Here is a 144,179-nt window from a genome sequence, read left to right as displayed (position 1 = left end):
TTCATCCTGTGTTTTGGTGATTTACATATTTACAAAGATAGTCTAAAGTTTTGTCTTAAGAGCAAAATTGCATAGAATGAGAAAAAACTTCTGTGGTAACTTTGGGATCTTGTAACTTGTGAATTAGCAATGAAAAAACTGAGATAAGCCATTGGGAGTATATTTGAAGTTTTAATGAAAGAGTCAGATTACAAAAAGCCATAGTGGGAGTCTTATATGAGGAAGCTTTAAAGTTAGTTGCAATGTATTAGAAAACAACATTGAAATAAATTATTTTTCACTGCAGTGTGCCAAGTTTTTGGAGATAGAATTAAAATTGGGCTTTTATTTTAGACCAAGTAAAGCATAATATTAGACTGTAATACTACATATACTATCGAGATCCAAATGCCCACGGTGTTGCAAGAGAGCATTTTCCCTCAGGCATTTGAAATTTAATGCTTCTTTAATATTCTCTGTTGGATATTGTTAGAATGGAATTTCAAATATTTCCTGCAATTTGAGTTACAGATTACTGAATAATGCTGAGCAGCAAAAAATTTTTGAAGCATACATCTAAAGCTGGCATAGTGGCTTAATGTCCTGTTGTTTCTTGCTTTAGCAAAATTAATTTCTACAGTCTTCAACCATGAATTCCAGCACCACCTGGAGATACAAACCCATAATTTAACTGTGGTGTATTTCTAGCTCCTTTGACTAATGCTGAGGCTAGACCCTGGATGTCAGACAGCTATAAAAGGAAAAGGCCATTTCATAGCAATATTTTATATTCTCCTAAGTCAGACAGCGGGCAACTTGAGAAACAGTATCTGGCCCATTATCCTAAATAAATGGGATTACCTGTCATGAAATAAATGTATGTGGGTTTGCCTACATTAGAGGTATATATGCTACTATATAGTCAGGAGTAACACTTTCCCTATAGGACTCAAAATACTCAAAAGGCTTTTACGCAATTAAGATCCAACCTTTTCAACATACATATATTAGTGCATTGCCATGGTTACTCAACACTGGTAAAGTTAGACTGCAAATTAAACCTAACAAAAAACCACAACTGTATTACTCTAGAAACAAACCAGAAAAAGACTAATATAATCATGATTCCCTTTGCTTGATTACTTCATAGAGAAGACTCCTTCATTCAAAAATGCAGCTACTTTGTTTTCCATCATTTGTGTCCACAATGTAAGTGGTCATGCTCCCAGTTTTGTTCCATGGTCATGGTTCCCTTATCATTCATAGTGGGCACATGCAGACTCAGTCCTTAGCTCTGTCCTACAGGAAGCCTGCCATTCCCCTCCAAAAGGCTTGGAAGAGTGCTTCAGACAGTATGACTACCCTGGGTTCAAATGAAGTAATTCCTCAACACCATCCCAGCCAGATAAGGCAACGCTAAGTGCCTCCATGACACACCCACAAGTTTTAACTGTTCATCCTCAGTCTCCTGCTGTAAGAAAACCATTCTCACAGTTCCAACACAACGTTTCTAAACACTCTGAACTGAAAAAAACAACAAAAATATATGTACGCATATACATATGCATGTGTTGGAGCTGCAGGAAACTCAAAGCTATGTAGCGTGGGAAAGGCCAATAGACTCCACACAGCTGGATTCATGAGCCTATGCTTTTATTAAGACACAGGGACAGTTTAGCCTTATAGTGTGCATCTGATTGAATACAGGCACGTGCAGAAATTGAGTACTTGTGTTCATGTGAGCTGAATGAATAAATACAATTTCTTCTTTCTTTCCTCAAGGATCAGTAAAAACCTGAATATGGTCAGTACTATAAACAACAATAAGGCCATCCATAGACTGTTGCTGCTTAAAAATCAATTTGGATAAGGTTTCCAAAAGTCAGTCAGATATCAAAATGAATCTGTGAAGCAGCAGAAACCCTCCATATAGGAAACAAAGTGTTTAGTTTGCTCTTAAGCTTACTACTGATAAATTCATGTTTTAAAAATGATGTTTCACATATTAATAATGTCATTAGTTTTTAAACAATTAACTTTAATAAGTCAACATCATAAGACATCATTCTCCCTCCGCACATATGTCTGTTGATATTTTCTTCAAAATATATAATTCAATACTTGGGGGGGGGAGGGGAGAAAAAACCAACCTATATTATGGCAGCTATTATTAGTTCTGTGAAAATACAGAAACAAATACAAATGTATATTGTTAAACAAGCTGAAATATTTTAGGCAAACTGTGGGATCATAATTCATAGAAATAACCTTAATGACAACAGCACTTGTAATTAGGTTGACAGGCTTGGCATGGAAGAGCATCCATCAGTCATTCTGACATGGAAAAGATAAGATAAAGGAAACAGATGGATTCAGCTGCCTGCACGGAGTCTAAAAAAATGGAAAGTAATCATTATAGATTGTAACTTCTTGTATCAAAAGTAATTCCTTGATTATCGGTCTATTATAAACAAGGGCAAAATAAAGTCATTTAAGAGAAAACGCAAACATTTATTTTCAGGAGAAGCTGTTTTGCCACTTGACTAAATGCTTGCTTCATTTTAAACAACTTACAAGGACATCAGCTTAATGATTAAATCTAGTTTTGGGGTGTGGCTTTTTTGCATCTTTAAACTGTTGTAATGAATTAACTTAAGATTACAAGGTTTTGTTTTGTAGAACTCACTTGTTACACAGGTCATTTCTTCCTTAGAATGCCAACTTGCCTCTTCTGATTGGGTTTAAAACACATCAACACTTTGACTAGGTTTTATAAAACAAGAGGAATCAGAATGAAGTTATTGCACAATACCAAGATAATTTTTACATGTTCATAAAAAGGCAAATTTTCAATTACTGGCATGCTTACAGCTAATGCATTAACCTGCTAGTTTTACTGAACAGGAAAATATTACAACAGGTTGGACAGGTTGGTAGAATCTTCATTCAAATTTCTCAAAAAGCAGCAAGGCACTGCGTATGCCTTGGAAACCCACCTTTATCAATACAACAATTTCATAACACTCCAAAAATCAAATTAATTGAGGAAATGTACCATTTCTTGTGATCAATGCACAGGTGATATTCCTTTTACATTCTTCCTGTTGCATTTTACTTGGGAAGTCACCTTTCCAAAGGAAATTGCTTTGTTACTTTTATTTGGTCTGCATGGAAAATGTATCTTTAGATGTACTTTAATGCAAGTATTTCAAATATTAACTAACTGAATCCATGATGTCCAGATTACAGACTGGCAATTTCATCACAAATGTACCTTTAGTTTCCATGGTCTGGATACCCGAACAGCAGGACAGCCAGACAGCAAACACAGAAAAGCATTTTCCGTCATACTCATGACATTCTCCTGTCTGCAAAGGATGCTTCCACTCCTTCCCTCTTTCCATTTTTCATCTCCCAAGGGTTTGCAAAACTACCTCAGTTCACCTATCACGGGAAGAAGTAGCTAATTCACAATCAACCTCCTCCACACATTGACATTAGTGAGTAGAATATCCACACACTGTTGTCACAAAGTGTCTGTTCATCCAAGAAAAAGACAGATTTGTGTTAAGGTAAAAGAGAATACAGTAATGCTCCTTCTAGTACACCAGAAACACAATTCTGTTCTCTTTTTAAGAATTAAGTTATTAACTTTGCTGAATTTACAGCCAGCACACCAACTTCTTTGCACGTGTGTTTGTAATTGTTTTAACAGGCTTTCTCTATACCCTGCACTTCTATGAATTGTGAGAAGAAAATCCTCCAAAAACAGTTTGCAGATGGTATCCTATAATAGATCTTCCACAATGACTCAGCTTTGTCTGCAATGGGATTGCTATTACCCAGCCCCTGTGCTACTCCAGCCCCCAGCCAGCAATGGAGTCCTGCACAGCTGAACTGCGCTCCCAGCACTGGAGCCTGCAAGCATCATACTAGGCACGTGAGATCAACCTACACACAGACAGCAAAGGAGGCCTTAACTGTTACAGCAGCCTCTGGAAAAGTACGATGGGTGTTCATACTATCAACTTACTTAGCAAGAAGAAACAAAAAAGAACATTCTGCTCACAATTTTTATTAAGATTTGACTCATTAATAGTTCATGAAGATTACTAATATGTATTAAAAATCATGCTATACATCATTTCTGTCTCCTCATATTCGGTAGACACATGAGTACACAATGTTTCATGGCATTCTATCTACCTGTTAAAAACATACTAAAGGTTGTAAAGACAATTAATGAACAATTAATTAACTGTAATTACGCAAAAACTCAACTAAACTATTAAGAAGTAAAAATGAAGCCATAGGATAAAATGAAAACAGTTCCACCGATGGTAAGATTTCTCTTTAAGGAAGAAAGTTTTCTGAACCACAACAAATAATAAAAACAGAGTTATAAACAGAATTTCTGGATATACAAGTTCCTTCATACTATTTAGTACCTACGCAGTATCACATAACTGAAGTTTAGAAATGAACAGTGAAAAAATATTCTAGGACATTAACACTAGGAATAAAAAAATCATGTATAAAAATATAAATTCTTAGCAAAAATGTATCTATTTTCATTTTCTAAAATACTATTTCAATTGTTCTTGCATATATATACGTCTTTATAATTTTTAAACTCCATTACAGATTTCTCACATACTCTTAACAATGGTGTTTGATCCCTCAATCCCATTTCAGTATTTTTTAATACTTTATTTTATTTCTCAAAAATCTCTATTTATTATTCCCTTATTTATATAGCCCAGAATAGGCTTCCAAAACTTTTCCAATTTTACTATTATTTCTAGGATTGAAACATCTTGTAGTGAAATATTTTAAATCATAATTATATCACACAGACTTAGCTGTAAAAGGCATGTTTTGTATTTGAAATTTTAAATAAATGCATGAGATAAAAGAAAATCAGTATCATACATGGAGATGGTAAAAAGACAATTTCACAAATTATTGAAAATTAAGTGTAAGAGCTTACCTTAAAAAATTCATCAATTTCTATAGATGGCAATGAAGGAAAAGAAAATCCCATCCAAAATACATTTAAAGAACACAGCCAGCTGTTAACAGAAAATAATTCATTTTAAAACATAAAAAAAATTAAGAGGGAATTCTGGCAGAAAACCCTTCAAAACTACTAGTTGCCTTTAAAAATGATACTTAATCCCCACAAAATGGAGACTAAAGCATCCAGAGTATTGTGTTGTTTAATTACACCAATTTTCAAGTAATTAAATATCTTTTGAGGGCAAAAACTATAAAATGTATTTGAAGAATTATCTGAGAGCCCAATCCATGCGCAGACTAAATTTCCATTACTTCTTTTGCATGTTGTAAGTTTCCATTTCTGCAGGTCCTTGGCTTAAAGCACTACACAAAAGACAAATACCACTAAACATGGCAGAACATTAAAGAATATTAAAAATTTACACCAGCACCTTATGACCTCAAAAAAATATCTGCAACAGAAAATGCAAAATTGGCAAGAAAATTGTGAGATGATAATAAACTGGAGCAAATCAGAAGGCTGTGACAAAGCTGACAGGAAAACCAGCGTTAAATTTAGTATGAAAATATCCAAAACTTCGATAAGGTGGTAAGACTAAAAAATCAGCAAAAGTAAGTCAAACACACCACGCTTCTTGAAGAAAAAGAGCACAGATTTGGAAGACTGGGTTGCAGAAACTGGAACTCTGTATGTTTATAGATTCCTATGGTGACAACAGTCTGAAAACAGTGGCATGATTTAACAGCACGAGGAATGCTTCCTGCAACACCAGAAAGGTTTTCATACAGAAGCAACAATATATTTTAAAATCTAATCATCACCAGGAAAAAGAGTTGTAAAAACCAGATGGTGAGACAAAGGGATCTCTCATTTATTTTCATACACTTACATTTTGCTTGGAAGACATTAAAGCTTAACAAGTAGAAATAATACTTAAGCCAAGTAAGAACGAAATACTAGAATTGTTAGGTTTTGCTAACTTGAAATATTACACCGCAATCATAGAAAGCAAAACTTTAAGGTATCTTTTGTTAATTCAGCTCAACAGACAGTTCAGATACTCTATCAGTTTAACTCTGTCTCGGGCTAATTATATTTGGAATAGGTTTAAAACAAACTGATATAGGTCTCTGACAAATGTATTTACACATGGCTTTGCACCATAATCATTACAGATCACTTTCAACATAAGACATGTTCTTATCTTCAAAACAAATAATATAGGGAGCACAAGCTTGGGCAAAAGAAATGAGCAAGTATGAGAGTGGAGCCTTCCATACAGAAGAAAGTTTGATCAGCTTAACTGAAATCCACTGAACCAGTACAATCTGCTCTGTTGACACACACAAATCAGTTTACAGCAAGCTAAAATAGCTTCAGCTGAAAACTAACAAGGAATCAAGTTAAACTGAACCGATTATGCTGAGTGGAAATTACCTTATTCAGGTCCACATCAGGTTTTGTGTACATTCAGATCTTAAATAATCTTAATTTAAGTGTTAATTAAGTCTGTACAATGTTTGGGTGAGAAAAAGGTTAGAGTCACTAGGGTAAAGAATATTAGGATACCGGAATAATCTGACTGGAAACCAAGCTCCCTTCTACTTACCAAACTTCTCTATATTTGACAGCAAGCCAGACCTCAGCTTCGCTTGCTGCTATTTGGTTTTCAAATTCAACCCCAGAAGGGACCTTAAGTACAATCTTCATTCATATTAAATATGTACAGTTATTAACTGATATACATCAGTACAGTTTGACATTTAAAATCAACTAAGAATGACTGTACCTTTTCAACTCTGACACTGCAGTTTTCTGTACTGCAGAAGCTGTCAGAGGCTCTGCTGAAGACTTGTTCAAGCCTCAGGAAGTCTTGAGTTGTGCAATGTGCACAATTAGCAAGAGGACTCACTAAAATAAGATCACTTGGCATGACAATAATACATATTTATGTTTTACACCCAGTGCCCTAGAGAAGTAACTTCAGGTTTCTGTCTGAAGGCTACAGAAGAAATTGTATAAGCGCACACGCTATTTACAGTGAAAAAAAAATCATCTATCAGGACTAGAATGATTTAAAGCTAAATCTGCACAAAAAGAATTTGGACAAGGGAGACTTCATTAAACTAAATTACAGAATTTGTCCGATACAGATCCCTGCCAGGATAGGAGGAAAAGAATCACCACCTGAAGCTCTCTTTTATAGCATAACAACGCAGTTTAAGAATCTGTGGGGTTTGCTGATGTATTTATATCAGTGCTTGCCTCACTTTAGGCATAGACCACAACCCAAAACACAACTACATCAATAGTTTTATTTTTGTGCAACAGATAACTATTTGAGTCCTGCTGTTTAAACAGCTGAACAGTGTGGGAGAGGAGCTCTCAGTTTCCCCTGGTGTAAGGGAATAAAAGGAACCGGCCAAGGTCCCAGGGGCTGCAGGGAGAGCGGCAGCAAGGATAGAGAGATGCCAGGACAAAGGGAAAGCCAGCCATGAGGGCCAAAGGCATACCAAAAATGCCAGCAAATAAACTCTCTAAGATTCATTTTGGAGTTTTAGAAAGCAAGCACCCTTCAATTAGGCCTGGATGATGTGAGGCAGTTATCTCCATCAATCGTGTGCAGTGAGACCAGAGCTGGGACAGGATGTATGTCCCACTTACGTGCATATGGATATATTTTCCCAGAAATCTTATGCATGTTCTAATACTTCCCAAGGATTAATTTTTACATTGTTATGAACTTCACAACAGTCAGAACTCTTGCTAATTTGGAGGCTGCAAACAGAGATGATGACAGAAGAAGAGACATCTGTTCAGCACAGATCACACTGCACACAAGACATTATCATCTCCACAGAATGAACAGGGTCTGGAAAAAACACTGTCTAAAAGAAAACAAGCTATCAGAGGGACATTGTGTCTAACTTTCAAAAAATGCTATTACTTAGATGAAGATTTAACTCTACTTTAGCTTAAATCAAAATATTCCACTCTTTGTAATAGTAACTACTTCTTATATTAGTATGAACTTCACAACAATCAAATCTCTTGCCAGTTTGGAGCTTGGAGCCAGCTCTGCCTGACCTTGTGTTCGAGGTGGTGTTACAAACACACTCTGGAAACTAAAATTCCGAAAGTACAAAATATCTCTTTATTACAGTAGGGAAACACTGCAAGCAAAGGTGATGACAGAAGAAGAAACATCTGTTCAGCACAGATCACACCGCACACAAAACGTTATCATCTCCAAGGAATGATCAGTGTCTGGAAAAACTGTCTAAAAGAAAACGTGCTAACAGAGGGACATCGGGTCTAACTTTCAAAAAATACTAATACTTAGACAAAACTTTTATTTTAAATCAAAACAGTCTGCTTTTTGTAATAGTAACTACTTCTTGTATCATTATGAACTTAACAACAATCAAATCACAGAATACTTAGGGTTGGAAGGGACCTTAAAGATCATCCAGTTCCAACTCCCCTCTTGCCAGTTTGGAGCCAGCTCTGCCTGACCTTGCCTTAGAGGTGGGGAAAGGCTGCAAGGAGAGTTGACTGCAGAAGAAGAGACATCTGCTCAGCACAGATCACACTGCACACAAGGCATTATAATCTCCAAAGAAAGGACAGTGTCCAGAAAAGCACTGGTTCAAAGAAAACGCGCTCTCAGAGGGACATTCTGACTAACTTTCAAAAAAAAAAAAATGCAATTACTCAGATAAAACTCAGTCCTACTTCAGATGAAATAAAGAACACCCCACATTCTGTAACAGCAGCTACTCCCTGTATGTCAGGGACAGCCTTGCCCCCCCCAACCCGCGGCCCCAGGTCCCTTCCCCTCCCCCATCCCCCCCACTCAAGTGCGCGCGCTCCCGCACCCACCGAGCGCTGCGGGCGGGGGGGAGGGCACGCACTCCCCGCGCCCCCGTCACCTAGCAACCGCCGACGCGCCGCCACGCGCGCAGGCGCGGCAGACACGCGCTTCCTCCGCGTCTCAGCGTTTCCCCCACACCCCCACCCCCGAGCCGGCACCTCTTCCCAAGCGCATGCGCCTTCTCTCGCGCTGCGGTGTAACGCCTTGCCCTTCGCCCCGCGCTTGCGCGGAACTAAACGCCCGCGCTGCCGCAAAACCCCCAGCCCTGCATTCCCCAAGGGCGCATGCGCAAAGAAGGGAGCCGCCCGTCGCCCCCTAGCGGCTCTCGGGACCGCCGCTCCGCGCTTTCAATGAATGGGGCTGTGTGACGGCTGCCGCCACGCCAATGGCGTCCGGGGGCGAGGCGCGGGCGCCCCGGGGTACGCAGGGAGTTGTAGTTCTTCTCTCGCGCCGGGCTGCGGTGGGAGGCGGGCGCCCAGACTACAGTTCCCAGGCGCCCGCGCGGCCCGGGCGCGCCCCGCCCCCTTCGGCGGCACCTCGCGCAGCGCCTCCGCCGCGCCACTCGCGCCGTAGAGGTGACCTAGAGGCTGACAGCCCCGCCGCTCCGCGCCGCCATGGTCGGTACCGCGCCCCGAGGCGGGGGACCTTCCCCTAAGCAGCGGGACGGGGTGGGAGGGGGTCCCTCCTCGCCGCGGGGATGCGTGAGGTGACGGTTCCGCGGGCGGAAAGGGGCCCGGGCCGCCTCAGCCCCCCGGGCCGCGCTGGGGGGACCCGAGCCCCGCGGCGCCTTCAAGGGGGCGGGAGCGCCCGGTCCTGAGCCCCGCGAGTCGCTGGAGGTCTCGGGCGCAGCTCGAAGGGAAGGGGTATTCTCTTCTGTCCCTGCATCCCTGCTGCTTGTCAGGAATCCAGCTGTTTGTGTGGGCTCTCCAGGTTCTCGAGGGGTCCTGGTTCGGTGACCGGAGCGCTTTGCTTTTCTGTGCCAGAACTAGAGATCATTATGCACCCACAAAAACTTGCACAGCGACCTTGCTTTCCTTTATAATCGTGAAAAATCTCCATACCGAGTTATTAAAATCTTCTGGTACTTGGCTATGAAAAGATGTTTGCATGCTCTGAAACATGGCTTATTATTTCAGCTGTATGCCAGAAAATACTGAAATCTGTAAACCTTGCCTATCGTAATTCTCCACTCTTATTTCCACTCAACATAGGGATTCTCAAAAGTGACCTCGAGGTAGCGAATTCTAGTCTGTACGTGCATTTTTGAAACATTTAACTGCCATGAATTTGCTGGTCTCCAGCAGAACTGCTAATTGAAACTTACTTTAATGCCTAGGCTTTTTAGAACAGCACCATTTTTTTTTATCTGACTGTAACTGTTCTAATTATGAATTTGGCATTGGGCAAAGGCTTTAAATTTCTGAAACAAAGTGTGTGTTTATGATGCAACTGCTGTTATGAAATGGAAAAAACTTTTAAGGACACCTGTCTCAAGGTCATTTCTGTAGGAAAGAATTCCTTTGGAATTCAGCCTATGAACCACAGTACTGCTGGGGTTGCTAAAGTGCACAACTGTTTTGCCGATACTTTCTACCACGTTTCGGAATACATTGTCACTATATTTCTGCTTTAAAGAGTGGAGAGCAAAAGGAAAGTTTGTTAGGCAGACTCTAGACTTTTGGAGAGCTAAATCAAATGCTTAAATCATTCTTGTCAGGCTAAGTGGGATGCCTTAGTTGCCTTTAATATTCAGGAATGTTAAATTGGTATTTTACAGACAGTTAAGTTTATCAGTCATAACGTTTATAGAGGTCTTTTGTAACGGTAATTAGTTAATAGATGGCAAAGTCCATCAGTTCTGTAGAAAGGACATAGTTTTTCTTATTGCTACAGTTGATTGTGGATTATTTAATATTAGTCTTTTACTTACCTTTGTAACCTGAATCAGTTTTGCAGTGTACTGCTACTTTCATGTGTGGTACTAATATAAATAGTAATCACAGAGGTAATCTAGGCACAAAGGTAGTTTTGGCAGCTCCTCATGTGATATTGGAAGCTTTACTTTTATTTGTGATAAATTAGGAGAGGGAGAAGCCCTACATATCTGCTGAATTAATTAGATGGAGAAGGGTATCTGGTGATGTAATGTCCACAGGTTTTTTGTTCCTTTTTAGTGTTACCTTTGCTATGCTTTCAGTTTCCTAAAACTTGTTTAACTATACATTGGCTGTATGTGAAGTGGGGAAGGCTTTGAAACTAAATAGTTAAGTTAGATGTTTAGTTTGTCATGTCTAGATCTTATATACCTGAGAGTGCATGAAGGTCACCTCTGAGTTACCATAGCGTGAAAATATTCTTAACGAAAGCACAGTGCAGGAGCCAAATCATGGATTAAAATACCTGAACATGAACGTGTGGAGTGTACAACTTCCTTTGGGAAGCTACTTCAATCTTCCAGTCTCAAAGTCCTCTCAAAGCCAACTTCTTTAAACATCCAACCTCCAAAAGTAGTCTCAGACGCTCAATTATACCCATTTTTATACGTGATGATAGTTTTCCGGGGAATTAAGAAATAACTATATTTTTTAAGAAGCACAACATAATCTGACTTGTTAATCTAGTTTCTAGAATCAAAAGAAAGCATGATATTTTCTTTGATACTAATTGCTCACAGTTGGTGCCAAAGCAAAGGGGTTTGGGGGAAGCTTGTTTATGAATCAAATGTACTGACGGTATGGAGAGGAAAAAACAAGCAGGTAATACTCCTCACTTTAGTTTAGTTTATGTTTCTTCCTCCCTCCTCCAACCCCAAATGAGGGGAGAACAGGAAGGATGGTAGTAAGAAAACATAACTATTTTGAGAGGGCTGAGCTGAGTCATAATTGAAGGGGTTCTTTTTAACAAGGCTAAATGTTGTCTGCCTCACTAAAAAAAATAGTCCTACTTCTGCCTTTTTGTCTTCTACCCTCCCCCTCTTCTGTTATTATGCTAAACACTCACCATAATCCTAGTGGATAGATTGCCTTTTTTTTTATGTTTAAATCAGATTGGCATAGAAAGTGCGTATAGTAGAAGAAAATTCTCGTTGACTTTCTCCCTTTTGTGACACAACCTTAGATTGGCTCACAGGTGGCAAAGGAGAAAGAGCTTAGCTGCTTAAAATCTTTTTTCCATTCACTGGGAATTTGGAAATCAATTCACAATTGATTTCAGATACCATTTAATTCAACGTATTCTGCTGTTATCTGAGAGAGTTCTGGAGTAGCATGCTTAGCATGGGATCATGTTTTATATGTTGCTGATATGGGATTTTGCCAGGCCAAGGTTTTGCAGCGCAGTAATTTTCCAGTACTTATTTTCCTAACTAATACGATTAGCTCCCTTGAAAGAGTGTTAATTGTTCCCTTTACGTAAATAAAATTTAGATTCTCATTCAAAACATGCTGAAAGGGTGACTTTAAAATCTGATATGCATCTTAATCTGTGCTGCCTGTTATCATTCAGACATTATGGTACAATTGGAGGGTTTAACCTCCCTACTTGAGAATAGTGTACCAAACTAGTTTTGAGATTTAAACCAGCAAGATTTGATTTTCTGTTCTTCTTCTCCTTCCTTGTGAAACTATGATAAGGTTTGAGGGATGAGATTCGCGGTAGGAGTCTTTCAAAAGAAAAATAATGCAGTAGAACCCCATAACCAGTAGCCATTTAACCAAATACGTAAAGAAACATTCCTATAATGAAGGTAGAATGATGTTGAGATCTGAATCTGCATGTTCAGTAGTTTAACTTCATCACTTAGGCTCTCATTTTATCTAGCGTGTGGTAAATTTGGGTAGGTGGCCTCGTTTTTGTAGTTACCTAATACTAGCTTGATGCAGCTGTGCTTGACTGCTCACTTCTGCAGAGATAATACACTGAAATCCCCAAATAGTTTTTCTATAAATATGGATGATAGGAATGTTCGTTGGAAAGGATCTCTAGATGTCATCCAATGTGACCTCTTTCTTGCTCTGACTCTGAAGGTTGCTAAGTTCAGCCTTATAGCAAGCCTTTTGCTGATGCTAAATTGAGTCATACATGTTTTTCATCTGGGTCAAAAAAAAATCAAGAATTTTTCTCTTGATTTGTAGCTGTTGCCTCACGTGCTGCCATCTGCCACTACTGAGAGATGTTTGTCAGTGTTATTTTTGTAACCTTTCTCAAAGTAGTAGGTAGGCTGCTGTTAGATCATCCCTTGTCCTTCACCTGTCCAGACTACACCCTGCCCCCTCAGCCTCATCTTATAGATCATGAATTCTGGGCCCCAAACATCTGAGTGATGCTTGTCTGGGCCCCCTTTAGCTTTTCAACATCCCTCTAAAACTCAGAATCTCAAAACTGGACTGAGTATTCCAGTTGTAACCACCAGCGCTAAGCGAAATGTGTGCCTTTGTTCTGTGAGCTACACTTTTCTATACTGACATAGCCTAGTATGCAATTAAGTAATTTCAGACATAATTGAATGTGGAAGATGTTTTGTCCGTGATTCAAATGATCATCTTTTAATTATTGGAAAAAGTGAAAAGTGGTCTTGAGGTTCTGGCAGGCTGGTTGGTGTGTGCTTGTTCCTGTCCTAGCATAATCTGCTCCAGCACTATTACCTTTAGGGAAAAAGGGAAGATACAAAAACCAGGCTTACAAAATATTGGATTATGAATGTCCTTTGGCATGTTTTCCCTTTTCAATATTAAATAACCTCTGGAGTTCTCCGAGGCCTGGTCCTGCTTAACAAAATGGACTTTTGCTGTAAGAAAAGCCTTTTTTCCCCCCTATTAGCAATATAGAAATGTGTTGGCAGTCTTCTCCCAGTCTTTTGGAGTTTTGTGTCAGTTTGACAATGCACACTTGTATTATGGGTATTAGGGTCTGTATTTGTCCATAATGTAGCTTTTTTTTCTATGTATTTTGTTAATTGCTGCATAACAGTTCAGTGAGGCAGTAGTTCTAAGTACCTCTGTGTTCCTTGGTTTCTGCCATTCAGTAAGTCTTCAGTTGCAAGTAGGTGTTCAAAATGCTTAATGGACATAGCCCTCAAAATTGAAAGAATCTGAAAACTGGTGAAGTGTGGCAGCTTAAAGAACTTGTGTGGCATGTTTGATGTACTAGTGGTGTAGATGATGTAACAGCTCATGCTACAAAGATGCCATTGTCAAAAGGAATACAAAGTCCTTTAAAAGATTGTCATTACTGGTATTTTGGAAACTTTTTCAGGAATAGTTCTTGGGGATATTTTTGTGAGTGTGGTCTGTTTCTGTATAAGCAAGTAGAGAAATTGCTGGTGATTGTAAGAGAACAGAAGTGTCATCCCAGGAGCTGGCCCTGATCCATGTATAGGCATATGCTTTCATCCAGGTTAAATAATCATAACCTTATTTCTGTAGTAACTTAATTTTTACTGCTCCCAGATGGTGTGAGCCCACACTGTGTAGCTGTGGGTAAATTTCTATAACTTTCTTGCAGGGTGAACCAGTTAGAGTCCTGGTGACTGGAGCTGCTGGGCAGATTGCTTACTCGCTGCTTTACAGTATTGCCAAGGGAGATGTCTTTGGCAAAGATCAGGTAACTCTTAAACTGAATTATCACTTCTCTGCTGCGCAGTAATGAATAAGCCAGTGTCTGAAACTGCAGTCTCTGAAACTTATTTTCTTGTAGACACTCAGAACGTTTTACCAATATGCAAATAATTTATTCTTTAACTAGTAAAAATGGAATCCTGCTCTATTATGCAAGCATTCCGTTGGTCATGCTGAAATTTTTCAGTTTTCTGTATATGGATTTTAAGTCTTGCACAAGATAGCAGTTTCTAGGAGGTAGGATGACAATTCATTTTAGAAACAGGTTACATGCAACTTGCACTAACCCATTTCTTTCTTTGCAGCCTCTTATTCTTGTGCTGCTGGATATCACCCCCATGATGTCTGTATTGGAAGGTGTAGTGATGGAGCTGCAGGACTGTGCTCTACCGCTGCTGAGAGGTGACCTAAAGAAATTTTTATTCTGTCTACAAGGCATTCTAGTACAACTATTGCATTTATGAGTTTCTGTAGCTAGTAGGAAGTAAAACAGAAGAAAATATTAGATGATCCTTTCTTTGGTTTATGTTCTGTGGAAGATAATTTACTTAGATTGTAAGCTAGGAAGAATATAATCAAATGAGTTTTGAGTAAAGAATTGACTATACCTATATTTAGGTTCATATCATCTAATTCTGGGTTTTCAGCATCTGTAACAAATTGTCAGATGATTGTGCATTTATGCATTGTATTCTACCCTTGTGGTAAAATAATAATGAATCTTTAGATATGCGTCTGTGCCTTTACTAAGTAAAAATCTAGTCTTTAGAAATATCTTCTGCTTAAAGACACGCATTGAAAATTACTCAGCAAGTTCTGATAAATAAACAAGCAGAATAAATGGAGCCAGTAGGTGCTACTGTAATTAGAGTACTTAAAAAATGTATAGCTACCAGCTCTTGTACAAATCAAACATTCTTCAGTTTGAATTGTTAAAGGGAGAGGAAAACTTCATTTGTGTTAATACTTGCCGGTAAGGACTTTATTGTAAAAGTGAAGAAAAGCATATATACGTGCATGCGTATAATATGCATATATACATAGGTATATGTGTTTAGAGAGAGACACACACATGAGAAGTATCTTTTGACATATATCTCTCCTGTGTTTTCAGAATTTACATCTAAAGCTTTAGATAAATATTTGTATATAAATATTTCCCGATAAACAATTTCTGATCTGTGGAGTTGGGGCCGAATGACTATGCTTGTATTTTTGGAAGGGGAAGGTATTGTTGTCGGATCAGATTATATACTATTTATGAACTAAAGAATATTCTTGTTAATGCTTTGCCATGACTGCTTATCTTACTCAGATTTTTTTCCCCCGTTTCCTTTTTTTAGAGGTCATTCCAACAGACAAGGAGGAAGTTGCATTCAAAGACCTTGACATAGCAATTCTGGTTGGCTCCATGCCAAGGAGAGAGGGCATGGAGAGAAAGGATTTACTCAAAGCAAATGTGACAATTTTCAAGTCTCAGGGTGCAGCCTTGGACAAGTATGCCAAAAAGACTGTCAAGGTGAATATAGAAACTGAATTTAAACTTAAATCTGAGTTATGTAGAGATCTAGAAACATTGTTGAATGATATTGCATAAGCAGGAGCCTATTTGATGTAGGCATTCCTTCCCTTAAGCCCTAGAAAATGTACCACAATTGAGCTTAGATGAGATATAGTTTGCTAAATAGGTAGATGTTTCGTCCGTAGTTCATTTGGTAAAAAAGGTAAGCCTTGCATTCTGTTGCTGTAGCCTGCAGATACTCTTGAGAATGGTTACCAGCAATTCTGAAAAATAAAATTATGTGAAGATAAAAAGCGGTCTTCTTGTTATCTCTCCTCTGGAAGAACTAAATTATCTACGTGCAGCTGCCTACTTCTTACCCATCTGTGGCTTTAACATAATGACCCTTAAATTCAGTATCTGTAGACTTACAATTGCACAAAAAATCTGCTTTATTTAGGTTGTTTGCATCATGTTCTTTGGAGCATTGGAAGCTTTTAATTGTTCTCTCTCAGATTCCTTCAGCACAGTTAATGGGATCATGTGGCTGCTCTCCTACTGCTCTTAATCTCAGACCCAGACTCCAACTGTGCTTTGTAACTGACTTTTTAATGTCTGCTTCCTCTGCTGATGAACTTCCTACTGCTTCTAAAGACTTGTTTGCTTCTTTATACAGTTGGAATGAAAACTATCAATAACTATTGCAGAGTAATGGAAAATTTACTGAACTCACTTTCAAAAGGGGAAATACAAAGGGAGGTTTGCAGATTAGTGTGTGATTGAGAGTATATGGAGCTTGACGTTAATCATTTGAGGCATATTAGTAGATTAAGGATGAATAAAAATCAGTTTTCCATAGTAATAAATTGATCTAAGTTCAGGCAATATTTTACTTCTAGCTGTCTATGAACATTGAGATAAGCAACTGTTCTGGATTTCTTAATTATAAGGCAATTATATAAAACAGCAGCAGCCAGTCCAGGAACCATTTAAAAGGTGATAGTGGGCAGGCTAGTGTGTTTGTATTGTGCTTTCTCTGTATCTACTAGTATGGGGTTTGAAACCAGGCTGTGGGTCAGTGTACAGATCTCCCTAGAAGTTTTCTCTTTCACATTTGAATGTCAAATTATAAAGAAGATGCCTAGTTAGAAAATATTTTCCTCTGTGCAGTTATAAAAGGCTTGTTGACTATGAACAACACACATTCATAAGAAACCTTAACTTTTTAGTAGCTTCTTTGAAGGCAAAGCCATGTATTTCGCTTGAGGAGCTGTTTTGCAGAAATAGCTTGTTTGTCTTTATGCACTCCCTTTCCCTGTGTTTGTTTTTAGGTTGTGGTAGTTGGGAATCCAGCAAATACTAACTGCCTAATTGCATCAAAGTCAGCCCCGTCAATACCAAAGGAAAACTTCAGCTGCTTGACTCGTTTGGATCACAACAGAGCTAAATCTCAGGTAAAAAGGGCCTGTTCAAACTAGAATGATTTCTGTTGACTCTGCTAAATACAGAACAACACTTTCTGGTAGGAAGCCTGTAAATTGAGAAGCTGAAGTTAGTATCGTGGACATCTTTGATTTCCAATTAGATCGCTCTGAAACTTGGTGTGACTGCTAATGATGTGAAGAATGTCATCATCTGGGGCAACCACTCCTCCACTCAATATCCAGATGTTAACCATGCGAAGGTAAATGTGAAAGGAAAAGAAGTTGGAGTCTATGAAGCTATAAAAGATGACAGCTGGCTGAAGGGAGACTTTATCCTGGTAAGATCTTGGGGATTTTATAAGTAGTTGTTCTATACTTCTGCTTTCTCCTCACCTCATATTTATGTAGTTTACAATTTCATGACTGACTGTGTGAAGCAGCTCTTCCCATCTTGCTAGAATAGGTCATGTTTGGATACCTTGTCTCTATTGGTAACTGCCTTTTGAAAAACCTAAAGCAGTCTTGGTTTAGTCTTGGCTGGCAAAACTAAGAGGCATGCGGAGCTTAGCCAGTAAGAAAGAACCACACAGCTGCTCGCTCACTCCTTCCCCACCTGGACGGAGTAGAGAGGAGAATTGGAAAAAAAAAGACAGGTAACACTTGTGGATTGGGATAAAAAAAAATTAGGAGTGGAAGAGGAGGAGAGAATATAGCCATAATAATAACAACAAAAGAATATGCAAAACAGTTAATACACGATGCAGAATGCTTACCACCTGGGAAATGATGACTTCATACAGTACAAATTATTGGCTGTTCTTACCCAAAATGAAATGACGTTGAGGTACACATCAGAATTCCCCGTCCTTTTGTATCACCCACTAAATGCACCCAGGTCCTTGAGCAAAAAGCAGTCTTGTGGATGGGTTTGCCCTTGCCTGTGGTAGGATTAACCCAGACTGTTTTCCCAAACAGATTCTTCATATACGTTATGGGGATTTTATCCCTCTCAACAGTAAATGAAAGTTTTGACTGGGCAGGGGCAGCTTGATTGGTAGATCCCTTGTTGTTAACTAACCAGGTGGCTTTACCCACTCAGTGCCGTGCTCTTTGGCCTAGGTATCTATAAGGCTGTTTCAGAACAGTCTGAAATACGAAATGTCTGGTAGGGCTGTGTTTCCACCTCTGAGGCAGTCAATTCCAGATGTACTAGTACACCCCTCCATGTGAAAGCAAACTGGCCTGCACTCTGGTGCCAAAGGAATAAAGAAAAATGCATCAGCAATGTTAATTGTGGCATACCACTTGCCTGCCTTTGAATCCAGTTCATATTTAAGTTCTAACATGTGTGGCACAGCAGCACTCAGCAGCAGTATGTCTTCATTCAGGCCACGATAGTCTGCTGTTAGAGTTCACTCTCCATTTGCTTTCTGTGCTGGCCGTGTGAGACTACTGGAGGGTGAGCAAGCTGATCACTCCTCAGCTCTCCAGGTAATTCATTGGCTTGTGAATTGGAATCCCACTCTCGGTGCAATATTGGTGCATCATTGTGATACCAATCAGCACTTGTTGTTCTTCAGCCCTCAGCAACCTTACAACAGGAGGGTGTTCCGAGAGACCAGGCAAGATAAACAGCTGTTTAATTTCTTCTGTCTCCACAGTTGCTGTACCAAAAGCCCACTGGTACCCTTGTGGGTCCTTGAAATATGCTCACTTGAGGTAATCTGTGCCAAGGATGCATGGAGCATCTGGGCCAGTCACAGTAGGATGGTTTTGCCACTTATTTCCAGTTAGGCTTGCTTCGTCTAATACAGTGAACTACTGAGATCCCCCATCACGCCAGAAATAAAAGTAGGTTCTGCACCATTAGAGCTTTTTGGCATTAGGGTACATTATGCACCACTAGTTGACCACCAGTGTCAACTAGAGCCTTATGCTCTGTCAGACATTGTGATCAGTAACTATTAAAGTAATATAGTGAATGCTTATAACAAATTTGTTTAATGTGCCTTGGTCAGTTCTGTTACAATCCCAAATATTTGAGCCCCATGTTGAGTACCAAAAAGGACTGTTGTACTTTAGTCTCAGACGGCAAAATAGAGCCATGTGGAGCTTAGTCGGTAACAAAGAACCATACAGCCACTCACTCACTCCTTCCTCCCTCCAGACAGAGTAAAGAGGAGAATCTGAAAGAAAAGGTAAAATTCGGATTGGGTAAAAAAACCAAAACAAACAAAATCCCAAACCAGTTTCACAGGGCAGAAAAAGAAGAGAGCATGAGACAATGCTAATTACAATAAAAGAATATGCAAAATGAGTGATACACAATGCAAAATGTTTACTGCCTGTTAACTGATGACTGCACATACTCATGATTTGGAAACCCATGCTCTGCAGCCGCAAAACTAGTCTGAAAAATTTAGAAAACGTGCGAATGTTTTGATGTCGGGTAATAATAAACAATAATGTAGGATAGGAAAAGAAAATAATGGTATTAATTGATCAAGAGCACAGGCTATCAAAATGCAATATCAAGTGAAACAGGATTACTGAAACCTGTGATGAACGTGACTCCAAGTAGCTGTACTTTGCTTGGTAATTGGTAATGCAACATTACTGGCATACTGATAGCCAAGGCACCTTTAGTTTGGGACCGAGGATGTGTTTTGTCATAAAACTGCTTTGTCATGTATTAGTTTCGGATATGACTTATTCCAGTTCATGATTGTTGCTGCAGAATAAAGAAACGTACGCTGGCAACGGCAGCTCGTGAGCTGGAGTGTAAGCAGCAGCCTGCCCTTGTCCTTGATCCTGTTATATCTTTTGTGACCGAGGCAGGATACTGGTTTGGCCTTCTAGGTACATTGTAATAGGGGTCTGTGCTGGAATGCTTTGACTAAAATAAGGTGATTTCATAATTCCTGCTTTCTAGACTGGGGTCTGGTTGGCATATAGCCTTACCAAAACTTAAGAGAAAAAAAATACAAGGTTTAAGGAGCTATTAAAATTCGAAGACATGCCGTTTGTAAGTATAAAAGTTCCGAATATAAACTTGAATATAGGGAGGTAGGTTCAACAATCGTCAGGAATTAAATTAATTTTATGCATTAAATATTTTTGGATTTGGACCAGCAAGTAGTTCACATTGGTATTCAGAAAAAAAAAAACCTTAATTCCCAGTCTGTTGCTGTTGATGTATGTGAAGTCTCTTGGTGGTAAAAGCTCGAAACATCTGATTGGTACGAAAGAAGTTTATGGGCTGCTAGCTATAAAGCGGGTACTAAGAAATGAGCCAGCCTCTAAAATATTTCATTATGTTCTTGTCTTGGCAAGACTCTTCTAGATTGTGTTTCTGGATAGCATGCCATGTTCATTTATTGATAGAACTGTATTTTGACTGATGAACTTCAGTAATGTTTGTAAGGCAGTCTTCCCTCGTGGCATTTACTAACAGCATTTAGACCAAGCCAAGATTTTGCTGCATTACAATTTAGGGTTTTCTCTTAATTGCAGACCGTTCAGCAACGTGGAGCAGCAGTTATTAAGGCTAGGAAGCTGTCCAGTGCAATGTCAGCTGCCAAAGCTATCTGTGATCATGTGAGAGACATCTGGTTTGGCACTCCACCGGTAAGATATTGCTCTTCAGTAAGTGCTTGTCTACCTAATGCTTTGATTACATGCCAGCGTCTTTGACCTCAAGTGTGTATGTCTTGAGGGGGAAGAACCTGTCTGATTCTCAAATAAAGTGTGTTGTGGGATATGCAGTATATTGGAAACTAAGATTTGTATTTATATCTTCCTCTTCTCTTTTTAGGGGGAATTTGTTTCCATGGGAGTAATTTCTGATGGCAATTCTTACGGTGTTCCTGAAGACTTGCTGTATTCATTCCCTGTTGTGATCAAGGTAACTAGACTGTGTTTAGTCTAAGTACATTATACAACACCTAGCTGAACTGTTGTATGAGCTAGTTAACAGTTGTGCTTTTAGTATGGGTCTGCAGTTGCTGGGATTTTAGGATTTTATCAGTCTTTTGCAGCTAGGACCAGTAAAGTTGTGGATGCTTCATCCCTGGAGGTGTTCAAGGCCAGGCTGGATGAAGCCTTTGGCAGCCTGATCCAGTCGGAGGCATCCCTGCCCATCACTGGGGGGTTGGAATTAGGTGATGTTTAAGGTCCCTTCCAACCCAAATTATTCTATGATTATTTACCATTTTGTAATAGCTGTCAAATAAGTACTGATAAAGTAGAGTCTTACATGACTAGGTGGTGCTGGTTGTATTCTGTATCTGAAAATATTAACTTCTGCCCGATGCGTTATTTTAAGGCCATAAACTTTTCTTACACTGCAAAGTTTTATTCATGCAGACTATTTGAAGTGTGTTCTCACATAGAAGGGCTTTTTGTTTGGTTTCAAACAGGACAAGACCTGGAAGTTTGTTGAGGGTCTTCCTATTAATGATTTTTCTCGTGAGAAGATGGATCTGACAGCTAAGGAGTTAACTGAAGAGAAGGAGACTGCTGTGGAATTCCTCTCCAGTGCATGACTAGTGGACGAGGAAATAAAAAATCATTTTAGAGTGGAAGAATCTAAAAGCCGTCTCTAAGTCTGCTACTAAACACTATCACTGTATTTAAGTCAACTGTCTGTGGCGATTATGTTGTTTTAAAGTCCCTATGCTTACTGGTACTGTTGTGCCTATTGAGTTATTAGCAAAAGGATTATTAAAGAAGTAAAACTAGTTTGTTGATCAAACTTTGTTCAATACTAGTTGCTTTCTGTGTATGATACAGAATGATTGTTTGCCTCTGCCTTGGCTGTTAACGCACAATCTCAGTTTTATTAGAATTTGGCACTGTTGGAACACGTCCTGATCACTTCAGCATCCTATTGCTTAACTGAAAATGAAATTAGAGTGCCAATAGTTCTCCATGAACCGGTAGTTAGGTGACTCAAGTCTATTACTGGACAGACTCCAAGTATATACTGTTCACTCTGGTTATGCTAACAGTGTTTGTCAATACAAATATTAAAAGATGCTTAATCACATAATGCTGAAGAGTAGTCTGTTGCTCTTTATTTTTATGTTTTATTTAGTAAGTAGCAGAATTTGGTAGTACAACATTAAAAAAAAAAACCCAAACCCTGAAGGCCTATTTAAGAAACTGAAAGAAGTGAGTTTTAAGAAACTTCATTGATGACTAGCTAGCACTCCATGTCTTTCCTAGGCAAAATTGCTTTATGTCAACATCAGACATGAAAGCCTAACGGCAGATTTGAACACCAGCACTATACTATCAAAGCAGGACTGGTACTGCAGCTCAGTACTAATTTGATTGCAGCCCCCAAAGCCTTTTGCCCCAGGAGACAAGGACTCGCTTGGTTAAGACCAAGTGAGGTTAATATACTTGAGTTTTCCTACTGCAGCCTACAAACTTTGGGAAGAATCAAAATCCTGTACTGTAATTATTCCTCTGCAAACATACAGGTGAATGTTGCTGTAACTCCTCTCCTAGACTCCTGTTTTGCCTCATCGTACTGTAGTAACCTGCTTGTGTAGACTGAAGGGGTTTAGACCAGGTTTCTTGTTCTGGATGTTTCTTAGATATGCTGCCTGTGCTGTTTGTTTTCTAAGCACCTTCAATACTTCCTGTCCTGCTTGGCGGAGCGCAAACCCATTGTAGCGAGATTTTTTCACACACAATGTCAGTGCTAAGTTTTGGACCATCCTATTCCAGTATCGGTGTTCTTGCCTTGTACTACCATAAGTCTTGGGTCTGTTGCATCTGGAGTAATCTTGCTTCCCTTTTTTTGGTTTGTTGTCACAAAAAAAAAAAAAAAAGCTTAAACTGAATTCTAAAGCAAATTGAATAGGACTTTTCTTTTTAGAATTTATCAACTAGACTATAAAATAAATAGGCAAACATCAAGAAGTTTATCCTTAAAAATATGTCCACTCTCAGGACATTACTATAGGTATTAAGTACAGTGACAATTCTGCAACAGACTTACTATACATAAATTGTTGGAAAGGAAAACAAGCATTTCAGAAAATGGGAGTGTGTGCTGTAGCACAGGCCAGCTGGAGACAGGGCACAGTGAGTGAGTGCCTTGAATGCTTATGAAGCAGCTGTTGCAAGAACTTGAGCATTCTTGCAGTCTTAGTAGAAAAGAAGTATATGCTCTATTTTTTCACTGGTTTTCTCATTCCTCTAAAACCCTTGGAGTTTAGCTGTGGAAAAATGGTAACAAAAATTCTGTACCTCTGTCCTTTCCCAACAGTTAGGGAAATTCTGCAGAAATGGGAGAGGTGAGGAAAGCTGCCACTGTGATGACTGCATTCTCATGTGCGGTACAGAGTCAGTAAAATCTTTTTCGACATGAACCTGGGGACCAAAGGAAATCATTCCAGTGATTACCCTGCTACAGCTTATTTTAAGACAATGCATTTTGCAGCAGGTGCTACAGGAGATAGCTACAGTGCAGACTGTTGTCAGTTTAAAAAGGCTCTGGGCTAAGCAAAGGAATGTATGTGCCTGATAAATAAGATGCAATAAGTCATGCTGGTGTGCAGTATGTTTTGAGCTATACCTACACAAACATCACAGTGTAGAGAAGAAACTTCAAAAAAAATCTGGAAGGTCTGGCTCTTCAGTGTTTTTTGATGTTTGTTTTAACGCAGGCTTCTCTAGGAGACAACTCGCCTCTGGTGAAGTGACGCTTGTAATGGTTGGTGTATCAGAGCAATTGCAGAATTAACCTCAGTACTTAGTCTGCCTTATGATGTATTTACCTCCTCAAGTTAACACTTGAATCTACATTTGATCCTCTCATGAGTTTCAAGCAGTATTTGTGTTCCCTCCAGACTTCTGTGAAGCAATTAAACAGGAAATCTCTCATCTGCTCATTGACCTCGTGCTTTACTATCCCACTACTTACAAACTCTGAAGCTAGCAAGAGGTGGATATTCTTGTGTTCATGTTTCTGAACTGTTTTATCCTCCGTTTGACTTTCTCCAGTTTTTATATTTCTGGGCAATTCCCTCCTGCTGCGGTTAGCTGTCTTTTACTGTGATTTGTGTCACTGTGCAGTCTGCACTGGTTTTGCAGGGCGCTTTGCTCTTCTCCTAGTAGGTGACATATGAAAATACACACAAGGCAGCAAAAAGAATAGTCATCCACTTTTTCTTCTCATTTTCAGACTTAGCGTTTTCTAATATAAGAGGAAACTTGCACATTGCTACTCCAAACTTGCAGTATTAAATACTTTGCTCTTCATTGAAATGTTCCTATTCTGTGATTTATCAAAATTTATCAAATCTGAAGGTGACCAAATACCGAAGCAACCAGAGATGTTGTGCAAGCTCCATCCTTAGACCGGGTCCTGTACCAGATACAGGTCAGCCCTGTTTTGAGCAAGTGAACAATTTCTGACCTATGTAATTGCAAGGCACCCAATATAGTCACATCAACTGCGTCTTTTAAACAAAATATGTAAGTGTCGAAAGTTGTTCTTCAGCTAGTGATAAGCCTATTTTCAGTACATACTTTCTGTGCAGGAAGAAACTTTAAGTTCATTTTTTTGCTCATGGATTACTTCCCTGAGAGAATGAAAGTTAGGACTTCAAACAGCAACTCCCGAATGAGCACATACAAGCATTCTTGGAGAAACAGATCCTAGGGGAAATTAAGATTTGAATAGTCTAATACACCTCTGGAAGGCTTCTAGATGGAGCAGCTGAGAGCATCAGGGCTCCTGGTTGGGTCTGTGTGTCCACAGAAAGGCTCCGAGGGAAGACTGGGAACCATTCATCATGACTGGCATGCTTTGTCACGGAGCACCTGGAAAACGTAAATCCCAAATCCTTTCATGCTGGTGAAAGCTGTACCAGGCAGGCTGCTGAACCAATCTCTGTGCTTTCTTGACAGCTTTCCATTCCCAGCAAGAATTCTGATGAGGGAGACAAGAAATGAAGCTTTTCTCAAATGAACAAAAGATTTCTCTCAAGTTTGTCTTGCATTGTCGTTCTCCTACTGCAGCTATTCCTGCTATGTTTAACAGTGGCTGCAGGTGAAGCTGGAAACTCTAGCACTTACATATGAATCTAAATTGACATTATGCTGATGCTCACCACACACATTTGCACCCTGGGCATATCTAGAAGGCATCATGTCATATCAAATCAATAGGATTCAAAACTCACTTTGTGCAAGGGAAGACAAGAGAACTTCTCTGGCAAGTAAAACAGATGCAGCGTGCTTTCAAGGCATCAAAATTACAAAATCGAGGAGAGCTCTACTGGAATAGTTTATTAGGATTATATCTTCTTTGCTTCTCCCCTCTCCCTCTGTTTCCTGTGGTTTGGGGGCTTTTTTAAATTTCTAGACGCAGTCTGCATTTCAAATAGCAAATCCTAGAGGATAACTAGAGTTCAGTTGAAATGAAAGAACTTCTGTTATATATTTATTTATATATATATATATCCACATTTCCAGTTGCAAATAGTTATATTTAGTTATATTTTGTGTTCAAATACCAAGGCTTTTTAAAAGAAAATATTCCAACAACATTTGAAGTGGCAGCTTTGCAGAGGAGCATGACAAATGCTATTGTATCAGAACAGAGGATGAACAGTCAGCTGCTTAAAATAAAATACTGGAATGCAGGTAAATAATTTTAGATAGAGATGCAGTCTTCAGCTTAGTCAGAAATGAGCCCATTACTTTGGATTTACAGAATTTTTTTATTATGCATATTAATTTATGACTAAAAATTTAATTGCACAGATGATTTTATTTTTTTTTAGTCTGCTAACCACAATTGTCAAGTGATTTGTAGCTAAATGACAAAGGGATACGCAGAGACCTTTGCCTACTTTAGCTCAAAAAACAGTTATCATACACCCAGGAGTGATCAGTTGCTTAAATCCATTAAAAGTTTGACTCAAACCAACTCATATTTGAGGTTCTGAGTGTTTGTTGACTCCTGATGAAATACACTGCATGAACAAATTTGTGGCTACTCAGGACTTCTCAGCCATGTTGACTTCCCACCATCAGGGCTCCGTTTCTCTCTGTGACCGAAAACGCTGAATTAAATGCTGCCGTGGTACCCACTCCCTCTCTTTACCCTTTGTATCGCAGCTGAAGAGCAAAGGTGAGACAGAGCAGCTCAGTGGTGGGAAGACGTGGCTGCTGCCTTCCTGGCAGACAGCACGGATACATACATTGTGTGTGTCCATATGCACACACACATACTCATGCTCCCCTCATCAAAGCATGATGGAAAACCCTTCTGGAGTTCAAAGTGGCCGCTTGGCTGTCCTTACAAGACTAGACATTCATGGCTGTCATTAAGCTGCACAGATCAACCGTGCAAGATTTTGTTGTAGGCAATTAATACTATCTGGGATGAAGGTGAGCTTCCCTTTGTTATCAGCACTACCGGAGCCAGGACATACCATTCCAGCCCAGCAGTTCAGGTTGGCTTCACTGAGCTGCTAACCGGTGGCTGAGTGATGCATCCTTTAGAATTGTGATGTTCAGCAGCAGCAGTGCACACATACAGGGTCTGGGACAACTCTCTGCATCTGGCTCTTCACAGCCAGCTCTCCGTGAGACGCCTCTACGCAGCCAACTGTCTGCGGGGACAACTCTATGCACCGGTGGGGACTGCTGCTTCCCTGTGTTCCCAGTTGTCCACGGCTGAGAGGAATGCTGGGGTAGTGGGGTGCCGTGCCTGTTAGTCCCTCAATCTAAAAGAAAAATAACGTCCCGAAACAAAAGAGAACAAAAAACAACCCGGTGCTCAGGACTCCCCATGTAGAGTTGTCCTGCGGAGAGCTGGCTGCCATGGAGAGCTGGTAACGGAGAATTGTCTCTTTCCCTGCATCCATTGTGAAAAGGCATAACGTCAAATCTGCATTAAAGGCTGAGAAAACACAAATTTCAGTTTGCTAAACTTTGGGTTCTATTTTTTTAACCAAATCAGCATTTGTAAAGCCACAGAGCTGTGCTTTACAGAGATCCAGCATGGCCCTCCGCTACGAAATTTTCTGAAGTATTCAGTACTGAGAGTACTGAAGTATTAAGTGTTGCTTTCTTATTCATAAATGTTTCTGAACAAACACAGGTGGCTTGAGTCATTTTAAAATGAGTCCAGCAATGCACCCTGGCTGATGTGATCCTAGTAAAAAAAAATAAAATTATATTTATATGATTATTTCTTGAGCCAGCAGGAACATTTCCTTTCAAAGCTTGAGATGGAAGATTTAGGAAGCCACTGATAAACCAGCATGGGAGTTATGGCAGGAGGATTTGAATCCCTGCTGAAAACCCACTGACAGAGACTTAATAGTCTGGATGAAAACTGGTTTTATAAGAAACAAAACACAGCAACAGAAGTGGTTGATTGTCAGGAAAAACAGCAAGCTGCAAGGTTTTAGTGCCACAGTAAATACTGCCTTGGATGGGAAGCCCAGCAAGGTCTCTCCGGCAGGCGGTGATGTTTCTGTGTGTTGGAAAGGTAATGATAGGAAGCTCTGACCATACCTTTACGCTTGCACACTCCTAGGAGGGGGGGAAAAGACAACATTTGGGCTTTCTGCTTGAAGGAAAGAGTAATAAGTATTTTTAGCTAAATCTCTTTGCATGCTGAGCAGACAACAGATGCACTTTTTATATGTGAGGATTCCTGATTGAAGAAAGCACAGTGTGATCCGCTTATGCCAGTGGGTTAAAGGCAAGCCCCAAATGTAGCCTCCTATTCCAGCAGGATTTTAAAGAGAGGATGTGCCAGTTTCTCAGTACCATGAACATGGGCACATGGTGCTAATTCCCACTCAGACTTCCAGTTCTGGGGGAAAAAAGCCACTTTCTTGAAGGCAGGTTCTTCCTAAAAAAGCTCCCTTACACAAAGGGAGTCAAAAAAGGTGAAAAGCCAAGGAACATGGGGAAGAATGAGATTTATTCCTCAGTGAGGAGGTCATAGGAGAGAATTAACACCTCAGAGGTATTTTCTAAACCCCCAAAGTGTTCAAAGGCAATGTTAAGATTTCTTTCGGATGTTAAAAGGGAAACTGACACCAAAGTAAACAGAAGCCATGACAGGCATGGCTGTGTTGTGCAGGTATCCCACAGGGATATAAGAATGTATATTAGCAACTCCTAGTTGGACTGAGGGTGGAGAAGGGCAGCACATATTAGACTAATGAAAATACAGAGGTCTACCGGGTCTAAAAATCAAAGAAGACAGCTCAGAAGGAAGCAAAAGGTGAGAATCTGCACTCGTCTGTTGCAAAGTGCTCTTGTCATGGATATACACTTGTTTCAGTGATTCCTGTGTACTTGAGGTCTGGGTTCCAGGAGCAGAGCACATCTTTGGGCCGATAATTGCTTAGCAGCTGTACAAAGAAGTGGTAGATCCAGCATGATGCAAACAGCTACCAGCTTCACCATCAAGGTGAAAGCCAAAGTCCTGTGAGGAGGGACAGGAGGGCAGCAGGCGGAGACTTCCAGTTAGCACTGAAACATGTCAGGTAGCAGAAGAAGAGATGCCATTCCTGTTTCCACACTGCAATTGCAACATTAGAGGGAAAGATATGGAAAGCAGGGTTGGATGATTTCAAGATGGGATTTTGCCACATCCAAATTTTGCCAGAAGCCCTTCCGTGTATTTCATGACTGTTAAAGGGCAAATTGTTTCCTAAAATAGTTTAAACTAACAGACATGTCACCATCTGTTTACAGACTCAGAGGTCAAGAGTAGCAGGTTGATTTGACAAGAGCTTCCAGCATGGACTTGTTAGCAGTTAAAGGAGGAAAAAATAGATTTGGCAACACCGTGACTTCAAGGTGCATGGACACCAGGCAAGATGACATCTGAATTTGGAGCACTCTGGATACACTAAATATCACTCCAGTGCTGCTCTGGCTGAGTAGTCACACCCAGCTTTGGGGATCATTATCTAATTAAAGTTTGTTATTTCTAATTAAAATTTGCTATTTCTTATCAGGAGTTCTCTTCCTAATTCTAATTCTCTCTCTGCATTGTTCTCCCTGGACCATCACTGGCCAACAAAGATCTTAAGCCTGCAAGAGACATTGCTAGAGCCAAGGTAATTTTACCTGCGGAGGAGCAAATGCAGCTTCCTGAGATGGCTGTCTCACCAGTGGAGGCAGAGAGGGAGCAAAAAGTGTGAAGCACAACTCCAAGGGCGGCAAGTTTTTGTACAGGTTGTTCCTAAGCAGGAAAATCTTAGTGAAAGGAAGACCGTGGAGAGACTTTGTGTCCTGCTCTCCTCTGCCATCCCCTCTTCCCTCTGCACATGTTGTGATTGGACTCGTGAAGCAATGAAGCAAGAAGCTTTGCTGAGGCTTTCTTTACCTTGACTTGTCAAGTGTGCACAACAGGATTGTCCTATGTAACTCCTCCTTTGGAAGAGAGAAGTGTATGTATCCCTAAAAGGATTTTACTACAACAATAATCTGTAATGCTGATATTTATTCCAGGATACGGTCAAGTGAAGTATTTTTTACATTGATCCTCGAGTTGAATGGTAAAGAGTGCTTCTGGCTCTGCTTAGTGAGTCAGACAATAGCAGAGACAGGTTTCTGCACCCAGGCTGCTGCTGCCTCGATGCTTTTTGTCATTAGCAGTTTTCAATGCCAAGACAGCCTTAAATCCTAAATCAATACATAAATAAATAAAAATAATTTTTTCAACACAAGTTTTTTTGAGCCTCCAGATGGAGCTAGTAGAAAGGGAGTCACACGGGGAGGTTTTTTTCCCTCTCAATCTGTAAACCTGGAGAATTTAAATACTTGACCCAGGGAAAACAGACACAACTTCCAGTTCTGCAGTGAGAAGGCTGGGGACAGGAAACTCTTGGAAAGGAGAGGGAAGATAACAGCTATTCCTTGTCCCCACTGGGGTGGACACTTGCCTCCACCTGATGGAGGGCATGCTACATGAAAGGTGGTTTCTCCTCAGCAAGGAGAATAAAATACAGGCACACATTGTGTTAGACACTTGATGGTAAACCTGCCAGGGACCCTCTCTTCCATTCCCAAGCAGCAACAGCACTTGAAATCAAGTTATAAATTCAGGAAATGGGTTCTGCTGCCGGCTTTGCAGGAGAGATCCTGGCCAACAGCAGCCAGATAACCTGTCTTTGCCCCTCAGCTTCTTTTAGCTGGTATTTGTAAAACAAGTTGAAAGTACTGGCTGGAGGATGCTCTTAAGGGCATGGTCAGAGCTTCCTTCCAAGCACTTGGGAGAAGACAGGGTGGCTGTGCACCAGATGACACTGTCGTGAGAGACAAGCAGAGCAGGAAAGTTCAGCCACCTCTTAATCAGCAAGCAAATCACAAAACAAGTAATCCTGACCTATTAACTTTCGCTCTCTTAATCAGGGAAGGTAAATATAGGTGAGAGTGGCTATGCTACTTTTGTGGGCTTTTAAGGTGAAAATGTAAAGACTATAAATGCTCTTCATTGTGAAATACCTAATCACAAGAAACTTAAATGTGGTTTAGTAACATCTCTTTATTGTGGACTGGTGGTGGTGCCAGTGCTGATACCTGCAGAGCAGAGCACCCCACTCTACGATAAACATCTGCCTCCTCTGAGAAATGGCAAGAGCCTCCCTGGAAGCTCTGTCTTCTTGAGGGGAGATGGGCCATGTGGAGACCAGCTACAGGTCACTTCTGCATGATTTGGGCTTGTTAACATCACTGAATGCAAATCCCTGGAGGATGGAGAGAGCCAGCCAAAGGGTTACAGCCATTCCCATTTCTCTCTGCAAAGGCACAGGAGATGAGGTTGGCTTTTTCTGGCAATCCATCTGCACATAGCACAACTGGAGAAATAGCTAACACAGGCTCCATGTCAGTTATCTAGATGAATTGTTGCAAAACTGAATGTGGGATAAATTAAGTTTCTCATCAGTGCTCAGGCTTGTGACAGCAAAATTTGTGGAACCATTTGGTTGCAGCTGCTACAAAACAAGTCCCTGTCACTGAATCCCTGGCAACATTTCCTCAGTGCTATCCCAGCCTCCTCTGTGGTGCTGAACTGGTGTTAATGGGAATCACCTGCCCTGGGTGGCAGAAAGGGGTGAAGGCCAAGTGCTGCTGCTTAAGGATGTGGTGGAGCAGTGGAATGGTTTGAGTTTTTTAACTCAGCCACTTACACGGTCCCTAGGAAGGCTTCTGTCACATATGCATCCTGTATTTATTCGGATTTAAATCCCATATCTGATATCCAAGTGGAATCCATTTGAAATTTATGGACTCCTTATGTCAAATGAATGTGAATACCTAAAAAAAAACCCCAAAAAAACCAAACACCCCCCCCAAAAAAAAAAAAAGATTAGGAACTAATTCTGCCAGATTATCACAAGTTTCCTGAAGGGGCAAGAGCTCTGTAGCAGTATTTCTGATCTTTTGCATGAGCTTCCTACATTTCTGATTTTTTGCATGAGCTTTTTTTTTTTCTTGTCAGCAGCCAATGGTTCACTTAAACGTGTAATCACTGCATGCTTGTTGGTTTCTCCATCTCTATCCAGCGCAGCATATGTAGGCCCTTTCCCAGCACTCCCGCTGTTTTGCGCTGTGCCATGAAGAGGATGTTGTCCTGTAGAGTAGAGCTGGTGTCTGCTTCAGCTGTCTTTCTGCATACAATGAGAAGTTTACAAAATGCCATCCTTTCCTCCCTGTTTTATATCCTCCTTTCCCATGGCAAGGCAAAGGAAGGAAAACTGTTTCACCATCCTCCAGACACACGAGCCCTTCACTGAAGCTGAATCTGCTGAACTGCTCTAGTTTATGCCTGGCAGCAGAATTTAGGCAAGCCTGTTGCCATGACCACGGGGACACCGATGCTTAAACATCTCCAAGGTTTTGCTAGCTGATCTGTGAGCAAAAAGACCACATTATACGTCTTATTATACATCTACTAATACAGGCTGGGCAGAGAATGGATTGAGAGTAGCCCTGAAGAGAAGGATGCAGGGGCGCTGGTGGAAGAGAAGCTCCACAGGGGCCCACAATGTCTGATTGCAGCCCAGAAAGCCAAACAAATCCTGAGCTGCATCAAAAGAAGTGTGGACAGCAGGGCAAGGGAGGTGATTCTCTCACTCTACTCTGCTTTGGTCAGACCTTAGCTGGAGTACTTACTGCATTCTATTCTGAAATCCTCAGCACAGGAAGTACATGGATCTGTTAGAGTGAGTTCAGAGGAGGGCCATGAAGATGATCTGAGGGCTGCAGCACCTCAGATGTGAGGACAGACTGAGAGAGTTGGCATTGTTCAGCTTGAAGACTCTGGGGAGACCTTCTAGCAGCCTTCCAGGACTTAAAGGGGCCAGCAGGAAAGCTGAGGAGGGGCTCTTTATTGGGGAGTGCAGGGATAGGACAAAGAGGAACAGTTTCGAGCTGAAAGAGAGAAGATTTAGGTTAGATATTAAGAAGAATTTTTCTTCCGTGAGGTTGGTGAGGCACTGGAACAGGTTGCCAAGATAAATCATGGAAGCTCCATCTCTGGAGGTGTTCAGGGCCAGGATGGACGGGATCTTGGGACGGGGTCTGACGTTGGAGCTCGATGATCTTAATGGTGATCCCTTTCAACCCAAGCCACTCTATGATTCTACTATGTGATTTTATGATTCCTAGCCTAGTAAGGCAGGTTTGCATTAAAACGCAGACTGAACTGCAGTGGCCAACCTGTAAGTGGAATTGCCTACCCTTGAAAGAGGTGTGGGCCAGACAGCAAAGCCTCCAAGGCTGCTCAGGCTAAGCTGTCAGTGCTGGGAGAGTTTTGGGTGTACACCAATTGTTCAATAATTAATCACCTTCTCATCTCTTCCTCCCACTCCTGGTGCTGCCTACCAGCAACACTGCTGAGGTTGTCTGGTGAAAATGAGATGCAAGTGCATGAACAGACATGTGTGTATGTGTGTGTGTACATATCTGTGTGCTCAATGAGTTTCGGCAGCATCCAAGAAAGATCGTCATTGTGAGTCTGGTTTGATGGAACAGGTTTGTGTTTGTCTGAACGAAAGTTTTCTCAGCAACCGCAGCACATGACTTCTCCCCTATTTTCTAGTCAGTAGCATTTTGTAATGAATGAGAAGCACCTATTTGCCTGCAAATAGTGGTACAAGTCCACACATTTTGTTCACGTTCATCTCCTCTGTTTAGGAAAATAGAAACTATTGCACAGTGTCACTCACAAGGGTTGCCTTTTCCTCTCCCCCTGGGAACAGAATGCTTTCCTGGAGCACCGTTATCAGGTTTGCCATGAAGAGCTGGCAGTCCCACCAGACATCCTTCTGCTGAGAAGAAATCCTCTTTGATCTCCAGGCCCTCGGGAAAGCAGCACATCAGGATGGCTTTTTCAAGGCTTTCTTCTTCTTTCTCCTCAGCCTCCCATCACTTTTGTCTCAATCAGATTCCCAAGGTGTTGCTCTCAGGGATTAATTTTCTTTAACAGCAGGGTGTTGTCTGATTGTCTTTCAGTCAGCCCACACACACTCCTGCCTCTGTTTCTACATCGCTTACCACATATGTGGGTATCATGTCCTGCTCCCGACCTGGTCTGTGAGAACAGGCCAACTCTTTGAGTGCTTAGAGGGAACCATGTGCCACCTAGGGCTGAGCAAGGTGGTCAGTGGTCTTACGCATGCTCAGTCTCCGCTTTGTGCTGCCTGGAGCTTCACCCCTCCAAGCCTGTGCACACCTCTTTGCTGGCTCAGACCCCTGGTTTCCGCTATCACTGTAGAGGGATGGTGTGCACACACTGGCACCCTCCACCCATCAGGAGTTGCCATCAGGAAATACCAAACTGCAAACGTTGTTCCAGGTACCTGAAGTGGCCTCAGCAACCAAACTGTCACTATTGCAATTGTCTGAGATGAAAGTCCCATCTGGAGCAGGCTCTGACAGTAGGTCTGGCACTCAGGTCATTGTACAACAGCAGAGTTATCTGAGTCAAGACCAAGTTTCTTCCCCTAGATCTTTGCTGGAATCCTGGGAATTGCTTGAGTGGTATCACTCAAGCTTTTGAGTCATCTTGAGCACATTGCCACTTGAACGGGGTTTTGCCAATGTGCCTGAATGCAGGTCCTTCCACATTTCTTCCACTTTCTTAGGTGCCATTTTCTTGTGTGGGGAGGTGGTTGCAGCAGAACAACCTTCACCCCTCTTTTTATTCTTCTGTCTCTCTTCAGTTTCTTTTCTTTCAGATGGTAAGCAGTAGATCCAAAGGAATCATGTCCTCTACGAATCCCATGGAGGTTTCCCAGCTTGCTGGTAACTTGTGACAACTTCACAGGACTGCAAGGGATCCTAAAGTTCTGCACAACATGGGAAGCGTATGAAAAGACACCTCATGATGTCCACATGAGTGTCTGCACTTATGTGGTGCGCATGTCACTCCATTCGAACATGTATGAGAAGAGTTCATGATTTATTTAACGAAGCTAGAAATACTGGAAGCTGCTGTGAGTAGAGAGGATGCTGTCAGGTTGGATGTGATGGATAAAGACTTCAAACTTATGGTTTTTAACTGTGCTACATTACTAACCTCCAGGTCCTTGCACTGATTGTACCTCTACCACAAAGGCAGGATGCCAAATGGTGAAAGATAAAAAGCCAAATTGCTTGAAGAGTTTCTAGGCACAAAACAGGAGGAAAATTGGGGAGCACCTATGTGCTGAGTTTGGGCAGCCAGTGCCTCCAATGCAGGGGTGTACAGGGAGTGGGGAACCCCATGGTCCAACCATGGTGAGACTTCATCATGCAATGTAATGCCCATGAGAAAAATGCCTGTGAAGTCTTTGCAGTTAAAAAGGAGAGAGTGCAGGGAGCGGACACATATCACAAAACCAGTGTGTGATCCCAGATGATTAGTCTTTGCCATGCTAAATAGAGTAGTGAGAATAGTTCAAACAGAAGGGCTTTCCACTAGGAGGCCAGCATGACAAGTGGACTGGAAATTAATAGCGTGTCACCTCTTTCCAATGTAAAAAATAAACAGGTTGTCTTTCCCATAGGTCACCCCAACCTCTTCTTCATACTCAGCATGACAACAGTGAGTCTTTCAGAGGTATTCATCCTGATCGTATCATACCCCTGCCCACGGCCAACAAGCAACAACGGCTTGTGCCATTGCTATTGGGAATTTTATAGAGACAGGACATTAGTGCAGAACATGGCTCTTGTTGCTGCTGCTATCTCAGGAATGTGAGAGTCTGCTGTTAGGATCAGGACCCTTCTTTGTTAAAGGCCAGCCTTTATCACAAACACGTGGCAGGCACAGCTCCAGCAGGGGAAAAATGTCTATAGACAAGCACGTACATCAACGGTGTCCAGAGGGACTAGTGCCTCCTGTAAACCATTGAAGTGAGGAAACGTATTTTGCAGGAATAATATCAAGGGTTGTCCTTCCAGAAAGACAAAATCAGTGCTGGAATAGCTTCAAGCTGGGCAGGAGTTTTAGATGCATGGAGTAAGAGGAAAAGAAAGCAAAAAACTATTTTGTCCTCTGTGCATAATAGACAGGTATTGGAGTAATAAACTTCATTTTCAAGTTTCCATGAATGAAGAGTGTTTGTCCTGGTCTGTTTTTCATAGAATCATAGAATTATTTAGGTTGGGAAAGACCTTCAAGATCATCAAGTCCAACGCTTAACCTAGCACTGCCAAGTCCACCACTAAACCATATCCCTAAGCACCACATCTGCATGCCTTTTAAATACCCCCAGGGATGATGACTAGACCACTTCCCTGGGTAGCCTCTGCCAGTGCTTGATAGCCCTTCTGGTGATGGATTTTTCCTGATATCCAACCTAAACTACCCTAGTACAAATCGAGACCATTTCCTCTTGTCCTTGTTAATCATCCTCTTCTTAGCTGGGATAAGAGACCAACACCCCTTCACCACAACCTCCTTTCAGGTAGTTGTAGAGAGAGAGCAATGAGGTCTCCCCTCAGTTTCCTCCTCTCCAGACCAAACAGCCCCAGTTCCCTCACCTGCTCTTTATAACACTTATGCTTCAAACTCTTCACCAGCTTTGTTGCCCTTCGCTGGACATGCTCAAACACCTCAATGTCTTTCTTGTAGTAAGAAGCCCAAAACTGAACACGGGACTTGATGTGTGACCTCAGCACTGCAGAGTACAGACAGTTTTTTATTCTTTCTGGACTAATTACTCATTTCTCAAATACATGCATTTTAAAACATTATGAATTTGAAAATGATGAGTCCATGGCCTTATTGTCCAGAACTGGGCCCACTTGCCACATAGCTTTAGAATCACTCCTATTAGAAGGAACCTTGTGAGGTCCCTTGTCTAACCCCTGCTCAGAGCAAGGCTGACAGCAAGGTCAGACTGAGCTGCTCAGGCCTATATCCTGTCAGGTCTTGAATCAAGAATGGACACTGAACAGCCTTTCTGGGCAACCTGCTCTGGTACTTACTTAACCTCACTGTGATTTTTTAACTCTAATCCCAGTGAGAAACTCCCTTCTTTCAATTCATGTCTGTAATCTCTCATCTGCTGTGCACCAGTGTGAAGATCCTGGCTCTGTCTTCTCAGGAGCCTCCCTGTTGCTGTTGGAAGACCACACCGTGATTCCCCCGAAGCCTCTTCTTCTCCATGCGGAACGAGCCTTAGTCCTTCAGCCTCTATTCCAAAGCCATCTTGGTGGTCTCCTCTGAGCTCTCTCCATTTTTTTGACACTGCTGTTATACTGAGGGCCCCAAAACTGGATGCAGAATCCAGATGCAGGTATCAAGAAAAGGGGAGCCATTGCTTCCTTATCCACCAGCTGCTGGTTTGATCTAAAAGTGATGAATACTCAGGGACACAAAATCTTTTGTGCAACTTTTTAGTTTTTCTCTGAAATGGGCACTAGCCGCTAAAAAAACTATTAGAAGAGTGGGCATTTGATAGAAATTACAGATTAGACTTGTTCCCTTTATCTCCTACCTCCAAATTTGATCTTGTATTACACCACTCACAGTGCAAGAGATGCAGGCAGCTAAAATATTTTGCACAGATTGTAGTGCAGATGGAGAGATGGTGTTTCCCTGATCCAGGCACCAGCATACAAAACAAACGTGCCACTTGAACCACGAGGTGTCCCCACAGGGCAGCTGCGCGGGCTTGGGGAGGACTTGGAGGCTATTTAATTCTTCGTGGAAGTTGCGGCAAATGGGTCCTGAGGGTATCAGTTCCTCCTGCTGGACAATTATTTCTGCAAGGTGAGAGTAGGAGAAGTTCCCTTTGTGTTCAAAAATATGCAGGAGTCAGGGCATTTTCCTGAGTAGTTCAAATCCTCTCAGGCAAAAGCTCTGAGCCACTTGATAGACACAACAGAAAACAGCACTGTGATATGAAACTAGCCTATCCTCTCTTTTCACCTGAGAATGGAAACAAATTGCTTCATTTTGATTCACAGAGAAACTTTTGATGATGGAAGAAAATGCAGAGATTTAATTCCTTTTAGTAAGTGGGGGGAAAAAAGTGCAGAGTTTGTACATTTAAATTTCTATATTTCTACGCTTTACTATCAGGCCTCCTCCACCCAAAAAGCTCTTAATTGAATGACACTGTCATTCTGAAATATAATACAGGGTTTGGCTGGTATTGATACTCTTCAGTGCTGATTGTTTTCCCTTCCAGACTAGAGAAGTCAACAGAAGGAAAGACCTGACCAAAAAATATCTCCTTAAAAAGGTATAAGCCCTACAATAAGCTAGCTGCTTTGGGTCATGGCTCAGAGTAAACTGCACTGAAAGCCCTTGGTCTTTCAACCAGGTCTTTTAACCTGGAGAATGACCTTGGTCATGCAATAAGTGGGGAGCAACCTCTTATCTTGGATTTTGGCATGGAAATTGCTGACAATGTGTTCAGTGAATGCAGGGAGTTGGACAGTGTATGTAGGTTAATTGCCTTCCCCTATTGGCTGTAGGGAGAGAGAGGTAACCTGCAGCTGACGTGTTACTGCAGCTTCTCTTCCAAATCCCAGGCTGTCCTGTTAACAAGCCACCAATGACACTGCCAAAACTCTGGGAGATGACTGTTGTCCCACTTGAGGCACACAGGCAATATGCTTCGTTGACATGTTCAACACAGATAATCTTGGAAATATTGCTTGAACTCTATGGGAAAAAAAATCAGATATATTGTCTACAAAGTTTACCTTACTCTGTGTCTTCATCAAAAATACCAGACAGAAAATCCCCAAATACTTTATCAATGAGAGAAGGGCTGCCATGTTCATGACCCTTACGGCAAACGCCATGGTCTTTCTTCATGTCGTAAGCCATGTGGTTCCTGCTGTGTTCACAAAGGAGGTGATAAGGCCCACACCTACCTAGGGGTAAAATTTCTCTTGGCAAAAGGAGTGATACGTAAGCAAATTAATTGTTGCGTGACTCACAGTGCTCCTACATGGTGCTCCTCCACCCCTGACATGGGCTGTTGCTGCAGGGCTGCAGAAGCAGGAGGGAAAAGTCAAGGAAGTGACAGTAAAAGAGCCATCTATATCCTCAGGCACACAGTTAGACAAATAGAAGAGTGGTAAAAGAAGTAATAAATGAATACTCCAAGTTTACCTTGGCTTTTTTTTTTCTCCTCTGGAAATGTAAACATTGGGGTATCATGGCACAATGGGGCTCCTGGGTATTTTTTTTAAGAAGGTTGAACTGGAAAAGGTAAAGAAATGCAGTCTGAGCGACTTCAAACTGAAAATCAAAGCCACAGAGGTGCAACCTGATCAAAGTTGTCTTGTGTTTTCCCAACCACTTTTGCTATGGATTTTGACTGAGGTTTGGTTACGGACTTCAATAAGGGTGGGGCCAGGCACATAATCAATGCCGCTTCTCACTCTTATTTTCAGTCCATTTTATACTACTGATAGCACCAGCTCTTTTTCATCATGACAAATTTTTAGGTCTTGAGCTTCATCTTAAGATACCTTTTGCCTGTCTAGTAGGTAGAGACTGTATTGTCCAGACAACTTATCTATAATGAGATCCCTCATTTTCAGTTTTAACATTCTTCCTTTTCTTTTTGCATCAAGTGCCATCATCTTCTGTATACTTTGGACAAAAGGTCTGTTCTTTTCTTTCTGCTTTAGCATGGGTTGAGAATAATCTGGGTTTTTTTGGTGTGCTTAATAACAAAAAGAACTTTTCTTTTTTTTTTCTCTTAACAGAAAGTACGCTTTTGACTCTAGCAGAGGTTAACCTACTTTTTGAAAGTGAAGTGAAGGAAGATAGTCAGAAATGGTGATTAGCAGTATGAATTTCAAGAAACAGGAGAAAATGAGCAGGTAAGTCAAAGGAACCGGTAGCCTGAAGCTCACAAAACCAATGGCTGAACCCCAAAGAGAGGGGACACAAAAACTGTGTGATTTTGGAAGAAAGACAACATGGCTAGGAGTACACCTCGGCTAGAAGGATCTTATTATGTGGACACAAGTGGAGCAAGAAGAGAGCCAGGTGAGTCTGAGGAATAATCACAAAAGCTACTGAGTACAGGAGAAGGGGAATATGGGCAGAAACAGGGCCATGGAGAAGGAATGATGAATTAGCCCTGCAGTAAGGAGAAAGGAGATGAGGAGATGGGACAGAAGGTGCTAGCGGGAGGTGAAAGTAGGACAGAGAAGAGGTTGATGTGTGGAGACGTTGTGTGGATGGTATCTATCTTATGACCCGACCCGCTTCTTGGGCAGGCGTGAGATGAGCAGCAGCACTGTCATTCCTGGCATGTCTTTTGAGGAAGCTGGCATGCCACCAAGCTCCAGCAAAGGCTGCAAGTAGACAGCTGCGAGAACATGTGGCAGGAGACACTTTGTGGCATCTCTGCTGTATTTGCTTTGGTGTTGCCGAGGCAAATAAGATTAACTGGGAAGAAGTGTGGAGTACAGATGGCAGCCAGCATGGATGAGGTCAGGGGAGGTGTGGAGTGGGTTGCCTTGCCACACTGGATTCATAGTGTGGGGCCCGAGACAGAGGGAAAAATGTTCTCAGGCAGCTCTGATTGTCAGTGTTGTGAAGAAGTCTGGGCAAATGCCAGCATTGAGGTTGCAGGAAAGGCTTAGGAGGAAGTCATGCAGGTCAAAAAATCAAGATGAAGGCAGTGACAGCAAGAGAACCTGTGCTTGGAAATGACCCCACGTGCAGAGTGGGTGGACAGGGCTTATGAAATATTGTAAAAATCCCATGGAAGAGGATGTTCCTCTCATCACCACCCAGCCAACTCCTTTGGTTCAGTCAACTGCACATGGGGTCTATAGGGCCCTTCTGTGCTGGAGAAGGCTCTTGTCCCTGTCCTCACCCAGACCCTGATGTAGCAGGATCCCTCTCTGGCCCACAGCTCAAGGAGAGAGTCTGGAGGGGCAGAAGACAGTAATTTCTTCCATTTGTGGGCATAGTTTCAACAGTCAGTCAGCCATATCTAACGGTCTGCTTTGTCTCGGTGTGCAGCGATGCTGGAAGAAAGTGGCAGCCAGCTGGTTCCTTCTCTAAAAAGTGAATGCATGGATTGTCCTGCAGCAACCTCTTAAGCGGCAGCTTGCTTGGAAATTCAGCTGATGCCCCACCTGCAGCAAAAAGACAGTGCAGGGTAAGACAGGAGTCCAACCACGTTTCTTCCACGTTACTTTCTACCAGTGCTTTTCTAAGGCAACTCATGTCCTTGAACACCTGAGCGATAAGGATATGCCTCACCTTTTCTCCTGACTCATATCCTGCTGTGCAGGATTTGTACACAAAAGCAAAAGGTTGTGATATTTTTCAAGCCACCGTCACTTAAATAGTTTCATCTGAGCCCATAAGCTGGCCTGCCAGAAGTCTGGAAAGCAGGTGGCTCCCAGGCTACCATGTTTCCTGAAAATGCATGAATTAGAGGCAGTACTTTGGTTCTTAGACTTAAAGGCTTTTCTTCCATTTATGCCACTTTGACAGAATCAATATTACAAAGATGAATTGTTTGGCCAAACTGTTTCCCTTCCAGACTCCCCAGAGTGCATACATCTGTGTTAGCTTTTGTACATGAGCACAGGTTCTTTGGAGATTTATTATGTTTATGTGAGAGATAGGGGGAAGCAAATTATCAATCCACACCTTACCTACCTCTGAGTAGCTGTGCCACCAAAGATATGATGGGGTTGGGAGGTGAATTTGCACAATCCTATTCTGTTTGTTCTCCCTGAATGACTATTCAAACATCCTCCCTGTGTAGCTGTATAATCACCACTAAATTTGATGTGGTCATCAATTTTCAACAGAGCAGTGAAATATAAAGAAGATAGAAAGGCCTTAGCTATGATTGCATCTGGCATCTCTCAGTGCTGTGAATTGTCAGTGCAGCCCTCCCCTTTTAAGTGTTTCTTCCTCCCCTGTTTTTTATGATTTGATCTGAAATTTGCTTAATTTAAGAAGTGACCATTTCACAGGTAAGCCAAGATTTTTTTTGCCATGCATAAAGCTGTAAGTAATACTTTGATGAAGCACATTGTACCAACCAGTGAAAAAGGAGTGTTTTGCGTCCACATCCCTGGAGACTTTTATTCAAAGATCTATAACAACTTTTCCCAAGCAGTTGTAGAGCAGACAGAAAAGAACAACTGTAATTTAAAAAAGCATACAAATCAATCTCAAAGAGTTAAATCAGAGCTGGAAGAACAGATTAGGTGCCGTTATGTTATTTATGCAGCTATTCACCCTACCCAAAATGGGAGTACAGCATCAAAATAACTCAAGGCTGTATTCACTACCCTGCATAATAACTGAGCTCCCACGTTGTTCAGCTTACCATAACCACCACATTCCTGGGATAAAGAGCTTGCATTGGATCTAGAACAAAGTGGATGCACTGCAATAAATGTTAATATTTAATCACCCTCTGGCACATGCAACAGCAGGGAACCTTGCAGCAAGCTCTCCATTCACAGTGTGCACACTCTGCCCCACTGATGCCAAGGGTGAAAACTTTAACGTATCAAAGTCTTATCTTTGATAAGATAAACTGAATCAACCTAGGAGCTGTCACACACACACACAAAAAAAAAAAAAAAAAAAACCAACAAAAAACCCCAAGCATTAAGAAAAGCAGGTTTTGCTTTTTCTGCTATGGCCCCACTTGATATCAAGTTGGACTTGAAGACAAACCAGGTTTCTTCATGGTTATATGGAGCAGAAAAACTACTCATCCTAACCACCCAGTGTATTTGTAATGCAATATTTAAGCTGCTTTCTATTTATTTCATCTGGCCTTTCAGTCTGCAGGCCTGTCAGGTGATGGGCAGACATAGTCATCTGTGGCCATCTGGGAAAGGCGGATCAGCCAGTGCTGAGCTGGCCTCACTGTCCAGCGCTGGCATTCATGCTGTCCTTGTCAGCTATCACCTCCAGAAGTGGTGTCACCAAGTCATGGGTCTTGTCTGCTGGCACTCCAGCCAAAAATACCCAGCCTGACTTTTGAGGATTTAGAGAAGGAGAGGACAACAGGTGGAAGATGTATTGTTAGAAGGCAGAGGGTATTTTCGTAGCTTGCTCCTTTCCCAAGGAAGCTGTTGAACAAGTTGAAGTACAAGACAAGATAATAAAAAAGGGATTTGAGACACTTGGGCAACTACAAGCTAATGAGGTCTGGGTCACAGTAGGTATCACATCCTTACCGGGAGGCTACGAAAGTCAGAATAAGATTCAGTGGAAAGGTACGTCCGGAGAAAAGTGGTAATGAAGCCTGTGTTTTAAGTTTTCTGCCCAGGGACATGCCACTCCACGGTGTGGGATGTAAGTAGTTGCATCCTGAGTTCTTGCTTTCAGGGAATTGAGGCTGTTTTGCCAGCTCTCATTTGCCACTCTCCTGATGAAGTTTCTTATATGGCTTTTTCAAGAAGATAGTGAAAGGCACAAAATTATTTTATTGCCTCATTTTCCCCTCACAGCTGCTGTCTTTTCTGCCTTGCTTCTACCACCGCATAAGCATCTTTCAAGGTCTTCGTGTCTAACCTGACGCACAGCCACAGCTGCTGCTTCTTATACCTTGAGCTCTGTTTGAGCAGGTAATGTCACAAAAGGGTTTCTCTTCCAGCATTAGCTGTGGAAACCCATCCTGGCAGGGCAGATTTGTGTGTCTCTCTTGCCTGGGAGCCAGCGATTAGCAGGTGCTGCATTAGAGCTGCTTACGTGGGCTCAGGCACACCAGCTCAGCCCTATTTTTAGCTGGGGCTGAGTTCACTGCCAGGGCTGTGGAACTGTGTAAAGTGATGGGCAGCATGCTACAGGACATCAGCCCCTGAGGTTTCTTACAAATCCTCATGGTCCCCCAAAAGTAATTGAACTGTGTATGCACAAGCAAATGCAGTTGTAGAACCTCAAATTATTGCTCTTGTATCTCCCACAAAGTCACTGTGCTTTGCCTTAGGTTGTACCAGGAGATCCTTTGACTTTTCCCCTGGTGAGTGAAAGGGCTCTGCAACTCAACTGAGAGTCCTGGTGACAGCTCAAGAGGTCCTCACACCTGCACAATGGAGACGTGGTTGGAGGCGATCACTAGCCCAACATGAGCCAAGAAAATGGGTGCAGCCAAAGGTGGGTTTGGAGCTGACAGCATCCATCCAGATGGCATGTGCACATCCAACTGGGGCATATCTTATTTTGGGCGAGGTGGCAGGGATTGCTGCTGCATCTCCTGGGAGCCAAGTAGAAGTCACACCAACAAACAAGGATCTATTTTAATCACAGCCCTGACAACTGTCCCTCTCTACAAGAGGTTGAAATGTCACCTTAAACACAGGGGTCTTGGTACATGCTGTACGGTTTAATGAAAAGTCACGTGGATAGAGCTTTGCTGAGTTATACTAGGAAACGCGAGTCATGCTCCAGCTGGGTTTTGCATCACTATATTTATCATATTAAAATAGTTTTCCATGTGATGGTAGTGGAAGGCCAAATTCTGTCTTTGCACAGCCAAACACATGTGCTGCCATTGAACCAGGACCCAGGACACCATAGATGGGTTCATTTACCTCTGTGGGAATCGCTGCTCCTCAGTAGCAGAACACAGTTCTTTAATATAAACTGGATGTGCGCCTTTGTGGAGTAGATTTTGGTTAGTGTCTCTTGCAATTTTCTGTAGGTACTTCTAAATCTGGACAAGCCTGGCCTCCTAATTTCCCACGGAAATAGCAAATCTCTCACTGGGTCTCATTATAGTCTGGATTTACTAGCCAGTCTTGGAAAAAAATATTTTATTTAACAGGAAAAATTCCTGGTAGAATTATTGGTAGGAAATGTACACTTCAGAAAGGCAATGAAGAGTTTTAAAACTACAGCATTTTAAAACATAAATTCCTCTTGGTGTTCAGTTTTTCTCTTGTGTTATGTCATTAAATGCTTAGATGACAAATGCTTACAGATAAAATTAATTCTAAAAAATTCACTTTTACAGCAGGACACGGGTTCAGTCCAAGTAGTTGCTCCTATGAGTAAAGTAGATTCCTTATACCCTTGTTCGTAGGATTAGGAAATTAAATCTCTTTAACTGGCTATCTAATTTTAATTTCTCTGTAGCAGGACTTCACAAAAAGTTGATGGCAACTGCTGACTATCAAACGACAAATATATGGTAAGAATTAATGACGTATATTTAGCATCTGCCCCCAGTAAATCTTTTGGGGAACAGACAGCCAGATAAACAAGGAGGACAGAGACCACATATAAGAATAGCACTTCTTAAGAACCAATGACAATAAACACTGTCTCCTGTTCTATGAAAAGGTACTAGTGTTCTATTGCCATGTTTATTATTTCATCCCAGGGCAACTCACAGTCACTGAAAATATGCCACGGAAGCCCTAGCATGCTGCTGAGCCCAACAAGGATGTATTTTTAAGGGAAAAAAAAAAGCACAGAATTGGCATCTCCTCCCCGTGTGAAAGGGGTACAAGAAAACCAACACCACTGGAGCCAGTGGGACCAGGATGAGGAATAGCTCAACAACCCTCCCCTGTCTCTCTCCACAGCAGTGAGTGATGAAAAAAGCACTCAGCGTGCAGTGCCATCAATGCAGGAATTGTAACACAACTTTCTCTCCCTTCCCAAGGTCTGTCTGCAGCCTTCCCAGCACAGAGCTGCCTTTTCAATGCCCCCTGCTATTTTTGGTGCCTTTTAACCATCTTGCCAGCTTGGCCTCAAAATGCCACACAGGGACAGCCAGGGTCTGCTCCAAGAGAGCAAAATGGGCATGCTAGATCCACCTGAAAGAAGTGGAAAGCCGTGCATGAGGAATTAGAAGCCATTACCTTATTGCATGCTTGAAAAAAAGTACAGAGAAGTTTGGCAAAGCAGAGCTCCCCCCAAACGCTACACGGGAAAGATTTAATGGGAACGATGCACTGCCAAACTCATCCCTTGCCAGCATCCCTCCTCCCATGGACCAGTTTTCCTGACAGCAGGGCATTAACTTCCCTTCTCACCAAGCATTACTGCCTTGTCCAGCATTTAGCTCTTAAGCATCCCAAGCCCCCGTGAAAGCTTCGCTCCCATATGTGCACCCTGAGCTAATTTATATTTGCTGTTTGTGCTGGAACATTAATTTGCCTAGCAACTGTAGATATTTTTTCTGTGTTGGTTTACTGTTACTTATGTGCATTCACAATGGCAGCTCTGCTTTATACAAGGTTTATTAGGGCAGTGATTTTCTTGGGTTTCCCCCATGCTGGCTCCTCCGTGGCAGCTCAGCTGGGTGCTGGTGCACTTGTAGAAGCAGATGCAAATATACAAATAAGCCAGAGAGAAAATGCTTCTTCTTTCACTTTGCTTCTGCTCTACCTTAGCACTTGCAGGTGAGTATTGTTAAAGCACATTTCTCTACTATGGCAGTGCCGGTCAGGTCTGCCTTTCTCTTTAAGTGACTTTACCAAAGGCACTAGAGATGTTTTCTGCATCCAAGATGCCCACTCTTCTCAGCCACCTCTTTGCCCAGAGCTAGAAGAGGTTCTTGGGAATGGTTTGGGACAGGGCTGGTTGACTTGGCCAAAACTGTTGAGGTTATGCTAACGATTTACCCACAGAGGTGATCAAGACCCCACACTTGGGAATATTCCTGGCCACCTACATGGTATGTATTCATATATGCTGGTGTAAACCAAGGCTGTTTGTCCAGGGTAGAGAGTTTGGAACTTTCCCTCCTAGTATTTTGTGTACAGACTTGGCTGATGAAGCATTTCCTCCTGCAAATACATTTTCTTGGCAAGGGAGCTGGCAGCCCGCATCTCTTCCTCTTGTGAAATGTGAAGCTACTGGAATATTTCTGTAGCTCTTTTTCTTAAGGCTTTTATTAGACAGAACTTCACAATTGTCCTGTAGAAGCTATGAACATGCGTTTGAGATGTTTTTCTGGCACTCAGGGCAAACTGGCAAAGAGCAGGTTGCACCAACACTCTTAAATTAAGTCTCTTACTCCTCGACTGCATCCAGGCTGCCTTGCAGGAAGGTCACCAGCCAGGCTGTGGGCTGGAAGGCTTTGAAAGGTTGGGATAAAGTCATGGGTGATCCATACCCTATGTTGCTGACATAATCATGCAGAACTGTAGGATTTACACCAGCAGCAGACATAACCTTGACATTTTAAATTATGTTTCCATGTTTTCTGTTTGCTAACAGACACACTGCTAGATGTCTCCAGTTTTGGTTTGGTGCAGAGTCTCCAAAACATCTAAACCCTCCTGAGCTTTGAAGGAGCTGGATCAGAAATAAGCAGCTGTGTTAGAAGAATCCACAAATCAGGCTCCAAGCGTCCCATGAGTGGGAAAAACATGGATTTGAATTTAGATGGAAACTTTGCAGCTCTGCTATTTCTCTGACTTTGCAGCTGCAGAGGCTGATGTAGTTTCTGTCCTCTGAGTGGTGTGATCCAGCCAGCACAAGGAGAACAAGGGAGGCTTTTCTACCCTTCTCAAAAGCACTGTGCTTCCCAGAGGACTGTAGCTGTAGCAAACACAGGGACCATAGCCCACACACTGATGCAACAGGGCTGGTGTTGATAGCCAAGCACACTGCCGTTCATAAAATAGAGAAGCAGATCTCCTGAGCTGGGGTCCAGCTTGCAAGAGGCAGCCTTCATAGCACTTCTGAAAGTACTCCCTGAGCTGCCAAGTGTCCAAATTGCTCCTCTTACACCTGGGACAGGGAATGGGTTCAGGACTCTTCTCCTTCTAGCTGGTCCAGAGGAAACAGAGGGAAGAGATGCTGCAGCTGAAAAGGATGGAGCTACCTGGAAGAAGCAGAGAAAGAAATTTGGGGGAAAAACATCATGGCAGAAGAGAGTGGTTGGGGAAAAAACAGGTTAAGATAGATGTCTGCAGAGAGAAGCTCTAGAAGGAAAAGTGAGGGAAGAATGAGAGAAAGTAGGAAAACTCATGCCACCAAAATGATTGCAGGAAGGTCTATCAAAGTGCTTCTTTTTTCATGTCGGTTGTAATCAGGATGTGATCCAAAAGTGTTTCAAGCTCCATCTGTGCCAGTCCTTTGCCCCACTCTGCCTCTCTGTATCCTGGCACAGCATCTCTTCTGGATCAGACATTTCGATAGGTGAGGTCAGCAGAAAGGTTTCAGTACATGAAGAAACTTTTACATCTTTTTATTTTTTTTAATATGCGATTGCAAAGCCATATAAACATGTATTTTTCTTTAAATCAGAAAATGCTTGTATAGATATATGCATCCATTTATTTATGCATAAGCATCTCTTCCCTATGCAGAAACACATTGTTTTCAGTTCTTCATCCTACCTAACCCATAATTTCTCCTAAAGGAGCCACAGCAGCTCTAGTTTTGTTATTGAGGGATCCACACCAATCCCATCCCCTCCATCAACCCACTAGACGTGAGGCTGCCACTGTACTATCCCACAGCTCATGCCTGGTCTCCAGCAGACATCTCATTGCAGGGGGATGGTCCTTCCTAAGCTCTCTAATCTGCCAACAAGAAATGGTGACTGCAGAGATTTTCTGCATCCCCCCTTGCCCAAATCACTGGTGCTGTGGAAGGACAGGACACCTGGGCTGAAGCAGATAGAGTCCTGGTTTCCACCAGCCTGTTCTCCTCAATATCTAGGCATACTGGTTTGGCTGGATTTTCACATTCTTTCACGTTACCTTCGTACAGCAGTACTGCCTTTGCACATGAGAAAGCTAATCTGCCCTGGCAAGTGAGTGGGAGGGAACCTGCGTTATTTTGGCTTCTCCACATAAAGTGCCATGTGCACGCAGATTATAGAATCATAGAATCAATCATAGAATTGTTTGGGTTAAAGGACCTTTAAAGGTCATCTACTCCAACTTTGCAGTGCCTAGGGTGAATAGCGATGTCGCTTCCATGAGACCAAATGCATAAGCTCTCTTCCTCACTCCCTCCCTCTCTGCCCCACATGCTTGGGGAATTGCTGGGCTTGCATGGAGCACACTTAACTGCAAAACACTTTTCCTGCATTATTTTACTTGCAGGGAAACCTAAACCCTCAGCTGCATTTATTTGCTGACTCAAAGCTGTGACATATCATGCTGTAATCCAAATGTCACCGTGGCAGTAACCTTACACTGGGTGACTGGGGTCGTGGGTCTCATGACTATTGTCATATTTTTGGAGCTGTGCTTAGCTGAGAGATAAAGCTTCCCTTTGCAACTTCCTTCCTCTGCCAAGATTATTGCCGTGCATGCGTGGTCCCCTCCTGGGACACACCACTGGCAGGACCCTGTGCATGGGGACAGAGCAGCTCTTGGGCTGCTGGGGCTGCAGGGTGCTCTTCATTTTAAGGACAGTAGTTCTTCCCTGTTTGGGCAAGCACTGGCACTTTGTCCCCAGATGGTCACCTCCAGGCCAGGAGAACATTGTGCATCCCTGGCACTTTGGGTTCAACAGTCGTTCTGTGCACAATGGGCTGATTTCTACTGCTTCGAGTTCCTTTAAAGGAGCACAGGAAGCTCCTTTCCTTTCTCTGTATCACTCATACAGAAAAGTTGAGCTCTTCTTTTCAGGTTTGTATTGAGTTTAAAATAAGCCTGAACTTTAGGGAGAGTCCATCTGCGAAAGCGCTGGCAGAATCAACTCAGAGAGGGTTTATACTGACTTGTTAAGGTCTTAAGATACCCCTAGAGGCACTCACAAATGGACCTAGCAAGGTTCTGTTCTACTTTTATTGGATCGATATCAGTCAGCTCTTCAGGTAACTGCCTGAATATAAATTTCTTTTTTTTTTATTTGTTGTGAAAGACCTCTTTCGCTGTGACCAATAAGATGATTGTATCTCACGCAGGGGTAGGTAGGGCCTTTGAGAGTCCTATCAGCCTCGGATGCTGGTGGTCTGTGATGCGTGCCAGCCCCTCCAAATGCAGACGGACTCAGCCCATTTGCTCTGAGAGCACTTTACATCATTCTGGGGTATTTTAAGTCCAGGTCAGTGTAAAGTGGATTTTGTATTAAGGAGTATCAGGCCCAGAGATGTTGTAACTCCACTTATTGCAATCCTCATAATCAGCCTGAAGTCTCTAATTAGCTGCAGTAAGGGCTCAGCCCTGCAGACAAAGCTTCAAGGTGAAGGGTGACACGCTAGAGTTGCTCTCTTATCTGGGAAAGCCTGAGACGTATTGTGTAGGAGAGCTGAGCAGCTAAGAAATTTACCCGTTCCTCAGGTTCCATTAACAGCATTAGAAAGCTATTTGATATGTTCAAAAGCCATATCCTCTTCCCTTCTGACCAGATCAGGAGTCTCTTTAAATCAGCTCTAAAAGATCCAATGGCTGAGTGATTGGGCTTTCTGGAGGCCATCTGTTATGTTGCCCTTTGGGACACACTGGTAGAGGTCTCATTTTGATGTGGATTGTGGTTTTCCCTGGGGAACCGTGATGCCTGGTGCCTGGCAGGTGATCCGGGCTCCCTGCCTGGCTGAATCCAGCCTGGTCCATGGAGAAGTGGCTTAGGAAGGAAAATATGCCCATCACGGGCAAATTTAATTAAAATCTGACAAGAGTAAAGAGGAAGTTCTTGACAAAAGGGATTATGAAATTTGAAGGGAAGGCTACCTTGCCAGCTCTTGTTGAGTGAATAGCTGAAGTTACTTGAGTCCCCATAAATGGCTATAATTTCCTTTTCAACAGCTTCTACTAATGGTTTTGCAGAAGTATGTCTTTAACTTTTTTGGGAGCTTCTAGTCTTCCAGGCCCCTAAAAAAGACAAAAGTTATGCTGTGCCTCCAGCTGAATTCATAAGCTGATCTCAGCAAACTTCTGCCTCCAGGAAAAAAGTCCTATCCTTATTTACCTATAAGCTGTCATGTTCCCATCTGTGTGGATTTGTGTCCCTATCTCCCAGACACACAGGTGAAATCTGCTGTCCCACTGGGCTGTAGCCAATGGATAGTGATGGAAACGCTGAGAAAGATCCAAGAAGCTGATAAAGTACAGCACAATCCTTGAGGTGCTGGCCACTTGGGTATTCAGCATTTTAATGCCTATTGAAAGGTCTTCTGCCACTGGGTCCTACGCTGAGGAGGTAAAAAGGGTTCTGAAGTAGCAAAGGTGTTGCTGTGCTCAGCCCTGCTCAGCCATTGCAGCTTTGGTCCCACAGAACCACATAAACTTCCATGGGGAATTGTGTGGGGCTCCAAGGAGCTTGCAGGAGTTGTAGTCTCACTTCCCATAAATAATGCACTTGCTATGAGAACTGCAGTCTTTGTGGGACACCCCTAAAAGAGGGCCCTGGCCAAACAGGAGCATGGGGTGGTGCTCCAACAGCCCTACAGGCTGCTTTGACCATCTCTTTATTTGCCATGCCAGCTTTTGGGACCTCTCTCCCTCGGGGATATGCTCTCCTGACTTGTATCAGAAACAGAGTGGCGTGCAGGACCAGGGCAATGATCGTCCCCCCCTTGAATACTGTGCGCAGTTTTGGGCTTCTCACAGCAAGAAAGACATTCGGTTGCTGGAGTGTGTCACAAAGCTGGTGGACAGTCTGGAAAACAAGCTTTATGAGCAGCAGATGAGAAAACTGGGGCTGGTTAGTCTGGAGAGAAGGAGACTCACTCTCTACAACTACCTGAAAGGAGGTTGTGGTGACAGGGGTGTTGGTGTCTTCTCCCAAGTAACAACTGGTAGGACAGGAGGAAATGGCCTTGAATTACATAAGGGGAGGTTTAGGCTGGATATTAGGAAAAATTCCTCACCAGAAAAGTTGTCAAGCATTTGAAGAAGCTTCCTAGGGAAGAAGTGTAGTCACCATCCCTGGAGGTACTTAAAAGATGAGTAGACGTGGTGCTTAGGCACATGGTTTAGTGGTGGCAATGTTAGGTTAAGGGCTGAACTTGATGACCTCAAAGGTCAGCTTTTAGTTCCAATCTAAATGATTTTATGATTCTCTGAAGGATCTGGAATGTCTGTCCTTACGGAATGGGGGACCACAGCAACCCACTGTGTTCCTACATGGTCAAAGCCAGCAAAGGGTGAGCTGTCTGTGAGCCGGGAGCTGTTGACTGTGATGAGGCAGAGTGGTGGCTCTGCAGCTGGAGACAGGGGCTGTGCAGCTGCTAGAGCAGAACTGCCTTTGCATTGCCAGAACAGAGGGCAAGGAGGGCAACCTGGCACCTGGGCTGGGCTGGGAGGAGATGCCACCAGCCAAGGAGCCAACAGGATGTGGAGCAGCCCCTGGAGCTTCAGGCTCAGCAGGAACAGCACTGAGCAAAAATGGCACATCATCTGGAGAGACAGCACCTTCTAGTTTTGTACTGCATGGCAATACAGCTTTCCAGTGTTGATTTGTTCAGCCTATTTCCCTTTAAATTTAAAAATCTCTTTAAAAAAAAAATTAAAAAATTCAGTCCTAAACTTCCCAAAGGGACAGAATGGGAAGCCCTGCCTTAAAGTTCAGTGCGGTAATGCATGGACAAGAGATACTAAGAGACACAAAGGCCAGGCCAGCTTGGTCATACTAGACTTACAGCCCATATAGAGTGCTTTCAGCTGCTGCCTGGCCCAGCACCAGGTCAGATCTGCGCAGGTGACAAAGACAACAGCATCATAGCATTGTCCCTTCACCACTAACACATGAACGTGGTCCAGCACGTTCACCATTGCATTAAATCAACTTTTTGCTTTCCTTATTCGAGGCTTCCATCTGGCAACTCTGCAACCTTTTGGTGAAGAATTTTTCCTAATGTCCAGTTTGAACCTTCCCTGGTGCAGCTTGAGGCCATTCCCTCTCGTTCTATCACCTGTCACTTGGGCCCCGAGACCAACATCCACCTCTCTACAACTTCCTTTCAGGTAGTTGTACACAGTGATAAGGTCTCCCCTCAGCCTCCTCTTCTTCAGGCTAAACAACCCCAGTTGCCTCAGCCACTTGTCTTAAGATTTGTTCTCCAGCCCATTCACTGGCTTCATTGCTCTTCTCTGGACACACTCCAAGACCTCATTGTCTTTCTTGTAGTCACGGGCCCAAAAGTGAACACAGTATTCAAGGTGCGGCCTCTTTTGGACAGATCAGCTATGGTTGAGTTGGGAAACCTTGCTTTGAAGTACCTGCTTTCATGTGATCACAATTCAATTGCAGAATAGCAAATGCTCTTGGCTTTTAGCAGCTGCTGATGGGGCCAAATACAGCCGTTGGAGCACATCACGTTATATGCTTCCAGCAATAAGTATAGCCCAAGGAAGTGGAGACATTCCAAGGCTCCTGTCCTTCAGTAGCTCTGTCTCTCTCTGTTGCCCGGCATGAGGCTGTTCACTTAGGCTGCTCACTGGCCCCATGTTGTCTATAAGTCACATGTTCAGAGACCTGGTTGCCAACCTTACCCTGTATTTCTGGAGTGCAGAGCAATGATCCTTAGCAATCACTGATTGTGCTTACCTTGGCAAGGGACTTTCTGGGGCAACGAGTACTTCTGGATTTGTTGTGTGCCTACAGAAGGAAGGTTTAAATTGGATATTAGGAAAATTTTCTTCACTGAAACAGTTGTCAAGGACTGGAAGTGGCTGAGTCACCATCCCTGGAGGTATTTAAAAGACCTGTAGATGTGGCACTTAAGGACATGGTTTAGTGGTGGACTTGGCAGTGTTAGATCAAAGGTTGAGCTCGATAATCTTAAAGGTCTTTTCAAACCAAAATGATTTTATGATTCGACCACTTGATCAGGATTGAAAATTTCAGATGCCTCCCTGAAAATGTATTAGGGACAGAAAGGTCTGGCTTTATGTTTGTGATGTTTCATTCTTCATGGCTGCAATCACAGCACAATTTCACTGCTGGGTAAGAAGCTAAGCCAGGACCTCGGGATTTAACACTCATTGCTACTCCTGCAAATCACACCTCCATAAGGACTTCCTTGTGGGCACCCGCTCCCAAATTTGGGCCATGGAGGTGTTGATGTCTTTGGAGAGGATGCTTGCAATGCTTCCTCCAAGCTACCTGAGGTCTGCTGTGGCCAAATGAGGAAGGTCTGCCTGAGACAGGCTTCCTTGACCAAGGAGGATGCAGACTGGAGCACAAACCTAATCTGTGTCTGGTTTTTAGTGCCTCTTACTTACACCCCAGGTTAGGCAGCAAATCAATCATGAGTCCTGCAGAAAACCAAATGATTAATGAGAAAAACATTGCCCTGCTCCCTTCTGAGCCTCCTCCAGCAGTGCTGATGACCTCCCAGACATGATGCTGCTCGACAAACAGGATGTAGGTGTGGTCTCCTCCTTTGCTGCCCAGCCAGCAGGCAGCCCAGACAAGCACAGGATGGACTCACAAGTCTTGGAATCACTATCTCTGATCAAGAAATGGAAAATCCCTTGTCTGGGGAGATGCTGCCATGTCTTCTCCAGATGTTTCGACCATGTCTAGGTCTCACCCATGTTTGCTTGACACCTCCTGTATGGCTTTGGTTCAGAGAAAAGACACACTCTGTGGCATGAGGCTGCTAGCTGGCCCCTCTATAGTCCTTTCTTCAGGCAGTGCCACATCTTACAGCCACCGCCTGGCCCACAAGGAGCGACCACGATTGCCCTCAGGAAGCCTCCAGGACCTCATTGAAGGCATGGGTTGTACTTTGGTAAGCATCTTAAAAATAGCTGAACACAGAAAACGTGATTCATAATCAATAGAGAGATTTATCATCTGACAGATTTATCATCCAACCATTTTATCATCCAACATTTAAAGAACAGTAGAGCAAGCAAATTTTAACCCACTCCATACTGAGCTTGGGTGGAAAGGGCAGCAGCTGATGGTGCTCCAAGATGATTTGCGCTGCCATCAGCAAAGCCTGAGCAGCTGTGATACGTCATCCAAACGCATCCGAGACTCCACATTTGCCACCAAAATGAGATTATGGTGACAATATGCAATGTGGGCACTGGAAATAAATTGTTTGCTGAGTTTTTTCCTGGCTTTTCCATGACTCTTTAGTACCAAGAAGAAAACATTTTAGGATTCCAGCTGAAGTCTTTTGTTCCTCTGTAACTAAGGGATGCAAACATGCCCTTAACTAAAAGGATTTACTAAGTTCTCTTTCTAGGGAGAATCTGTGAAACAGCATTCTTTCAGTGGAAACAGAGTAGGGAAGTTCAGTGTGGAGCAGGATAAAATAAAAGGATGAAATCCACTGATTTCAATTAGAGAAGGGGGAAAAGAGCAGGGAAGGCTTTGTGTGGAGTCACTATTGCACCACAAAAATCCTTGTGAGCGTGTCCCAGCGGCTCCAGAGAGCTTGTGTAGTGATAGACAACTTGGCTAAAAATGCAAGACATGGAACAGATAAGAAACTTGCTCACTTGTAGCAATAAATATAGGACGTTCTCCTTTCTATTATAGATTTCATTTGCAGAGAATGCACTTAAACTCAGCAGATCTAACATTAAAAAGAAAGCAGTGTCAATGATAACAATGTTATTACCTGAAATGGGTTAGCAGCTGGCATTTCTTGCTGTCTTCCTACAACTCCTTCAATACAAGCATCTGAAGGGAAGTTGGGCACCTAAAGGGCTGACACATTCTTTGCAGATTTCTCCCAGGGGCAGGACATTCTTGTTGAGCCATGTCTCCAGTCTTAAGGCCGTCCGGACTTTTGGTCCAGCAAAAGCCTGCCAAATTCCTGCATGGATGCCTTATTCCTCTGCTGTGAAATAACTGCAGTGTGATTGCATGAAGGCGGTATTTGAACCACGTGTTATGCCTACGAGAAGCAGCTGTGGAGAGGTGTTCAGCTGTCGGGAAGCCCCACGTTGCCAGTGAAGTTTAGGAATGCAGCAGCTTTGGACGTGTCTTTCTGTGGATCTTCCCGATCCTGTCATCCCTTCAGGATCCCCAGTTCAGAGACCCCCACCAGCCCCTGTTCTTATGCAATCTATGACTCATCAGGAAAACCCCACGGTCTATTGGTGGAGAAACTAGAGAATTTATAATCACTCCTTTAGTCTTGTTCTTGACCAACGTGTTTGGTTTTTTTCATTGTTAGGCTCACCATGCCCCAGTGCATGTCCTTTCTTTCTGCAGGTCCAATACTTAAGACCTAATTACTTGCCATCTCTTCATGCTCCGCTTGGCCAAGTGAAGCAAGAGAGGACTGTGTAACTCTCACTTTACCATAGCCTCCAGCTGCCACTCAGTCACCAAAGTCCTCCTGAGATGTTTTACCAAATCCACAGGAAGAGTCACGAGCAGGGCTAGTCCTAGTCCTCTGGGCTAGGACTTTTAATCAAAGTTTCTGACCTGTGCTAACCTCATTAAACCAATGGGCCCAAACAGGGCCCTGGATGGTTCATCATTAGAAAGGACAAGCTGTAGATTGTCACGATGAGCTACCAGAGCTGATAAAATCACTCTTTATGCAGGTGACTTGTGAGGCCCCTATGGCCCTATTGACACGGTTGCGTTGGCTCACAGAGTGTCACACCCATCCTTGAGCTGGCTCAGTTCACCAAGGCTCCAGGACAAACTTGGTAGCACAGCTCTGTAATTTCCTATCCTAGATGAGTGCTGAAGTTAATGCTCCTTGCTGTGCTTTCTGTGCCCCTGGAGAGCGTCTTCTGATGTGGAAGGAGAAGCTACAGCAGTCAAGACTGGACAGAGGGCAATGGGGTGGCTGCCTCCTTTGTTCCTTCCCATCCTGATGCTTGAAGGGTCCATGCCATATCTGTTTTGGTTCCCTGACTGTCGCATCTCTCTTGCTGGCTTGGAAATATCAACAGCCCAACCTTGATGCCTCTTGACACAGCTTCCTTGCACGCCTCGCTTCACCAACAATCCCAGAGTAGGACATTGTGGTGTTACAATACTCAGCCAACAGGGCAGCTAGGGATCATTGGAAAGACTCACCATCCAGTGGCTCAGCCCTATCACTTCCAAACTATTCCCTTCCAAATAGTGTGTTACTATCACCTCTGGACCCAAATGAGCCCCCACGGCACCAGCATGATGTGCCCACAGCAAGGTCCACCAGCGCCCTTGGTTGCAGGGGACCTGCCTGACTCTAGGCACAGACATCGGGAGGTGGGTGTGTCTGGTACAGCACTGCAAGGCTACCCCCGACTGGGATCTCTGGGTGGGCATTCCACAGCCACCTTGTCCAAGTGAGGTCTGGAGTCCAGCCTTGAGCGCATGAGGAAAATGGGGAAGGCTGTCACCCTGCCACAGCTATAATAAGCTGTTTTCCTGCCGTCTCTCTAGCACTTGGCTTCCAGCGCTGAAAGGAAGAACACTGCGCCAAGAATTTCTACAGACGTGCCCAGCAGACTGAGCTGACACCTGATTTGCCCTTAATTACAGTGTTGGGAATAAGCCCAGGGGCAAATGCGAAAGGGTGACAACTGGGTGGTGATAAGGATATTACTCTGTTGTTTGCCATAAGGGCTTGTGCCAAGGGCTTTATTTCCTATGAAAAATCAGCAGAAAGACTTTGAGCATGTAGAGAAGCAGCTCACAACACATGATGTATAGGAATGCTGCCTTCCCCTCTGCCACGCCAATGCCCCCAGACCGGAAAGATCTGGAGACCCCTCACAGTTTTGCATGGGGAGTGATGTGAGTGCCATTCGCATGCCGACGTGCCGCAAGACACCAGGCAGTTACTGCAAGAATGGAGTTAAAAATAGATGATGAATTATTCCAGAGCTTTTGTCTAGACTATCTGTGGACAAAAAAAAACCCATTACCTTGTGACCCCTGAGTAACTTCAGCCGTTCCCACCAACACTGAACCCCCTTATACCAGGAGACCCTGCCCCTGCTGCCTCTGTTGTGTTCCTCCGTTGCTATGTTACAAAAACTCTTGTAAAGAGGGCTGCAGCTCTGTGTGGGAGCACCTGAAACCTCCGGACAGTCCCTGCTAAGGTTATTAATGGGGAATTTTTAGGTGTGGCTGGGCTCATTTCTGAGCCAGTGGCTTTCAGTTCCTGCCCTAAAAGTATGCTGTGCTGGCTTGCTTAAAAAAATGTAAAAGAAAGAGAGGGAGAAAGCTGTAGGATTTTAAAAATTAAATTTATTTTATTTTAAAAAAATTGGAGAGGAAAAGCCCTCACAACGATTGACTGAAGCACCTCGACAGTTTGCCTGGGATTCTTGCCTGTGCTTACAGGGTCTCCCTGCCCATGTGCTTGTGCAGCCCTTGCTCTACTCCACCTGGTTCAATGCTGCTAGCCACAGATTTTGGATTTTTATACTTTTTTAAATGCTTGTGAAAGATTTCAGAAGAATGTAGTTGCTGCAGGTTTCTGCACCCTGCATTGGACTCCTGCGGCACCACAGACCAGTGCATGAGAAGGATAGGTTCTAATTATGTGATCTGAAAGCTTTGAGGTGTTTGGGGCTATTAAATTTGTTGGTGCAATGCCTTACATCCTCCCAGGTTATGCCTGAGCATGTCTTGTTTTAACTCAGCTGCTCCCTAGCCAGCAGAGGCAGGTCCATGGTGAACCTGGTGTGGGACTGATGGTGCGAGCTGATGAGCCTCTTCTCATTATGAAATATTGTGACTGGGTGCTGGTCACGGGACACGAGTCCCCAGCACAGCTCGGGAATCCAGCACGTGATTGCTTGCTCTCGCCGGACGAAGAGGAGGTGGCAGAGCTCAGGCAGAGAGTGCCCCCCGCGCCCCAGCCAAAGGGCAGAGAGCTTGTTTTTTTACTGATTCCCAGCCACTCGCCGTCCCTTCCTGCCAAGACTATACGTACAAAATAAAAATTATATATTACAATACTATATAATAATATACATACAGTAATATATTACTCTATATATGCTATATGTTTTACATAATTTATAAACAAACTATTTATACTTATGTATTTATATTACAGATAAACACATTAGGATAATAGATAAAGATATATAAAATATAATTTTATTAAATAAAATTTTATATTAACATTATATAAAACAATATAATTTCTGGATCTCCCATCTCCTGGGATTATATGTGTATGACATAAATATCCATATATAAACATATATATAAATTCTTGGATATATATGTATATTTATATTCTAGATAAACAGATAAATATATATTTATGAAATATGGAAGAATATATCATACATATAATTTATATAATAAGATATATTTTTATATACACACGTACCCAGGAATATGAAGCAGTGCTTTTACTAAGAGTGAGACCCAAAGGAAACAAAGCTGAGGGCAGACCCTTTCAGAGCAAGGGCAGACCTATAAAAATAGGAAAAGTATTAAATACTGCAGGCTTCACCCCTCTTTTCTCAGTCTTGGGTGCACACCAAGCCCTGCCAGTGTGGCCGGGACTTTCTCTCAGCAGAGCCAAGCCCTCAGGCTGCTCCTGCTCTGCCCTTACGCCACAAACCAGGTTCAAGCCCCTGCTCCAGAATGGCCTTGGGGGGTACCCTGATGAAGCTGGGGATGCTGCTTCACCTTGCAGGGAAATAAAGAAACTTAGCTGAGGTAACCTTTCACCTTAATGCAAAAAAAAGGCCATAAGCACCTGTGTTTCTATTTATATTATATGGAGAACAACAAAAAAAAAAATTAGTTTTATTATTCCTTTGTCAGTAATGAAAACACCCACACCTCGGCTTTCCAAGCGCTTCCTGGCCATGTTTCCCTGGCATTTGTGCTGTGTCTTTTCCCCCATAAACACCCAGATTTCCACTATTTGCAGATCCTGCTCAGCTCGGGTGAGGCAGTTAATTGGCAACAAATGAAATGGCTGAAAAAACAGATGGAGGGTGAAGGGAAAATAAATGTCTTTGGCAGGAAGCTTTATAGGGAAAGCTAAGGAAGAAAAAAATGAGAGGGAGTTGAAGGGATGATATTGGCTATGTAGAAGGGCTTTTTCATCTCCCCTTCCCACCATACAAGAAATGAGCCCAACTGAAAGGTGACTATCCCAGCCAAAATCTGCCAGTGCTGAGCCAAAAACAGGGTGGGGAGAAGGGCTGGAGCAAGGGGAGGATGGGACCAGCTCTTTTGGCAGCATCCCATGTTGGCACTGGTTTCTCAGTTGATGAAACCAAAGGAAGTCACCATTATTTTATTTATCCATTTTATTAATGAGGTGTATTTAGAAGATTTTATTTACGAGGGATAAAACCAGGCAGTGGTTTGGGTTTGGTGCCTTTTTCCCATTGTTATTTACTCTTATGTTTGCAATGTAGTCCAGCCTAATGTTCCCGAAAGACGCTGAACCCCCTGAGTGAAAGAAACGGTGACATCAGGCATGGTGCGATCCAAAGCTTATTTTTTAATTTGGGCCATTTCAACCTCTCGTTGATGGTGTTTCGATGGCTACTAACTTAATCCAAATGGACAGGCTGTCGGCACATCGCTTGCTGTGCATCCCCGGTTCGTGTTTTTGGGAGCAGTGGCACTGGGAGGCTGTACGCATCAGCTTGCATGTGTCCTGTGAGAAAAACCTCTCTCACATTTTAATCTAACTCCTGGGCAATTCGATTTTTTTAAAATAAGACCAGGGACATTTTCTTCTCCTCTATCCATCCTTCAGCTGATGCCCAGTGAAGGAATGAGGAACTACTGGTGGCAGATCAACCCCATCAGCCCCATCAGCTTAATTGCCTTAGTTTACCTGAAAAAACACCATCAGAGCCCTGGGCCCTCAGAGTTTACCAAAATGTACAGGGTTTAGATGTGCTAATTCTGTTAGCCTTCATCCTAAGAGCCATGGTGACCTGCGCTCAGCCTTGATTTTTCCCTTCCATAAAATTCAGTGGAGAGAATTCTGCCGGTTCCACCTTTTTGAGACAGGTCACTGAAATTGGTTTTATTGCAGGCAAATAAAAAGTTATCCTAAATATGCCTGTAATCATCCTGTAGAAGGATGGCTGTAAAAAAATCATTTCTGTGCTATCTGGACTTCATCTAGCTTATGTTTTCAGCTTGCAGGTGTTGGATGTGGGATTGTAGCAGAGCTGAGCTGTAGGAATGGGGCACCTAGTTTAAAGCAGATCATTTTAATTAACCGTGCAAGAACAAGAGTGAGGCTGCCCTTGCATTTAAATAACAGTAAGCTTCCATCAATGTCTGGAGAAAAGGACTGAGACTTTGCAGAGGTCCTAGAGTGAATCCAGGACTTTCTGAGCAATCTGAATCTGGAATCTGGTGAATCTGGAGCAGAAGAGGAGCGTCTTCCCCGCTGTGGAGAAGGTAGTGTACAGCGAGCCACTGCACCCGTCTGGTGGTACAAAGTGCAAAGGGGATGCTCCCACCTCAAGTGTATCCAAAATACACTTGATTAAAAAAATACACTTGGATACAAAATTGATAGAGAACTTTAGCTCTTTTCATTTTTTGTTTTCTCTAAAGCAGAGAGGCAGAAACAGGCAGATCCAGATGAGACCCCAAAATGAACGTGACTGGCTTATCCTGTTTTTCCCCAGACTCTAAAGGGGTCCTCATTCACCTGGCTGAGCCTTGGTGTCTGCAGCCAGGAGGGATGATGATGACCGTGCCCGTCCCAGGCAAGGCTGCCTGTGCCTCCCACCTACTCATCTCTTGAAACTGGGTTCGGCAGTACCATGGCAATTCCTGTGTCCCTCTCCCTGTGGCAATGGGGCACTGGTCTTGTTTGCAGTCCCACTCGGTTTGGATATGAAAGACGGATACATTTTTTTTGTCCTTATTATCGTGTAAAGGGCTGCACAGAATGAATCAATCATACATGATGTACGTTTCCATATACAAGTTTTTATATATATATATATATATATATATAAGCTGGTGAGAAGGAAGGAGCATCCTTGCCTGCCTGAAACACAGCAAAGCTGGGCTCAACAACCCATACCACCAGCTTAGGTGGGCTTGGGCCAACACATTGATCTACAGAGGGGCATCAAGAGCCATTTCTCTTGTTCAGGCACTGCTGTGGGGCAATGCTCTAGTGTGGAGCTGCCAGGTCTTATTGCGCCTTAACCCCCATGGGGAAAGGTGCTGATCCCAGTGTTCGCTGGCTCCCAGTTTTGATTCATTGAGTCTAGAAAGAGTTGGTAACTCCTCCCAGCCCTTTTAGGCTGCTGCATCCTACCAGTGCTGGACTTAGTGCTCTCGGCTTGTGCCCATCGATGAGAACTGATGCTACTGTTCACCACGGGATGCTGGGGAGGGTCTGTGGTGGGCAGGGGCACAGGCTCTTCAGCCGTAACTGGCTGTCAGCACCTTAGAGGAGGAAGCCCAGCCACCGCTAGGAACTGCATTGAAGCAAATATGGGGAAAACATACAACCAAGAGGGAAGCCGCAAGCCACACTCTGCCTTCCACACCTCCTTGCCTGCTGAAGGCGCGGGGCTCCGGTGCCAAACGCTACAGGGCAGCTGGGACTGGCAGGTGTTCCAGCTGTGGAAGTGAGTGCCCCAAGTCATGCTAAGGTTGGTAAACCAGAACTATTACAGACATCGGGCACCAAATCGTCTTTAACCTTGGCTTCTAGCCCCATTTTCATAGACTCATAGAATCTCTAGGTTGGAAAAGACCTTTGAGATCATGGTGTGCAGCCATACCTGGCGACTACTAAACCATATCCCCAAGCACTTCATCTGTCTTTCAAATGCCTCCAGGGATGGGGCCTCCTCCACCTCCCTGGGCAGCCTGTGCCAGTGTTCCTTAACCCTTTAGGTGAGGCCACTTTTCCTAATGTCCCACCTGAACCTCCCCCGGCACAAGTCGAGGCCATATTTATTTTTCTTGCGCCGCTCCCACCCTGGTCTGCTGCGACGCAGTCGCAACTACGATTTGCTCGCCTTGCGCAAAGGACCCCGGCGACCTCGAACCCGCCCTTCGCCCTCGCCGCGCGCCTTCCCAGCACCCAAGGGGCAGACCGCGCCCACTTTCCCACCACCCGCGGAGCAGGCCACGCCCACTTCCCCTCCACCCTCAGGGCACAAGCCGCGCCTATTTCACTCAAGCCACTGGGCGCGCGGCAGGCCATGCCCACTTCGCCCACCCGCGGGGCGCAGACCACGCCCACTTCACGCAAGCTACGGGCTGAGGCATAGACCCCGCCCACTTCCCCCATCCGCGCGGCTCAGACCCCGCCCACCACCCCTCCGCCCGCGAGGCGCGAGGCAGGCCACGCCCCTTCTCGCCGCACGCTAGACGCGGGCCAACCCCACTGCTCCGCGGCCCGCGGAGCGCAGCGGAGGCCCCGCCCACTTCCCCCACCCGCAGGGCGGATCGTGGCTCAGGCCCCGCCCACTTCCGGCGCGGCGGCGGCGAGGCGCCCGCCGGGAAGGCCGCCGGCCCCGCCCCCGGGGTCCCGCGCCGCCGCCCCGCCCCTGCGAGCCCCCCGCCCCCCGGTGCCGGCGGCGACGAGGTGGGTACGCGGGGCCGGCCGCCCCATCTCCTCCCCGGGCGAGAGGAAAGGCGGGGGCGCCCCCGGGTGGCGCGGGGCTGGGGCGGCGGGGAGGAGCCGCGCGAGGAGCCCCGGGGCGGGGAAGGGGTGGTGAAACACGGGGCGCGGCGGGCCCGCCTCCCGCATTGATGAAATTTAAATCGCCGGGGGTTGCCGCCGGCCCGGGAGGGAGTGCTGCCCGCCGCGGGGTCCAGCGGGGCCGAGCCCCGGTGTCGGCGCGGAGCGGTGCTTCGGGAGGGCAGCGAAAATGTCTTTCGTCAAAGGTAAGCGGGTAGCGCCGCGCTCCCGTCGGCTTTTTGTGACCCTCCGGCTGTGTCCGCGGCGATCCCTGCGCGTTTGGGTTGTTTTTCCCTTTTCCCCGCCGCAGCCCTGTCGCGACAGGCGACATCGCTCCCGGGAGCGCCGCTGGCTGCTCCCTGCCCGGTGCCTCGGCGGGACGGGGCGGCTGCCGAGCCCCTTGCCTCAAGAACTCCGCTGGAGTTGGGGGAGAACCGGCGCCCACACTTTCTTTTCCAGAGACTCTGCCGTGTTTCGGCGTTTTCCGCTTCTCTGCGTCCCGCGCGTGTGTACGTGGTCGGAGTCTCAGATTTCTCTGTTGCGAAACGGGGGACCAGCCCGCGAGAGGTCATTTTAAGAAGCGAAATGACTTCGGTGCCTTAAGGTGGCACTTTCCTTTCCCTCTTCTTTCGTGTTCCCGATGGTATGTGTGTGTTTTCTGTAATGAAATCCGTGCCTTCACGTTTCCTTCACATCGGTCCACGCAGGCCTGTTGAGAAGCCGTAGAAAGAAGATGAGCAGGTCATTTGCCATGTGAACTTGACTGTTGCAGGAAACCAAGAGCTTCTGCAGGCTTTGGGAAGCCACTGTCGCTTGCCCAGCGATGTCTCGGTCTCTACGACGCTTGCTTGTGTAAATGCATTGGCCGTACATGTCCTGTGCCCCCTGGGCAAAACGCAGGGGGCTTCAGAGTCTCACAGCCACGTTGCTCAAACGGCCGCTCTCGAAGTTAGCAAGAGAAGCCCCTTGTTCTGGGAAATAGCTTATGAAAAGATGTTCTGAATCGGGGTTTTTTGAATGGACTTGGCTTATCTCAGCCTTCTGCTGAAGGTAGCCATCTTGCAGGCAAGTGATATTATTTTATGAAACTGAAAGCTGGACAAGCCTATGTCAAGATCATACCCACTTTTTAGATATTACTGAGGATTTGACAATCCTACAAGCTTATTTCTTCAAAAAGAGAAGTATCTGCCAATTAAGTGCCCTTTTCATCATGCAGATAGTACTGAAACATGTTGGCAATGTCAAGTGGTATTTTTAGCATGAGGATCAGCAGCTAGACTGAGAAATCCAGCTGTCTCTAACTGTAACACCTAAACGCTTGGTGGATGCAGCTGGGACGAACGGCTTCCTAGGTTGCAAACTCCTGAGTTAGCTTGGGCTAATGTGCTAGTCTGTTAAGTTGAGAGCAACTGTATAAGTTCACTTCACACATGCTTCAGTCCAACGCGTGTTGACAAATTTTGCTTCTAGTAGTAGGAAAAGAAAAATGTTTATAAAGGCAGAGTTGTTAGGTTCAGTTTGAAATGTCAAAAGAAGTGGTGTTTATTAGTGTTGTGCGTTACCGTGTGGGTATTTAAAGAGAGCCTTGAACTTTTCAGGGGAGTTGGTAGAAGTTAAGGCATTCATTCCGTATCCTCAGCAGAGTTCAAGGATAGAGCGTTTGAAGTTCAGCTGCGTGTTTTAACTTACTGGCCAGCAATCATGATTTCTGTGCAAGCAGTCTGGCTCCAAGGAGCCCTGATAACTTACTGCTCTAAGTCTTTCTTAACACTTACTTGAATTGTGGAAGTAATTACAGTTCATACCCTCAGCCCAAAAGATTCCCATTTTTTTTTCATGGGAGAGGGGACTTATTACTCCGTGTGTCCCACAACTCCCTCCTGTGCTGGGTCCTTGTACGCAGAGTACCAAGGCACTCAAGTTCTCTTCCAAATAAATTAATGAACAGAACTAATCAATCTTAATGCATTCTCCGCTCTTACCATAGAATAAGAGGAGAGGTGGCAGAAAGAAAATATATACAAATTGCTAAGCGAGAGGCCACTGCTGTTCTGTTCTTGTGCAGTTTTCCAGAGGATGCCTCTCCCTTATTTTGTTTCTGGTAGCGTAAGAGGATTTTATTTGCTTGATCTGATTTATCATATTTTGTTATTTCACATGTCTGTGCTAAAGTTATGTATCATGACCTTCCAAATACTCTGCCATATGCTGTCATTTGTACTGTGAGGGCAGAGGGGCAAGTTGGCAGGGAGAGTGGAGTGCAAAAGCGTGCTAGAAATAACTGTCGGGGCAGGAAAGTTTGAGTGAAACTCCCCACATGTCAGATACTACCACAAACTTGATTAAAGACCTCTCCTTTCTCTACTGCTTCAGGAAGTTCTCTCTACTGAAGACATTAAAATGAGGTATCCTGGGTGGTCATTTTTGCAAAGCCCAGTATTTTCTGAAGCTTCAACTACTTAGTCATGCTCTTCTGTTCTGTGCTAACTTCCTGCATGGGCTCATCCCCCAAGAGTCTTCTACTATCTTATCCCACCCTTTTCTTCCGTCAGATGAGTGTTCAAGAATGCTGGTCCCATAAAAGGGGGCTTAGGCTGAAATCTGAAGTGCTGCTTGTGAAATAGCTTGGAAGAGGCATTTATTTTTAAAAATAATTTGGGAGTTATATTCCAAGCATGTACCCTTGGAAATCTCTTCCTGCAATTATGCAGCATCCCTGCATCCCATCCAATTTTTAAAGGCACAATACTTGTCATTATAGCCTTAGGAAATTTTACTTGCCTGTAGGAAATAACTGCCTTCAGATATGTAGTTGCACAGGAATTTCTACTTCCTTGTTACTGCTAGGGTGAGAAGGGAAATCGTTCTTCGCCTGGGCTGTTAAACTTAACAGTAGCTGACGTTAAAGGACTGCAGTTGTCTTTCTGCTAGCAGTAGGTTGGGGTCTGTAAATACCACGTTGTTCCCCAAGACTGAGTGAGGAGCAGCAACATAGGAACAACTAGTGCTGAGTTTGCTTGGATTGGGTACCCTGATGCGGCTGTTGTGGTCTTACTTGGGGAAGCTTTAAGGAGTGCTGTAGATTCCCATCCAGTCCAAATCCTGGTGGGCATCTCTTATGATAAATGCTTAAAAGCCTCTGTCATGCTGTAGCATGTTAAAAGCAGAAAAGCTTTGAGTTGCTATTTCTCTTGGCTGCTTGGTTACAGTATTCTTTTAGGTATGTGGAATAGATACTTTTCCTGTACCAGGCAAGCACATGTTTTCATGTATTCCAGCTATGTCCTTCCTCTCTCTTTCCCTGAAATAATAATAGTAGTACTAACAGCACTCATAATGCTCTCCCCAAGCCACAGTGCCCTGGCATGTTCAATTTGGGTGAAACTAAGTGGTTGCAGTAGTTGTTGAATGGTCAACATAAAGCCTAAATATTGTCTGTTGACAATGAGGAATGCAGCCAACAACACTGGTGGCTTTGGTGCTCTGGGTTTTGGGAAGAAATATGTGTGTGTGACACTTGGTGTTTGGGAAAAGCAACAGGTTTGTTTTGCTTCTCTGTGAGGACACTGGTGATTTAGCAATTGCTCATTAAGTTATGGAGAGTTTATAATATTATATTAAAAAAACCCACTCCAGACTAGGACATTATCACACACGTACTTTTATGATGCCTTTTTCTTTTGATTTGTCTGTGATGTTACTTAATCCCTAAATGCAATTATCTAGTAGATGCAAGTCTTTTGGCTAATGTGAGTGAACAAGGTTTTCCTACTTAGATGGGAGCCTGGGAAAGTTGCTGGCTGGCTCTGCCTTACTTTGCCTCTGTGTGTTTAACAGCATGAATGACCATCTCTGTTGGATACTTGCTGTTTGCAGTTTCTTCTGAGTTGCGTTGCATCACATTGGGAGGTTCAGATGTTTTGCAGGCTGATGTGCTGTGAGAAATGGCCACTATTCCCATAAAAGAAGTCATGTATTACATGTTGCAGGGGGATTGCAATCCTGTGAAAGTATCTCCTAGCAGTTGTTTCTCTGGAAGTTCAAACAGTGTTTCTCTGTTTATCAACCCAAAATAAGTGAGTAGAAAGACAAGACTGGTAGCAGTTCAGTGTTAAAGCTGGTATAGCCCTCCTTGTTTATCTGTAAGGCTAATAAAGAGCTGTTGGTGTTTTTATGCATCGAACCTGGAAAGATACGCCTGATAGGCTTTCAGCTCTTACCTGTTTTTAATACTAAATGAAACATTTGATTAAAAAAAGCACCTTTTGTTCGTTGTCCTGTTCATCTTGAGCTGACATTTCCCGGGTTGCACCACACACAGTATGTGCACTGCAGCACTTGTCTGTCTTTTTTTTTTTTTTTTTTTTTCCCCCCTCCCCTACCTGCAAAACAGTGCAGTCAGGAAAATGGCTTCTGTGGGCTTCAAAGCAAGGATTAGATACTGTCACTGAGTCCGAGTCTGTGGAATACTTTGCTTAAAAAAAATGAAATAAAACCAGAATTGGATTAAAAAGAACTGCATCTGGCCTTCTTAGACTTTCTCAGTAGAATAGGCTTTTAATGCATGCTCTAAATAAGTAAACTAAATGTAGGTTCCTCTTCTAACAATATTTTCTGGCAGTATCCCTGTTCACTTGCGAAGTTTCCTCCTGTCCATTTTTGCACTATTATTCAGGGTGTTTCAAAAACCCAGCTATATTTGGCAATACATCACTCTGTGTTACCGAGAAGTGATTACTTAAGGGATTTGGCAGAAATTAAATTAACTGAGGTCTTTAGAGAACATACTCAGAATGTCTTTTGAGAACACACTGTTTTTCTGTTGGAAAATAGTCATGTTATCTCCCATTTCTTTGTGATGTGAACTTTACTGTATAGAACATTTGTGTCTTTACTCTTTTTCACATTTTCAGAGCTTATTGCTTTCAAAAGCAAAACAAATGCTGAAGTGATAGATAGGCCAATTTTCTAGGTTGCTTAGTAACAGAAACGCATGCTGTAACATGAAAATACTCATACAATAGAGTCAGGGAATATTTACTGGAACAAACTGAAGATCATGTGAAACTGTACTGTATAAATAATTAAAGTGTATGTTTTTATTTGCCTGTGAGGACAGAAGAATACCCTCAATCACAATTTCTCTTTTTAGTGAAAAGTTTTTTCCACACTTTTACTTGCGGTTGATGCGGTCGAGTGTGAATTCTTTGGCTTGCTGGCAAAAAAGTTTACCGCTGTGGATTTTTGGACACTTCTTGTGGTGGATCATTGGTCTTTTGGGACTTATTTTGAGTTTTGAGAGAAGGGTTGTTTTTCTGTATCCCCAGTTTAATGACTGTTCTCCAAGTTACTAAGAACAAAAACTTTTGATTCCTGGAGTCCCAGCACAGTAATAAAATGAGACTAGATTATACGAGTTGATTAATTTTTAAAAGAAAAATGAAGGCTATTTGTAGCCTAAATGAGCTCAGTTTCTTCATTTTCCTTTAACCTGTGTTTTTATTTTTATATTTATTTAAGATTTCAGTAAAGCAATGTCTCAAGCTGGCACGTCACAGTTTCAGGAAGTCATTCGTCAAGAGCTGGAGTATTCGATGAAAGTAGAACTTGATAAGATACTTGCGACTGCACATTCAAATGAGCTCGAGGTAAGGAGCGTGATGTGGATGCAACTCAAAGCATGAGAAATTAGATGCACGAAACAGAGCCAAATGTTAGACGGGGAGACAAATCACAGAATACCACCATCCTTATTTTTAGGACATGTTCTGTGGAAGAGTAGTCTTGGATACAATGTCAGCAGGAGACTTTCAGTTCCATGTAAACTGGGTGATAGAATTATTACTAAGTGTTTAATCATCTTTAGTTATTAAAGGTTCTGTGTAATCTTGAATGGATTACAGAAAGCGAGGATAGAGCTGTTGTCCTAAAGACTGATCCAGATTCTAATGGTCATGATTTTGACTAAAGACTTGTCTTTTAGGTATCCAAGTTGGTTTTGTACCATGAGTTTTAGTGGAAGTGAGCTTTTAGAATTTTACTTAAATTTTAGCATGCCTCTGCTTCAGTGCTTATAAAATTACTGTTGTGAATAGATTGTACATCAAGTTTGTAGAAATGCTTCCTTGATTGAATAGCTATGCATCAAGTACCAGCATTAACTAATGCATTTCTTCTGTTGTAGCACACTAAAAAGGACCTGGAAGGATTTAAGAAACTGTTTCACAGATTCCTACAAGAAAAGGGACCGTCTGTGGACTGGGGGAAGATACAGAGACCCCCAGAAGATTCTGTAAGTTACCATAAAGTGACAGTCCGTAGGGACAATAAACCTGGTAATTGCTACTTGTAGGAAATGATGTGGTTCTCCATAGAATGAATACAACTGCCATGGTTCTGTAATATTGTGTAGGACAACACTTTTTGTTCTAACTGGAAAGTAATTAGTTATTGACTTATGTTATATGTGTTCCTGAACAACTGGTCCCGATTAACATGTGTCAAGTTCTTTGGTGTTATTTTGTTAGCTATTTGTTGAGCAAGGGAGCAAAATGGAATAGATGCCAGCTTACCGTTTGGTACCATTCTCTGGAGTAAATGGTTGCTTGAGGTAGAGGGCAAGTAGGTAGGACCATTGTTGTTCCCCTTTCCTTCCTGTCCATGAAAGAAGATTGTGCGTCTCTAAGATGAGACTGTTTCCAGCAACCCATTCTGCTAAATAATTTGAAAGGGACATATGGCAAGTGGGATGGGTTGTATAGCTCATTTAGCAACTTCTGTAATCTGCAGCAGCTCAGCTGCAGGAATCTGATACAAGACTGGTGGGGGGGAGGGATTGAATGTAATTTTCTAATGTCAACTACTTTGTTATTACTTACAACCTGCCACTTGAGCTGCTGCTGAAAAAGCACTAAATATTTTTTTAGCACTGTTCAGTACTGAAACAAACACTTCCTATTAACCTAACCTCATTTTATTGATTCATCTGTGGCCCAAGGCTGCCTTTTGGCTCTAGCATGACTAACGGTATAGTTGTGCTACCAATTCTCGGTTTTCCCAGTGTAGTGAGCCTTTTGTATTGTGGGACTTCTGTATCCTCACATATTTGTGGTTTCTCTTAGCCTGCTTGTGGTGATTCAATCGAGGCTCTGTTTGCCACTGAAAGGCAGGCTGTCTGGTTACTTCCAGAAGAGATGCAGTGTTGCTCTCTAAGGTGTTGAAGAATGATGCTGTTTTTGAGCAAGCCTAGTTTTTTTCCCAAGGTTGAGTGGTCTCTTAGTTTCAAAACCATGTGATGTCTCTGTTCTGTTCTGTAACACTGAAGTGTTGCTTTGGGGAGAAAAATCCACCTTCAGTAAAGAGGCCAAGGTGAGAAATATGAGTTCTAGATAACATAACTTACAAGGAAGACTGAAGAAAAGGGGGTTGCTTTTAGTCTAGAGGGGGTGAGACGGAGGAGTGATAAGTCTTTTAAATATGTAAAAAGGCAGTTGTAACAATGAAAGAAATAAACTGTTCTCTGTCTCAAGATAAGGCCTGGGATTGAAGGACAGCAATTTGATGCGAGTGAATGGGCTGCTTTGTGGAGAGGGAGAGGTATTGTCTATTTTTAAAGTTTTACACACCTTCAGTGGAAAAACTTTAAAGTTTTGCAAAGGACTGGAAATTACCAGGTAGGACATTGGGACCAAATGTCAAGCAGGAGGGTTATGATAAGATGCTGAGATAGACTGATAGGAGATTCCCATGCAAGGCAAGCTGTTTAAAGAAGAGAAGTTAGACAGAGGTCTAGCTTAAGGTCACAGAGAGCTGGAAGGAGGGCAAGATTTGATAAAGTATTCCTTATTTCTTCTCCCTTCTTTCAGCCTGCACTGGCTCATTCTCATCTGTGTCCCTTAGCTATGTAGCAACTTTTGACCAAAACCGAAAAAAAACCAGGCTCAAAACTCCTGCAAAATTGGGTCACTTTGGCTTAGGTGAGATGTACGTGTGATCTGGAGGAAATTTTGCTTCCTAGCACAAACTCCAAATCAAATAATCACGCTTAATAAATGTCACAGAATTCACTCTGTAATAAATATCTCTTGGTTTAGGATTCCTTGGAAAAGTGTCGATAAGTAGAGACTTCCTGATTGGACAGAAGGCCAGTTGAGCGCTCTTAAAAACTGAGAGCAAACTTAACGTTCTTGACTATCTTTTTCTGACCATGAGTTCCATTTTCCTGCCAACCTCAAGCCCTGTTTGTATTTATCCTGCCTCTGTCACCTTTTTAGTATGTTAGTCATGTAGGGGACGCACCATGGAAAGTGAAAGTTGTCTTACATGAAACATTTCAGGTGTCCTGTAGTGTAGCTTCTCCCAAATTATTCTTTGCAGGGTGAGTAGAAGTTGTGGAATTATTTAATAAAAAATTATTTATTCAAGACCAGAATTCCAGAATTATCAGTGTGACTATTATAGGTAAGAACAGTAGGAGCTTTTAGAAGGGGTAAAGTGTGATAATTTCAAGGGCTTCGGAATAAAATGTGCTCTACTGAGTTCTTTGGGACATCTGTGAAGATACGCAGATTTCCTGAGTGCTTTTATTCAGCTCTACTCGAGTTTTCTCTTTTCCTAGCTGTAAAACCTCCTCCTTGTCTTGTTAGAACAACTTGGAGGATGGTACACACAAGGCTTGTTTGGGAAGTTGGTAATTTTGCAAGTGATGTATAATTGCCTGTTTGGGCAACCTTGGTTTATGAAGTGGTGGGGCGATTGGCTGCCTCTGAGAATCTTCCACTACAAGTATCATGGCCTAGAAAGCAACAACCTAGTCTCCCAAGCGTGAATTTATTTGCCTGTGATTGTTTTTGGAGAATTGGATGGCTGCTTGATCGGTCCCAAGCACTGAGAATCCTGGCATGTGTAATCTTCAGCTGATACATAGTAGAGCTTAAAGTGTCTCTTTGGATATATATGTACATGTGTGTATGTGTGTCTCTATATATGCATACAGGCAAAAAAGTGTTTGTATACATAAAACAAAACCACCCCAATTAAGTGCCAAAGTCGTTTGCGTTTTTTTAATTAACAGCTTTGAAAGGTTCATGAATAGTTTATTGCATTTATAGGCTTTGTCTTTTAATTTTCTATTTCACATAAGGTAGTTTTGGGTTTCTGGTTAGGTGTGAAAGGTGTTTAAGGCTTTTGCCTGATGCTATGGGACTATACTATGCAGGGGCATAATTCCTGGGCAGACTTTCATGGGTCATGTAATGTGTTATCCATTGTTGTACTCGTTCTTCAGATGTAGTTTTCTGTTCTTTCCTGGATCACCTACTGACAAATAAAGGCTCCTGTCAGTAAATGGAAGCAGAAATGATTGTTTCAATGGGAGATTTGATCCCTGACCTCCATGTTTTCAGTGTAACAGATAATACCAATGGGCAAGCAAATTGTAAGCTCCAGATAACGTAACAGAATATTGAACCCATTTCATACTATATTGGTAAACTTCTGACTTGTTTTTTTCCTTCCAGATGCTTTGCTTCCATGTGTCCAAAGGCTTACAGTGGTAGCTGGCATAGTTAGGACCCATTACAGTTACAGTCTTCAGAGAAGAAAGTATACTTAGTAAGAGTTCCAGTTAACAAGGAGATGAGGTAAAGAACGTGGGCATGGCAACTGTACCTTAATCCTGTTGATGTAGACTGCAGTGATCCATTTGTTTGAGTTGGAAGCAATAACAAAGTCCTCCTTGGAGGCCTCTGAGGGAACTGCGGTGATCAATTTAACCTCAGAATACCTCATCTAGAAGGTAGACAGAGCATCCGAAGCAACATCAGTGTGAAAGGCGCTTGATTATTAGAGGTTTTGTTTCCCCAGTGCTTGGATTCTTGTCTGCGGCTCCAGTTGTCATCTCAATGAATTACAGCATGAAGGAAAAGGAAGAATGTCACATTCTTACTCAAAAGCAAAATGTCTCTCTAATATGCAACTCTGGAAAGAGGTTTTAAGGGTTTGCTTGGTGCTATTTCTAAAAGCTGTCCCTTGGTGCCGAGCAAATATTTCCTTGTTGTTCTGTAAGTACTTGTTGACTAATATGGGTGTATTCCTTCCCAGTCTGTTCATGACGACAACCCTGATACTCATTTTGTCCGTCTCATCATCAAACTCTTCTAAACCTTCTGGCAGTAGGAGTATTCTTCTGAAATCTGTTAGTCAATCTTCCAACATTGCCTCATGCAATCTCTTCTGAAAATCACTTCTGTGACATTGTCTGCAAAACTAAAAGAAGCTAGATATGTCATCTCGTAAACAATCCTAAACCACAGTATTGAGACATGTCTTAAATGAGTAACACTGTAGTCATACATCTGTAAGCCATGTCATTCCTGCCCACTTTTGTTCCCGAAGTATTTCCCCATCAGCACTTACTTATCAGGTCTACCGGTCCTTAGAACAAGAATTGATTTTTTTTGTTACTCTGGAGTATTTCTTATGCTTGTGTATATGCTCATAGGTGATGAGGTAGTTCTACATATTAGTACCTACACGGGACTGGAACTGTTGGATAATACCGCTGGCATCCAGCAGTCCTGCTGCTGCAAGACTCCTCCTTGAATTTGAGTTCTTGACAATTGTTATTCTCTGAATTAAAGACTCTTCAAGATCCAGAGCTTCGCTGCCAAGTTATTTCCAATGCCTGTGCCAAAAGCAACTGAAATATTTAGTGAGGCTGAGTTATAAATTTTGTGTTGTAGCTGATGTAACATCTAGTGAACTAGATCCTTGATGGAGGGCCTGAGTAGAAATTACTTTGAGCTTTTTGTGTAAGCTGGTTTCAGACATGGCAGTGAAGGCTTAAAAAGGTAGCTGGCACTTTAGCAGAAGCAAATGATTTTGAGGCAGTCTGGCCCTGAACTGAGTGGTAGACTTTCCTCTTTGTGGAGAGCTATATTGTGAGTGATGGAAGAAGAACATAGTGAGACTTGAAAGATAAAGTCATTTTTTTGGCTTTTCTGACAGTGTCTGAACATAGTGGGGTGTGACTTGCATCCCACCCAGCTAAAGTTCAAGCCTAAATGTTTTAAATATGTTTGCTGTCTAACATGGAGTAATATTCACCTTAAAGTGGATGGGAAGTGATGGCAGGGAGTAAGAGGCTAGTCATATTCCTCTCCCTATCTGTGCCCAGTCCAGCACCAAGTGTAAATTGCTCTAGATCCCATTGGTAGTGAATCATTAAGCATTTTCATGTACCCTCAGTATATTCAAATTGGTGTTTATAATCTCTTGGTTACTGAGAAGAATGGTTGTTTAAGTGTGTCTGCCTAGCCTGAAGATGATCTCTGTTGTTGGAAAAACACAGTGAGATTCTGCTTTTTGCACGCTTGTTGCTAAAAAGTTGTAGGAACTTTGGAAAGAAGTTGTCCCGTGTCCTCTGTGAAATAGCAGCACTGTGTGGTTTTGGGGGGAGCAGTTTTATGTTGGCAGCATGTGGCTACCTTGATCCTTGATTAACTAATTTCAGTACTGACTTTTGGGAGGTAAAGGTCTGTAGTTGTGGAGATTGTAAGGATCCGTGTAGTTGCAGATTAAAAAAAGTGCTTAGTAGTTTGGGCAACAGTCTTGTGTAGATAAGAACTGAGAGAATGTGTGCACGTGTGTTAATTTTTCTCGATGATCACTTGGAATGGCTTTCTGCTCTCAGTTCCTACATTCCTGGCCCCTGGTGCTGTATCAGCTGTCCCTGCTTTTCTGACCAATCCAGGCTGATAACCTTCAGGATCTCTTGCCTTCTGTAGTTTGTTCATATGCATCCTGCAACACTGAAATGCCGTATCCATATCCTGTGCCTCATTTATTCTGCATGTTTCCTTTTGAAAATACAGCAGAATAAATGAACTGTCGTTAGAATAAACTAACTACGAACAGATGGCATTCCTGAACGGATATGCATTTGGAATAAGAGAGGGATTGCACTAGATCAAAAAGCTCCAGTTCTGTTTGATTTTTGTATATTAACATTCTGCAAACCTTCTTATATCAAAGATCCTTGAAGAGTACCTGAAGACTGCTAAAGGATTTTCTTGTATGTAGTCATCTCCTTAATGGAAAGGAAGGCTGTAAAAGGAAGGAATGGGATGCATGAGATGCAAAGTTGTCCTGCGTGGAAATTATTTTACCTCAAGCCTCTGTTAGTCTTGTCTAGCTTGGCCATAGCTGTTGTAAGGTATTGCTTATGGTTTAAATTCTCTTTGTATGACTGTTGAAAATGGTGCAATTTCCAGTTGGAACTGGACTACTGTGATTCTTTGTATCTTACCTTTCTCCATCCTCCCACAGCTTCCACTTTGCAGTAAATCTCAAATCTAAAGTCCTGTTCTGTTAGAATTTCCTTTAACTTGTTCTATCCTCTGGACCTGCAGTAAGTGGATGACCGTATCTGCCATGCAAACCTGTTGGTACAGCTCAGCTTGAACCTGTGGCTTTCAACCCAGTGTTACTTGTTTTCACGCCTTTCAGGTTCTCTCCCTTGCACCTTCTTAATTCCCAATAGCCTCAGAAAGTGATCGTGGCAGTCACAGTGGGGGTGTGTGGCGGTGTAGTGTCAATGCCACAACCATCCTGCTTTGGCCTGCCTGAGGTAGTGGTCCATAAGAACAGAAGTTGTCTTATTTGCCATACCGCCCGCCCCGTTAGGGAGTGCTGAAGTCTTCACTCAGAGTGTGGTGGGTGCTGGTTTAATAGCTGACTTTCTGACAGATGCAGGCAGTGCTGCTGCCCTAGCTTCAGACTGTGTTATTTCAGTTGTGCTGAGTGTGCTGTTGCACGAACAGAAACATCTGGGGATGCTAAGGCATCGCTGACGCAAGACTAGTCTAGCTTGTGCCTCTTTTTGGTTGCATTACTGCTTGCTGATAACCAATTGCTAGAGCTATTGTTGCTGCTGTCTCTGTGCGGTGTTTTGCTTAGGTCAGTTGCTTCTGTTTTATGGAGGGCATACCATGCAGGAACTTTGGTTTCGCTGGTGACAAGCTCCAGAAACCTCTGGTGTTTAGTGATATTTTCAGGTCAGCTGTAGCAGATTGCCAGTCTCTTGAGGCACGATTACATGCATGGTAAAGTTTTTATTTGTTTTCATGAAGATCGCCATACAAGCTCCCCTCTGAGTAGACTTCATAGTGTTGCAGGCTTTTTGTCCAGCTCAGGAAAGGTAGTACACGTATAATCCATTTTCCAACTTCCTCATACTCAAAGCAGCTGACTTTTGTAGTCTTTATTTACTCTCATCTGTTAATATTGTAGAAAGAGCATTCTCTAGTTCAAGAGAATGTCTGTGTGTGTATACCCAACACATGCGTATGTGATAAGCCATGTACGTATATGTTGTTTGTTTTCTCCCTCCCCCTGCCCCCCCACTATAAATGTTAGTCTCCTAGTTCTCTGCATCTCACTTCCTGGAAGAAACAAGCTTCTTGGCTAAGTTATAAATAAATCAACTCTGCAGACTTGAAAGCTTTCTCTGTCTTAATTTAGCTGAGTAACTCTATTGCCAGTCATAAGCTTCCTGATGAAGGGCTGTAGTGTTCCTCGGTAACATAAAGTGCTTATGTGAGCCATCTGAAATGATCCTTTTTGAGATCAATAGATGTGAGAATTTAGGAAGTAGCTTTGCCACGATGTTTATCTAGGTTACTACAGCTGCCCCAACTTAGGAACCTTCTCATCCTAATATTCTTTCAAGAGTTGTTTATGCATGGTGGCAAAACTATGTTGGAAACCAGGATAGGTGCAAGTGACAAGTATTGGCATAGTAGCCTTTGGATGACATGAACGCAGCTTGAGGCCATGGAGAGCAAGCTCCACTTGAAGAGGAGGAACAGTATTTGAGAATCCCTAGAGAAATGTAGGCTCCTGCCATTGCTAAATGGAGAAGAGCCAGGAGGGATATTTCCTCCAGACCTTGCTGGTGGATAAGGGCCTGTTTCTTACCTTATGGCCAGTCTTCCTCATTAAGCTGCTGTTGGCTGATTTGACTTTACCAGTCGTGCTCCTCCACTGCTTTGGTGTGGGGTAGGCTATTTCTACAAGCCCTGTAGAAATAGCACAACAATTACTTAGTTGGTCTCGATTCTCTTCCTCCTTCACCCCGTTAAGGAGCAGGAAATGTCAAGGCTGGTGTCTTGTGCGTCTTTGATGTGGAGAACATACAACTTCAAGACCAAGCAAATCGAATCAGCTACTTGTTTGTTTCAAGACATTTTACATCTTCCTCAAGTAACATCACAGTTTCTTATAAATGCAGATGTTGCTGCTTATTTACCAGAAGTGTGATTATAGTTAAATATTTTGTGGATTCTTTAGACTCTGTGAGTTAGTCTTTTGCATTCAAAAGAGGTGCAATGACAGATTGCTGCATAAGCATGCAAACAAACTCATTTTGTAGATCTCCCAGGATGCTGAGCTCCCAACTTCGCAGACACAAATGCAATTGTAAAAAAAAAAAAAAAAAAAAATCTTTCAAGATCCTTACCTCACAGACATAAGGGCTGGTGCTGCTGGCAGAGCTCGTGATTAGGAAGTGGTGCCTGCTCTCCAGGGTGCAGTACCCCAGGGCACAGGGCAGCCTTGGCATGGGGCAGACCTGGGTGTAGGGCCTGATTCCATCACAGCCCTTCTGGGAGCTGCTGCCAGCCTGTTGCCTTTCTGTTGACACTAGGTGCTTGGGCTGCACTGTGATGGGGCTTTTATTCCACTGCTCAGTCACACCCAAACTGCTTGGGAGCTATGGTTAGCTGCTCCCAATTTTGCTTATCCTGGTTTACGTATCTTTTAAGCCTTTGCTGAAGCAAGCAAAGAAGAGATGCTTCCAAAATGCTGTTGCTAAATTTAAAATGTGGAGAGGAATGTTTTGATGAGATGTACTGGTTTGACATCTGTGTTACTGGGCATCACTGTTATCTTCTGCAAAGCCTCATGCTCAAGCCCCGAAGTAATGTAAAGCTTACAGGTTGCTTGGTGTTTTCATTTCGTGTCTGGTTTAGGGCCTTCTGCCCCTCTGCCCTGGGATTCCATTTCTGGCTGTTACCTTATCTTCCACCTTTTTCCCCTCTATTAACCTCAACTGTCTTTTCTTATTTCAACTCTGTCATCTTCAAATGATGCAGTTGAGCAGAATTTACAACCTGGAGGCAGAAGGTTGTGCCAGGGTTTGGGGTAGGAAAGGCAGAGAGGTGAAAAAGCTGCAGCTGGTCAGGGATCAGAAGCACCAAAGCTGGGAGAGGGCACAGTGAGAAAAAAGCAAGACAAAAAATGGACAAATAGTCCCCTTCTGCTCACATAATACTTTGTACCCTGCCTGTGTTTCTTTGAGTAATGTATGGCACAATCCTGTTATCTCAGGGCACTGTGTGCCTAATTAGGCAGATGTGTTTCTGATTAGAACAGTTGTTTGATTTCTTGATACTGCTAGATAAGGAACCTTTTTGCCTAAAGTGAATGCTGTCACACCCTCACAGGAGAAAGCTGGAATGGGAAGACTTTGCAATATTGCTTCCCTGGCAAAGCAGTCCAACCAAGATACCTTTCAGTAACGTATTTGGTCTATTATAGGAATTTGCATAAATTATTCATAGCGAGTTGTGAAGTTATAAGTTAAGTCATACATGTCAAGCTTTTTAATGAAAGGTTGTTGGAGAGCTGTTTTTAACCAGCTAGTTAACAAGGAGACTGTTTCTAATTCTTTGCTCTATGTTTCTGCTAGCTTGTACTGTAATTTTGATTTAGTATATTTTCTGTGGGTCACTTGAGTAATGCCTTATTGTCTAAGTGTTGTGTTTTATTTCATAATCTTATGACACAAAGTTGAACTGAAACACTGTCCAACTGCTGGGACCCCAGATCTTGTTTGAGCATACTTTCTCTTAGATGCGTGAATCAAATTGTGGTGACGTAGGAGCATTTCCAGGGATCAAAGTTCTGCCTGTCCCAAGGTTAGCTTTCAAGTTAAAGCCTGGGCTGGCAAATTTCCACTCCTTGGTCTTTACTGATCCTGCAGATTTTACTGACAAATCTGTGTGCTTGGCTGAACTGGCTTGTTTCTGGGGCTGGTATAGAAAGATTAAATGGGATATGGCCTGCCAATGTCACCTGCTTTGGTTAATCAGTTAATTTCTTTCTCTAAGGAGAACTTGTTATTAGTAGATGACTGCAGCAGTGATTGTGTTACTGTGTGCTACCTGAGCCCTAATTCCGTGTTTACCTTCTAGGCTGCTGAGAGAGTGAAATAAACAGATTGACAGTTTGACCGTGTCTGCAATTGTGACTTAGCTGGAAAGTGGTAGTTTAAATTCTTACGATTTTCCTTTTCATTCTTGCTCTTACAAGTAAACTTGTATTTACCTTGATTGCAATGATAATGTGACACTTAGGATAGCCTGTGCATTACTCCTAAACCCTGCATATGTTTTCTCAGGGTTTTCTTACACAAGGAACCTCTACTGCTTTTGAAACGTGGGGAAGTACAGTTAAATCTGAGCTTAGGTAGTAGAACTTGCTAGAACTATGTAAGAACTTGGTTAAGAGCACGTAGATGGAAATAGTTCTATCTTTTGTGTGTTAGTTAAATCTTAGTATTAGGGTCATGAACGAGTCTGTTATCTCCTGCTGGGAATTACATGTCTGGGCGTACCTGTACTCCCAGTACCTGCTAGAAACAAGCAAAGTTCCTGGCGTTTGTGCAGGACGTGGCATTAAAAATGGCACTGAAAGAAAGTAATTACTAGGCTTACTCTTCAAACATCATCATTTTAGTTGCATATCTTTGTTTTGATGGGTACATATCAAAAAACTATTGAAATTTGTCTTGTTCTCAGTAACACTGCCCACTGAGCTACAAATTAAGTCACAACATTGACATATATTTTTACTGTTCAATAACTAGAGTGTTTCAACAAGAATCTGGTGCTATTCTTAAATTTCATGTTGTCATATTAGTAAAAAAATATTTTAGTGAGAAAGTAGGGCTTTCCAGTTAAGTTAATAGCTTGGTTTTTTTGGAGTACATATCTTATACATTGGGAAGTTTTTCTAAACGGAATGAATTTAAGCCATTGCATTGAGATTTTCCTCCTGCACCAGTTTCCACTACTTGAGTAATGAGAGTTTAGTTAGTCATTATACTGCAACTTGTGGAGTGATCTTATCTTTAAATACAAACCATAAGCTTTCCAGATCCTGTGTAAGATTGTTTCCCTAATCTGAGGGAACAGTTCTCATCTGCTGCCTATGGAATACAGAAATTGCGCAAACTCTCGTCTCTGCCCCTGCACATCCGAGCGAGAAATATGACTCCCATTCCAGTGCAGTGTGCATTTCCATTTGAACCCCAGCCCAACTTGCCCAAAGCAAACAAAGTTCTGAAAACTACTCTGCATGTATTTGCTTTTGGAAATAAGCTGTGGATCTTACACATGGCTTATCAGAACTAAAATAATTTTCTTGCTGATAGAATACACACAGCACTGAAACACCAAGGCTTTTCTTCAAAAGGAAATCTGTAGGAGGACAGGCTAAAGGATAATTGTATTGATTTTGCTCTAACAGTTTTGGCATGATACTTATCATTGCATTGTTACCTTTGTTTCTTTGATTTAGGTACTTTGGATTAGCAGGCAAGCAATGCCTAATGCAAGGCACACTCATTACGGGTGTGATTTTGCTCTCCATCTCTAGCCCCAGCGGCAGCCCATATGCTGGTTTTGAGCCTGTAGGATATAGCTGCCAGCAAGGCAGAAGAAAGACTGTAAGGTGTAATGTGAGCTGGAGAGCCACATCCTGAAAATAGCGGGATAAGAACTAGGAACTCTCTTCCATTTTGTAGCACACTATTGGTAGAGATGAATTTGAACGGGCGGATGAAGTGCTTGAGGACATGGTTTAAGGGAGTGTTAGGAAAGGTTGGACTCGATGATCCAGTGGGTCCTTTCCAACCTGTTGATTCTATGATTCTATGATTATATTGGACTAGAAGTTTGAATTCAGAGTGGTTTAGATTGAGTCAAAGAACCAATCTTTTGCCAAGAATGTTGCCTCTGACACCCTCAGTGCAAAGTAGCAAAAAAGAATCTGTGAATTTAAGCTTCTCAGGGAAGAGAAGTTTTATGTCCTGCATGTAGGGCCCGAGTTCTTACATTGTGGTCTGGCTGATGTGGGGCATTGTAATGGGGAAGAGAGTTAGGGGCTCACAAGATGACCCCTCTCCTCCTGCAAAGCAGGAGGAACATCAGTGGCATATCTGGCCTGACTCCTTCCTTACTGCTGAGTACGTTTCTGCTGCCTGGAAGAGCAGACAGACATTTTTTCATCTGGATGAAGCTGATTGTGACGGGTGTCACAAAGTCTATAGAACCTCTCAGGAGAAGAGGTTATTGTAGTAACAAATTGGGTTGTTTGTGTTGTAACGAATCAGGTTGTGGTAGACTCATTTTGCAAATGTTCTTTATATCATAAATCATATAAACAAATGTGGGTACTGTTGCCAAATCTTACATTTTGCACAGTTTTAGGAGGAAGCAATTTCCTTCCAAGTATCTGACTGCTTTTTTGGGTTTTGTTTTTTTTTAACAGATCCAGCCATATGAGAAGATAAAGGCCAGAGGATTGCCTGATAACATTGCTTCTGTCTTGAACAAGCTGGTAGTTGTGAAACTAAATGGTGGCTTGGGCACAAGCATGGGTTGTAAAGGCCCAAAAAGTCTTATCGGGGTGCGGAATGAGAATACCTTCTTGGATCTGACAGTTCAGCAGATTGAGGTAACTCCCAGCTGGCTTTGAAGAGTTGTTGTGGACTCTTCAAGGGATCTGAGCACTGGTACCTAATCTGAAATCCACCTAGAACTGAAAATCTTGCTGATACGGAAATGCTTTCCCTGATTAATCTGATCTTAAAGACAAGACCCACTAAGTGGTCATTCAGACTTTGCGTTTTTGGGGTGAGGGGACATTGGGATCCAACTCTTGTTTCACATAATATGCCATGGTCATGGAATGTGCTGGGCTTCAGAGTTGTACTTCGGAATGAACATTCCCTTTCTTTCTACACCCGAGAAGTGAGATCCTTTGAGTTTTTCCTGTGTCACTCCTTAAGAGCCATCACAGTGGAGGCTTGCGAAAAGGAAGAGGAGGGAGAAATGAGCTCTGATCGCAGTGCTAGTGGTGAAGGATTGCTTTGGAAAGAATAGATATTAGTGATGTGTACACATGTGTACACAAGGGATGGAGCAGTCGGTGGTTGACCTCTGTCCTCTCCCCTCATGCATGACACATTACAAGTGTAATTCAACCTGTTCACGCCAACCTGGGCAGTGGTGGCTGTGTCCAGAAACACCAGCAGTCCAACTGTAGAGCTGGCCTGGCCTGGCTAACTCCTGGGCTTGTTCCCACTCCTCCAAGTGCAAGTCTAAGTTTAGATTTTTACAAGCTTTTTTAATGTATGTTTAGAACAAAGCTGATCACAGCAGCTCAGAGTTCCTTGTCAAATTAAAACTCTCATGCTGGAAGTGATTGCTGGCATTTTCCTCTGAAGAGAGAAAAGTAAAAGAAAATAACAGCTGTTGCTTGTTGAGAGAGGACATCTCAGCTTATGTTTTTAATGCAGAATATGCCTCTTACAGCAGATAACCAGGATGGTCATTAGAATAGGGAGTCAGAGGTGCCTGTTCCACAGTTTCTGGAGCTCCAGCAATTTTTGCCTCCATTTGTGTGGAGTGACTTTCCCATGTATGTTGGACAATTCTGCAGCAAGCTTAAATTTATATCGAGAATTAACATTGTGACATTTCATTATGTACTCTCTGTACTATTGTCCATGTTGTAGCCCATCAAAAAGGTTGAAAAGTGCTTACTGTGCAGAGAAGGTTTTGAAACCTTACCCTGACAGACTTTAGTAATTTGGGGAAAAACATGCCTTTTGTAATCAACAGTCTTCATCCTTTGGTGCTGCAGGTGCTTTCTTAAAAGGGTTGTTATGGAAGCCTTTGCCACCTGAGGTAAACAATCCCTAACACTCCATAGCAGAGGAGGCAATTTGAAACACAAAGATTTGAACTCACTGAAGTTTTTTCCCAGCACACTATTTTTGATGGAATGCTGTCATGTTTTCCGATTTTTGCCTTTGTGTTGTCCACGTGGAAATGCCCTTGTGTATTTCAGCTCCACTTTACAGATGCCCAGAGAATTAACATTGTGACATTTCATTATGTACTCTTGGTACTATTGTCCATCTCGTAGCCCACCAAAAAGGCTCAAAAGTGCTTACTGTGCAGAGAAGGTTTTGAAACCTTACCCTGACAGACTTTAGTAATTTGGGGAAAAACATGCCTTTTGTAATCAACAATAGCTTAAAATTTAAAATAATCATTTTGTGGTGTCATGCTTTTCAAATTTTTAATCTCAATGCAGATTTAAAAACAAAGACTAATTGTATATTAATGTGGGCCTTATCTCTACTACTTACAAAGATTTTTCCTTAACCTGATTTATTATCCATTTTGTTGACAAGCATCTCTTTTACCCCATGCAGTTGTTTATTTCTAGTCTGTTTTATCTAATACTTTTCTCACAAAATCTTAGGTGTCAAAGTTAAAGCTAATAATGTATGCTGAATTTACCATTTCTTTCCCATCGCAGCATTTAAACAAATCCTACAACACCGATGTTCCTCTTGTTCTCATGAATTCCTTCAATACTGATGATGACACAAAGAAGATCTTGCAGAAATACAGTCACAGCCGTGTGAAGATATATACTTTTAATCAAAGCAGGTATCAAAAAACTTCTCTGCTTGAGGTGAAAGAAAAACCAGCTTGTATTTCTCTGTATTCCAAATGGTGTGGGGTTTTAGTTTGAGATGCTGAGGTTGCAATTGTGTCTTCTGTATCCATGTTCAGTCTCTGATTTGGGCCTCTTTGAAAGACTAAAACATCAGTGTTAGGCAGAGTCAAAGGCAGTGGATTCAAATTAGGGAGGGAGTGGGAGGTGGACAGTTTCTAAGAAATGCATGGATAATGGTGTACTGGATGCCAGCCACTTGATTCCTAAATTTGGCTTTATAGTATCTGGGCTCTGGAGAGAGAGAGAGAACATGGCTTCCTTACCGAGAATAAAGTAGTTTGGGGCTGAGGATGACAGAGTTGTGCTTGGTGTGCTCTGAACCTGTGTGTCAGAAGAAAGCTGTTTCACAGCATGGTTGGAAACTTTGGCTTTGGATTGTTGCATGAGAGATTGCATTCTGCAGCTTCTCTGTAATAGCTTAGTATTTGGATGGGTCTTTCAGTTCAGAGCACTTACTCTAACCTAGAAAGCAGAGCTTCAAAAGATGTCTGAAAAAGCCCATGTAGTTGCAGTTTTACTCTCTTGTTTTTCTTTATGCCAGTCTGACAGTGGCAAGAACTTAACAAAACCCATTATCTTCCCAGGTATCCTAGAATTAACAAGGAAACTCTGCTGCCAATAGCCAAGGATGTATCTTACTCGGGAGAGAACACAGAGTGCTGGTATCCCCCAGGCCATGGAGATATCTATGCCAGTTTCTATAACTCTGGTCTGCTGGATAACCTTATTGGGGAGGGGAAGGAGTATATTTTTGTATCCAACATAGATAACTTGGGTGCCACTGTGGACCTTTACATTCTTAATCATCTTATGAACCCACCCAATGGAAAACGCTGTGAATTTGTCATGGAAGTCACAAACAAGACCAGGGCAGATGTGAAAGTAAGTAGTTGTGCAAGTCTGTCTGAATGCCTGGCATGTTAGGGAAAATCAGCCTCTGGTCTTTTCTGTATGCATGAATTCAGACATACATTAAATCTTCTTATAGCTATTTCAGGCACCATTTAACACATCAGCAGTGATCTCATTTGAGATGCACAAAATCAGCAAGTTTATGAAGTTCTAATTCATGGAACAAATTTGATCTAGGTTCTGGGCAACAGCAGATGAGGACAGCTGGGACTTCACTGATTACTGAACACACAAGTGATTGCTGCAGGGTGCAGGTCACCACCTTGTCCAAGCTGTCATAGAGAGGAGAAGTTTGGGGATTGTAAAAGCAGAGCACTGAGGGATGGGATACAGCAGCTGTATCTCTCCTGACTGAAAACTGCCCGAGCTACTTACTCAGCTGTCAAGGTGTTCGTTGCACAACCCAGCTTGGTGCAGCTGCCTGGATGTTCCTGCCCCAACCATTTGACTTTGTACAAAGTCCAGGTTTGACAACTTGTTGAGTGTTTATGGCACATATCAAGTATTTCTAACATGCAGTAATTTGTCAGGTAACTATACTTTGCCCCTGCTCTTTTCAGTATGAGAATGGAGACAAAACGTGATTTTCTCTGTATTTATTAGGACTAAGTCACAGCTTGCTTACAGTTTCTCTGATTTTATAGATACTAAGAATACCGTCAGGTTACTTGTTTCTCCAGTTAGTGCCACAAATGCAGAACTACTAGAATTAATCTAGATTTTGCTCTAATCTATCAAAGCACTGGTGGAGGTGATTTTGGACAACAGCAGCACTCGCAAAAGATTCTCAACAACTTTCATTAAAAGAATTAACTGTCTTGGAGTGCTGAAACATGATAGCTTGACAGTTCTAACTGTACTTTAAACATACTCTAAAATTAGTAACCTGCTAGCTGAACACAGGGAACATGTTTTCACTGAGGTTCAACTTTAAATGCCAGCAAAACAGTGTGTCTGTTTGGGGTAAGGAGGGCATCTCATGAACAGGACTTAAAACTTCTTCTTTGACCTTTGCAGGGTGGCACACTTACACAATATGAAAACAAGCTGAGGCTGGTGGAGATAGCTCAGGTTCCAAAAGCACACGTGGATGAATTCAAGTCCGTGTCAAAATTCAAAATATTCAATACCAACAATTTGTGGATTGCTCTGTCTGCAATTAAAAGGCTGCAAGAGAAAAATGCTATTGATATGGAGATCATTGTTAACCCAAAGGTAATCAGCTAGGAAGACTTTAGAGGAAATGGACTCAAAAGAACTGTTTGTTTCTTGGTAACTAAGCAGGGGCTGCTGCCTTCAGAAAGGAGCCAGTCTGTCGGTAAATGCATAGCTCTGATTTGTGCTGTCTCTAGTTCTGAGTGCTGTTACCTGCTGGTTGTGTTGACTTGAGTTTTCTCTTCCAGACTCTAGATGGAGGCTTGAATGTTATTCAGCTGGAGACTGCAGTTGGTGCTGCTATTAAGAGTTTTGAGAACTCTCTGGGGATAAACGTACCTCGTAGTCGTTTTCTGCCTGTTAAGACCACGTCAGATCTCTTGCTTGTGATGTCCAATTTGTATAGCCTTAATGCTGGATCTTTAACAATGAGCGAGAAGCGTGAATTTCCAACAGTGCCTCTTGTCAAACTGGGAAGTTCTTTCACAAAGGTAAACTCCTATAGTTATACTTCGGTTTTGAATGAAAATACAGTCCATAGCAGTAAGTAAGCTAAAAGTGAGGTTCACTTCATTTTCTTGTGCCCATCTGGGCATTCCCTCTTGCTCTGTGTAAAGAACTGTCAGGCTGTTAGCATACAAACTACTTAACGTAGGTAATGTCACAGTGCTACTCTATTGGCTGAGGAAATGGAGGGTGAACTGGGTTGTGTGTGTTGTCCAGAGCTCACCCAGCTATCCTGCCATGCTGCTTTTACTGTTCCTCATCACTGACAGAAATGACAATACCACATTGCTTTCAAAGTAACAACTTTTACATTTGTCACATGAAGATTCAAGAAAGATCACAAAAGGAGTTTTCAAGAAATTCCTACGCTTGTCTTAATCCACAAATGGATTTAAAACTCTGTTTATTTTCCTCTCTCCAAAAGGTTCAAGATTACCTGCGGAGGTTTGAAAGTATTCCAGATATGTTGGAGCTGGATCATCTCACGGTTTCAGGTGATGTTACGTTTGGGAAGAATGTCTCATTAAAGGTGAGTGTGTAATTGGGATGCTCCTGCAATAAATGTGACTAATCTCTGCTCCTTGGTAACTGATCCTGCCAAAGTCAGTGCCTTTATGTATGATCTGTGGAAGTGCTCCTAGGAATTAGTAACTAGCCCAAGGATTGCAGAGGCCAGGACTGAAGAGTGACTCTTAGGAGTACAAGGCGTTACTGGTATTGCTGCTGCTTTGTGTAGTCCCAGTGAGAAATGAGGTTTGTCTGAATCCTGAAAATGCCACAGACCTTGTGACTGTGCATTCAAAACCATGCTTCCTTCTGTGTCCTTCAGCTCTACAAGGCATGCACCACCTCGCCTCCCAGGCTGGCCTTACAGTCATGGGCTGTTTCTCATCAGTTTGGGGTTCCTCATTTATTAGTAAACATGGAAGCTGAGTAAATCAGTTCATCTCTTAAATTCTACCTTAGGATCTGGAGAGTTGTAGCAGAACATTGTGATGGTCCTGTAATGGTCTGTACCAGTTTAGCTGCTAACAGAGATGGGTGCAAGGTGGCAGCCCAGGCTGTCATCAGACTACATGCTCACCTATCTCTGTTCCCAGCTGTGTGTTGCTTTATAGCAGTAACAGTGAGCTGTGCTGTGACATAATGATGTGGGTGACATTCTTCCACCTAAAAGCAAGCAGAGTGCTTACATTAAGTGTATATCAAAGGCTGCACCAGCTCTGCTTGTGAGCTGATAGTATCTTGTATGCTCGTAATTACAATGTTTGCAATGTTGCTTGTTTAAAACCTTTGTTGTGAGGGCAAAAAAAAGTCTATGCAGCAACAATTCTGTCCAAATGCATCCAGGATCTGGCTGTGTTAGAGTTGACACCAAACCAGTCCTCCAGACACCACTACTCTAGCTCATTCTAAGTCAACAGTTCATAGAAAGTTTCTCATCGTGTGTTTCCTTTTCTGTAAATCCAGGGAACAGTTATCATCATTGCAAATCATGGTGACAGAATTGACATCCCTGCTGGAGCTGTACTAGAGAACAAAATTGTATCTGGCAATCTTCGGATCCTGGACCACTGAGTCAGTGAGAGGGCACAGTCAGTTCTGTAGCCTGCTGTGATAAACCAGCCCTGTAACGGAGGAACCTTTTATGCATTAGAAATATAAGTACACAGAGGGCCTATGCTTTGTCATCTTCACAGTACCCTGCAGTATTAATTCAAAATTAATTTCTCTTGCTTATCTTTTTAAGCAGACACATAGCGCAGTGGATGTGCATAAGTAATGCTTCAGTCCTTAAAGCGATTCTGTAACTCAGTTAATATAACCTTGAAGTGCAATACTGTTTGTCTTGTGGTAAGATGGACAGATCTTCTTCGACAAGAAGTGAAGAGGCTAGTCTTGAACATTTAGTAGTTTTGAATTGCTTGTAACTGCAGAAATGAAGCTGTGAAGCAATACATGTGGCACAACACGGAGAGCTAGTCCAGAGACTTTTTATGAAGTGTAAGTGGCAGGCACAGTTGAAAACCGGAAGTTTCACTACTGCTTAATGGGCTGTTAAAACCCTGTATTCCATGTGCTCACAGATGTCCCAACCATCGCCCTCTTTCACCCCACAAACTACACGTGGGATGTCTTATCCCATTTGTGTGTCAGGATACTGGGGTGAGGCTGTCAATACCTCCATTTCTATATTGTGAGAGTGGGAATTGCTGATGTTCCAAACTCACCCAAAGAATCTAGTACTTGAGAAAAATGCCTCGGTATCCATGTGTGGTGTTTGCTTTTTGCATCCCAATTAAGACTAGATCTCCTGTTACTATCTCAATCCTTGATCTGCCCTCTTTTTTCAATAAATGGATCACCTTAACTACACCCATGTCCATATTGTCACAGCTGTGTATGTTAATTTATCTTCTCTTGAGTAATTTCTAAATTTGTACAGGATTTGAAATCCCTGTCCTGATCACTATTGATTTCTTAATGTTTCTCTTGTAATTACATGCAGACAACTTTATTTTATAAGCTTAGTATATAACACTGGTATGTATCATTAAAGAAGTTGGTCTTTAAAAACAACTGTGATTTTATAGCTTTATTTTGACTGACAAATAATGACATCTGTTATGCTAACAGCTAAGCATGCCTGTCTGAAGAAACCATAGGCACACACACACTTGGAGACCATTCCATCATACATCATTGTCACAGGCTTGGAGACCATTCCATCATACATCATTGTCACAGGGTTAGGCACTCAGACTAGGGTAAGGTAAAGAGGTGTGAGATGAAATACACAGGCACTTTTCCTTAGTACTGGCAGTGTCCAGTCTTAAAAGGTAGTAGTAAAAAAACCTCTTCAATAAACGCCCCCTCCTTAATGGTGTAACCTTCTATAAGCAGCCTAAAAACTTTAGAATTCTCCTTGTCCCATTTTCTGCATCCTCTGTCTTTATGCAGACTGCTGTGTGTCTTTAGAGCTGTGGAGCAGGTGGCACAGTCCTGAAGCAGGCCCTGTCCTTACCCTGCTGTCTGCGGCTATGCCATGGCCAGGGTTATGGAGCTGCAGGGACCCATCCCCACACTAGCCTTTTCACCACCTTCACATGTTCCACCAGAAGCCCACAGTTATGTTGTTGCTGCTCCGGCTTACCCTTCGGCAGCTCAGTGCTGTAGGTAATGCTTCCATGAACGGACAGCTTATTAGAAAATCAGATCCTCAGAAAGGCAGCTTAGAGCCAAGCTGTGAGAACTCCCCTGAAACAGGACTGCTCCCTAACAAAGCTGAACCCTAAATGCAAGCAAAAGACATTTATTTATATAAAGTTCTGTAAAAAAATAAATTTTAGAACAGCATAGTTTCATAGAGAAAAACATTTTCTACAGAGTTCCAACTGCAAGATTTTTATATTGTACCATCATTAAATAAGGTGGGACACCATATGGATTTCATTGCACTAGAAGAAATGCAAAGCATCTTTTTAATATAAAGATATACAGAGCATTCTAGACAACTACAGCTGTGTTACAGCTATGAGTTCTTTTGGATTTGGTCCAAAGAAACCTGAGTCTGTTTCCAGAGAGAACGAAAAAACATTGCACAGACAGCTGATCACTTGTTTCTTGCTGAAGGACACTGAAAAGATCACTCCCTGCAGCTCACTCTGAGTCTAGTTTTCCGACTATCAATAGTCTCCTTTCTTGGACTCTGGTCTTAAGTATTCGCCTCACAGTCATCGTGCTGCTTAGAAGAAAGTCGGTCTGTTGTCAGAGCCAAGTGACTGCTCCCAGTGGCTCATCACCTCTTCTGCTCCCAGATTTCAGCCATGTTTAGGTCTAGGTTGTTAAGGCCTTTCAGAGCTCGGAGGTTTCCAGTGTAAAAAGCTACATCTGAAGTGACCAGTCTGCGGTAAAAGACACAAGATTAGCACCTGAGCCTGTCACAGTCACACAGAGTAAGCAGACACAGCCAGGGTTTGTTCATGACTTGGGCACACAGTTACAATGAGACATGTTTGAATACTGCGCCTGGATTAGGTATTTTAAGTATCAATTTAAAACTCAATGCTACAGCTGTGGTTTATTTTACAGCAGCAGTCATACATAACATGATTACTGCTAGGTGTAAAACTAGTTACAGGGAAGGGAGATCAAACGACGAGTTTAGCAGGAATTAGGCATCTAAAACTTCTGTTCTCTTGCTGTAATCCCAGGCTTAGCCAGACTTAACCCTCGATTCCATTGCAACTTATAATATTAATTACTGCCGCATTAACTTCCATATTCTAGGTTTATGTAAAAGCAACCAAATAGCAAACTGATTATATTGTTTACAACAGGTCACAGAGACTTAAAATCCACCCATTTGCTGAAATATATTGGGATCATGGTGGTTTCCAGTTAGAAAGCAGCAAGATGCAGGCATAAAGTTGTAATTTCACAAAAACATCCATCAGGATTACATCCATCAGGATTCTGTAATTCTACGATTACAGAAACAGTTTAAAACAGGATAAGGATCACAAAAGCATGTTCAAAACTAGGTCAGTGAAGACAGCCTGCTGGAAAATCAGCAAGTGAAATTCAGTGCTTGACGTTTCTCTTCCAAAAAGGCCCTGACGACACTGCTAGAGAGCTGACACGTTCTGACGTAAGTAACTGCTGCCACAACAGAAAGGGACTCGGGGCAGCGCTGCAGCTGGAAGCTCTGACAGTAAGGATGAGTGCGCTGGGAATCACAGCATCAGCACAGCACCGCAAACACCCACCCTGACCCTCCTGTCAAACGGGCATCCGTTTAGGCCATCCAACCACAAGCATCGAACAAAACCAAGACAGCAGGATGAAGACAGCGCAGCACATTGTTTAGAACTGGAAACCCCAGTGTAAAACCCTCCCGAACACACTCTGGGACACACATTTCATGTGGGGCTGCTGTTCAGTAAGCTTGTTGGCTTAAAAATACCTTAGCAAGTTCCAAAGGTGGCTTGGCATTATCTGGTGAATACACAAGTACAGCAAACCATTTCAGATGAACTCTTTCACAGAGTACAAGGATGAACAAGCTTAAACAGGACAAGAATAAACTAGATGGGAACAAAACTCTTCTTTGTTCCCACACAAAGTTCCTTATCTGGCTTCTACAACCTAAGACAATTCTTTCTCATCAGTGGGTAGGCTGACCGAATTTCACCCTTACTACACTGCAAATAAACACCCCTAGGTCACTGATTACAAACCCCACTGTTTCACGGTACAATCCAGCTTAGAACAGGGTTCAGCCTGCAGGTGGCTGTGTGCTCCCCTGGGAGGTGTGGGATGCAAGGCAGAGGTGCTACAGACCAGTCTTGGTGACAGAGGGTTGGGCTGGGGCAGGAAGAGAGGAAAAGCTCTCTGAGCATCATCTGTTTCAAACCTAGTTCTGCTGTAAAAACTTCTGCACAGAAGTTGCCCATTGCACACATGAAATACCACTTTTTTCCTATTTTTACTTTGCTAGCGTCATGAGTCATCATCCATGTTTCAAAACTGCTTCATGAATCACCAAATTCTTGCGAATTAAACTGTGGCTGCTGTCACAGAAAAGGAGAAAAGGCAATCTGCAAGCTGAGGAAACCTGCAGCAGGTTTCTAGTAGGACAATGCCCAACTCTCCATCTACAACTAAGCTGGCTGCATTCCTAGTTACTAGGGAACAGCACAAGCCATGTCCTTTAACTGTAAGAAAGCTCCAAGTGGGACACACAAAAACATGAACGGTGGCTGCATTCTGCAATCACAGCTTTCTCACAGAAGGCAAAGCCTGCTTATTTAAATTAAGCAGTAAAACTGAAAGTGCCCAAACATACCCATTCAGAGGTCCTCCATCATTGACTACATTTAGGTGGGCCAGCTGCCTCTTCAGGTGAAGTTTGTAGCTTGCGTTAATTCTTAAAAACAACATCTAGAAGAAACCACAGAACCTGAGTAAGGACCCATCCCCCGACTTGCATCACTGCCTACAGAGAAGAAATGCAGTGCCAGCACCTTAAATCACTAACTTTCCGTTTTATTTCTGCAATTCCTGTAACTTTCCCTTTGCCAGTCCTTCTGGCCACATACAACATGCAACAGACAGGAGAGCACACACCCTCACTTATTTGTTAGGTGTTGCACTTTTGAGGACACATTCTTTGGAGCATGATTTTTTCTTCCCTGTTGTCTGAGGCATCTAGCAACTTATATTAAGGCTTGAAGATAACGAATTTTTACTGTACTATAACCAGTTCAAGCCATTTTTTCCAAGAGAAAGTGATAAGAAGTTTGAAGGGACCACTTTATTTAGTGCAAAAGAGAAACTACAACTTAGTGCATTCAGTGACTGTATGTATCAGTCCTTCCTGTCCTTTGATTTACAACTCTGCAGTAGAAGTAACTGCAGCAAAATACTGAAACAGCACATCTGGTACAATCTGGCTGCATAAGACATTTAGGGACCTTCAGAAGCCAATAACTTTGAGCAGCATTACAGAAGACTACAAGCCCTAAAAGGGCTGTACTTGAGCCCCAAAGTGTTGCCAGTTGTGTAGCATTTCAGCACTACTTCCTGAGTTAAAGATCCACCTATCTAGACATTCAAATGCAGCTTAAAATGCTGGAATCAGTCAGTTCTTTTTGTGAGTCTCATCATTCTCCCTGCACATCCAAACACTTACTGCACTTCAGACTGAGCCATCTGCGTGACTGCTGCCAACCCCTTTAATGTGTGGGTTTCGCAAAGACTCAAAAAGGAATTCCCCCCCTCCCAGATAAAGCAGAAGTCTCTCTTGTTACTGAGTTCACATGCATTTGCAAGGGAGGTGTTACATGAACCTCAAAAATAACATTCACCTGAGTTTGCTCCTCAGGAAGGAGATCATATATAGCTTCATGCATCTTTGCCATTTGCTTGCAGATATTCCTGAAGCATGCTGAAGGAACAGGAGCTTTCACCTCATACTGGAAATAAAAACAAAACCAGTTACTCCTTTCTGTCACCTTAAAACAGTTTACAGAGAATTTCCAGCAGCCATCCGAAGCCTTGCATTGCTAATGACATCATGAATTAAAGTTCATTTAGCATATCATAAATTAAAATGGTGGCTGGGCATGACCCGATTCAACCAGGGCCTTGCACCATACAATCTTTTAGCACTTCTTGCTTTATAAGCAAACACTAACATTCCAATCGGTATGAAATCTGTGGAATTCCCAACCTCATCTATTCTTCTTTGTTAGTTTGAATCACTTCTCTTTGCTTGTTACTTTTTGGTGGTTTCCATCACCCTCTGAATATCAGATGCAGAGAGAATCTCTGTACCATAGACGCATGTTGTGTGGCCTGCTACCTGGCCCTCTCCTTCAGATCTGCACAGGTCAATGACACACAAGCAGTTCTACCACTGATGTCTATGTCCCTCAAGTATTTCACGAGAGAAAACTGTTTCTCTAAGACCACACACATCCAAATTTCTGAAGAAACAAGGAAAGAAAAGCATAAAGAAATGGAAGCTCCCAAAAAATCAATATTGGCTCACAAAAACATAGCAGAAACACCTTAGAAAAAGTAGAAAATGTCCTTTCTCCCAGTGACTGAGATTCAGGAAAACAGAAACTATCAAAATGGCAAGAGATCTGCTACAAAGGGAACAAAATCCTTATGTCCCTACCCCAGACAGGGAAGATCTGAATGTGATTTCAGAAGCACTTTGATAAACTGTTCCAGGAACAGCAAAGACAGCTCTTCAGTTCCCAGTGGAAAAACTGTGCAAGTACAGGCCTGGATTAAACATTGGTTTATGGGGTGATACTTCCCCGCAGTACCTTACACAATTCAGTGGAGGATCTGGATCATTGTAACTAAATTATTTACACACAGGGGAGCAGATGCTCCCTCTTACCCTACCCTAAATTGTGAAAGAGAGCAGAGCTTGAAAAAAGAAATGGGGAATTTTGAGAAACCTTTATGGAAAAGCCAAACTGATGACCTAATTCTAACAGGAGAAACAGCAGAAAGCCAGTGCTGATGGCTCCAGGAGCCCTGCTGCCACACGGGACTGCGCCTTGGGACATGAGAGCTGGGCAACGAATGGTTTACATTTACCAGTATGCTGTAAAGCCAAAGTGAACCAGCAAAGTACAGCGATGGCTCTTGCATGACTACAGACAAATCAAACTCTTCATCATGACAGGAGAAAAGCAACAGCACCAGAAAGAAATAGGAGAATAGAAATAGGTCAGCACCCTGCAAGGTGCTGACCATTTTTATCTCCAGCTAAGGCGTGTAATATCATGAGAGATCAGACAAAAATTTACCGCTCTTCTGTCCCAACAGTCACAAGACAGCACACTCCATGAGAAGCTAAGAACTCACACTGGATTTTTTCCACTAACATTTATCCCTTTTAAAAGACCTGCACATTTTTCACTTGTTAATCACAGCTGTTAAATACCCCTGTTCCTGATTCATCTCCCTGTTTCATTTCCCAGTCAAAGTGAATGCTGGGAACTGTATGTGCTGCTGTGAAATGCCCTGCTAAACACACAGCCACATCGTGGCAGCACTGTGTGAAGACATCTCCTGTTCCACAGAGCTTCTAGAGAGAAACAGAGCCTAGAAATGCAAAAGTAACTTGTCCACATTACCCGACTACCAGGTCACTGTACCAGCTACAGGACCAAAACCTGTGTACAGCAGGTTTCTAGACTGTGCAATCTTTCTTTTTAAAGAATGCTGGACAGGCAATGCTATGAAACTCGCTTGCTTACTCAATCAGATTTACACTCTTCAAAGCAGGTGACCACTTCATCCACAAGGCTGAATATTTAGGCTAACTGAAACAATAAAATAAAGAACATACTGACATGCTCATTTGCAAATTCCCTGTTTTTACATTCTTCACAGCCTTCAGTGCCAAGATTTCACTGTTCCAGAAAGAAGATGAGCCAAATTATGGGGTATGTTAGGAATGGAGGCAAGTCAACACACGGTCTCGTCTCCTTTTCTCCTTTGCCCTATGGTTGCATTCATGTAAGCCAGGCACTCTTACTCAAGGCTTTAGGAGCTTTAAAGGACAGGAATATTCTCAGTTTATGCCTTGTACCAGCTCCCAAGAGGAGAATGGGTAGTAAAGATGGAAGGACAGTAAGAGATGGATGCTTAGAAACTACCATCAATAACAAACTGTGTTACTGGTTTGTTGTGTGCTACCTTGTTTAGTGTCAATAACCTAAATTCTTCCATTTGTCTTTTATTTTCAAGAGACAAGAGGCAAAGTGACCAAAAAGCCATGCTACCTCACAGAACATGTATTTTTTTAGGGGAAAAAAAAACCCCAAAGAAGCAGACTGCTATTTGATCTTCAGAAAAGGGCACAAAGATGTCCAAGTGTAAATGCAACAGGAGGCAGGGAATCCTAACTTAAAAATGCTTTGGGTTTTCTTCCCCGTAAGTTTACGCAACACTATTTACTAGCCCAAAGAAACAGATGGGGGAAAAAAAGCACAACATAAAACAAACAATAAAATGACAGAAACAGCAAGGAAGACAGAAATGCTGCCTGTTACACCTGCCCCACTGTGGCACCTATTAGCCTGTCCCCAACCTGTGCTCCACCAGGTCATTCTGTGCTTCGTAGGAGCTCCTACAAGGAAGAGGCTGGCCCAGGCCAATCAAACCAGTTAGCTTTTTTTCCCCTTACGAAAGAGCTTCTTTTGTTTCCTTATTTAAAAGACTTAAGATTCAAAGTACAATACTACGTTTTAAAACCTCATGTACTTTATCGGATGGGTGGGCCCACGAGATACCAGCTTGGGGCAGTCTCAGTGTCTCTTGCCATGAGGTAAGTCAGAGTGAGCAAATCCAGTCCTGGACCAACATGTTCCACCAACGCGTGTTTGAAAACACACACAAAGAGCACATCATGGGATAGCTATTAACATTACTACACAGCAGGGCCTGCTAAGTGCAGACCTCTAGTCCCCAGGCCTGCAGCCCAATAGATAGGCTGGTCCTTCCTCTCCAATAACTCTTCCTCCTCAGCAGTTTTTGCTGTTTCCTCAGCTGCAGGAAATTACATGCTCCCTGTTTCCAAAGAGGCACCATTGGGAAGAGCAGGAAATGGGAACTGGCTCAGCCTGACTGCAAACAAGAGCTGTCAGTGGATGAAAGTACTGAGGGCAGCAGAGCACTTCAGTTTCTAAACACCAGAGCATCTGTGCCAGCCAAAGCAATTCGGTTACTTCTGAAGAAGTAAACAAACAATTTTTTGTAGGGATGAAGGCAAATGACACCCAGGTGGCAAATGTTAAGACGAAACCCATTCACAAAGTAGAGCACAGAGCTCTGTATTTATACAGTTTAAAGAAGTTCAAACAACTCCTGATTAGGAAAGCTTAAGACTCCATTAGAAATGTTCAGACTGTATACAATGAGACTCCAATTACAATTTAGAGAATGTATAATTATTTCCATAAATCATTACCTTGGATAATAGTTTGTCAAATAAGCTATCCATTATGGCAACGAGCTTTGCTGAAATTTCAGCTATGTGGTCGTGATAATCCTGTAATGGAAGAAAGCAGGTTTTATTTACTATCTAATGGCATTCATATTCTTCGGAGTACAGCTGAAAAACAGAACTTCGCTTTTAATTAGGAAATGCCAAAAGAATTACCTTTGTAATGTGGTCAAAATGCCTGAGCATGCTAAACTGCTTCGGCTGCAGTCGAGCTTCAAAATGAGCCCTGATAATAGGAATGTAGTGTACAATTAGCTGTAGGCAACGTGAAGAAAGGGCTGTAAATCCAAAAGTGAGAGAGGGAAAGAAAAATAACTTAATTATTACACAGGAAGAATCATTTTGTATAGACTGTATATCATAAATAACAGACAGGACAATTTAACAAGCTTTCTATTTATTTTTTGGAAAAGGAGGTAGGCATTTGCTTCCACTGTGAATCCCCATCCAATGAAGATGCCAGACTAGTACCTGGCTATGCACACTCAACTGCTCTAAGATACAGGACAAGGGACTAATTTTACAAAAGGTTTTAAGTTTGAGCCCTGAGCACAGGCAGACATCGGAGATCTCTCGAAAAACCTGACTCATCAGCTACCTAACCTCAGCAGCCACATTCTCAAAGCATCAATATTTCTTCTGCAGGATGTGTACATAAACAACCTGCCCTGCCAGTGCTGAGCTGCCTGGAGCCTGCTCCTGCCTGCAGTACCGGCAGGATTCCAAAACCTGAGCTTCTCCTATGCCCAACAGAGCCTGAGCCAGCAGCAGGACACACAGCGTTGCCGGAATGGTCACCACGTTGGCCAAGCACTCTGGAGCAAAGATATGACCCAGCTTTTCTCTCCTCACTGGTGTTTGCTCCAACACAGCTCCTCGCAGGGAATCATCTCAATCCATCCTCCTCAAGCTATTATCTTTTAAAAGAGGAGAAATGCAGACTAGTAGTCAGAACCCCCCGAAACATGGCAACTGAAGTTCAAACATCTGCTCCAAACCATCAACCAAAGGCTCTTAATTTAAGGAGACAGTTTAAAACTGAGGGTCTCGAGTAACACGTCAGACTTCCCTGCAGCATGGAACTGAGCACTTAGTTCTCCCCAGCTTTTCAGATCAGCTAAAGCAGTTCAGGCAGGTAACCTGGGGCTGGCAACTGAGCTAAATAGCTGCACACTAAAAATGAGAAACTGAAGCCCAAATCATAGTTTGGATTCAGCACATGGAGACAGAGCCCTGAGTTACCTGACTGTGCCAGGACACTCAGCCACATAAAGACTGTTTCATCCAGAGCCACTCACAGAAATAATTTCATGCATTACTGACACGTGGTTATAACCCACAGGAGCTGTGTGTGGACACAGCATTACAAAATACAGCACCACGGGGCAGATGGGACAGCACAGCTCAGCAAAATGCATGGAGAGACAGGGATTTGGCTGCATTCCTCTACCTACATACCTCCAGTCTCAAGATTTGAACACTAAGCAGCTCCCAAGCATGCCACAGTCACTGCTGAAAAAGTAACTACACATTCCTGCAATCAAAACACTTGTGGAAAACTTGCAAGCCTGTATAGTTATTTTTATGCTTCTATCATGTAACACTATGAAGCTTTACATTTAAAGTGATTCAGTAGACAGCAAAGGAATTTGATGGATTTTAGTGCACCCCTTTAGCAGACAATTCACAAGTTTTTATACATGCTCTTCCTTCTAACCAGCAAGGTCTTATCATCCTCTGTGTTCCATGCACAGAAGCACAATACAAACACGCTTATCGTAAATGTTTAGGGGTTTTTTTGTGTTTGTTTCTTATTTTTAAGAGACAGGAGAACAAGCTTTTCCATTTTAAATACAGCAATACATACCTAGGTTTTTGGTGGTGATTGTTTTCAAACCAACAACTTGTAATGCACCAGCTCCAAGTACTAGCTGGCAACTTCTAGAGTTGAAATACTGTGAGAAAGAAAAAGATAAGGAAAATGCATGTTGACTCTTCTAACAACTACAAATAGCCACAGTTTAGAAATATCACCAGCAGAATTCCGCAAGATTAAACAGGTTATTATGAAGGCCAGTACCAGAGTTTCACATACTCTTTACTACTGAGGAGTCCACGACTTGCTTAGTTAGACAAAAGGAACTTTTTCACCACACTCAGTAGCTACTGGCTCATAGTATTTTTTGACTCAGCTTACGCTAAAGTACTTAAGACAGCATTTCAGCAAAGAGAAACAAATTCTGCTATTAAAAATACAGTTAGCTACTCAGTGATTTCAATTAAGGGACTAATTTCTGCTTCCGAGACCTCTGGGTGAGTCTTCTCTCAGTGGGAAAGAAAAGTAGCAAGTCAGACTTGCAGCAGACTAAATATGCTCAGCGTTACTTTTAAAGCTGTACACAAGAACAGCTTTGTACTAGAAATTGATAAAACAAACTGATCAAACCAGGGCCTTGAACAGAGTGAAGGATAAGGATCTCACTAGTTTTGCTGAGTAGATAAGTGTAATATCAGAAAGAAAAACATCAAAAGAATAAGTTTTCTGCTCTGGCTCTAGACCTTCCCCACTGCTGATGGTAAAGAAAACTTGAAAGCACTGAAATTCACTGCTGCTGAGGTGGCCGAATCTGTATTTGTAACACCATAAAATACCAAGACTAAGAAATGATGCACAGAAGATGTTAAGTCATGTTAAAAAAACAATTCTGTAAGAATTCTAGGTATAGTGGATAACTCGTGACTTGATCTTCTTAACTTGGATACAGGGGAAAAGAAATCATTAAATGCACACAGGCCAGCAAGGTCTCTGGACAGTAAGACAGTTCCTGTTAGCATATTCTGTCTTATTTTGGAGTTCTGCTCCACCACCCAGCTTGAGACAATAGATATTCTAGACTGGCTCAGGTGATGCAGCAGAGATTTAGAAGCCATTGCTGTTGTCCCCAGTTCCTGCTTTGAATGGAGGGCAGAAGTCCCAGGGCTCACATTTGAACAGTACTTTCCAGTTGACAGAGCGGTCAAAAGCAGGAGCTAAGACCTACAGAGGCAGCTGATCCTTTCACTTGCAAGACAGATTCACAAGGAATTGTGACAAGGGTGCCCTGCACCCAGTCTCTAGAGCACAGAGGAAATCCTTCAAAGGTCTCAGGTCTTGCTTCATAATAATGCAAGAATAAACTTAAAACATTCAATCTTCCTTCAGTAAAAAGAGGAAACCATTTTTCTGGTTTATCGCCTGGAGTGACCACTGTGGCAGAGCAGAAATATACTGTGAACACCACCCACCCACTGTGGGCTGCCAGGAGTGGTGTATCTGGGGCCAGAAAAGCAACTCAGACCTCGTAACACAACAAAATCATAGCTACATGTGGCCCTCAATCCAAGAGAGGCGCAGACTACTCTCTGCACTCTGACAGAAGTCAGGATCTGAAACTGTCTGACATTCACCTAATCTCCTCCTGGAATGCAAGACCTTTCCTTGTGCCTCCTGGTGGACTTCAGAAGTAGATACACTGAGCCAAAACCAGATATATCCTACACAGCCTGAGCTGCTCTGATGTATTTAGCTCAGGTTGGCGCCAACTCATTGACTGCATGCCAGACCATTAAAAACACTCTATGAAGGATGATGAACACTTGTACTCTCCTCTTGCCTTTCGTAGATATCACTGTTACCAGATGGCCTGTTGCAGACAAAGCTGCAAGGGAGTAGCACGCCTGAAACATCAAAAGAGCAATACCCCCTCCTTGTGACTGCTTGGAGGAAAGCATTTGTGCGTACTGGCACTGTGGCTGTTAGCCTCCTCGTGTCTGCACTAGGGAAACAAGTCCAGTTATTATCACTGTGGTTTTGTTCAAGCACAGGTATTATTTCACTCTGGTTGCAGCCAGAGTCCAACATGGCCTGGAATTTCATTACCTGGGAACACTTTGCAGCTTCCATCACACTAAAGACTAGCTCTCACTGCCTTCAAAATTGGCTAGCAGTCAATTGACTGCAGTGAAACAAGAAGTGTAGTGACTCACAAGGACACCCTGACTGGCTCTTTTTTTGTTGGAAGCATAATAAATTAACTACCTGGTCTTGCCATCCCTCCAACTGATGTCACCTTACTGCCAAGATAGGAAATACAATGAATTAAACTGCCCATGATGTTTGAATACCAAGGAATAAAGCACAAATGACAGAGACCTAAAACAAGACATGACAGGGAGAGAGAAGAAACTCAGAGATGCAAATTTGATCCAGTCTGAAACATCTGCTGCTATTATGTCTGCCTGTGAAAGGTGCTGCAAGACTTGAGTGAAGCAGCAGTTGGAGAATGTGAGGTGAAGAGGGGCATCCCCAGTCCCAGAATGAGTGAGGTGCCTTGGATAGTGCTTCTGCAGAGGAAGGCTTTTGGATGAATCTGAATGATGAATGCAGGGAAGAGTGTTCCTGCACGGGGTTAATCACATACAAACTACCAACAAGAATATTCTTTAAAGATCCATCTCCTAGGGTGTGTTTCCTGTCCTCCATCTTATGTAAAATATACTTACGGAGAGAAGAACCTTTTCGTCTTTTATTGATTGTGCTTATGTTCAGAACTGTAATACCCAACATAAACTTTGTGGGCAAAGACAACTGAGAATCTTGAATTAAATTGCCTGCTAGACTTTGGATCATATATATATATATATGACAGTTCTAAGGCACATTTGTGTGATCCTTTTATTACTATTTACTTGTATTACATTGCAGTATCTGCTTTACCAGCTGCCCTCTTCTCTACTGAGAAATAAATGACAAAAAAGGTCCCGTTCTTTTATCAACTTTGCATTTTACAAGAGAAGCTTCAAGCCATTCTATTTTTCATGCTTCTACTGACTATACCTCTACTGACTTTTAAAATCTAAGGGACTTGCTTCCTTCCCAAATGTGTGTATATATATATCTGAGTGGCATCTGGGATCAAATTGCTTTTTCTACAGCAGCATTAATCCTACACAGAGCCTGAAGAACAGGCAGCTTTTACAAACACCACTAGGTGGGATTTCCAATATTCCAGGTGATTCAGAGGAAAGATGGTCTTCTTGAAGTTAATTCACACAACAAATTGCACCTTTAAAGCCCTTAGCTTAAAAGGCTACCTTATGGCACAGTAACAAACAGTTATATATGAAATCATAAAAGCATTTGAAGCATTCAGAAAAACATTCTTTGCCCTTAATACCCTTGATTATGATTAGCGCAGACAGTATGCTTGGAGCCATACCTTCAGTAAATCAGACAGGCGGGTAAGTATGTCAGTGGTGATGGAAGGAATGTTATCCACACACTGGCAGTACTCAAGGATTATTCTTATTAACAGCAATACTGTCCTACAAGAGAGGAAACAGACATATAATGTCATTTCAGTGCACGCAAGATGTGGAAAAGAAAATCAAAGCAGATCAGTCATATAGATAGAAAACTACCTAGTGCTAGAGTTTATAGCATTAAATAAATCCACTAACTGATCTGAAGTAGAAGTAAAACGAAGATTAATATAACACTGTTATAAAGAACATTCATTTCACAGGATGGTGTGTGGAAAAAGTACTTAATATGTTCTGTTACAAATTTTTAATCTCCAAAAATAGCTACTATGGAACTAGAAATCTCCACGCAAACGTTGGTAGTGGAGAAAAAATTATCCAAAGCTCCTTTCTTGCACTGCTATATAATTCTGACCAACTTGAGCAAGTACACAAATCCAGAGAATGTAGACAACAACCACCACTGAAAAGGATGCAATGAATACTAAGGAGTCAGAGAAGGCTGCTGTGAATAAACAGCACCAAACATTCAAAGATGCTCAACACCTGTAACTTCCTTTGATTTCAGCAGAGACTAGACAATTTGGGAACTACTGGATGGAATTAAAAAGGCTATTAAGTAAATTTTATCCTTTAAAGTGTGTTCAAGTGGTCCTACTCAACCTGAAATGCTCTTTTGCAGTGACATTAGTAGGCTGCTGCAGAAGTTCTGCGCCATCAGCTTCTATTTCTAAATGAACAATGACACATCATCACGAAGCACGTCAAAGTGCTGGCTGGTCAAAGACATTATGTAAATCAGAACTTATAACTTTGGGGTAAATTGATGTTAGGGCTCTGGGGAGTGAGATCTTCCAGGTTCTACTTCCTCCCCTAAACTACTCTGATGTATAGTTAATGCTTAAGCCTTTCAGTCTTTGAAAACACAGCACAGTAGAAGCAGTATGAGAGTATTATATATATTTTAAAATGTCTTCGAAATAACCAGCTTTAAGAAACTACTCCCCAATCCAAAGCAATTAGGACACCAAGAAATACTGTATGCAGCTTCTGAGATAGCCCATATCTTATTTCTTATTCTGGATAAGATAAACAATCATTCAGCAGTAGACTCATGCATTTTGGGGTTGTTCAGCCTGGAGAAGAAGTCTCTGTGGAGACATTATTGCAGTCTTCCAGTACTTAAAGAGGGCTTTATAAGAAAGACAGGGACAAACTTTTTAGCAATGTCTGCTGTGTTATGGCAAGGGGTAATGGTTCTATACTAAAAGAAGGAAGATTGAGGCTACATGTAAGGAAGAGATGTTTACAACATTAGTGGCGAAACACTGGCACAGGTTTCCCAGAGAGGTGGTAGATGCTTCGTCCCTGGAAACATTCAAGGACAAGTGGGATAGGGCTCAGAGCAACCTGATTGAGTTCCCTGCTCACTGCACAGGGGTTGGACTGGATGGCCTTTAAAGGTCGTTTCCAATCAACACCATTTTACAATTCAAAGATTTTTGCCAGACATAAGCTATATTGCAAAAAATAACAACAGTATAATAACCTGAATTTTCATGACTCTGTTTCCACAAATAATTGGGGAAAAAAACCTCACATTAAAATGAAACCCTAAGTTTCAGTCTAGTCATTCAGAGAAGAAACAGCATTTTAATGTACAGAAGAGCTTGCAATGTTTTATATCTGGGAACTAAAAGGAAAGTAGTTTGTGGAAGGAGAGGTTTTTTTTTATCTAAATAAAATTGCTGAAGCTGTTAGCATTCATGAAAGTTCTAATCAAAAGTTCTTGTCAGCTAACCCCTGCTAATAGAACAGAGTGCATCTTACCCAACTGTTGCATATTTTTGTCCTTCAACAATAAGAAATTCGGTTGGCTTTCTTTCTTCAGTCACTACACACAAGAAAGGAAAAAGGGATGAGTTGAACTAAAAACAAGTTCAAAAGATGCTAGTTTCTAAAAATTTAATGTTTACTTGATAAAGCTTGAAAAAAACCAAGCAATCTTTGGAGCACTGCTCTCTCCTATAATATTTATTACATAGTTGGTCACCCATCATAATTATTATGACCCATAAAGTTACTTCATTATCTGATTGGACTGAGGGGAGACCTTATTACTCTCTACAACTACCTGAAAGGAGGTTGTGGAGAGGAGGGAGCTGGCCTATTCTCCCAAGTGACAGAGGGCAGGACAAGGGGGAATGGCCTCAAGCTCCGCCAGGGGCGGTTCAGGCTGGATATCAGAAAAAAATTCTTCATGGAAAGAGTCATCGGGCAATGGAACAGGCTGCCCAGGGAGGTGGCCGAGTCACCTTCCCTGGAGGTGTTTAAGGAATGGGTGGATGAAGTGCTTGGGGACATGGTTTAATGGAGTGTTAGGAATGGTTGGATTCGATGATCCAGTGGGTCCTTTCCAACCTGGTGATTCTATCACTTTCAATAAAAACAAACAAGTCCCACAGTGTATAGTTTTTACTGTACATTCTCAAATGATTTACTGTGTATATTAACATTTTAGCTTTAAACCACTTCTTTCTCAGGCTTCATAGCAGAAGCAATTAGTGATGCAGTTTTCCATGCTACATTTGATCCCACAAGTTTCCTATCTTCTTAAGGAAACTACAACAGCTTATTTTAAGAATAATAGTCACTGAGCATATTTTGGTGTTGTGTTCCATAATTGGAGTGACTGTTGCCTAACAAGTGCTCTGTTTCTGCTAGATTGCTTTTGGGGTGCTGGGGTTGTAACTCGTCTGAGGTCAAATGAGGTTTCTGTGGCAAGGTAAATAATTGAATAACTGAATGTACATAAGTTTTCACTTCCATGAGCAGCCAAACTGCATGCTGCCTTTCATTAGAACTGGCAGATGAATTACCGCGAAGGAGCAAGCTTTAGCACAAGTGGGGCTGAGCACACACACACACACGCTCCTAGGTCCCTTGCAACACTTCAGAGGTATGTTCGGGGGAAAGACTGCATGCCTTCATACAGAGTACTTGCATAAAAAAAGCAGCTCCCTCCCTCTGCTAACACTTACATGGGTTTTAAAATAAATAAATAGATAAATAACCAATTAAATAAATAAGCCAGCAAATAAATAAACAAACAATCTTAAGGGCAGCAGCAGAAGTATCAACACTGGTAATAGGCTGGGGGCAGGGAGGTGGAAGGAATAAAGGTATCAAGTTCCTTCTGATCCCCAAGAATACATCAAGCAAACGCAGATCAAGAGTGACATCAGAACACGTCCATTAACAGCCAATACCAGCATTTCCTGATAACAAATCCAATTAACAGTTGGACTGCAAGATACACACCTGCTGGTTTTTTTTCAGGAAGAGATATTCTGCCATCTGATACCGAATCAACAAGATCTTGAAACTCGGCAGGAACTTCAGCTTGCTTCCAGCGCTCATTGTCCAAAAGTAGGCTAATTATAAATACAAAAGAGAGGAGGCTGAGAAAATTAAATGCCTTGTCTTGATGCTTCTCCAGCCCATAATGCTGTGGAATCAAAACTACAGTAATTTTTAAAAAGGCAGTGGCCCAAAAGGTTATATTACTCATCTTCATCAGAAAGAGGTGCCCAACAACTCGCAGTAGTAGTGTAGGAAAACACCTTGTTGGCACAGAGATCTCACAATTTGTTCATTCAATCTATTACAAAGGACAAAAGACACACTAGGCACTAAAGAACCTTGAGATCACTGCCACAGAAGTTACATGTAAATATTGGAATTTTATGAGCTTTCGATGGATGAAAGCAAAGACTTCATCTATGTTACTAGGAAGGCTTTGTTTTAATTGTTGTTATTGTTGGAGTTTTGTTTGGTTTTGTTTGTTTGTTTTGAGTTGTTTGTTTTAAATACAGTTTAGAAAGAATTATCCTGAAGTTACTGTGCCTCTGAGACAGAGCAATTCTGCCCTCCAATGTCAGTCTTGAGTCCTCCCTGTAGGTATTATCGTCCTTATTTAGGTAAGTGTAGAATAATTCAGCTTGAAGAAGTTATGGAAACCATAAAAGTCTAAACCAATTAAAAATAACTGGGTTTTAATACAGTCTAAACCCATGCTCTTAAGCACAATTGGATTAATTATGTTCTAGGCAACAAAAGACCATGTTTGCCTGGAAAATGATGGATAATATTATTCGTGTAAGAACGCAAAGACATTCTACTCAGAGATACCTTAGTTTTGTCTTCCTCTCCTCATGGAATCTATTCACAAATCTATTGGCTTGACTCTGAAGTGCTCCTCGCAAGGACATACTTTTCCTGCCGCAGATCTGCTCAGTATCTAAGATAAAGCCTTCCATCAAGCGAGAAAGGGCAACAAACTCGTTGGAATTCAGCTTCTCTAGGAAGCCATCCTATACACAAAGAAAACCATTGTAAGGAGACATAACACCACAAAAACCCAGAGATATCGAAGGACAACTATCCAGCAAATCTATGTGCTACCAGTATTTTAAAAGGCACACTGTTTGACCCTACAAAGCGGGAAGAAGGTAGATTGCAGTGCAAGCAGCTACCTTGCCAGAGATAAGCATTCACTGCGTGGAGTTTTAAAGATAGTAAGTCAGAATATTTGAAAAGGGGGAAAAAAACCAATCATAGCAGAAAGCCACACTGACTTACAATGACATGATACGTTAATGCTTGTGTGCTCCGGGTACTAATTAACATCAAGCGCCTGTGGCTGCAGGGACAGTTAATTTAAATTGAGAACTTCAGATCTGTCACTCATTAAACCAGTGACTTCAGAGTAAATTCTCATTATGGATGAAACATCAACAGCAGCGTGAACCAAGCTCCTTACCTTTGCTCTTGCCATGAGGAACTTGACTGAACGATCATGGCAGATATCAGAGGCACTATAAAGCAACTCTTGAATATTGTTTGCCAGCCTGACCAGTTCCAGGTCAGTCAGCTTCATGTCATCACCAATCCTACAAATGACAGAACCAGTTGGTTGAACATCAATATATAAGAAACTCCAGTATTTCTGCTCACAGATTGAAAGAGGAGAGAGCCTCGTAGCAACTGTCAAATGCAGACAGGCAGATAATTACCAAAGTCACTTTGTACAAATGGGATCTTCTAAGCTGCTGTCAATGTCACATCAGTCCCTGTTAACAAGGAAATGCACAACTGCACATTCTTATATTTTGTTTTAAATCCACAACCTAATCATTAGTAATGGTCTAAGAGGAAACACAATACAGCCATTGCTATTAGAACAATTACTGTTAACACTTACTGAGCTAATACCCAGCTTCTGTAACACCTGAGTACCAGAAGCAGATGGCAGATAAACACAGCATTTTTCTTCCAACACAAATGTAAGGCCTAAAATAGTCTGCACTCCCCACCACCTTAATCTACAGGCTGTCATTCTACTTGCTTGTTAGAGTTCAAGCTCCTAAGCTGGTGCTTTTAAAAAAAAACCAAGCCTTTTGTGATTTGTCTACTGAGGTTCGCACGTTGCACAGCTCCAGCATACACATAATTAATTAAGATAACTTTTTGGTCCAGTGTGGCTGCTCAAGGGGCTGGCAGTATGAAAGGGGCGAGAAAACCTGGGATCCTGCAGAGCAGCCACTGGGCTAACATTGTTGTAACTGTGTTATTTTGTTATGCCTGCTCCAAACACAGAGCAGAGGTGCAAAAAGAAACAGAAGAGGGATGAAGGAAATTAATTTTATAACAAAGTTATGCAAACAGCCTTGGAAACAACTTTATTGCTTGAAAGCTCCAACTGGATTTTTAGCTACTTTTAGCTAACCTGGCAAAGTGTTCCAGAACAGTTTGGATTTGACCCCCTTTTCCTTCCCTGCTTCTCACTGTCAGATTTTTCTCTAGAATTTATCAAGGTGTATTCCATGAAGCCAGCTTAAAAAAAAACTAGAAACAACAGCTACAGGGAACATGAACAGGAAACAAAGACACATCTGCCAGCTAAAGGCATGGCAAAGTATCTGTCTTTCATGTAGGCTAGTTCTGCTCTCTACAAAAGCAGGCTTCCCTGCAGAACAGACTGAGAAGGATCTCTTTTCTGGGATGTAATCAGGACCCATGCCACTACACAGAGAGGTGGAAACAAGGCAAATGAAACCAAGATGAGCTGGGACAATGCAGTTTGATGGCAGTCTCTAGGGGCAACAGTAGAGAGCCATTTCATTCCACCTACCTGGAAAAGCACATCCCTCTAAATTAATTTTTTGCATTTTATCACCAGAAACAACCACCCAACACCTTGTTTCTGACATGCTACAAAGTGGAGACAGTGCATTTACTTACATCATCTCTACTCCCCCTGGAGTAACAGAAGATGACGTTTGCTCTTTGCTGGATGAGGAATCAGTAGTGCACTCTGGTTCGGAGACCGAATCACTGCTACAGGGCTCACTGTTTGGGGAAATGTTTCTTTGAGAGGTAGTGTCAGCTGCTACAGGCGGGAGGTCCCCTTCGCTGAACGCATCGCTTATAAACATGCCTTCGTGAGTCAGGTAGGCCACTTCTGTATCCACCATACTGTCTTTAGCAGAGTTCTTTTGTAACGTGTCCTCCAGGTCTCTGTTTTTTTGGTTCTTGTCTAGAACCAAGAAAACCACGCTACGGATAGTATTTAACGTTGCCTAGAATCAAATATAACTTTTATTACAAAAAAACCCAAAATCCTGTGCAACCAGCTTGTACTAGAAAGAGATTTTCTTTTACCCACAAAATTAAACTAAATCCTGGCTTTCTTTTCTACTGTGTAATAAGCATTTGGAATCTATCTTTGATAGTAACCAATATCAGATATGTCCAAGAATGGTGAAAGAAACCTCATTAGGAGCAATCTAACGTATACAAAGGTTCTGTCCTACTCCCTTGCAGCCTGAAATGGATGTAATCATGCAACAAGAGCTATTATCTCCTTCCTGCTGCGCTCTTTGTTAGCACTAATCATTTTTGCCCTGGATGCTGATATTCACATACTCTTCTTTCAATCAAAAGTATGAACTCCATAAAGAAACCCAACACCGTTAAGACTTCAAATGGAAGGCAACTTCATTCCATTTCATGTCTGAACTATGTGAAGCTCTTGGTAAATTAATGTCTTACCTTTATTCTCTTGAGGAATATCGTAAACTTAGAAAAAATATTCTCCAGTAAATCAAACCACTGAGGAAAATTCATCATCCTCATCTGGTCCGCAAGCCTAAAACAGAGCAGTATTTGGTAAACAGCAAACTTTACTGGCCATGATGCTTACTAGCAAAAAGAAAAAACATGCTTTAAATGGAATTCTAAATATGAGGAAACCTGTGTGCACTTCTGTCTGTCAGAACAACAGACATCACCTGAACAACAGTCATGACCAACACAATGTATGCAAGAGGAATGGAGAAGGAGGTACATAAAAATAGATCATACTAATAAATGGAAAATCTCCAATTTAGATTTTTCCAGGGTATAATGCTTTTTCTCATGATACCTATGTGTTACTAACAAGGGAGGGGGTTAGTAACATTTTCACAAATCACAAGAAAAACAAAATTACAAAAAAATATATTTTGCAAGTGTTACAAAAGCCGTGTTAAGTCCATTTTGTTGCATTGCAATGAGACCACTTCTGCTATTAAAGTACGAGTCAGCTGTTTGCAGCAAATAGGAGACAAGTTATTGACAGTACAGTAGCTGAACTGTGTAACACACAGTTAAGACTCAGCTGCAGGATAGTAAAAATTGGAGAATGGTGACCAAATATCCAATGTCCAAGAATGACCCTATGCCCAATCTTTTCTCAGTCTTAGTCTGAATCCCACGCAGATTCTACCACTCCCTTTGCTTTATCAGCTGGTCTGGTTTTATTATCTTGGGACAATCTTCTCCTGAGCCAACTAAATTGCACAGCAACAGCACAACAGGAGCTGGCATGGGCCTCTGGAGCTGGGTTCTCTGGACATGCCTTGTCTAATGCATATCGCTGTCTCAGGTTGCTCTAGGTCCTGCCCAGCCAAGTCTTGACTACTAGGACAAGAGATCCCACAGCCTCTCTGGGCACTTGCTCCAGTGTTTGACCACCTTCATAGGGGACACATTTTTCCTAAGATTCAATTAGTATTTCTCATCTTCAGTGTTGTGCCCATTGCCCCTCGTTCTTTCCCTGCACATCACTGAGAGGAGCCCAACTGTGTCTACAGCTCCACCACAATCCTCCCATAAGGCAGCAGTAGACAGTTCTCCCTTGAGTTTTCTCCTCCCCAGGCAGGAGGGGAACCTGGCTCCCTGGGCTGCTGGCTCCTACACTCCATGCTTCAGTTCCCCAACCAACCCAATGGCCTCTGCTGGATCTCAGTGTCTTTTTGCTCTTCAACCTGCTGGCTACACTAAAGCGGCCCAGGCTGCAGCTGCAAGGACACACTGCTGGTCTATAGCCAACCAGATCTCCATCAGACCCCTCAGGTCCTGCCTCACAAAGCTGCTTGGAAGCCAGCTGGCTCTTGCATCTTCACTTGCAAGGAGTTGCTCCTTCCAAGACACAACACTTGGCAATTGCCTTTGCAGGGCTTTGTGAGGTTCCTGCCAGACCATTTCTAGGACTAAAGTTATCTGATCTCATCTCTGGGTAGCTCCTATTCTTGTTCATGCAGGAGGTAACGAAGCTACTGACACGTTTAAACACACAAATCTCAGATTATGACAGGAGGGAATGCCTTCAAGTAGGCAAGAGATAGATGCCTATAGTTCATGCTTCATGCAGTGAGATTAACAGAATTTTAGTATTTAAGCTTAAGTTTAAGGCAACATTAGGATCTGAATGAGAAGGGGAAAACAATTTTGACAGAGGTGAACAGAAGCAAAGGCTTAAGGTGAAACAGAAGAATAATCTTTAGTTACAGGGAAATTTAAGCACAAACTAGAATGGTAAATTTATCTATACTAAAAAGCATCCATCTCTATCCCCACCCACTACCACAAAACCCCCAAAAATCTAACTGTATACTTACTTAACAACCACTTCTGTATCTATTTCTTCTATCTGCGATACTGTATTAACCACACACTGTCAAATTTAAAGGAAAAAAAAACAAAACAAAACAAGATCTTAGCTTCCTTCTAACTGCTGTCAAGTTTCATAACATACACAATAATCCTCAAGTTAAATAAGGAGAAGTAAAATAATAAAAGGCATTTGTATAATTTAACAACTTGTTTACCTAAAAATAAACAAACAAAAAGTTGCAAAGAAAGCCCCCAAACCAACCCCCAAACATCTAATTGCAAAAGACAGATGATAATAGTCCCAGCAGCATACTAAGCTCTGGAGGGCACACTGGCTCCACCCCAAAGGGACCTGTTTTTCTGAGTATGGATGTTAAGCACCATACCAAAAATGTCCCTCAGGTCAGGTACTTAAGAACAGCAGCCACATTCTTCCCCTTTCACAAATGCAGTGACTGAGTTTGATTGGTTGACTTTTTTCCTGCTTTAAATGCAGGACTTTGGAGCTAACTGACACTGGAAGAAACAGCACCAGGGAAGCGTATAAGCACAAACCTACAGTTTGGTGTTTTTCAATGTTTAGGCAGACCCAGTTTCCACTGCTCTCCTAGCAGACATGCTGTTTGTTGTCTGTCTGACATCTACACCTCCAGGGCATCAGCTGCCTCTGTCCCTAGATTTCTCCATACTTTTATTGCTATGCTGTGGCCTTTCCTGAAGGAACACTTGCTCTTCAATTGGTACACACAAAACTGGCCACCAGGTCTCCAGAACAGTCAGTTTTCACTCCCAACACATCTATTGCTTTACAGTCATTTCACGGATCTCTTTTCATGTTACTTGTGAGTCCTAGCTACAAAGTGACTCCATTCAGACTGAAAGGGGGGTGGGGGGCTCTCAAATGCCAATCAATAACCTGATCAAATGAGTCAGTTGTGTATGAGCTCATCTTGCCTTTAAGTGAGTATGAAAATTCCAAACGGTGATTGGTGGCCACCATTTCAAGCTAAATGTATCTTAACGGCATTTTGAATAACAGCAGTCAGTACAGAAGCTTCCTAAAAACACACCTTAAAATCATAAAACGATTTGGGTTACAAGGAACCTTAAAGCCAACCTAGCTCCACCATCCCTGCCACAGGCAAGGACACCTCCCACTGGGGCAGGCTGCTCAAAGCCTCATCCAACCTGGCCCTGAGCGTCTTCAGGGATGGGGCACCCACAACTTTTCTGGGCAACCCGGTGAGTGCCTCACCACCCTCACAATAAAAAATTTGTTCCTAATACCTAATCTCAATCTCCTAAAACTATCACCTTTCGTCCTGTTACTACACTCCTGAAGGGCCCCTCCCCAGCTTTCCTGTAGGGCCACTTGTTTTTGAACTACGCACTATGTTCAGTCCTTACAAACCTTGGCGTTTTCACTTGCCTGGCAATAAAGAGTTATTAAAGAACTGATCTAAACAGCCCAGCAATGCATTTGTACAGGAAGCATATTTGAAACATGGGAAGGACAATTTCCTTTATTACAGAAAAATACTGCTGAGTGTTGAGACAATAGGCCACAATGCATCTTTCAGGGAGCAAGGTAATGACACAGCCAGCACCCCATCGCTTTTAGGTGGGGAGAGAACAAGCAGCTAGGGGCTTAACGTGATTTATACTGTGCTGGGGACACTTGAGAAAGAGCTTGCGTCATCACCAAGACCTTACAAGAAGAGGTGGTGCAGTTGCACACATCACTGCCTTCTAATTCTGGGACAATATTTATTAGCAACACTTGCCTGTGTTATCTTTACCCATCCTGCACAACAAGATCAACAAAACTGTGGGGCTGCAATGTGAAGAGGACCAGGGGAGCCAATCTGGTTTAAATAAAATCCTCATAGTGATGATGATGATGACAATAATAATCCTCCTCCTCCTCCCCCTCCAAACTTTTTAAGGGTGGATCCCCAGCCTGATTTAAAACACAGCTCTGAAGAGCATGCTGTCCTATGAGGACAAGAGAGGCTGTCTTCATCTGCTGGCAAACCCACCACCTGACTGCCTCTCAGTCTTTGAGATATGAATCAGAAGTGGCTTGTAACACATCAGAACATGACTCCTTCAATAATTATGTATTTTTAGGGGAGAAAAAACACCCCTTGCACAATAGTCTTACATAGGCATGCAAACAAACAAGATGTGTACAATTAGAAGTACCAAACACATGCTCAAAGTTCAGTCTAGAGTTTGTTTGCAAAAAAAAGCCATCATGTTACTGTTCAAACTATTCCATGCATTGTTCCCCAAAGAGATCTAAAATTTCTTTATTTGTTGGTTTTAGCTGGTTTTATCTAAAAAGACTTTTGTTTTGAAGAGACAGCTACACCATCCTAAATGGCAAACAATGATAGCAATGTAGACAAGAAATTATTTTTTTAAGTTGTTTATACAGACAAGCGCTTTTACTTTCTTCATTACTTCACCCTGCTGTCTCAGAAAAAGGCAAGGTTGTTTTCCAACCTTTTAACACATGCCTATGCCAGGTCTGTGCTAACATTCAGGCAAGTGATTTTTTCTACAGCATTTGCTGGAAATTCGATTGTTTCGACTAGCAAGCCTTTTTATTCTCTTTCACGTATTTACACCAATAACATGGAGCTTTTGGTCTCTAGGAGGCTTGGGGAGCTGCTTTGTGGCATAGTTTCGGTTTGAAACAGTGTTTTGGCATAACTACACTATTCAGAAAAGCCATGTGTCAAGGAAAAAAAAAAAAAGCCAAAATTCAGGGAGTTCAGAGCAACCATAAAGAGAAAGCTATGATCTGCTGTACCTACACTACCTACTCCTTCCAAAAGGTCTTTTCTGCAAACAGACATTTGTGCTTCAGGAAGTCCTTAGCATCTGCAAACTCAGCTGCTCTAAATGAGACCATCAGCCACTAAAAGACTTCACCAGAGCTCTTCTTAATTACTTAAAAAATAATTTGTAAGGGGTTGAGGCAACCCTGTCAGATACAACTGTTTGGCTTACCTGTTTAATTATGTTCTTCGCTGTAATAATCATTTCATCTCCATATATTTCATAAAAATTTATCTTTCTTTGTTTTAGGAGTCCAAATACTAGTGATATAAGTCTCTCCTATCAAGAAAAAGAAAAGAAAATAAAAATCCCACACGAAAAATATCAAGGTGAGGACAAGAAACATTGCTAAGAAATTGCATGGCTGTAAGAAAGTTCCTGTATTAGAAACATGGTGAATGGTTTTTAGATCAGTCCAGTGCCTTGAGATCAATGCCATGCTTTAACTCTATAGGATCCTGTGGCAATACCAGCTAACAGAGTCCCTTCCTCTCAGCCCCTTTCATGCCTGTTCCTCAATTGTGCTTAAAAATACAGATATTTCTAAAGATTAAAGAGTTTCCTTACCCTGAGCAAGAATGACACCAAGTACAATTATACCAGCACAAGTGAGAGGCTGACACATGGCAGCACAGAGGTGGAAACAAACTCCAAGACAGAAACAGGAATATTTAAGTGCTATTGCCATTCACCATATTTCATGAAACCCACAATGAAACAAAACTAAACTGGTAACTGGGTCTAGCAATTATTGAAGAATAGTACAGGCAAAATCCACAAAAATCTTCTTCTGGCTAGAAAGCAATCACAACAGCTTAATCTTCAGAAGTTCACATCTTCAAGAGACTATATACTGCAAAGGATGCATGTATTCAGGGCAATCATATGTTTGACATAAGCGCCCATAAATGCAGAGGGAGACAGAATGAGAGCAACTTGCAACTACTGTCTTTCACTGCAAAACTGAGTTTTTGCAGTCAAGTAAATGTCAGAGTCTGTGTTCTTTTCTGCATACACGTTGAAGTTCATGAACTGAACTCAGTCTACATTTGACCAGAGAAAAAAGAACTTTATTTTGAAAGAATAAAGTAGGGCTGGATTGCAGTTCTATGCGTTTAGTTACAATTATTTAATTTTATCAAGCTCAAAAAAAAGGAGGGGGAGGAGGTTTGGATGAGACGAGAAATAGTGTAAAATTATAATGTTGTTACTAGGGATCCGAGTGAATTAGTTGGTGCTAATTAAGCATGTTGAAGATGCAAACATATTCATCAGAGAGTATTTCAGTAATAGACATACCTCTTCTAGAATTTGGCAATCATCTTCTAGGGGTCTATTTAAATCATTACGAGCATACGTTGAGAACTCTGCAATCATCATTTTATCTATCAGCTTTTCCAGTTCACAAAGCTGTGAGCCAAGATGCCTAAGAAAAACAGCCATTGAGATATGAGCTCAATAATCAACCTGAAAATGAATCATTAGTTCACAGCTGAAGAAAACAACCACCCAGCAGGTAAAGTCCATGCAATCAACGCTGGCTTAATGGGGACCTCAAATCTTTCACTTCTTAGAGCAGCTGAAACTGTGCTTTTTTTCAGAGGTACCATCACCTTGCAGCAAAACACGTGGACTCAAATATAGATGGAGGGTAAAAACTGGATGTAGGGCTTTTTCTACTTTTTTTTTGTTGTTGTTGAAGGTGCCAAGTAACTCTCTTCCCAGTGAAGTGAAGCAGAACCAAGAATAGTCATCGCTCCTCAGTATCTAAGTGTTAAAAAGAATACTTCTTTTGCTCGTCCAGTTTCACAGCTCATCAGTCAGAATGAACATAAGCTCTTCCACTTTAAACATTTGAGCTCTGGATGTGCTCACAGAATTAATTCATATGACAGTAATAGCTTTACGTGACAAGCTGGCTTCCCAAGAACACAGAAGAGTTTTCAAATTTGCCATTTTTAATGCATCGCTTAGAGTAGTTTTTCCGTGTACTGCAGATTTTAAACCATATTTTGCATACTGCTGGCACATAAAACCACAAGGGAATGTCTAACATCAGAAGTGTCAACCGGTCTTTAAACATTGTGCAGTTAGAGAAATTTTTAGAAGGGTAAAATTAAAAGTGGGAAGTTTGGAGATGCTGAACACTCCAGGCTTTCCAACTTCCACTGACAGCCAAGATCATGAAGTACCTGTAAAAGTCAAACTGCTTTTTCTTCTGTTTTTTTTTTAATTAAGAAAAGATAAATGGACACTTTGCCAATGATAATGAACAGGAGCTGTGATATTTTAGATAAACCCGGAATCAAAACGGGGAGAATGAACCTGCACGGCTCACTGGCCTTAATTTGGCGCTGCTATAGCTGGATTGTTAGCTTGCACAGAGCAGCAAAAATGCGTCAGGATTGCCTGGTAGAAGCACTGTTATATCAATGCAAAGCCCACAGGATCTGGCCTCATCATGGCCTGTGCAGCGCAAAGTCAGTGCTGGGGCACAAGGAAACAACGCGAGGGTAGCTCCTACGTGCAGAAGCCCACATGGCCAGCCCCGAGCTGAAATGAATGAATCTTGCTGGATCTGAGTTAAACAGATACATTTTCTTTGCTCTTAAGAGGACTGGGGATGTACCTGCTTTTGAAATTGTTGGTCAAGAATTGGCCAGAATGGACAAAGTAGACAATTCAAATATTTAATTTAAGCAAAAATGACCTCTAGAAAATCCAAGCCAGTCGCATCACAAACATTTCAAAACAAAGGCAACAGAAAAAAACCTAAAGATTATTATTTGCAGTGCAATGACTGGAGTTGCAAAATTCACTGCAGGACTAATACACGTAACATTAAGGCTCTTATGTAGGTAAGCACAAAGATACTCTTTGGTAAATTATTTCTGTAAGTGTGCTTACCAGTGCTGAAACACAACGTAACCTATACTTTCAAACCTCAGGTTTGTCTGTCCAACAAGAGTTCCCAGCACTTGCTGCCACAGCTTTGCCCAGAATGTTCTACCCCCTAACAACAACAACCAAAAAAAAAAAATCACTCGACCCTGAAACATGCAAGGACCAGTCAAACCTTAATTCATACTCCAGCAAAACACCTTGCAATGATCTCTTCAGGGGTACCAGTCACACACCAGGTCCTTGCAAAGACTGAATACTATAATTCTCTCATGTAAAATCATAAGTGCAGCATAAAAATTCTTTTTTATACACAGACAAGAACTGTTTTTCCAGGTGGAAAAAAGGCAGTACAGATTTGTAATTTCGTTAACACATTAAGTATTTTTTTGTAAAATTAAAAAGATGAACTTTAAAAGGTTAAAGAGCTCTAATACTTTAATTCTATCTTATAATAGTAGCAAGCAATAATCATACAGTTCTGACTGATACATACAATCACTGGAGATATTAACCTAAAGACACCAATTTATTACTTCACAGCACCACTAAGGAGCTTTCATTTCTTGCTATAGCTAGAATCAAATTACATCTTTTCTGTGTGCAGCGTGACAATAGTAAAATTTTGTAAATGGATGATTCGAGTCATCTTCTTACTGCTTTATGTTGAACGATCCCGTAACATAACTCAATTTAAAGCTCTACTCAAAAGCAAATTCTACAAGCTGTTATGCACAACACTAAAGCAACAAGTTTTTGTGTAGGGCATGAATTTAGATATTTTTTAGATTTTATTTACTCTTTTTAAAACACATTTAACTGACAAGTTTCGTTAAGATCTCCACATTTCCACTGCACCTCATTTCTCCACGTACACTAAACACACAGGCCACTGTGAGACCTGGAAATAACTGCGCTGGGCCTCTCAGCTGCACTTGCACCTTTAGCAGAGGTGATGACTTAGGTTGCCTTTAACTCACCTTTCTAAAGATCACTTTCTATAGACAAGATTGATATTTACCTGCAAATATGTTCCACATCAGAGTGTAATTTTAAAATAATGGTATATTTTTGGGTCATCACACATACCAATCATAATGACAGCAGAAGTGCACTCCCTGCTGATGTGGCAGTAAGTTACTTCATTCCAGAACACAACTAATTACGATGTTGTCACAAGGCTGCAGAAGTACACTCACTATCATCAATGCAGATACAAATGTGACGAATGCAAAGGCTGTGCACCATAACCATGGGGTTGAGAGTAGGGACAGTGAAAAGAAAAAACTGTGCTGAGGTGTCTGAAGACAGATCATCTAAGCTAAAAGAAAGACTAACAACTTTCCTCCCAACACTTTATTAGCTCTTTATTTTTTTTTAAAACAGACTTTTTCTGAGTTCACATTACCTCTAACCAGAACAAAATATACCACTCCAGCATCAGCTTATAAAACTAAGTATACAGCTCCACAACTGGCTGATGCAAGTCTCAGAGCAGATTTAAACACACACTACTTATTTCAGCATCATACCACAGTGGCAGCTTTGCATACAACACTTTAAAACTGTATATGACTGATAGGATAATTTATTCTACATCAGCTGAAATTATTCTACTGTATTAATACTCTATATATCACAGAGGACGTTGCTTGTTGCTTCTCCCAAGTGGAGCTCTAAGCACCTACTATTAACATAAGCAGCCAAATCAGGCCCTTGGACTCACTAATTCCCATCATTGTAGTAAACACAGGTGAAAAAACAGTAGCCACAGCAGTTTGACCAGTACCTTCCCACTGTTGCTTCCCTTCCCAACTCCAGCACCTTCCCACTGTTGCTTCCCTTCCCAACTCCAGCAGCTCACAGAACTGGATTTCTCAGCTGGATGCAAGAGGAAGCAACCCCTGGTTACCGCAAATACAGCCCTCCAGAAGCACAGACATGGCTGAGCACATCCCATCAGACCAGCTGAAAACCATAGAGCACATTCTGAGCCATGATTTGACAGATTTACTTTCTTTGTTGTCTTTTGCTTGCAAAGCTTCTTCCAGCACTAGCACAGGCTGGAGGCTGACCTATTCAACACATGCTCTGTGCATGTTCCTGTAATACCATAAGCCTAGGTGAGTCACTAAAAACCCAGGCCCGAAGTGGAGCTGTGCAGCAAGAACTGCATCTCTGGGGTGCAGCATGCAAAGGACTGAAGATCACTACTTGAAAACCATCTCTCAGCTGTGGGCTACAAGTTATGCAAGATGAAGGTCCAGACACTGCTTGGCTCTCATCTCTACACTTCTAAACCACCTATAAACAAGAATGGAGTACAAAGCAACTAGATGTTAAAAGCTTATCCCCTCCTAAAAAAAAGAAATCTCTGGCACATGCATCAGTCACACTGCTTAAGCCATTTACATTTTGTACCTTTTATATTCTGTCCTCCAAAAAACAAAGGTAAACCAAATCTCTTCAGCCAACGTGTGCTCAACACATTCTAACTGTTCTTGCATTTTATTAATTTCCTAGATGGTTACCTACCGGAAACTGTGAATGCCTTGAAGCTCTTGCTGTAACACCTCCTGTGTTGTTGCTATTAAGTCCAAAGCTCCAACAAACTCAGAAGTAGATAGCAGCAACTGTACTGTGGGCTGCGTTTGGTGTACAGTAGCCATCAACTTCAGCTTATTGTATGCTTTTATACAGTTATTTCTGGTGAGTGACAGTCTTAAAACTCGAAGCGATCCTTCACACATTACTTTATCAATTTTGGAGATTTTCTCTCTAAGTAATTTTACAGCTTGGGAGGTTTTCCTGAGGTAGTCCTGCAACTCATGCTGAGAGGTCATTGCATGAAAAAATGCTTCTGAGCGCAGAGAAATCTGATGAGCAATATTGACTTCCACAATGTCCAGATAATGGCTCAGCTAGAAAGAGAACAGAGGAGGAAAAACAAACAACATGTTACAACTTGCAAGTTTGTCACCATGCAAATCTACTTTCAAGGCATTTGTCTTGCTGTATCAGGAGGAAATTTTGCTAATAAAAACTAAAACTGTCAGATTAGCAAGCAAAGTAACCACCCACTGTGGTTTGATAATTTTAAATGAGTTCAAAATCACTTCGGGAAGGCTGACTTGATGCCTCTCCTGCTTGAAAATTACAAGGTAGAAAAGCAAATAATTTTCAAACATCCAAGCTTTTGTAGCACATGGTTGCACACTGGCACTGTTACAATAGGGCCATTAACCATAAAACAGCTCTGGATACTGGCTCACAAGCCACATGTAAATATGCTAATGCACTCTAAGTCATTGAATTTGCTACAGATGCAGCCCAACTATACTTGATGTGACTTTGGAATGGCTCTGCTTATTTAAAAGGCTGTGGCATCTTCTTTGTAGAAAAATTCTCAGGATATCTCTGGCTGCAGCTCCTTTTTTCCAACCAGCTGGAGTTCCTATTAAGCATATTTCATGTGCATTAGCACTGCGGGATTCCCAGAGACAGAGTATGCCTATATGTTTAGAACCTAAAATTCAAATTCTGTATGCTGAGCAGTTACCAGACCACTGGGGCAGCCTGATTACTTAAGCTGTAAAAGCTCTGTGTTCTGCCTTATGCTGGATATGCAAACTCAAAGGACTGAGGCATTAGGATGCTCATCTGAATGCTAATACTCAGATGACCTGGTTTCTAAGAGGTGGCAAGCACTCAAACCTCATGCTGAATTTCAAAACGCCCATCCAGAGATGGAAAGAAAATCATCTGGAGAACATTTCCTTCTTATAGTTATTTTCATCCTGCATATATTTAGCACTGGGGATTTATACAATATGCAAACCCATCTTTTTTGTAATAACTTTCATCAAAAACATCCTCCACCAAACAGCTATGACACACCTAATTCGCAGGAAAAGCCGAGACAGACTGTGGGTGACACAGGGATCAGAGAAAGAGTTATCAAGATAAATTATTTATGTGATTGTACCAACCAGATCCCTCACATCCCTTCACTATGCTAAGTGAGGTAGAATAAACAGATCAAAACGATAGTACCTGCCTCAAAACGCTTTCAGCTCCAATGTAGGGTAAGACATAGGAGGCGGCAAGGAGGAAAAAAAACATGAGGGGGAAATTGTTCAAGAAGATTAGGAGCAGCCCAAAAGTACTAACAGCCTAAGTACACATGCTTAAGGTAGATTTTTTCCAAATCCCGTTGAAAAAAAGCACCTGTACCTAAAGATAATTACGACAGCAGGATGCCTATTTACATGTCATAGGTGTAAATCTTGTGCAGTTCAGAGCCTTTAAAAAGTAAAACAAGAAATCCGGGCCCATCCAGTAACATGAAACGGTGTAATAATTCACTTATCAGGCACGTGACTTTGGAGACAACAGAATTATTTTATAAAATTTGGGTAGTTGTAAAGACTTTTCCTTACAATATGAAAGAAACAGTTTGCTTTCATGCTTTCCAATGCACTCAAGTCCTTTGTGAAATAAAAAAAATGGATCAGTGTAGACAACATGACAACAAAAGGCAAGAGGAACCTCCTAACAGAAAAAAAAGCTTAGGATTTAAGATATATTTCAGCACAGAAACCACAGTGCCTTGAATCTGGAGTTATCCAAAGATGTGAGAAACATTGTCTAGACTTCCTGCCTCAAAGAATTGCTTTTCCTCCCTAACAAGCAGCTCCATGTCATAGAATCATAGAATCACTAGGTTGGAAAGGACCCACTGGATCATCGAGTCCAACCATTCCTAACAATCCCTAAACCATGCCCCTCAGCACCTCATCCACACATACTTTAAACACCTCCAAGGAAGGTGACTCTATCACCTCCCTGGGCAGCCTGTTCCAGTGCCCAATGACCCTTTCCATGAAAAATTTTTTCCTGATGTCCAGCCTGAACCTCCCCTGGTGGAGCTTGAGGCCATTCCCTCTTGTCCTGTCCCCTGTCACTTGCAAGAAGAGGCCAGCTCCCTCCTCTCCCCAACCTCCTTTCAGGTAGTTGTAGAGAGCAATAAGGTCTCCCCTCAGCCTCCTCCAGGCAAGAAGAGAGTCTTGTCTCGGGAACTGTCAATATAAATTGCTTCTCTAAGTTTTAGTGGTCACAAAGAACCAATTACTATGCCATATAGAGATTCTTTTTTCCAGATTTGACAGATATTTATTTAGCAGGGAAAAAAAGTTCTCCTCCAGTGAGATGCTTCCTGCATCCTCTACTAACAACTCTCAGCCTGATGCAAAATGAGAGATAAAACCCATAACAGCGATGACTCAATATTAACAGCAGAGAACAGCAGCAACGGCATTTCTCTATAGCAAGGACCAGCTGTGATGGATAATGACATACTGTACTAAAGTTGTACCTTTTCTTGAAGTAATTTGGAGGAAGCTGCGTCACGATTTCCTTTTCCACCAGCAGTACTAAAATGAGACCATGGTAAAACGGCATTAAATGTTAAGGAATCTTCCAAGGCAAAATCTGGTTTCATAAAAATCTGAAACAGAAAAACAGAAGCAATAAGTGCACCTCTCTCGCCTCAACATTTTCCTCTCAGTTTAACACATGTCCTGTCTCATGAAGCAATAGGGACCTAACTTGATTTTCAAAAAACACAATTTTTTGTTTATCCAAGCAAACAAATTAATTTCAGATCTTTTAAGCAATTTACTCTACATCTTAAAAGCCTGCGTTATCTGACTTTGCTAAAAGTGGAAGTCACAGCTCCAAAATTACATAGGTCATCAAGCACCCAAGATGATCTAAACAATCTGAGCGTAAAAACGTAGGCAGCATTAAACTTCAGGTGGGTCCTCTAAAGGATCAGAGCAAACATTCCTCAATAGCAGGGGCATACTACTGCTGATGTGCTCATTTTGGGGGCCATAACTTCTAGCAGATTAAGGATCCAGCAAGCTGTCAGGGTGCAACAGCACTGTCTGGAAGAGAACAGAGCCCCAGGCTTATCTGCTTCAGCACAGTGCAGCAAACATGCTGGTCACAGAAAAGCAGGAACACATAACATTAATGCTACAAATCTCAGAGGAACTATTCATCTAATATTCTCTCTGATAACTTTATTTTTCCTTGGCAAAACTGGTATGAACCTTGAGCTTCCAGGCAGACAGTAGTACCCTTCCCCCTGTGTTTATGAAGTGCAATTTTAAGAGGTTCAGCATAGCATATAGCATTGCATCACACTCAAACATTCTTCTCTCTTAGACTTTAAACATTGCAGTGACAGCTATTCAAGTAACAGTCTACATGCCTGGCACAAAGATGCTGACCAATATTAACGCTCTGACTTACTGATGTATCTAGAAAAGATTACTGACTGAAATGGAATCTGGAGTTGTGTCTTTTGTCAACCTGTCACAAAACCCCCATGTGACATATGCTGCAAGCACATATGCAAGAGGGCTTTAGCCAAGGAGTTAAACCTAATGCTATATTGTACACTATGCAATACTCAAGCTTCTATCAACTCCTTCAGTTTCCTTTTCCTCTTAGGACACAGAGTGGCTAATTTTGCCCAGCTCTGGGATTTTTTTAACTATTAAAGACAAAAGAATTATTGGCATTTGTGTTCTACTTCAAGTAAGAGGAAAAAATCAAAATCACAGGAAACAACAGCAACAGCAACAAAAAGGGAAAAAAAGCTGATTGTTCTTAGTTGTAAATTCTGAGCACTGCAGGTCTGGAGGATCAGCTCAAGTAATCAGATTGGGCAAAATTTCTACAAAGAAGGGATTACATTCATATATTCTAAGACTACAAGTGAGAAATCCTTATAAAAGCTGAAAGTGCACAGGAACCATACCTTAGGTACTTGTTCCAGATCTGTCCTGGATTTATCTAAAATTAAACAAAACACAAGTAGTCATGCATGAGCAAACAATGGGAAACAATTACCCTGAACACTATGAAGCCCTATGAGGGAGTTTTCAAGACAATAGTGCCATGTTCCTCACAGGGGGCGGACGGCAAACAGGGGTTATAAACAAAAAACAAAAGCTTGTGTCTGAACAGAAGGAAAAGTTTTTTCACCATAAGGACAACTAAACATTGCAGCAGGCTCCCCAGACAGGCTAGATACTCTCAATTCTTGGTGGTTTTCAAGGTCAGTCTGAATAAAACCCTATGCAGCCTGGCCTAGCCTCACAGCTGAACTGGCTTTAATATGGCGGTTGCCGTAAAGACTTTCTGAAGTCCCTTCCAACCTAAAATACTTCATACTTCAGAACATCCTACTGTCCTTTGTAGTTTAGGTCTCATGCTCAGAGTATTCAAGGGTGCTTGCACTTAGCTGCTCGGACAGCAAAAATGTTAGTCATACAAAGACATATAAACCTATTCAGCACTTCACCTCCCTTAATGCACTATTCCATCAGCTGCCAAGGGCCAGTGAAAGGTCTCTCTACCATCACCCCAATTTTAATGCTCCAGATTGATGCTGCCCATATAATCACCTCTGTACAGCATTTGGAGGATGGATGCACAAAGGCTGTCAAGAAGGATGAACAACGGTGCATGACAGACTCAGGCACACTGAGCAAGTAGTACAGAAGCAACCCCTCCCTTGAAGTAAGCTGACCTGAAAATTGCAGAGGGTGAGAACTGAGCTGGGAAAAGAAGTGCATCGTTGTACCCCAGCAGAACACAAAGAAAAAGCATATTCACCCTTTTGAGGTTCAGCCAAAATCCCCTTTTCCTCCTCTATTCCTTAATTTACTGGACATTACGAAGAGGGGGCACACTGGAGGCCAAAGAATGTGTTACATACTTTCATAGAACCAATCATAGAATAATAGAATGAGTTAGGTTGGAATGGACCTTAAAGATCATTCAGTTCCAACTCCTTGCCATGGACAGGGACATCTGCCACTGGATCAGGTTGCTCAAAGCCCCATCCAATCTGGCCTTGAACACCTCCAGGGATGGGGCATCCACAACTCCCCTGGGCAACCTGTGCCAGTGCCTCACCACCCTCATAGTAAACAATTTCTTCTTTCTTATTTTGCAGTATGCACTGCAAACAAACTCATTCAGGAATAGCTATTTTAAAATAACAGAAATCCTACAGAAGGGCTTCCTTCTGCATGAAAAAGGAGGAAGAAAGCAGATTGAAAGAATTGGATCAAAAGGAATAAACTACTGAAGCTTCTTGCTGCTTTACCCATTGAAATTGACATAGACAAGCCTGATCAAAGACTGACTGGCAAATGAACCTTTTCATGCTAACATATTTGAGAAAATAAAAGAAATTAAATGTTAAAAGCTTGCTCCAGGTTATGAGTGTCTTTTTCCATTGTGCTCGCATTTTCTTTTTCATTTTGCTTCTCACATTCCTTTGTCCAGTCTCATATTGGCCGAACTGCTTTCACAAAATCTTGAAATTCAGCCTTGCTACAGATGCAGATCCTTAAAAAAGGTGCCAACTTTGTTAACAGTAATGAGATACATAATAACCAAGAGTAGAACCTCATGAAGTTCACCACAGGAAAAGGCAAAGTCCAGCACCTGGAAAGTAATAACCCCAAACACAAGTACACACTAGCGGTCTAGCAGCTGGAAAGCATCGCTGCAGAGACAGGCCTGGGGCCCTGGCAGACCACAAACTGACCGTGAGCCAGCAGTGCGCTCTTGCAGCAAAGTATCCTGGGTTGCATTAAGGAGGGAATTGCCAGCAGGCTGAGGGAAGGTGATCTTCCCTCTCCACTTAGCATTGGTGAGGCACCTGGAGCTGTGTGCTCAGTTCTGATCTCTCCAGTAGAAGACAGGCCAAGACATAATGGAGCGAGTGCAGCAAAGAGCCACCAAGACAACTAGGAGACCAGCGCATTATTCATAGCAGAGGCTAAGACAGCTGAAACTGTTTAGCCTGGAAAAGCTCACCAGGGATATTATCAATGTTTTTAAATATCCAATGAGAGGATGTAAAGAAGACAGAGCAGGCTCTTCTCAGTGGTGTGACAGGACAAGAGGCAGAAACTGATAAATGAAGAATTCCATCTGAATGCAAGGAAACACTATTACTATGAAGGTGGTCAAACTCTGAAACGCGTTGCCCACAGAGGCTGCGTAATCTCCACGCATGGATAAATTAAAAACTCAGCTGGAAACTGTCCTCCCCCAGGTGACTCTGCTTGAGCAGTTGGGTTGCACTAGACCATTTTGAGATGTCACTTCCCACCTCAGCCATTCAGTGCTCCTCGTGGCAGAGACAGGAATGGCAAAGCACTGTCATTCTTCATTGCAAAGTCAACAGCTGCTAGAAGTGTTATGCAACAGTTTCAACAGATCTTAAATAAAAGGAAGTTAAAGAAAACACTACCAGGGACATAATGAACTGCCACGAATGCAAACATGCCAAGAAAAAGTCTAAAAGCAGGTATCACAACCATTTTGATCTATAAAATATCAGCAGTGGTCATGAATACATCTAGTTAACCATGTCTGGGTTTCAGTTATTATTTACCAGCAGCTATTTTTGCACATGAAACCCCTGAGCAAGTACCTGATCAGTATGTTAGAGTAATCATTAAAATAATTACTTTCCAACAACTAAAGGAAAGCTTTAACTGTACCATGGGTGTGTAACAGAGTCCTGTCAAAGGTGTCTTTAGGAGTACAAGTATTCTTGCATCTTTCATGAACCTTCTCTCTCTGTAAAAGAGAAAATACATTTTGAGACTTCAAAAAGATTTTTTGTCTTTGAAACAACACATTCAGAACATTTCCAGTGACCATGCTGCATCATGCCAAATAATTCTGACAAGTTCACAATATTTTTTCCTCTTAAAAGCCCAGATGATGTTTGTCCAGCTGAAACGTAACACAGATTGAAGTTTTTTGTCTGTATGTTGCTTTGTCAGTATCTTTATATCAAGAGAAAATGAACACAATAGTTATTGAAGAGGTGTAATAACCTCTAAGTAACAAGATATATCCATGAAGCAATTGTAACTACATATCCAAACATTTATTTCCTGTCTAACCCAGAAATCACATTCACACTCAATGAATGCTTTACGCTGCTGAACTACATTGGATCAAAACAGAAATTGCTTCCACATCTTACTAATGAGCACCTTGCTGAAGTTACATATCTTGTTTTCTCATGCTGAACTTGAAATTTTATCTACAGGTGTAGACAATGCCAGAAACCATAGTGGTGAGAAATTGTTTCTAAAGAACATGGTGTTAGCTAGATCTCCGCTAGAAGTTGTGATTATCACAAGTTTGTTCCCTCTTCCTAAAACCTTCTTTCACTTTGCAGTCACTGCATTATATGCTAACAGATGAGCTCTTAAACATTTTAGATGTTGAATGTGTGAACTAATGGCAATAGCTCAGTTACAGACAATTCCCTTCCACATACTATAACTATGATTTACATAAGTAACACTTCCTGCAGCTTATTCTCTAACAGGAAATAAATCAAAGTTACAAACCAAGGAAGCAGAAAACAGTGGGAGACTTCTACATGTTCTTTCAGCTAAAGAAAGAAAGAATACTACATACTTACTGATACCTGTATTTTAAAAGTTCGTAGAAGTCTCCTACTGGTCCTGGTGTCCTTAGATATAGCTTAAGCTTTCCTGTTGCAAAAGAAATCACTATAGTAATAGGCCTATTTATAGTTTAAGAACTTCATTTATAAAAGGTTTACATTAGAGACTCTTTAATATCTCCAAGCTTTGTAGCACAGAGTCGTGTTTTAGATTTGATGTAAAGGTCTGAAAATGTTATGCTGCACTGTAAAGCCCAATTGTTAAACAATCCTTACAAAAAAGGATTAATAATCAGAAAGAATAAACAGCAATTGTAAGCCCTGGTACTGAGCACAGTATTCAGACACATGAATTAAAATAAAATGTGAAATTGCCTAGAGGGAATTCAGACAACATTTTCCACACTATGAATACTGATATTGAAAAACAAGAAATGCCTAATGAAGAGTCAGCAAGCACTGAAGAGTAAATCAATTATCAGCTAACTGTATGATGACTACCAACAGAGATAATCTCTAATTAGAAGAAGGATCTCAAATCTCTTTCTGGACCCTAGTACTATGTGCATCTAATTTTGGGTTCTTACCGGAGTGATTTCCTGTTGGTATAATGCAAAATGTTCCTTGGTGATCTGTGGGAGGTAGAATGAAGGCATGACTTCAGTGTCCACAAAGTCCACTCCCCATGTTTTTGTAAAGAAATCAGATTCCCTTTTTGCTAACCTAGGATCATTTAGTGCTGCTGGGAGATTGACTTTGGAATGATAAATAGTCCGTCTGTGCTGATCCACAACTAGAGATGGGCTGTCACATAAATTACTGGCATCGCCTGCAACATAAAAGACAAGAGAGTTTAACATGAAAAACCAAAAGTTGTATTTTTGCTAAAACCTGGTTGGTTCTTAAGCAAACCATGTTTCCACAATTATATAGGGGATCGGAATTAGCTATGCAAAAGATGCACGATACTATCCTTCTGCAACACTTTACCTTGCATTTCTTCTATCAGATTAACCAACACAAGTTATGAACACAGTGGTGTATTCACACTCATTAAATATATTTAGCTCGACAACATTAGCTTCTACTGAAGAGAAAAATTCAAGCCACAAACATATCTTTATAATTTGAACTCGATCAGAATGACGGTTAAAATACTCTAGCATCATATTTTATGTTTTTTTAAGATCCCACTCCACCTACTCTGTTTTATAAATTAAGCTTTAGTACACCACAGCAGCTATAACTATGAACTGTAAAACTATCTAGTTTTACAACAGCACTAGAGATGCAAGACAGTGATACAGACAGGCCTCAGCCTCTTGCTTCCTACTGCAAGAGGGCTGGGGCACTCCACAGCAGTAAAGCAGCTAGACTCCAAGAACGCTGTTGAAGAATGAAAGGTCTGTTCCAGACTCTGACACAAGAGACCTTCTTCTTGCATGTAGTATGTATCAGTTATAATAAGAAGTCACACAAGCAAGATCCCACCTATAATGTGGACACCTAGAAATAAGCTCCACATAGGAAGGCTCTCCCATTGCTCCAAAGGGACACTGGGAGGCATAAAGCAAAATTACATATTTTGAAATAAGAGCTTAGCACACTAAACCCAGTATACAAGACAACTTGACAGAACAATTGTAAATTGATTAGCAAATTTAAATGCACTTTCACTCTCCTTGCACAGCAACAGTACCTGTAGGTTCCTTGGGACACACATCAGGCAGAGACTGCACAGGTCGAAAATGTTTTGTGGCATCCATTTCCTTTTTAAAGAAAGCATCACTGCTGTTTGACTGAGGCACTGGTGAAGAACTGTGGCTTGATGCCATTGCATAAAATCACCACTTGATAAAAGCTAAGTAAGAAACAATAAATACCAAGGCTTTAATAAACTTTTGGTTACGGATTGTACCAAAACAATGCCACTCCATACAGTATTCTTCTAACTGAAACATTTTTAACTGACACGTTTCAACAAGAGAGAATTTTATTTTAAACACAGTCAACAAAAGGCAGTCTGTTTCCTCCCACACATCTAGGTTTAGAGGATAACTTTTTCTTGCACACATGACCAATAACATCATATGTCAAAAAAAAAAAATCAGTAATTCAGGCACTTCTGCCTTTCTATTGCCACAACTATTGCAGTCACAGCACACACATTCACAGCTGAACGTCTTCACAGATACCAGGAAGCTTGGGTAGACAAAAGTACAGCCTCCCACCTCCTCTTCTCTCCCACCCACCTACTATCCTCACTGACTGCAGGGAGCAGATCAACTTTTGCGTTTGCTGAGGCATGCCACACTTGGTGAGGTTTAACCACAGCATGTTACACACTGCAGCTGAAAAGGGAACAGGTGCAGGTAGGATATTCTGTGCTCTCTCTTTGTTGCGCTGCTGTAATATTACTACCTCAGCAACAGGAGTGCCATCATTTTCTCCAAAGAAGGAGGTCTGCAGCCTGTGTTCACGATTCAGGGAAGCTCAGCAACCCACATATACAATATAAATTATTTATAGTAACTGAAATCATTACTACATTTCAGACAAATCAGAATCCGAAGAATACCCACACATCGGGTATATCAGAGAAGAGCAAGCACATACTTACGCATAAAACACAGACATCTTTTATCATTTGATCAGTAAAACTGGCAATTCAACTTTTCATAACTGTCCAGTAAAGAAAACTATAGCTTATTTCAACATGAAAAGCATTTTCGGAGAGAAGAAAATTAAAGCAGAGATCAAAAAGCTCTGGAGTAAGGAAAGTCCCACTAATTTTCAGTTGAATTTAAACTCCCGATGTGAAAATAAACAGCCTTAAAAATTTTACACCAACATAATGAGTTCTTTGCATCTGTAAACAAAGCTGCATTTCCATCAAAGTATCAGTTGAGTCAGTAGTAAACTGCAAAATCATAAGAGGTTTGAGAGTTTATTAAAACATCCCCAATAACGTACATCTCAAAGAGTGCCCATTCAAAGGGACCGATCTGAAGCTTTGCCTTTAAGGAGAAATAAACACATCCGGTAAGATCTTAGCTTCTAACTACCGACCCTTAAGAGACACCTAAATTACTTACTACCCAGCAAAGGAGAACAAAAAGATAAAAGGCCCATTTCATCTTCACTCGCTGAGCACCGAGGGATGACTGTACGTCACTGTGTCAACTTCTAACGGCATCACAAATATTACAGCAAATCTCACTTGGAAAAGAAAAAAAAAAAAAGACGTTCTTTCTAAATGAGGTTGAAAATGTTCTACAAAATAATTCTGAAGATAAGTTATGTATATTGTGATGCTCAGCTGAACAGGCCCATAACAACTAATAAACACATGTCCTCACCCAAACTCTGTCCACCGGGTAGCAATCCTGGTGTTCACTTGTACCTCTCCCTTTCTATCTGACAGCACAGCAAGACAAGGAGGATAACATGCTCCCACTATAATTTTTAAATCTGGAAGTACTCAGAAAGGAGAAAAAAAACAAAGAAAAAACCCAAAGAAAATTTTACCAGTACTGTTGCACATTCATATTCTTATGTTCTCCCCTTGACATTTCCAAAGCAAATATATTCTTCATGAAGCTCTTCCCTAACATTTTGGTGTATTTTTGTGAAAAATCTAGTTTACAGTAATGACAAAACACTACTGTTTTAGCATTCTTAAGAAACAAATCCAGTGCCAAGTTATAACGATCAAGTCTCCTAAAGACACATAGTAAATTTGTCTGCACTTGGAACTGCTTCAAAGCTCTGTATTTACATTTTTCCTCCTGAAAAAACCTTCTGTGATGTAAGACGCAGTCTGCTTTAGCCAGATGTGCGAGCAACTAAGGCAATTTGTGGAAAGCACTGAAATCTTGTACTTTTGCTAGCAAGTCTTTCATTAAGCCTCCCTCCTTTCCCCATAGTAAAGTACTGACAAAAAAGTATAATCTAGGATGCGAAATGTCTCAACTACATAAATCTCAGTGGAGAAAACATTAACTGCATTATACCAGTCCAACATTTAAAATAAATTTAAAATACGATCTGACACTGAAGACTGGCTCAATACCTCAGCTTTCTGAAAACAAACTGTATCTACTGCTGCACAGCTATTTTTATTATTTATCACCATAAAATATTCACATTGCCTTTGTACACTAACAAATCTTAAAATATCAATGCAAGCAGTAACCTTCATACTACTGAGTGGATTCCAACAAGATAGAAGGATTCACAGGCAGAGGCCTTCTTAAGTGGCATGCAACGTGATGCTGTACTAAATTATTCATAGTTAACAGCTATTCCTGTAGCCTCCTAAGTCAGGACCTCATGGATAATTAACCTCGATGAACAGCCACGTTTGCACAGGAATAAACCCATCCATACTGCCTCAAACCAGGCACTCCTTGAACCGCAACGTTTATATTAGCCGAGTAAGCATAGCTTCAGAGAGAAAGAAAACTGGACAATGTTACCCGAATTAAATTCGAATTACAACGAAGTATGTAATGAGTCTACAGGAAGATAAAAATCCTGACCTACACCTGAGCCCTTCTGTGTACGCTAACCTTGCAGATAAAGTTTCACTCGTTCACCAACAGAACAGTTGTTCCTTGTGCTACACTACTAAACATTCTATAGATGAATTTATAACCAGTCTTCTGAATCAGCATTTTTAAACGCATAGCAATAGACATTTTCTGATTTAAACGTACAAAAAAATATGAAACTCAATGTTAACACAGAACAAAACTGCTGCAGGATACTTTAACTCACACAAATTTAAATTGAAGTGAAATGCAGGTAAATGCAGTTAACTGCACAAGCTGTGCCGAATGAATTATGAAATGCTGAGTCCCCTGAGCCACCTACTTAGAAGAGCATATGCTCACCAATGAGAATATGCAACTGTGTAACTTAATGACATCAATATTTAAATTACACTCAATTAAAACTGGGTTAGATTAACTCTGTTCTCTCCAGTAATCACTATAATTTATTCAAATTTTGTCTAGCAATGTGTATTTAACTAGAACAATAAAAGAAAACTTTAGAGGTCAGATATAAGAGCAACGATGGAAGTACTTGCAAGATTATAGCTACAAGCAACGTGCCTTCAAATGTATTAAATCTATTTTTTACACTGTATTAATTTCCTTAGTTAAAAAAAGACATTAAATTACACTGTTACCATAATGACAATATCACTGAAGATTTAAAAAAGACACCCATCTGAATGAAAATAGGTTTGACCATTTGAACTTACAGTATTCTTACAGTGTGAATATGAAATATTAATCTTCCCATGTTCACCAATCTTACAGCTTCCTCTAAAAAAAAAATCCTGATATGGCGCAGTTGTACAACATTCAGCATGGAATAAAATGACTGTGAAGACAAATGTAACAACCACATGCCTAGATACTGTACAGTCAGCAAATTAGAAGACTTGTGCAGTCAGTAATGTATTAATCACATGATTTTTAAGAAGTTCTTTCTGTGCTGACTAGTCTCTGACTCCTGAGTTTCACACCCAAGGTTCCAGCAGTTAAAAGAGCAGCACAACAAACAAAGCGTATTACTCAGAAGTAATTACACAGGAGTGTTGGAACTCATGAGCGTGTGCTTGTTTTTATTAACACTGGCACAAAGTTCTTCAGAAACTGCCTTTGCATATTCTGAGCATTATCTGCACTCTTTGTTTTTCAGATGGTAATTCTTCACTACCAAAACATGCAGTATTATCTGCATAAGAGAGACGCTAGAGACGGTGCAAACTAAACCTTGCCTATTCATGGGTTTCAACTCAGTATTTCCTCATTTTGGGGCAGTTTTCCATTAGCATGAATAACCAATTTTCTACTTCCTAATCTCAATCTTCCCCCTTCCAATTTAAAGCCATTCCCCCCATCATCCTATCACTACATGCCCTTGTAAAAAGCCCCTCCCCAGCTTTCCTGTAGGCCCCCTTCAGGTACTGGAAGACCTCTATATGGTCTCCCCAGAGCCTTCTCTTCTCCAAGCTGAACAACCCTAACTCTCTCAGCCTGTCCTCACAGCAGAAGTTGTGGTCCCCCTCTGGACCTGTTCCAGCAGGTTCATATCCTTCTTATGTTGAGGATTCCAGAACTGGACACAATACTCCAGACGGGGTCTCACAAGAGCAGAGCAGAGGGGCAGAATCACCTCCTTCACCCTGGTGGCCGCGCTTCTTTTGATGCAGTCCAGGATACGGTTGGACTTCTGGGCTGCGAGCGCACATTGCTGGCTCGCGTCAGGCTTCTCATCAACCAGCAAAATTCTTTAAGGCTTCCATGTAGTCCATGGTGAACCACACTTGAACACCTCTAGGTATTTGTCAAGAGGCACACTTCTGCATCTCAAAGGTAAGGCAAGAAGAAGTGAACAGCATGCTTAAGTCCCTGCTGCTTTTCATGGCATTATCTGGCAACTACAGAGTGAAATTGAGACATTTTGAAGTACTGTTCTGCTTACACAGCAACCTTCAGAACACAAAACCATCAGAAGTTACCCACAAGACATGCTAATGGAAAATATGTCACCATTTCTAGAAGTGATAAATACCACAGATACTTACTGAGAAAAAGGACACCTGAAACCTAACTAAAAGGAACAAGGCACAAGGAATACCTTCCAGGAACTCAACAGCCAACAACATGCCTGTTATTGGTCTAATATATTTACTCTGTCCTCAGGATTTATCTCCGTAACAAGGAAACCATGGTATGACAAAGCACACATCACCTTCATAAGACAACATGAACCAGACTGAACTAACACAAGCTTTCAATTTCTTTCGACTGGCTAATTTCTTGGCCTGAAATTTCCACACCTGTCCCTGTGCCCCAAGACAGACATCCCTCATTCACGGGAGGCCAAAGAGGTTAGCTTTCAGCAGAAACCTTTAAGAAGTTTCAGAGAAGGAGGCTACAGCTGTGGAAGCTGTTCTGCTAGCTCAAGCTCTTTCTGAACACCTGTTTCCACCCCAGGGTTTTATATTAGGAAGCAGATGATTGTCAGGTGGGTGGTGAGGCTACAGTAGGAGGGCAACTGTGGCTTGTCACCATGGCAAGCCATCTACATTTGCAGCATGCTCCAACACCTTACACAACTTGCAGAGAAGTCTGTGTCAGCCTGGCCTTTCCTAAAGCCTAATTAAGCATACCTATATTTGCATACATGAACACACATATTTCAGTGCATTCTGCACATCTTTTAACGGTATCCCAAACCTCATGTTGCCCCACTGAGGGCAAATACCCTCTCTGCAAAGTTAGCATGAGGGATGACCATCCAGATTAGCCTTGCTGGGATGAAAGCAACCTCACAAGGAAGCTGTATATGAGTTATCTACATTTCTCATTAGCCCTGCTTAGCCACATGTGCTGTTACGATTCAGCACATTCTGTAATTTCTTGGACTGAGCTGAGCCAGACTGCACTACTTTCTCAGCAAACTGCACAACAGGAAAAAGCAAGAGCACCTGAACAGCTTAAAGAGTAATGCCACCACCCTCCCTTGTTTAAATATTATATTTTGTTACCTAAACAGCAGGTTTTTTTAAGAAAAGATTTAATTAAGCTTCATTAAATACAACAATAAGAACCTCTGTTACCCTAAAAAGCCCTATCACTAAACAAAACATTATTTTTTGAATGCATGTACATACAAGTTATCTTTAATAATACACAAGTCTAACCATTTTACCAAAAATCAGAAAACAGTTTATCTCCCTATGGACAAACTATCTTATAAGTAATATTTCACTTTTATTCAGGTACTGAATAAAACAATTAAATGAAACATCTGTGATATACCCAATGTGCCAAATGCACTTCCTCTCATCCGGAAACCTAATTTCCCAGTGCTGAACACTAATTTGGAATCAGAAGGCAGCTTCTATGCTGGAGGAACAGACCTTCCTTCAGCTATTTAGGTCATTCACTGTCAAGTTCCTCCATGCCAGGGGTGGTAGAATAATTCAGAAACAATAAAGCAGTAAAAAATGCCAGAAAAGAAAAGGCCTTGTGATTAATTGCCCACACTATCACACAAGATGAGAGAGAAATCTCTTTTTACCCCTTTTTTCAGGCATCAGCATTACAGTGTGCACTATCTCCTTGGAAAATGGTGAAATATGAGCATCTCGTATAGCTCCACAGAGGTACATGCAGCTGAAAAAAAAATCACGGAGGCCCAGCAGGCATTTCAGCCAGAAGTCTGTCAAAGGCAGAGACTGCGGAGTGGTGACATTTTGAGGAAAGTCACAAGAACTGGACCAGCCCGAACACAAATGATAACACTAAGGTCCTGACCCTAAGAATGGAGTTTTACAGAAGCTGACGGCATTGTGCATCAACAGCAAGTTGCCTTGTGCAGGCCGTCCACTAGCAAGTACCTCAATCTGTTATTCTGAAACTGATTTTCTAAAAATCTGATTTTTAATGAGAATCACGTCTTTCCAAGTCTTACCAAAGCTCTCAATAACTGCAAGTAGCTATGAAAGAGCCAAATAAAAATATGTAATAGTTTTGCCATTATGCAAAAAGCTGAGATCGGGGATTATCCAAAAGCAGGCACAGCACACCTTGTAGCAACTCTTATCAAGCAGTCTTGACACAAGGTGCAAGTCCACTAGTGGGACGCAGCAAGTCACTCTGTAGGGAAAGTACTGAGCAAACAAGACCATCCAAACATTACCTCAGTGAGCACCAGAGAGTGCCACCCATGTTTGTTTGTAGTTCTTGTGATGTTAATAACTGCCCAAATGACAAGGATCACCTCTATTCACATCACTTCATTTTCATCCCTCAAATAGCTTCACTTATATAAACATTCCTATAAAAGTAAAAGAGAGTATGGTTATGCTACATTTAGAATGCTGAAAAATAAGTCTTACACTGCTGCTTACAGCAAGTGTGTAAGACTGACGGAAACTCTCTTCCATGTGGCAAAGCACCAGCTGCGCTACTCCAGCTCTAACAATCTATCTCACACACAACCAAAGTGGCTCCTTTTTTGAAAGCCAGATTAATTGTTTAAATATTCTAGTTTTTTTCTCTATCCCAAGAGGAGTGTTTTGAAATATCTGATCTGTAAATGGATACACCATTTTTGGGTACAGGGGAAACACATTAAAGGTTCTTTACCTCTTGAAAAGAACACTCAGGTCTTTTAAAACCTAGCTGACATGGGTGCAAAAATTGGGGACAATTCTTAGATGTGTTGGTAAATATTTCTTTGGAATTAATCACACAAGACCCAGAAATATATATGTAGAATACCAACTCATAATAACCCTTTCTCTCTTTATGCTACATTCGTAAAAAAACCCCAAGGAATAAAGTGTCAAACAGAAGAAAAAAAAAAAGGCAGAAACCAAAAGAAAACTGAGCCTCCTAACTTATAAACTCCCTTCAGTCTGCTTCAGAAATTCACAGCTCCTTATTTCCCCAAAAGCCTGAAGAAAGAAAGCAGAAGTAGCTTCTACACGGAGCTATTGCCTCAAAAGGAGACACACGATTCCATTTCCCAATGCCTTCCCACTCAAGCTGCCGAAGGACATGTCTGCAGTCTGCTTTCTACACTCTCTCTAGTGGCTCCTGACACTTCTCAGGCAAAAAATGTTCCTGTTTGACTTTGGAAGTGCATGTTCCCTTCTCCTCTGATAAAGCTGAGCTGTCAACAGGAAGGCAAAATTCCTCCACACATGCACCAGACTTTTACTACAGAGAAATACAGCGCTGAGGACACAGGGACAGGCAGAATAGATCCTATTACTGAGAAATGGGATGGGAGAGGTAGAGCTACTTCTCAGCGTGCCCTCAGACGTCACTAGTGAGGCTGCCCACACGATGCCCAGCAGCTCTTGCTTAGACAACTGTAGATCTCAATTAGTTCATATCAGGCATTGTTTTCCTACCCAACAGAAGCACTACCCTGTGCCCAGGGGATTTCAAGGGAATTATAGCTTTTGTCTGTACTACAGTTTGGGAGAGAGTCACGCTCGCTCTCAGGCTAAAGCACCAATTACTGCAGCCACTACTACAATTAACGTACTGCAGTCAGGTTTTTTAGGAAGAGGGTTTTTTCACAGGGCCACAGCTGCACAGAAGTCTGCAGGATGACTTCTTGCTCAGGACTCCATCAGACAGGGTAAGGGCAAGACGGTAAAGTCAATACACTACCTGCTCTTTACAACTCTTTAAAACATACATGCAAATCCATCAACCAGTAAATATTTTTACGCACTTTGAAAATAGGTACTGTACACATCTGGGATCACTCAACAGTCTGTAACAGAAACCCAAAGTACTTAGAAAATACAAGAAAAAAAGGAGAAGGAAAGGAGAATCAATTTCTAAGGCCAAAACTAGATAGCCAAAGAGAGAGAGAGTTAATTTTTTGTTGAAAGTGCAGGAGGTCAGTATTTTGCAAACACAGATGGGTATTTCTCTCAATGGGACACACTGCGTTTGAAAAATTACAGTAAGGAAAGGCAAAACATGCTGTTTGTCTATGCACACAATTTTAGGATCATCCTTAAACCCAGGAACCATCGCAATCCTAAATGAGTTTTAGAACCAACAAATCCTTTACCACTCCACATCCCGGGCCATCCCACTTGCCATTACATGGCTGTCACGTACCAGCTTTACAGAGAGAAACCCCAAACACTCACTCCAAACGTTACTTCCGCACACCAGTGTGGACTACATATAAAAAGCCGCGATGGATGAGTGCAGCATTGCTGGGCAAGGAGTTTGTCGTACCTTAGCAAGAATATGCCAGGAATATTGCAAGGAGACCGTCGTCATATCTCTCCTTTTTGCATCGTACAAACACTGCCCAGTCTCAGAGCTCAAGGATGGCTATGGTGACCTGCAAGAGAGAGAGCCCACATGAGAGAGCACCGTCATGGTTCAGGAAAGACCCACATCACATTGCTATTGCAACACACCCAACACCTGCCTGCCACGGTTAGAAACAGACTTCAGACACCACCTGTTCCCATGGGCGGTTATCACAGAAATACAAAATGCAAATTTGTGGGAAAAGGAGAGAAGTGGGTGGCACCCACCATCCCTTGAAAACAGTGCCCCTTCCGCACCCTACACCACCCCAGGCTGCCAAGACAAAGGGAAAACTCAACTTTCTTGCCCACTTTCTAGGAGTAATTCCAGTTGCAGGCAAGGGGGGCACCAATGCCTCCTGGGGTTGGGCAGGACAAGGGCCATGCTCACTGCTTCCCCACCTGCAGCAGGCAGGGGACTGCCAGCTGGTTCCCTGCACTGGGCAGGATGGGGACCATGTCCAATGCTTCCCCACCTGCAGCCAGGCGGGCTCTGTACCCGCTGCCCACCTGCACCGAGCAGGACAGGAGGCCGTGCCCACTGCTTCCCTGCAGCACTGGGTCAGGTGGGGGCCATGCCCACTACTCCCCAACCTGCAGCGCCAGGCGGGGGCCGTGCCCGCTGCCCACCTAAGGTGCTGGGCAGGGGCCGTGCCCGCAGGCTCCCTGTGCTGGGCAAGATGGGGGCCGCGTCCGCTGCCTCTCTGCAGCAGAAGGGGACCGTGCCCGCAGCCCCCCCGCAGGCGCAGCCCCCCCCGCAGGCGCAGCCCCTGCCTGCTTGTGGTGGGGTCGTGCCCGCCGCCTCCCCGCAGCCCCAGGCCGGGACGCGGAGCCGCGCCTCCCGCAGCAGGCCGGGGCCGGGGCCGCGCCCGCCGCCCCGATTGGGGCGCCCCCCGCTTGCTCCGTACCTGTGCGGCCTTACGCCGCGCCGGGCCACGACACGTCACTCCCCCCGCGCAGGGCGGCGCAGGGCGGTGCAGGAAGCGGCGCAAGCACCGCCAGCCCCGGGTAGGGAGGGAAGAGGGAGGGGCCGCGGGCAGCGGAAGGGGCGGTGCGAGACCGGGGTGGGGCTGAGGGCCCTGCCCCTAATGTGGGAGTGGAGGCCCGCCATCCTGGGCCCTGAGGGGCCCCATCAGTGCCCCACAGATACAGGCAGCTCTGCCATCCTGGCCTGTGAGGGGGCCGTCAGTGCTCCACAGCTACAGCAACACCGTCTGGTGTGTGAGTGGCTCCCCAGTGTCCCACAAACAAGGTGCTGCCCATTGAGGGGCACCACCAGTGCTCCATGACCACAGCCAGCTCTGCCACATTAGGCCGTGAGGGGTTTCTCAGTGCTCCCCAACTACAACTGCCATCCTGGGCTATGAGGAGCTCCCCAGTGCCCTGCTGCTGCAGCAGCCCCATCTTGGTGTGAGAGGGGCTCGCTAGTGCCCCACAGCCCACGTGCCGCCCTTTGTGAGACCCACCTGTGCCCCACAGCTACAGCACCTCCATCCTGGGTTCTGAGGGGCTCCCTGGTGCCCCAAAGACAAGGTACTGTCTTTTCAGAGACCCACCTGTGCCCCACAGCCACAGTAGCCCCATCCTGGGCCATGAGGGGCTCCCCAGCACCCCACAGCTCGTCTGCTGCCCTTTGAGAGCCCCACAAATTCGGCAGTGCCATCCTGGGTTCCGAGGGGCTGGCTCCACAAGTGCCCCGGGGCAGTGATCATGCCCCAGCAGAGTCTGCAGTCCTGAGAGATATGGGTCAGACAAGCAAAGTCATGACCCTGAATTTTAGGAGAGAGAACTTCAAGCTATTCAAGGAGTTATCAGGAGAACCCCCTGGGAAACTGCTGTCAGGGACACAGGAGCAGAACAGAGCTGGTAGACCTTTAAGGATGCTTTCCATAGACAGCTCTCAATCCTCAGGTATAAGAAATCAGGAAAGGAAAGCAAGAGACCAGCATGGTCAAACTAAAGGGCAAGAAGGATATGCACAAGTGGTGCAAGCAGGGACAGGTGTCCTGGGAAGAGTATAAGGAGTCTACCCAGCTGTATATGGATGGAGTTGGGAAGGCCAAGGTGCAGATAGAGCTGAACTTGCCAAGTGAATCAAAGAATAAGAAGGGCTCCTACAGATATGTCAGCCTGAAAAGAAAGATTAAAGAAATCATACCAACCCTTGATGAACATGACTGGCAAACTGGTAACAACAGGCAAGGAGAAGGCTGAGGTGCTCAACAATTTTTTCCTCCGTCTTCACTGGCAACCTGTCTTCCCATACCTCTCGAGTGGATGGAGTGCAAGGCAGGAACTCAGGGAGCAAAGTTCCTCTCACTGTAAGAGAAAACCAAGTTCATGACCACCTGAACATATATAAGCCCATGGGGCCTTATGAGACACATACCAGAGTCGTGAGGAAATTGGCTGATGTAGTTGCCAAGACACTCTCCTTGATATTGGAAAAGTCATGGCAGTCAGGTGAAGTCCCTGTTGACTGGAAAAAGGGAAATATCACACCCATTTTTAAAAAGGGTAGAAAGGAGGACCCTGGGAACTACTGACCTGTCAGGCTCACCTCTGTGCCTGGGAAGATCATGGGACAGATAGATCCTCCTAGAAGCATACTATGGCACATGGAGGACAAGAAGGTGAATTGAGACAGCTAGGAGGGCTTCACCAAGGGCAAGTCCTGCCTTACCAGCATAGTGGTAAGGTACTTCATCCTTCTGTGATGGAGTAATTTAATCAGTGGACAAGGGAAGAGCTATGGATATTGTCTCTCTGGGCTTCTGTAAGGCCTTTGACACTGTCCACCACAACATCCTTCTTTCTGAATTGTAGAGTTATGGATTTAATGGGTGGACTGCTCAGTGGGGGAGGAATTGGTTGGATGGTTTCATCCAGAGGGTAATGGTCAACAGCTTGATGTCCAGATGGAGTCTAGTAAGAAGTGGTGTCCCTTGGGTCCATATTGAGACCAGTACTCTTTAATGTCTTCATCAATGATATAGACAGTGAGATCGAGTGCACACTCAGCAAATTTTCAGAGGACATTAAGCTGAGTGATGATTGCACTCCACCTCTGGTGAGGTCTCACCCAGAGTACTGCTTCCAGCTCTGGGACCCTCAGCATATGGACCTGCTGGAGCGAGTCCAGAGGAGGACACAAAAATGGTCAGAGAAATGGAACACCTCTCCTATGAAGGCAGGCTGAGAGGGGCCCCACAATGGTCACACAGCTACAGGACTGCCATTTGAGCGTCCCCAGAAGTGGCCCACAGCTACAGACCAACATCCCAGGGTGTGAGAGGTCCCATGAGTGCCTCAGGGCCAAGGTACTACCATCCCAGGGTATTGAAGTCCCCATGATTGCCCCACAGCTGCGGCTCTGCCATCCCAGGGTGTGAGGGATCTCACAAATGCCCTCCAGCAGTGTCTCTGCCAAAGGGAACAGGGTCTTCTTGCACCATGGAGGCCTCACAACTTCCCTTCTGAGCCGGTGGTGAACTGGGGAGGGGAGCCACAGCAGCCAGGCTCTGTGACTGTGGCTTCTCCTGCACAGGTTTTGGTCACAGCTGCCATGCTGTGCAGTGGGAGGAAATTGTGCCAGGTACCCACAGTCACACTCAGAGACTTTAATCAGGCATTGCACCCCTCCCAGTCCCCTGGCTGGTTGCTTCTTATTCAGACATATTTTAGGCTGTAATTCTCTATCTGGCCACAAAAGATGATGAAATAGAGGGGCACGTTATGTCTCAATTAAGCGGTAACAGCCTGATGCCTGATTGTGCATTAAACACACTTAAATTCTTGTCCATAGTCCTGCAGCAGTCAACAAAAGGTATCAAAACGCAAGGAGGCTCCATTTAGTTAATAGCAGTAATTCCATTTGTGTTAACAAACAGAGGCACCTGAGCACAGGCCACATAAATGCACATAAGTGGAAATTCTTAAGTTCACACCCTGGCCTGCAGCTCACTAACTCTTTTCTGGGTCTGCCTCTGTGCTGACAACAGACTGGTGTCACCCTAGCTGGTCTGAAGATGTTTTTAATTCCTCGGTAGTTGATGTTGACCGACATTTGTTGGGTATAATTAGTTTTGCAGATTCTGAACCAATAAATCTCAAACCAATAAACCAGGTGCCTGGGAGTCACCGGGATTCGGATGGCTTCCTTGGAAGACAGGTCTGACCTTGACCCATGTTCATCCTTTGACTCAGGATGCTCCTTTGTCAGGCAGCAGGCTCTTGTCTTCAGATTTTCTCTTGTCACGCAACATACTCTTGGCAACAGAAAGCTGCTGACACCTGCAGCAACCCTGTGCTAGCCACTGGTGCAGCAGGCTGGTCTACTTGCAAGAGAAGGAATGAGTTGTAGATGCAAAAGAGAGAAATACGTACATACGCACATAAGATAAATAAGCAGGAGGAAAATACAAGAGAATTATAGAGACAAATTGTTCCCCATGCAACCCAGCATTAAGGACATTGTTTGCTTTGCTCCAGACACTGTCTTGGGGAGGCTGCATATTGTGGTTGCAGTATCCCAGTTCATTCCTCCCATCGACTTCGTTTGCAACATGGCAAAAGGCTGCATCACGCTAAAGATATGCACTAGCATTGCTACCACAGGCTGTGAAAGATTACAGCAAAGGATATGCAGACTGGGTACATTTAAAGCACAGACCCATCAGCAAGCAAGCACAAGCTGTGGTTTCTGGTGCATGGATGTTGTAGTTACAGGAAGAAGTGCACGCCTCTGTGTCACTTCAAGGCTATGTTTTGCTCTGCTTTGCTTCCATCAGCAAGACTGGCACAGGCTGTCACACCACCTGTATTGCTGCTGGTATCACACACCTGGGCTGTCTTGTCCAGCAGGACTATTCTCCCTTCTCGCGTTAGCAAGGACTTGAGCACGAGGCTCAAGACATGGAACCTCCTGGGTCACAACTATTTGTGGGACCTGCTGTCTCACCCAGTATGGAGTTTATCTTCCTGCGGGGTTGTGGAGCTCAAGTCAGCTGTTAGCTCTGCAAACCTTAGGTCACAGCAGAAAGGAACACCTGAGAGTAGTAGATGGGAGGATTTTATTAGCATTTATCCTCAGAAGCCAATGGAAATTTGTGACTGCAGTTTTCATGCTTTCAGTGCTTAATTTCACTTTCTTAAGACACCACACATCTGGATGCACACATGGGTCCCCAGGTTTCAGAGTGTGAAATAATGAATAATGCCATGGAGCAGAAATAATACCTTGCAATTACTTCCCTCTCTCTACCCTATCTGTAAGGCCCCGGATGGCCTGCTATTATAAAGCCAAACTTATCCACAGTCCACATGGAAGCATGTGAACATGGTGGAGATCAGTCCAAGTCTCTTCCCTGAGATAATCACAGCCTCGGCCT

General features: G+C 42.5%; 4 protein-coding genes across 20 annotated transcripts in view; 2 read left to right on the top strand and 2 right to left on the bottom strand.

Moving 5' to 3' along the window:
• Positions 1–9,083, bottom strand: part of WDPCP (WD repeat containing planar cell polarity effector) — a 164,706-nt gene extending 155,623 nt beyond the window's left edge. For 13 of the 14 annotated variants that reach the window (XR_008449200.1, XR_008449201.1, XR_008449202.1 and 10 more), the window contains exons 1-2: positions 8,882–9,007; positions 4,970–5,051 (exon numbers count right to left, since the gene is read on the bottom strand). The gene's annotated coding sequence lies outside the window, so the exon portion shown is untranslated. Of the gene's footprint in view, positions 1–4,969; positions 5,052–8,881; positions 9,008–9,031 lie in introns of those variants that run through there. The other variant, XM_054063066.1, reaches the window with a different exon arrangement.
• Positions 9,084–9,348: 265 nt separating this feature from the next.
• Positions 9,349–22,470, top strand: MDH1 (malate dehydrogenase 1). The gene is made up of 9 exons (XM_054062993.1): positions 9,349–9,490; positions 14,376–14,474; positions 14,794–14,890; positions 15,832–16,007; positions 17,321–17,443; positions 17,575–17,751; positions 20,927–21,040; positions 21,228–21,317; positions 21,832–22,470. The coding sequence occupies exons 1-9, from the start codon at positions 9,488–9,490 to the stop codon at positions 21,955–21,957; spliced, it is 1,005 nt and encodes a 334-aa protein (XP_053918968.1). The 5' UTR covers positions 9,349–9,487; the 3' UTR covers positions 21,958–22,470.
• A 40,676-nt stretch (positions 22,471–63,146) lies between these two features.
• On the top strand, positions 63,147–89,388 carry UGP2 (UDP-glucose pyrophosphorylase 2). Of its 2 annotated transcripts, none has more exons than XM_054061426.1 (10): positions 63,147–63,258; positions 68,878–69,005; positions 69,542–69,649; positions 81,970–82,155; positions 84,031–84,164; positions 84,819–85,116; positions 86,164–86,361; positions 86,550–86,792; positions 87,233–87,337; positions 88,279–89,388. In XM_054061426.1, the coding sequence occupies exons 2-10, from the start codon at positions 68,892–68,894 to the stop codon at positions 88,384–88,386; spliced, it is 1,494 nt and encodes a 497-aa protein (XP_053917401.1). In that variant the 5' UTR covers positions 63,147–63,258; positions 68,878–68,891; the 3' UTR covers positions 88,387–89,388. The 2 variants fall into 2 exon arrangements, with proteins under 2 accessions (XP_053917401.1, XP_053917400.1); XM_054061425.1 differs by lacking the exon at positions 63,147–63,258 and adding an exon at positions 63,405–63,560.
• Positions 89,389–89,503: 115 nt separating this feature from the next.
• Positions 89,504–139,823, bottom strand: VPS54 (VPS54 subunit of GARP complex). 3 transcript variants are annotated; one of them, XM_054061424.1, is made up of 25 exons: positions 139,698–139,823; positions 138,710–138,818; positions 136,638–136,775; positions 129,613–129,774; positions 128,501–128,742; positions 126,988–127,066; positions 124,221–124,255; positions 122,766–122,897; positions 119,927–120,312; positions 115,790–115,916; positions 114,662–114,769; positions 111,649–111,704; positions 109,760–109,856; positions 108,950–109,287; positions 107,469–107,598; positions 106,838–107,019; positions 105,968–106,080; positions 104,477–104,540; positions 102,604–102,709; positions 99,213–99,300; positions 97,502–97,623; positions 97,310–97,390; positions 93,678–93,785; positions 92,657–92,751; positions 89,504–90,713 (listed from the first exon to the last, which is right to left on the bottom strand). In XM_054061424.1, exons 4-25 carry the CDS (start codon positions 129,746–129,748, stop codon positions 90,608–90,610), a joined length of 2,931 nt encoding a protein of 976 aa, XP_053917399.1. In that variant the 5' UTR covers positions 129,749–129,774; positions 136,638–136,775; positions 138,710–138,818; positions 139,698–139,823; the 3' UTR covers positions 89,504–90,607. The 3 variants fall into 3 exon arrangements, 2 of the variants coding, with proteins under 2 accessions (XP_053917399.1, XP_009554817.1); XM_009556522.2 differs by lacking the exon at positions 136,638–136,775 and having other exon boundaries at positions 89,505–90,713; XR_008448978.1 differs by lacking the exons at positions 89,504–90,713; positions 92,657–92,751; positions 136,638–136,775 and having other exon boundaries at positions 97,502–97,571.
• Between the last annotated feature and the right edge of the window lie 4,356 nt (positions 139,824–144,179).

This window comes from Cuculus canorus, chromosome 3, assembly GCF_017976375.1.
Source record: "Cuculus canorus isolate bCucCan1 chromosome 3, bCucCan1.pri, whole genome shotgun sequence".
Taxonomy (NCBI): Eukaryota; Metazoa; Chordata; class Aves; order Cuculiformes; family Cuculidae; genus Cuculus; species Cuculus canorus.
The sequence above is the reverse complement of the archived record's forward strand: the minus strand, read 5'-3'. Positions and strand labels throughout refer to the sequence as shown.

What these genes read in the sequence shown, in the direction of transcription:
- UGP2 (XM_054061425.1), top strand. An exon ending in AGAGACCCCCAGAAGATTCT is followed by an intron (nt 69,650 to 81,969) that starts GTAAGTTACCAT and finishes TTTTTTTAACAG; the next exon opens with ATCCAGCCATATGAGAAGAT. An exon ending in TATACTTTTAATCAAAGCAG is followed by an intron (nt 84,165 to 84,818) that starts GTATCAAAAAAC and finishes TTATCTTCCCAG; the next exon opens with GTATCCTAGAATTAACAAGG.
- MDH1 (XM_054062993.1), top strand. An exon ending in TGCTCTACCGCTGCTGAGAG is followed by an intron (nt 14,891 to 15,831) that starts GTGACCTAAAGA and finishes TCCTTTTTTTAG; the next exon opens with AGGTCATTCCAACAGACAAG. An exon ending in ACAACAGAGCTAAATCTCAG is followed by an intron (nt 17,444 to 17,574) that starts GTAAAAAGGGCC and finishes ATTTCCAATTAG; the next exon opens with ATCGCTCTGAAACTTGGTGT.
- VPS54 (XM_054061424.1), bottom strand. Translation starts at nt 129,748, where the DNA reads ATGGCATCAAGCCACAGTTCTTCACCAGTGCCTCAGTCAAACAGCAGT. An exon ending in CAAGGCATTCACAGTTTCCG is followed by an intron (nt 115,917 to 119,926) that starts GTAGGTAACCAT and finishes TGTTTTTCTTAG; the next exon opens with GCATCTTGGCTCACAGCTTT. An exon ending in GATGGAGGACCTCTGAATGG is followed by an intron (nt 90,714 to 92,656) that starts GTATGTTTGGGC and finishes CTTTTACCGCAG; the next exon opens with ACTGGTCACTTCAGATGTAG.